Consider the following 144,179-nt stretch of genomic DNA (forward strand, 5'->3'; position numbering starts at 1 on the left):
TTGTATTCAAGTCTACAGCTGCTGTCTCTGCCCCTGACCAGCCTGCTTACAACTGACATAATTAGATGCGATTCTGTGAGAAAATCAAAATGCTTTCCCATAGAATTGGCTAAGACTGTCAAGGAGGCAGATCAGGGGCAGAGCCAGCACACGTTAAACACAGCTCTGGCCAATCAGCATCTCCTCATAGAGGTTAATTTAATCAATGCATTTCTATGAGGAAATGTCAGTGTCTGCATACAGAGAATGGAGACACTGAATGGCAACACTGCACAGTGTGCAGCACTGCCACAGGAACCTCCTTTAGTAGCCATCTGAGGAGTGTCCAATAGAGTTATCCCTAGGCTGTAATGTAAACACTGCGTTTTTTCTGAAAAAGACAGTATTTACAGCAACAAGCCTGAAGGGAATGATTCTACTCACCAGATAAGCTGTAGTTGTTCTAGTAACTATAGTGTCCCTTTAAATGTACAATTCCATTGCCCATGCTTAGTGGATAACAGTCACAAGGTTATTGACTAAAGAGTGAATTGTCAGATTTTTTTATATAGGATTCACATGTTAGAATGATTGATTTTAAATCAGACAGAAGATGGTACCATACGAGATGGGCTTATTCAGTTTAAATAACCAACTTTTAAACAGATTTAGCCTTTAGTAAATAGGAGAATTGTATATTCTTTTGTAATCCAGTTATTTTCAGAGAATTTTGCATCCATCTTTGTTCATATTTCGTGAATACCCCAGTCTATATTCCCAGCTTTGCTAAATTGACCTGTTGTATAAATTAAAAATAAATAAATACAAAAATTGTCCTTTTTTCGAAAGAAAACACATTCATAAACAACATTATGTCCCACTACCACTATATATATATATATATATATATATATATATAAATATATATATATATATATATATATACACACACACACACATATATACATAAAGGTGACTTAGGTGATTTAAAATGATGTTTTACTTTTTGTATATCCTAATGATTTTTAAAAATTATATTTTAATTGCATAGGTTCAGTGTCAAACCCAGTTTGATCTTTGTACACTTTAATGGTTCATATTATCCTGCAATGAAACACACCAATGCTTTGGATGAGAATATTCTACTTTATCCCGGCAAAATAATTGGAAAAAAAGCTCAAAAGGGAAGCTGAACAACTTAAACTGTGCTCAATGATGTGGGACATATAATTTAAAAGAAAGAAATAGCATCCGTTTAAAGAAATGAATCCATAACTCAAAATAAATTAAAGCTGCCTATATAGTCCTTGACTGAATAAAAACACAGAGCAATGACTGTGGTTTTGAAAGGTGCAGAGGGTATTTATGATAAATTGGTACTAGACACAGAATATTCAAAATCTTCAGAATTACTATTTTGACTTGTGCATACATTCAATGTCGGTAAACACCCAGCAAGGAACACAAACATGTCTTCGGTGGCATTTGTTGATCTATTGATATTAGCCAGATTATTTTTATATTTATCATGTTCTCCCGTTATATTATTATTATACATTTCTCTGATTATATATCTATATTTAACAGGGGCATTTAGATAATTAATAATGAAGGCTTTTTATGGACAATAATCAAGACTGCCATTTGGACCCCAAGCTCTAACTCTGGTCCTCTAAAACCAGAAACACTCCATGGAATGTTTCCTTGCCACACATAAGAATAGTTATTTATGTCCATAGTCCGTGTAATATCAACATTATTTGGCTTTTCCATAAAATACTTTGGATGTAAATTCTTGAGATGTGATGGGAAACTAAGCACACAAGCAACTTTTAATGTACATATACATGAAGTGATGATAGACCTACAACAGGAGTGTGATCAGATACATTAAACTAGGATGTCAAAAAATAATGTCAACAACAATATGTCCTACAAATTCTACCTAGAACTGTAACAATTAATGATTTATTTTTCGGTTCATTCTTTACTCCTTGAAAAAGAGAATAAGCACATGGTATTTCATTGATTACAAAAATAAATATAATGTATACATAATGTATACATAACTCAAAAATGGGACATGAATTTGTTAATGATCGTTGACAGCACCACTGTTTTGGAATGTAATTCTGCAAATATTCAGTGCACCATAAAATGGTACATTCTTGGTACTTTTCCTGCAGGACCTCAGGAAATAGGTTGTAGATATGATGAAAGAGAACTGTATGTAGCTGAGCACTGAGTGATGGGGAACCATGGACTGGAATACTGGCCACATGAGCACTTTCAAAGAGGCAACACACATCTTATTATTTCGGCTCATGAAGTTAGGGAATTATTGGCCCTGGCTATATTTTATATTATAATTTACATCTGATAAATCATATTCCCAGTGTTCAATTATTACCCATAGCAAAACATTACAATTTGTAGCCAAAATAAAGTGAATGAAATGAATAGATTTCTATGTCCTATGCAGTTTTTTTTTTTTTGCAAGGATTTACAAATATGTGCAAGTTCAACCAAATGTTGGCATAAATACCCATTATAAAATACCCACTGTCCTTTTTCTCAATGACCTAGCTAAGTCAGAATTCAGGCAAGGAATTGGCATCATGTTGCTCAGCAGTTCAAACAAGTCTTTTATTTCAGGTGTATTCCGAAAATATAGTGTCAGGGAAGTGTGAAGACGACAACACAATTCCAGACTTTGGCATCTGTATTACATCAGGAGTTTCAGCTGAAGTGTCTTTAAACACAGATGTCCTTATGCTCTGCTTTGGGAAGAAGTTAAGCAACCAGAGTCCTCTTCTGCAACTCATGACATCCACACATTTATTGCACAGTCTGGGTGGATCCCTGTGAAGAAAAACATATCTCAATAAAGAGCTGAATAAAAGTATAACATTTATAGGTTGATAAAGATTGTTGGGTGAGTGTCCATCACTGTACGTCTTTTACAACCAATAAACTTTTAATGGTGTGTTTTGCTGTGACCCAACATGATCCATGTAAACCAGCACGGGGCAGAAAATCATTCATCTCTTAAGGACCAGTGATGGATTATGTTGCCATAGCAACATGTTCTTTAAAGATGCTAACTCGAAATTAAATGACCCTTTTATTTATGACTATAGGTCTTTACAGAACTGGTTTAGGTCTGTAAGAAGGAAAGCCCATGCTAGCATAAGGTCTCTAGGGAACAGATTGTGATAGCAAGAAAATAAATGACCATTAAGGGGTTAAGTGCAGATTACAAGTGCACAGATAAAAGAACAATGTGTTGCTAAGCATTCCTTTCTCACACAATAAAGTTAGCAGGTCTTGTTTTGCAAAGTTAATGGAGAACGCATTAGTAATGACAGAGGCCACGTCTGTCTTGTGAGCCCTCTGATCTCTCAGAATGAACCAGCAGTGGAACTCATTAACAAACTCAAACGGCTGAACAAAAGAATTTGGCTTCCGTTGATATGCTGTTTAAATTATGTGATCCCTGAAACTTCACATTGCAAACCGAGACTCGAAGATATGCTTTTGATCCGTATTCTGATTTTTAATCTATTGGAGGACAGTGGTGAATAATGGTAATGTGCGAACGAGAACATTTTCCCTTTTCCTGCAGAGATCTCAATCTCCTCCATGTGGTTTTAGGAACATGTAATCTTTATTATCCAATCCTCTTACTCAGAAAAACAACATTATAGAATATATTTCAAAACTGGTCAATCAATCACTTTATGCAACCATTCCCATCTCGACTTTTACATTCAACTTGGATATTTCAGGCTCTGCTTGAAAACATATAAAACATACTTCAAATAATTTGGAAGTCTTGCTCTTTAGAGAAGAAATGATCCATAGGTAGATCACTAGCTGCTGTAAAACCTAAACTGCTATGGGGCTTTGGCTGCCTAAAAAGCTGATGAAGCATTGTGGGATTTGCCCTTTTGTGACAAACAGTCATCTACTATCTAGTGATTTCCACCTTTGAATAATTTATATAGTTAGTTACACAGTTACATAGGCTGAAAAGAGACATGTGTCCATCAAGTAGAGCCTTTCTCACATCTGGGTTGTTGTTATTTGCTGTTGATCGAAAAAAGTATAGTATCTGGCTTTATTAAGAATGTATATGCAAGGTGAAAAAAAATAACAATGCAACTAAAATGCAATGTGGGAAAGGCTGAACTTGATAATGGTTCACTAAATGCTATTTAAGGTATAATTCCAGAGCAAACAGGTTTTAAAGCTATGCTAATGTTTCCATTGAAAACTGGTTTTACATTATTAAGTGTCATAGACTTCCTGGTAACTATTGTATTTATTGCATGGGGAATTCCTACATTTGACACCAACTGTGCATCAAGGGACCATATGTTTGTAGAACAATTCATGACCAAAATTCTAAATGCAAATCAAACAGCAGAAATATTGCTTTGCTCTCAATGGTGATTACTCCAGACTTACGTTGACCATAAATCGCTATTTGCGATACCCACATCAAAGAATCTTTTTAAATACAACAAAGGGACTTGATCAAATTTACTACACTTTCCTTTAAATTAACTGCAGGTCCTATCTGATTCTCCGGCTACTATTTTGGAAAGAAATATTTTGTTTGTTTGTCCCATTAGCAATTATGCCACAAGGTGGCACTAATTATCACAAATTAGCATTCTATCTTATTGCACTCAGTGGAAACTTAACAAAGACAAAACATATTCAAATTATTCAACGATATTTGTGTTTTAGCCAAATATTAAATATATAATAAAAACAAGATAGATGAATTTCTGAAAAGTGACTAAATAGGTGGTGGGAGGGGAGGGGGGGTGAGAATCCTGCTTGGGAAAGAGTAAAGCAGCAATCCTACAAACATCACGTATAGCCTGGTGAATTGAGATTAAGGTTTAAGCATCAATTGTAAATATATCTTTGGACAGAGAAGAGAAATGTACAATTTCATGTATATAGTATATGAATGACATTTAATACGTGGGTATTTTTAGTGTATACAAGAAGACACAAAAGCACCATGCAAGAGTATGGTAGGGCCAACCTTAGCGTCGCGTGTTCGGTGTGATTGCAAAGTGATCTTATTTAGAGGGACCAACCGCACAAACCTGACAAATCATGAGGAGTGCAACAGTAAGAAGTGCTGCTGTCAAGGTGCAAGATTTGGAAGAATGGAAGATTTACTTCCAACAGATGTGCAGAGCCAGTGCAAGGATTTTCGGCTGCACAGGCAAAAATGAATTTTGCCTCCCCCCCGTACCCCCCACTTCCCCACACACACACTGGTTCCCTGGGTACTGATAGGCAACACCTTCCCTGCTGCTGGAAACGCCTACAAGAAAGCTCTGGTTAGTGCCACTGACCTACGCCCAGCCACGCGTCAGCTCGCTCATTGGCTGACAGCGATTAGCTGAAGCTCTAACCAATAAGCGAGGTCCTACATGGCTGGGCTTAGCTCAATAACAGGAGTTTCTGGTGGCAGCCTCCTGAAAATTAACCCCCTCCCTAAGCAATATTAATAGTCACATAGGCCTGCAGTTTACTCCATGCCTCCCAAAAATTGGAAGTCCTTATTTCTTTGCAATTACACCCTCCCAAACTAAAATTCCATATTTCTCTGCAATGTACCCCTTTCTCCTCAATTCACATCATGACTAGCTTCCCATAGCAATTAGGTCAATTAACCCCTTCAAGGTTCCCTGTGTGCACCCTTTTATAAGCTTTTCCAGCTACTTCTGCTCTACACACTTACAGTGTAACAGCCACACAACACTCACTCACAGATAGGGGCACACAGTCATACACACACTGCCCTCAGTCACACAGGAACATAAATTCACAGAGATAGACATAACAATTACATACAAACACATTCAGTTACAGTCAAATAAAATCACAATCAGAAATATTCTCATACACATTTACAGTGACACTTACACACTCACAGACATACACCTACAGTCACACTCATAGATGCACAAAATTACACAGACACAGACTTACAATTATGCATGCAGGACATGCACACTCACAGTCAGACATTTATGCTCTGACACACACAGACAACACACTCACATTCTCAGACCCAGATACCCACTCACTTTCACACACCAGACAACACACTCACTTTCACACACCAAAATATCCACTCACATTCACAGACCCAGGAAAAAATAGATTGCAGGACATCTGGATATTTTATTAATAACTAAATATTTTCAAATGGTTTAGATCGGTAGAAAGCACTATATAAAAATTGAAATACACAAAAGAACATATGTGTAATGTTTACCTGTTCTGGAGCTCCCCTATCCGATAGCCTTAAAGACGATGCACGAAATGCGTGATCATCTATTTGTATAAAGTCGTGCCAACTTCACAATGGCGTGACTCTGAATGTCAATTCAGTCAACACAAATGAACCAAATACCTGAATTCGGCATTTGGCTGAATTTGGGTCTTCATGCGCTCCAAGGTGATGGCAGCCAATAGTTTAAGTGCCCTGGCAACTTGCTACATGGCTTCCTGTAGCAAGTTACCCTCTTGTGGTACTTGATTACCCAAGAGTGCACTTATGTTACATTTGGATTTCTTGTTACCGACTTTGGCTTGTTTAACCGTTTCTCTACTTTGTGTTCCTGTTTGGCTTGTTTATCGTTTGTCATGTTTTCTCCTACTCATGACGTTGACTTTCTCTCTGACTATTCAGTTAAATCCGGCCATTCTAAGGCCCAGTAATACATGGTATATTTCTATTTAGGGTCTGTGATTAGGGTACTTTTCACGGTTATATCTCCTATATAACCGTGAAAAAAAGTATGGTAATATGACCACTTCTAATGTAGCTTTATTGGTTGTTATTTCTGTTTATGATATTATTATGGCAATAGTTACCATACTTAGTTAAATAAGAAAACAAAAGAAGTTACAGACACCAAAAATTTTTTATGGAACTTTAAGAATTATGATAGAGGAAGTACTCAAAATACCTTAATCTGCGTATAGTCTATTTGTTTTTTTTTTTACCTTTGAAATAACTTGAACACTTTTGGGTACTGTGATTGGCTGTAAAGAGCAGTGAATGTGTATATTAAAACAAAGACATATTTACAAAACCAAACTTACATAGCTGGTTTGCACAACTCTACTTAAAGCGAGGAAGCAAAGTCCATATGATCCATTTGTTAAATGACCTTTCACAAGGACATGTGCATAGATATAGATTAAAAAACATTAAACAGATTTCCCAGAAAGATTAAGACTAATTCCAACAGAAAAAAGGAAAAAGTTCTGTTTCTAGTCTGAGTGGCTCCATTCCAGGCCAAGTTGCAGACAGCTTCTTATCTCATTTTGTCAAAGCCGAGAACAAAATACAACAGACAAAGTGAAGGTGACTTTGAAGCTATGACTATGGGTGCTCATTAAGAAAATGTAATAAAATCTACACTACATTTACTACAGAGAGTTCCACCATAAAAGAAAAAAAAAAGGCACCTGTAGTATCTGACTTTATTAAAGGGACACGCCAGGCGCCCAGACCACTTCTGTCCATTGGAGTGGTCTGGGTGTCAACTACCCTTAACCCTGCAAGTGTAATTATTGCAGTTTTCATAAACTGCAATATTTACCTTGCAGGGTTAACTCCTCCTCTAGTGGCTGTCTACTAGACAGCCACTTATGGGCACTTCCGTGATTATAGCACATGAAAAGTGTGCTATAGCGTCACTGAAATCCCCATAGGAAAGCGTTGAAAGCATTTTTCAATGCTTTCCTATGGAGAGGTCTAATGCGCACGTGCATTAGGTCTCCCCCTGCCGGCGGCTGCACATGCGCAATAGGTCTCCCCTGCCAGATGACATCGGCGGGGGAGGAGCGTGGACGGACCCTGACCCAGCGCCGAGGGACATCGGCGCTGGATACAGGTAAATCACTGAAGAGGTTTTAACCCCTTCAGCAATTTGGGATGGGGGGTGGGAGGGAGAGGGGACCTGCAGTGCCAGGAAAAAGGTATATTTTCCTGGCACTGGAGAGTCCCTTTAAGAATGTATATTCAAGATTACATTTATTTGTTTTTTTTTTTTTGTTTTTATTATTATTATTTTTTTATATATGATGCAAAAAAAGGAGGGGTATGCACTTATTGGGATTCAGTGCACACCAGATTCACCCATGATCTCCAATGTAAAACTGTTGTGGTTATTTACTAATATGAGAAAATCAATGTGAATTCAAAGTGAATTTCTAATATTAAGGCCAGTGTAGACAGACTGAAAGCATAGCTGACTCAGAGAGTTTTTCACATTTGCCTATTTTGACCTGACATTTTAAATTCACTTTGAATTAACCTTGATTTCTTAATTTAGTGAATAATTCTGCATGTGTAGCAAGCACTCCCAGGATATTTTTATTTGTGTCCCTTGTTATAATATAACAACAAAGACATTATGAGCATGAATTTTACAGTATAGCAAATTATTTAAACCTGGAATTATGTAAGAGATCAGGGAAGAAGATGGAGAATACGATTTGGCAACTTCCATGACATTGTGTGATCCATTTTATTTTTCACTTTTAGTTGAGTTTCTTTTTTCAAATTCTTCAGTTTTCTGCACACTAACAGATTATGAATTGTACGTACTGTGCTTCATCCAAAGTAACAGAGAACTCAGCACATTTCCCGTTAGTGCTACATAACTTCTAATATTTTTTTTTAACTTAAGTCAATTTCTTGTGGAATAAAAACAATCTCCTTTCAGACTCTCTCACCTCGAAAAGGTAAACACGAGCCCATTACTCCTTATCTTTTACTGTTTAACGTATATACATAATAAATCATCAGGTATATATACTGTAAACATGGATTTTCTATAGAATACGACTATAACTTAATGTAATAATAAATAACATACATAGAGCAGTTCTGGACTCCCTGCTCTGTACTATAAACTATTATTCGCATTAAATATTAAGGATTTTTTTCTCAGCTTTTTCAGTTAATAAATCACTGGAGTGACGGTTTCCACACTTCTTTATAAAAAGCCATTTATTAAAGGTACAGTCCAAACACCAAGCACTTTGTAGTGGTTATGGTGCCAGGAATACTTTGGCGTTCCTCCATTGCAAATAGTCATACTATTTTAGAGCCTGGGGGACACTGGACCTTGCTCTCCATCTCTCTGCAGGTGGAAATGCGAGCCAGAAGATACTTTCATGATCATCAGTTAGCTATCCTGAGCTAAGTCCTACAGTGCTACTACAGGGCTATTCTATTGGCTGAGAGTATCAGCTAATCTCTCTCAGCCAATAACTGACTACCTGCACCATATGGCTTAGTTCAGACAGAGAACTTCCGGCTCTCGCTTAGCCATAAAGGTATAAATTAAAACCATTCTAAAATGGTCTTACTACTTACAATGGAAAAGGGGAGTGGGTGGCAGGTCACTCCTAGCACTATAAGAACTACAGTTCTTCTCTTTAAAATTTTACAAGAAATCAACTCTCCTTACCCATAGTCCACTGTCATTAAGGCAATGATATTTTATTTTTGTAGATGAAATATAAGTCCAATACTCACCCATGGGTTCATGACAATTGTGTTTATATGCAGGATGACCTGATTCTGCTCCTGTTGTCATACTGGTCTCTGCAGAGGACAGCCAGGGGTGAAAGGTTATAGTGAAGGCCTGGCACCAGGCTACAAATCATGGACAGCGGGGGGATGGGAACTTATGGTCCTGGGCTAAAAAAGATTGAATTTTGAAGAAAACAAATAAAAATAGGAATCAGTGTGACTATTTGCACATTTGTGACCTATAGAAAAGGGACGATAATGGGGAAATGGTCAACAGAGCAAATGTGAGGCGTGATTTAGCAAAGTCTTTAAATTAATAAATTATTTTAAAGTTTGGAAATTAATATTTGTTATCCATAGCTTGATAGTTTTAATCTCTCAGGATATCAGTTACCAGGTAAGTATTACATTGAATCTATACATGACTATCACAATATATAATATATAACGTATATTATAATATCCCTCTTTTGGGCCTAAATCTTAGTGACCTTCTTTTCTATGTACATGCCCCCTTTCCAGGTCCAAGTTTCCGGTTATAACAAAACTTTATCTATATCAATATAGCAATATAGCCCACAATAATCATTTAAAACTACAAAGAATGTGTTTGAAATTAGTCTCTGTACAAACAATGATTTGGACTTATTCTCAATTACGATTTCAGTTGCGTAAACGGTTATCAGTAGTTCATGAACTTGCCTAGCATTTCCCAGAAATTCCCTTACTGATGGCCATACCTCCAATTACAATCCCCGACCCCCATCTTTCCAAAATGAAAGTGTCCCCCTTTGGCTATTAAAAAACAACAACATTATGCACAGGTAAAGTTACCTCTAATTTAATATTAAACTATTTAATCACATATAATTGATGTGGATTTGTACTAGAAGATAGTAGCTACTATCTTTTGTAGTAACAGAAATATAAACAGGAGAAAATTATATTTTTATTACGATAAAATTCTTGAAATCTGTCTCCCTTTATCTCTGACTTTCTTTCTGTCTCACTCTCTCAATCCTGCTTAAATAAAGGAATGGGATGGAAGGAATCTTAATTGTGCTTTGTGTAACATAATTATTTTATCTTGTTACCGATAGTTTCAGGCAGCAGTTTTGTAAGTTTAAGGAATGATGCAAAGTGTGCAAAGTCAATCAAGCGTGGCAGATTTGAAGTATCATCACATTGTACAAAAATAATTCTTCAGCTGCCGAAAATGTTTTTAAACTATTTATTTTACGCACACATTTACATTTGACTTTTTAAAAGTCATATGTGATTGGTTCGACATTAATGCATTATGTAGTTATTTCCTATATTTGACCTCATTCGCTACCAAGTTATTTTTGTTAATACAAAGATAAATAATACAGAATAACATTGTTTCATTGTTAAACCATGTTGTTTTAATGGTAAATCTGAGTGTCCCGTTGACTGCAATCTTACCACCTCTGGTAGATCGGTGCTTTACGCCATGCCAAATTGCACTAGGAATAGTTGGCAGTAATAGGCTGAGTGCACTTCACACACCATAGCCATTCTGCCAGATGGGGCTAAACTACAGGTGCCCAGGGACCCTGAATTTTAAATGGTTCAATAATGAAACTGCGAAAAATGAGTCTACCTGGTTATGGTGCCCTGAGTGTCCTTTTACCATACAAATACATATTTTCTTTTTGACAGGGGCACACCAAGCACCATAACCACTGCATATAATTTTAATGGCTATGATGGTATGAGCTAATGGGTGTTATTCTTTCTAGATTTCTGCCAAACATGTTTGTAGAGGTTTTTTATCCCCAGCAGAGGCTTAGCTCTGTAGTAATAACAGAAGCTCCTAAACAGGAGCTTCTGACTTTTCTTGCTATGCTCTCTTTCCTGTTGCAATAAAGAGCTTAAAAGGTCCAGCTTAAAAACCACATCAGTGGAATATTTCCATAAAATATGAACTCTTTTACTTGTTGAAAAGAACTCTGTTCTTTAAAAAAATTGTAACTGTTAACAACGGCCAATGTTTAACTATTTGCTTTGTATTTGTTTAAATATGTAACCTTATAACAGAATTGTTATAAAATTGTTATATAATTCAAAAATCTTACGAACACACTAAAAACAAACATTAAAAATAAGTATATATACCATTTTACAAATGGTAGATCTCCAGATGATGTAGACCATCACCTGCTATGTTGCTTTGTCAGTCTTTAGAATTTAGAAAGCATCAAGTTTTACAAGATCTGGGTATCTACCTTTTGTTAAACCCCGCTTTAAAGGAAATCCCTAGGCACCATAATCACGTCATTTCATTAAAATGGTTACAGTGTGTGGAGTCATCTGGCTTAGAATTACTTTCACGTTTTAATACATTTTCCAAGAGTTTAAAGCAGAAATATCTCAAACCATCAGTCCCCTGGCTCTCCTTCTGTGCGCGGCCAATGTGGAAGCTTTAGGGGCAATACTGATATCTTGCTAGTGAGTTGATGCTGTCACCTGATATTATGGAAAGAAAAATCAGGATGCTTTCTTACACCTTGGGTTTATGGAATATCCCTTAACCAGGTACCTGTATTTATTAAGGCCAAGACTATCCAAAGTATTTAAAGAATTTTGAACTCAAGAAAGAGACCTAGATTACATGTATACAACACAAGTGTGATCTAAGAATCAGAGGATACGTTTGTTTGATTTACAACCCTCCAAAACTAACAGTTACCTGTCCTGAAAATACATGCTAAACTAAAGGCTCCTAGAAGTACAAAGTTATAGCATCAGTTATTAAGTGCTCAGATTATAAGAGAAATACTTTCTTGCACAAAAGAACACGAAACTGCATTCGAAATACTGAAGTTGCTTGCATGTCAATATGAAGGTCTCATCACATTCGGAAGATGCATTCAATGTCTCACTTCACCTAGCAGCTCGCTGTTTCCCAGATTGGTTTGCAAAATGAACGTGTTCACAGAATCTGAAGTTACTCTTGACCTGCTTTATCTTGCTTAATCCTCAAGAGCTCCAGTTTCTTCAAAACGTTTGCCAAAAGCTATTATAGACACTAGGTTAATAAGTAAATGTTAGCTAACACTGAGAACATCTAATATAACACTTGTATATTTAGGCCAGTGTTCAAATGCAGTGATGTTTAGTATAGACTTTTGGACTTCACATTTTTTTTTTTTTTTTAAATTCTTTATTTTTGTTGTGCGGGTGATTACAGAGCATTGTCATGCGCCACAACAGTGTTCGTTTACTTAAAGACACATACATAGGTTAAACAGTGGCATGATAAACTTGCACAATTTTTCTCTTTTGTTAAACATGCTAAGCTAAGCAGTTTTGTTTAAACGTTAGCAATCTATTTGATATCAGGTTAGCTCTAAAACTATTATTACCAGGCTAGGTATACAAGCTTAAACTATAAGGTTGCTAATAATAAAACAGGTTTGCCAACTGAAAGAGGAATTCTAAGGCTCTAACAGATCTGTGGTTGCTCAATTACAGGAGATAATACCACTGGTTAGGTAGCTTAATCAGTATAGACAGTCCATTAGGGTCCCCTAATAGAGTTAGTGCTGATAACCCACAGCCCCAGCATGTATGGCTTGCTAATGTACAGCGCTGACCCCTTCTGAGAAGCGACATAAGAATTTTAAGGTAGGCAATTTAAAGCGAGTGTTCTATGACATTAGCTTCATAGGGGAGACAGGACAAGGATCATAAGCTACTGGCCTATAAAACAGTCTATCTCCGACATATTTACTTGGGTCTGCTCAGCCAATACCCGCAGGTGGAAGGCAATTGATCATGTGTGATTGTCCATTATGTTGTGGACGGCATGTTGTAGTACTGAGTCGGGCAGCTGCAGGAACAAGCTTCCAGCTCTCCAGTGTTGCGGCAGGTTTCCCGCCATGCAGGTAATGCTTGCCTCTTTCAGGTCGGCTCGCCGAGACACGTTGGCAGGGAGCAGTGCGCGGCCCCCTCCGCGGCCCCTGTCTTCCTCTTCTCGGGTTCAGGACGCGACGGCTGTGCGCCCCCTGCATCCGGTGCTTGGGTCTCCCGCTTTGTGATGCCCCATGCTGGCCAAGTTTGCCTGGACCCGCCTCGTGGTAGGACTTCACATTTTTTATCTCTTTGTATAATGAGTTAATTTTGTTTCTATAATATAAATATATATATATTTATGACATTATCAGCTTACTTAAATGTACACTCCAGACACATAACGTACTTCAGTATTATGTGTGAAGATTGTGTCCTTTTTTTAATTTTACAAAAAGTACAGATTTCAATAGAAATTTGCCCTTTTATACATTAACCTTGTTTACACTCTCTGGCTGTCAACCAGCCAACTGTTCCTTTTACTTCCTGGCTTGTTTAGCTCAGTGGAGCTAAACTCAAGAGGCAATTGCCCAGAGCACCTGCCTTGCAAAGCTGTCTCACTGAGCTGTCCCTACCTACACCCCTCACTCTGATAATAAGGAGGCAAGGAAAACTTATAATTCTTCTTTTCTTCAGCCCCCCAAAAGGCACAAGCTAAAAAATATAAAATAACAACCAGCCAGACCACCCTAACAGCCAAATTTCAGGAGAAGTGAGACTTGGCTGTCAGAGCACCCTGATTGGTTGGTTTAGTAACCAACCAACCAACCAACCAACCAGAGTGCTCTTGGTCATATTGCAAAGCGCTGGAACTTTTCTCATGCTTTGTGATAGTATTCGTGAATAACCCGGTTAGCAAAGTATGAGGCTTACTCTGCTTACTGAATAGTAGTTTTTCAATAGACTTTAGTGGAATAATTAGTATTCTGTAAGCATAGTAAACCCTACTCTGCAAAGAAAATCCAGCCCTAGATAGTTATGTTGACATAGGACTTAATCTATCGCATCATAACAATAGGGTTAAGCATAATAAAAACCTCATGCTGCAAATGTAGCAAATAACAGGAACATAATTTTAAATTGAATCTGACTGTGACTTTGTGTGTAATAAACAAAGACTGCGGGATTTTAAAATACAAAGAGTATAAAGCTTGATAATGAACTGAAACTGAAGTTAGGTTATTGCACATTGGTAAGGCGTTAATTCCATCTGCTATGTGAAAGAAATTATTTAGCTGCCTATTATTTGCTGTATTGTACTCTGAAGGTCACTAAAATGAACTATAAAAGAAACAATTCGTTTGGCACCCTGAACAAACCTCTTAGCTTAATTATTTCAATATTCAGTATAGAAACAATCTTTGTGAGTTCACTGAGTAAAGCATGTGCCAACAGCAACCTTCTAAAACAATTCACCCACATAGTCATTTATCAGATTCCACATGGCAAACTGATGCAAACTCATTTTTAGTCAATTATCTAAAAAGAGAGAAAAAAACAACAATTTTAAACTGTTTTGGCAACCTCGTGATAGAACATTTATGCTGCAGAGGGATCAAAACAACATGTTGTTAGTAGCACTGGAAGTACTTTTTTAAGGCAGGCAAAGTGAAGAATTCATATGACTAGCTAACAAGAAACTGAGCAGCCTTTGCCAATGCAGTACAGCAGGGGTGTCCAAATGGAAGATCTGCAGACGTTTTAAAACACAGTTTCCATGATGATTTGTCATTCTAAATGCATGCAATGCATCATGGGTGTTGTAGTTCTGCAACATCTGGAGTTCTACCTTTTGGGCACCCCAGCACTACAGAATATCATGGTTATTTGCTAAAGTGAGAATTGTTGGGCATTCAAAGCGACTTTCGCTACACATATTAGCAAGGCAATGTTGGATAAATAACTGTTACATATCTGGCACCTTGGTACCCAAACAACAATCCTCTCTCCAACATTTCTTAAACCTTTTAACACAATCTGAAACACTTTCACCAGTCTTCTATTTACATATTAATTAAGTTACATTTTTTTTGTCCTTATGTTGGTTTACAAAATAATTTTGCACGGGAGTCCACATTTCATTATGAGTTGTTCCAATTCCCCCAAAAAATTATTCAGGTGTTCAGCACTTTCATTTTGTGCTTTCCAATAGGCAGATACATTTCATAGATATCAATATCCTACCGTTTAGACCACAATTAAAAAAAATCTATAATATGATTACATATCAGTGGTAACCCTTTTCAAATAATTTATAGCCCCCAACAAAGTGTTTTACTGGATCAGGGCATTCCTTGGATTAAAATTGTTGAGAATTGGTGACAATAAAGACCACCCTATTTCCTACCAGCATATATGATATATGTTGCACACAGACATTAAACGGCACTGTCATGGCGAACTTACCTTCCCCTAATCGCTTCATCTTCTCTCCCTCTCTCAGGATCTGTTCTTCATTTCTTCCTGTGTGCTCTAGTTTTCTTTAAAACAGACAGCTCTTTCAGCCAACTTTACTAATACTAACCCCATGTCACCTGGGGGGGTATTTTGAAATTTAGCCCCTGCCCGTCACCCATGGGCTTAGGGTCATTTAGAGGTGACTAGGGAAACAATTACATGTAGTGGAATCAGAAGGGGGGGGGGTTAAAAAAAAACTGATTTCGGCCATGACAGTGCCGCTTTAAGGATCCAATTGTGCTTTAGTGTTGGTCAAGTATATCATTGGGAGAGCAAAATCCTGCAGCAATCAATATATCATCATCATCATCATCACTTAACCACTGCAAACTAGAATATAGTGGAGCATGTTTACTGTGGCTCTGTGGTAGGATGGGGGAGGATGTGAAATTGTCTTATTTGGCTCACACGGCCAGAAAGGTTATAACTTTATCCATACCTCTCCACAATTTCTCTTATATTTAATTCAAACATAAATAGAGAACATCTCTTCCTCTTTGATGGACAGTTGGCCTAAGACCCACTCAAAGTTAGTTGAGCAGTGTCAAATGGAACATGCCATTGCTAGCCATTTTTTCTCAATGAGATCCTGAGTTTGGATTCCAATATTGTTGAATGGGTAAGGCAGTGGCTAAGTGACAGGCAACAGAGGGCAACAGAGGGTGATGGTTGTAGTCAATTGAGTATATTCTAAGCTTGGGCTTGTCACCAGTGGGGTACCTCAGGGATCTGTACTTGGACCCATTCTCTTTAATATGTTTATTAGTGATATTGTAGAAGGTCTTGATGGTAAGGTGTGTCTTTTTGCGGATGATACTAAGATATGGAACAGGGTTGATGTTCCAGGAGGGATAAGCCAAATGGCAAATGATTTAGGTAAACTAGAAAAATGGTCAGAGTTGTGGCAACTGACATTTAATGTGGATAAGTGCAAGATAATGCATCTTGGACGTAAAAACCCAAGGGCAGAGTACAGAATATTTGATAGAGTCCTAACCTCAACATCTGAGGAAAGGGATTTAGGGGTGATTATTTCTGATGACTTAAAGGTAGGCAGACAATGTAATAGAGCAGCAGGAAATGCTAGCAGAATGCTTGGTTGTATAGGGATTAGCACTAGCAGTAGAAAGAGGGAAGTGCTCATGCCATTGTACAGAACACTGGTGAGACCTCACTTGGAGTATTGTATGCAGTACTGGAGATCATATCTTCAGAAGGATATTGATACCTTAGAGAGAGTTCAAAGAAGGGCTACTAAACTGGTTCATGGATTGCAGGATAAAACTTACCAGGAAAGGTTAAAGGATCTTAACATGTATAGCTTGGAGGAAAGACGAGACAGGGGGGATATGATAGAAACATTTAAATACATAAAGGGAATCAACACAGTAAAGGAGGAGACTATATTTAAAAGAAGAAAAACAACCACAACAAGAGGACATAGTCTTAAATTAGAAGGACAAAGTTTTAAAAATAATATCAGGAAGTATTACTTTACTGAGAGGGTAGTGGATGCATGGAATAGCCTTCCAGCTGAAGTGGTAGAGGTTAACACAGTAAAGGAGTTTAAGCATGCGTGGGATAGGCATAAGGCTATCCTAACTATAAGATAAGGCCAGGGACTAATGCAAGTATTTAGAAAACTGGGCAGACTAGATGGGCCAAATGGTTCTTATCTGCCGTCACATTCTATGTTTCTATGTTTCTATGTTTCTATATACTTTTTGGTATAAATCGGTAAAAAAAAAAAAATAACCCCTTAACAAAGATTTCTCTTATATATATGAATATATAATATATGAATCCTAACAAAAAATATATGAATCCTAACTAAATGTCAATTCTGATAAATGATTGATAAGTAACCTAGATACCTATATCAGATGATTAAACTATATATGCTCCTCTTGTCCTAAGCCCCTCCCACAGGTCTTTTTATGACACGGTCATATTATGTCATGTCGTCTTTATATTTGTCTCTCAATGTATTTAAGTCTGTATTTAAATCGAAAAATAAAAGATAACATTTAAAAAAAAAAAAAAAAATGCCTCCATCTCTTGGAACGAGAAAGTCTACCCCAGACTCTCAGTCCATCCAGACATATTATCAACAAAATGAATATAAGAATAACTTTCTGCAAGTCTACCTACAAATTGCAAATTGTTTTGGTGTTTCACCTGGAAATGGGGATAGATTGACATTTTTTGAACTTGTATTACCTGCACAGCTGGGTGTATCACTAGGGGTGTGAAATTCACGCAACCATCTCTACAGCAGCTTAAGAATGTTTCACTACAGAGTTGTCAAAGCGTGACCTGAGCCAGTCCTTGTGGAAGATGGACAGTCCTTTCATAAAAAGTGTTAAGAACTTATATAAAGCCCTGAATGCTACTGATCCCTACTGGATATGTGGTTATACTCCCCACCCACAACAATATGGATAGCGCTTCATCGGTATCCCATGGATACTTGATTTTCTGAAAGGTATGATTTACAATGGCACTAACCCATTCACTAATGTTACTAGTAAAAAGGAAAGTATCCATAATACGTCTTGCGTTCCCAGTCACAGCAGATGCGAAAGCTTTCATAAATCATAATAATGGCACAGAAGAACTTGGCGATTTCAGGAAGAAAGTATTGTTCGGCATACTTTTTCTTTTTGTCATGATATCTATATATGTGCTTGATATGTTCAAATGTAATTTGTTTCCGATATGTAAATAATGCAAAAAGTTAACATAATCCAATACGGATGTTGCCCTTACCCTGTTTACCGAAATAAACACCCAAAAATTCAGATGTGTACGCTAATATCGACCCCTACCCCTCTGTGGAAATAGAAATCTACAAGTCATTGTTTCTCTTCCTTTTTTAAATTGTTATTTTTGCAGAATAAAAGGAGGGACTGATAGTATGAAATTACTGCTCAAAACTGTTTAAATATAGCTAATGTTACAGGATTCTTATCCCAACACGCAGGAAAGTAGAAACCTACAACAGGTGAGCCTGAAAGATGTATTACCGTGCCTTAGAATGGCCAGACTTAACGTATTAATACAACAAGAAACAGGATCAAGATAAATCAAGGACAGGAATAACAGAAATACTCATTGATTCAATGCATCTCTAAGAGTTGATGCTGATTGGCAGGGACTGTGTTTGGCTTGTGCTGGCTCTTCCCCTGGTCTGCCTCCTTGATAAACTTGAGAAAGCATTGTGATTGGCTTTTGATGAACACTTTTGATGATGTCAGCCAATCAGGCAGATCAGGTGCTAGAGCCAGCAGCAGGCTGCAATAAAGGTAAGATTTTGCTATATTTAGGAGTGTCAAGGGGGCCAAGGGGCTACACGTTGTTTTTTACACTACACATGTTTGTGTTCCTAACTCTATAGTGTTCTTTTACATTTTGGCAATACATGTTATGCTTTTGACATAACCCTCTTTGGCAAGATTGACTGACAGATAAGTGAGGGACCATATTTTAAAGAAATTTTTTTTTTTTAAATTAACACCATAGATTTGCTAGGATTTGGAAAGCACAACATATAGATAAAGTTGTCTCTAGTATTTATTAAACTATTGTCTTTTCTAAAAATTAAATAAGCAAGTTTTTATATTCCTTTTTAATGGCTTCACAAAAGAAGTGAAATTTGTTCTTATAGCTAAGGTCCCCCATAGTCTTGTATAAGCCATACTTAAACACAAGCCCAGACAACTCCAAAAACTATGGAAACTGTGCAGATTATTCCTCGCACAATTCATATTACAGTTTCTTTTTAAGACTCCCGCTGGTCTTCTCTTTCACACTGTTCTTGCTGGTATTGGTTTTAGACTTTGATTTCTTAACACTTTCCTGATTAAAATTGTTTTAGGAATACATCGGGGTATATATATATATATATATATATATATATATATATATATATTATTTTTTTTATTATTTTTTTTTTTTATAAAAAATGTATAAAGTAAATATTAATGGCTGATAAAATATTCCAGTCTTTAAAGACATTCATGATAAAAAAAAATACCTTAGTTATATTTCACTCTTTATAACACTAATGAAAAGAGAGAGTGAAATATAAATGTTTTGTCGCTTCATTCACCCACATCATCAGAGAATGCCAGTTTGTGTTCCTACCAGGTTATGATAGGTACCCATTGACGTGCCACCCTACTCTGGATTTCTGCAAATCTATGTAATAAAATGAAAACAATGATTAAAGGAAATTGTTTCAACTTGTAATCCCTTTTCATGTAATGTGTTTCTGCATCACGTTTAGCTAGAATAGTGTTATCATCATTTTAAGTCAGCCAAAACACTTCCATGGGTAGAAGAAATTAATAATGAGAAAAAAAAAGGTACATAAAGATTTTCATGTTTCACCTTATCAACAGCGCTGTAGGTGTGAAACCCCCATCATGTTAATATAATATGTAATTGCATGATGGGAGTGTTGTATCATTTGAATAATTACATTTGCAAAATTGGGTTGCCTCTGTCCGCCGTTAACGAGGTTAGCTTTTAACTGTTGGATTTGATTTGGAAAAAGAGTGTCTGCTGCGCTGCATTATCCTTAAAGGTACACAAAAGTCATCCAGACTACTTCATCTCAAGGAAGTGGTCAGAGTGCAGTGGTCCTTCAGTTTTAACCCTGCAATATAAAAGTTTGTTTTCATTGCTGGATTAAGCACACCTCTAGTGGTTGTCTTCCTGACAGCCACAAGAGGCTATTGCCTTGTGAGAACCAAGTCAGACTCGATTCTCAACCAAATGCTGTTTATAGAGAGCATTGATTGACACAGCACAAGCCTCCTAATGCTCACCTATGGGGTAGCATTAGCTTGGCTAAGACAATCAATCTTGGGCTGCAGTATGGAGACAGGTGTGGTGAGGGCTGAAATGTAAGTTAATGGACTTTTTATTGGACGGTGGGGGTCACCTAAAATCTGGTATTTTCACACAATAGGTATGATTTTTGAATAATGCTTGAAACTTTCCATGTTGCACCTTGTGAGTGATCAAAAACCTTCTCATTCATATTATTACTTTACTATTAAACGCCATCATTTTCTGTACAATATGCTGTACAGAGTGTGAAAGGTAATGGTTAAAGTCACGGCAATATATAATTAGACAAAATGGCCCAAAAGCCTAAAACCTAGCAAATAATGCACTTACAAAGTGTATACACATGACCATTAGACTGCAATCCAAAGAAGTGAATGGGTATTGCGACAAAATGTTTCAGGGATTAATTGCAATCTACTTTGAAAAGACGACAAGTAAAACCTGCTAATGACTTCTCGTGGTGAAAAATTATCATAATGAATATTTTAATATTCAATATTTTAGCAAGTGCCCATTTAGCAGGAAGGTCACTCCTGATATCCGTAATGGTATTCTATTTATAAAGTGTTCCATGTAGAGTGACTGTCAAAGTAAGTTTCAGAAAAACTGTATTTTCAGATTTTTTTTATAAACCCCTTTCTTTAAGGAATATGTACGGTGTATCTTATCCGAGTCTCATCTTATCTGTCCTTTTTCCCATAATATTAATGTTAATGCTACAACAAAAACCAGCTGGATTTGAGTGTTAAGATGTTCTAAAGCAAAACTCTTTCACTTAAAAGGAAAGAGCATTAAATGACAATTCTGCTAAAGATGAACAAAGCACAGTGATATTGGAGCGAGGGTGCTTCTAAAGTGCATGCCCTGCTGAGTCAAAGAGCTAACAAAATGCAGTGTCTCCGACAAGCCTTTCTCTTCCTTTACTCTGTAACTGTATATAACTGAATACTGACCAGAAAATAAATGCTTCAATATCTTGCAAGGGTCATTTATCAAACTGACAAGAATGTAGTGAGGTTTAATTCCATGCCGTCTGTTCTCAGCATCGGTCTTTTGTGAATACATTTACTATGGATGGGGAAAAGCTTATTTGCAAAACACACACACAATCAGATTTCAATTTAGTCATGTTTGCCCACTGTGTCTTCATGGCATAATGTTTCACTCTGATTGATTAATAATCAAACAGCTCTTTCGCACTGCAATTCTATTTTTCTATATGAATGATAAAAAGCAATGATTAACTGCTATATTCTCCCTAATCTATCTCAAGAATGACTAATGTGATACATTTGAAGAAAACACATATATTGTCTCACTTTTGGTTAGGTAAAGCTATACATACATGTTTAATTATTTATTAATGCAATGTAATTAGCGACAAGTCTTAGGACTTAATCATCCAAATAGGATATTATTTCAATATGTTTAAAAAGAGTATGATATGTCATGTGTTCCAAGCTCCCTAGTACTGTTTTCGAGTACAAAGTTCTTTATTAAAAGGCTGAACTTGATTGTGTAGATGAAATAAAGGTGGACTATAGATTGGATGACTATCTGTAAAAATTAGTAATAATCGCAGTGTATAAAACAATTACTGTTGTAATTTTCAGATGTAACTCTTTTGTGTTCTCAAAGATGGCAAACGAATGGGTAAGGGGGGTAAAGCATACGCAGGGTTATCCACAAAACACCACCTTGTAGTGTAGTTAACTGAGAATTACAAAATTTTGTCAAAAATTGCTATTTTAAGAAAACAAATCACTTTTTAATGACTATTTAATCACTATTTTAGCCTAAATTATGGAATTCCGATTTACCACAATTCACTGTTTATTGAGTAAACTCCACAGGATTTATTCTTTTTCAAAGGAGGAATAAAACATTTTTGATATAAATGTCATATTGTCCATAGATCCCCGACCCCCTTTAACTGTTTTTTGTAATTTTACCTATATAAGACACTTACATACTATTGACATTGGTAGGGCATCACTTGAGTTTAATCTTACACTTAGTCGTCATTAATTATGCACTAGTACATATTAAATCTTTATGTGTGCACTTTCCTTGCAGATCAGGTTCACTGAACACATGGTATCAGAAGCCAGAAACAATATAAACGTGCTTGCAGCTTTTCATTAACAATAATTAACTATAACCCTTAAAGGTTCACTATAGGGTCAGGCACACAAACATGTATTCCTCACCCTATAAGGTTAAAACCACCATCTAGCCCCCCTGGGCCCCTCATGCCTCCATAATAGAGCAAAATCTTACTGTATTCAAGCCTGACACTTTAGATCTGCATGCTCTTTGCCCCCCCCCAAAAAACAAGCAGCCTGCTGACATCATCAGAAGTGGTAGCCTGATCCAATCACAATGCGGGCTCAAATAAACACAAGTATATTCTGAGTTATTACTGCAAAACTAAATATGGTGGCTAGAGCTTTGATCAAGAGACTAAGACCTCAATTAAACATTTTTTGATACACTTTTTGAATGATTTTTTTAATAAACATTTAAAATTATTTAAATTTTTAGACTATTTTAATCTTTTAATATTTTGGATATATATATATATACACACATATTTTATGTACAATATATTTTTGATGTTTATAATATTTTGAATATTTTGGAGCTTGAAAACCAAAATCACTGCTAGTTTTGCAAGAGTCTTTTGTCTTTTACGTTGTCAGAAGTTAGACAATTTTATGTCAGCAACTGACAAACGTCAGAAACAGTTATAAGAGAATATCTATTGGTTTGCCTTTGACCATGCTAAAGGACATGCTATCAAATGGAAACCTTGGCTGTTATCGAAAACATTGTGAGAGCGAAACAAAATTCCGCAGGGCAGAAAGACAGACGTTTTGCTACATGTTCCATATATTTATTTGTATTAAATTTTGATTGATTTATTTACTTGGTTCAATCAGTATCCGACAAACTCTGTTGCAAAGTGTTAAGACTCAATAAAATTTTATCGGCACAAAGCAACATTTTCTTTGCAAACACACACTATTCATTTCCTATAACTTGCTTTGTAAGTCTCTAGTGATATTTTATTATTGTCTGTGTTTTGTCATTTTGCTCTTGAAATCACCTTACCTTGTTTCTTTATCACAAACCTATCTGAGGAATGCTTTTTTCCTCTAGATACTGCACAATAGAAAAGTAAACAGTCTTCCTGCAGTGTAACTTATTTCAAGTTATTTTTTCCTTAAATAGGTTTCAGCTTCCCCAGTTTGTGATTGAGTGTTAGATGCGTTAAAGACCTTCTAAAATGTATAATACATACCTACAAGTTGTAAAAACATTTTATGATTATAAAGAAGGGACAGATTATTGTATTCACCTAAATTGCAGTCCTTTCAAAGTGGGGTAAAAGTATGTTATTTGACTTGAACAATCCATGTAACTATAACATGACACAATTGTATTGCATACAATCACCACTAGCAGAACACACTTAATTTCTCCAATTGTATTTTGTCTTGTCCTTTCTGCATCATAAAACATGCATCTATTTCAAATGTCAGTTAATTTGTATGGAAAAATGATGGAGGGACTTGAGGAATGGTAAAATTATACATAGTATTCTTTAAGAAAATACATTTATGAAATGATAAAAATAACGCTTATTGACAAAATTTGGTGAGTAATCTCATTTGGTGAGTTAATTTATTAAGTAAATTATTAAAGCTGCACAAATGGGTAATTTGTTATTTATGACAGATTTTAATTATCCAGACATTGATTGGGCCAGAGGGACGAGTAGTACAGTTAAAGAAAATATGTTTTTGAACCTGATAAACCAGTGGTACTCCTCAAGGCATGCCGATCTGTATTTAAGGTGTTTTTAGAAAGAAAAAAAAAAACACCTTGACACCTTGATTGGTTATGCCAATCTTACTTAATTGTGTTATATGAAGAAGTTAGTAGAAATATAGATCAGGGTGATCCAGTAGATGTGATCTACTGTGATCATGGATTTTAATATGGCATTTTATACAGTTCTACACAAAAGCGTACTATTAAAATTGAAATCAGTTGGTTTAGATGAAAAATAGTGTCCGTGGATAGAATACTGGCTTAACCCCTTAAGGACACATGACATGTCTGACACGTCATGATTCCCTTTTATTCCAGAAGTTTGGTCCTTAAGGGGTTAAAGATAGAGTTCAGAGAGTAGTTATGAATGGAACATTTTCAAATTCGACAAGTGGTAAGTAGAGTGGTTCAGGGTTCTGTCCTAGGTCCACTTCTCTTTAATCTGTTTATAAATGTTGAAGCAGGCATTGGAAGTCATTTGTTGGTGGTTACAGATGATACAAAACTAGTTTAGAATATGCAGTCTGCACATGATATAACTTTACTACAGAGGGATTTGGATAAATTAGGACATCGGGCAGGCAAATGTGTGCACTTCTTTTTAGTCCGGCCGGGTACAGGAAACAAAATCTCCCTGTACCCGCGGACCATACAGAGCTCGGCCACACTTCAATAGAGGTAGGGGAGGAGGGGGGGAGAAAGAAACAGGGAGGGAGGGGGAATTGAAAGGGGAGGGGGGGAATTGAAAGGGGGGGATGAATTGAAAAGGGGGGTGAGTTTAAAAGGGGGGATAAATTGAAAGGTGAGGGATAAATTGAGAGGGGGAATTGAAAGGGGGGTAAATTGACAGGGAGGTGGGGAATTGAAAGGGGAGGGGGAATTGAAAGGGGGGAAGAATTGAAAGGGGGGGATTGAAAGGGGGAAGAATTGAAAGGGGGGATAAATTGAAAGGGAGGGGGGATTGAAAGGGGGAGGGATAAATTAACATGGAGGGGAATTGATGGGGGAGGGAGGGGGAATGAGAGTGGGGAGGGGAGAAGAGAGTGACACGGGAGGGGGGAGAAGAGAGAGACAAGCAGGGGAGAAGAGAGTGACAAGGGAGGGGGAGAAGAGAGGGACAAGGGGGGGAGAAGATAGTGACAAAGGAGGGGGGGAGCAGAGAGTGACAAGGGAGGGGGGAGAGATTGACACCCATCACACACACACACAATGCACCCCTTACACACAGAAAAACACACAATGCATTACACACACAGACACATACACACAAGCAATGCAACCCTTACACACAATGCATCCCTTGCACACACAGAAACACACAATGCATTCCTTACACACACTCAATGCACCCCTTACAGACGCACACACTGCATCCCGTACATACACAGAAACATACCTTGCAGCCCTTACACATACAAACACAGATTCACACAATGCATTCCTTACACACATATCAGGACATCCCCTACACACTCCACCCCCTGTGAACAAACTCATTGGTGAACATGAAGGTGGACCCTGGGACCCAGACCTTGAGCTGTGTAAAGGGCCCCCAAAAAATGGAGCTGCTTCCCGTTCTCCCAGAACATTGATTTTTGTGACCACAGTTACAAACAGCCTCCAGAGAGCCTGTTCTACACCAGACCAGTGGAGCCAGACTGCAGTTAGAGCCCATCATCATCCTCATCTGGTTGTAAGTAGACAATCTAGTATATTATTCGTGGCACTAATCTCTAATTTACCTCACATTAAAGAAACACTATAGTCCCCAGAACCACTTCAGCTTAATGTAGTGGTTCTGGTGTCTATAGCCTGTCCCTGCAGGCCTTTTAATGTAAACACGGCGGCACTGCAGCACTGGCGTTAGTTAACATGGCAGATCATATGGGTGGGGCATTGTGATGTCACATGGGGGGGGCGGCAAACTTTTCTTTTGCCTAGGGCGGCAAAAATCCTTGCACCGGCCCTGAGCAGGCACCTGCCATCAAGGTAAGTAGGTGCCTGCTCTGCCGCTCGCCCATCGCTGCAGTCCAAGAAAGGGGCAGACCACCAGGAAACATGAAAAAAAGGATGTTAAATCAAGTGATCAAAACATAGTATTGTCTCTTTATCAATCAATGGTATCTTTAGCAATCAATGGTAAGATCCCACCTTGAATATGAAGTGCAATGTGGGGATACAAAAAAAGGATATTGAGGAACTAGAAAAAGTGCAGAGGCAGGCTACAGAATTATGGAAAACATTATGATAAAAAGCTAGAAAAACTGAATTTGTTTTCTTTAGAAAAAAAAGACGCCTCAGATGGGTTATGAAAGCACTATACAAATATATATATATAGGGTCAATACAAAATGCTATGTGCTAAACTATTAATTAGCAGTAGTGATGTCGCGAACATAACATTTTCGGTTCGCGAAAGGCGAACGCGAACTTCCGCAAATGTTCGCGAACGGGCGAACCGGGCGAACCGCCATAGTCTTCAATGGGCAGGCAAATTTTAAAATCCACAGGGACTCTTTCTGGCCACAATAGTGATGGAAAAGTTGTTTCAAGGGGACTAACACCTGGACTGTGGCATGCCGGAGGGGGATCCATGGCAAAACTCCCATGGAAAATTACATAGTTGATGCATAGTTGAGAGTCTGGTTTTAATCCATAAAGGGCATAAATCACCTAACATTCCTAACATTCCTAAATTGTTTGGAATAACGTGCTTTAAAACATCAGGTATGATGTTGTATCGATCAGGTAGTGTAAGGGTTACGCCCGCTTCACAGTGACAGACCAAACTTCCCGTTTAACGCACCGCAAACAACCACAAACAGACCATTTGCACAACCGCAAACTCCCCATTTGCACAAGGTTGGATACCAAGCTAGCCATGTCCCGTTCCTTGTCCTCACTGATGTCATTGAAGGTCTCTCTTCCTTCACCCAGGAAGCGGGAGATGGAAAAAGATGCTTGGTCGGTCCTCCTACTTCAAATTTGGGGCACTGCGCGTGCAATCTAATGTGCCACCAGATAGGAGTGGTGTGTTAAGTAGTCCCCCTCATCAGGCCTTTTTTAGTCGAATGTATCGCCCACTGTCAGTCCCTTCGGGATCCATCCCTCATTCATCTTAATAAAGGTGAGGTAATCTAGACTTTTTTGACCTAGGCGACTTCTCTTCTCAGTGACAATACCTCCTGCTGCACTGAAGGTCTTTTCTGACAGGACACTTGAAGTGGGGCAGGCCAGAAGTTCTATCGCAAATTGGGATAGCTCAGGCCACAGGTCAAGCCTGCACACCCAGTAGTCAAGGGATTCATTGCTCCTCAGAGTGTCGATATCTGCAGTTAAGGCGAGGTAGTCTGCTACTTGTCGGTCGAGTCGTTCTTTGAGGGTGAACCCCGAAGGGCTGTGGCGATACGTAGGACTTAAAAAACTCTGCATGTCCTCCATCAACAACACGTCTGTAAAGCGTCCTGTCCTTGCTGGCGTGGTCGTGGGAGGAGGAGGATTACTTTCACCTCTTCCCATGTTAGATTCCCGTTGTGCTGTGACATCACCCTTATATGCTGTGTAAAGCATACTTTTTAATTGATTTTGGAACTGCTGCATCCTTTCCGACTTGCCGTAATTCGGAAACATTTCAGGCACTTTCTGCTTATACCGGGGGTCTAGTAGCGTGGACACCCAGTACAGGTCGTTCTCCTTCAGCCTTTTTATATGAGGGTCCCTCAACAGGCACGACAGCATGAAAGACCCCATTTGCACAATGTTGGATGCTGAGCTACTCATTTCCCGTTCCTCCTCCTCAGTGATCTCAATGAAGGTATGTTCTTCCCCCCCAGCCACGTACAACACCACGGGTACCAGATAGGTGACAACGAGCACCCTGGGATGCCTCAAAGCCACATTCCTCCTCTGACTCCCCTTCCTCACAATCCTCTTCCAGCGTTGCCGCAGGTCCAGCAAGCTATGCTGATAAGGCTGTTTCTGGTGGTGATGGTGACCACAACTCTTCCTCTTCACGCTCATCTATGGCCTGATCCAGCACTCTTTGCAGGACACGCTCCAGGAAGAAAACAAATGGTATGATGTCGCTGATGGTGCCTTCGGTGCGACTGACTAGGTTTGTCACCTCCTCAAAAGGATGCATGAGCCTACAGGCATTGCGCATGAGCGTCCAGTAACGTGGCAAAAAAATTCCCAGCTCCCCAGAGGCTGTCCTAGCACCCCGGTCATACAAATACTCGTTAACGGCTTTTTCTTGTTGGAGCAGGCGGTCGAACATAAGAAGTGTTGAATTCCAACGTGTCGGCTGTCGCAAATCAAGCGCCTCACTGGCATGTTGTTTCACCGCTGGATATCGGAAAAGTGTGCCATGGCCGTGTAGGAACGCCTGAAATAGCCACACACCTTCCTGGCCTGCTTAAGGACGTCCTATAAGCCTGGGTACTTATGCACAAAGCGTTGTACGATCGGATTACACACATGTGCCATGCACGGCACATGTGTCAACTTGCCCAAATGCAATGCCGCCAACAAATTTCTTCCGTTGTCACAAACCACTTTGCCGATCTCCAGTTGGTGCGGAATAAGCCACTGATCCACCTGTGCGTTCAGGGAGGACAGGAGTGCTGGTCCGGTGTGACTCTCTGCTTTCAGGCAAGTCAACCCCAAGACGGCATGACACTGCCATATCCGGGATGTGGAACAGTACCTGGGGAGCTGGGGGGGTGCCGTTGATGTGGAGCAAGACACAGCAGCAGAAGAGGACTCAGCCGAGGAGGTTATGGAAGAGGATGGAGTAGGAGGAGTAGAGGAGGTGGCAGCAGGCCTGCCTGCAAGTCGTGGCGGTGTCACCAACTCCTCTGCAGAGCCACGCATTCCATGCTAAGCAGCCATCAGCAGGTTTACTCAATGCGCAGTGTAGGTGATATACCTGCCCTGACCATGCTTTGCAGACCAGGAATCAGTGGTCAGATTGACCCTTGCCCCAACACTGTGTGCCAGACATGCCATTACTTCCTTTTGCACAATCGAGTACAGGTTGGGGATTGCCTTTTGTGCAAAGAAATTTCGGCCGGGTACCTTCCACTACGGTGTCCCAATAGCTACAAATTTTTTGAACGCCTCAGACTCCACCAGTTTGTATGGTAAAAGCTGGTGGGCTAAGAGTTCAGTCAAGCCAGCTGTCAGACGCCGGGCAAGGGGGTGACTTTGTGACATTGGCTTCTTACGCTCAAACATGTCCATGACAGACACCTGACTGTGGGCAGATGAGCAGGAACTGCTCAAGGCGAGAGACGGAGGGGCGGATGGTTGTTAGGGGGCAAGGAGGACAGCAGTGGTTAACGTAGCTGAAGATGCTGGACCAGGAGGAGGATGGCGGCTTTGAGTTTGTGTGCTGCTTGTACTCATGTGTTGATCCCATAGGCGTTTGTGATGTGCGATCATGTGCCTTCGCAAAGCGGTTGTACCTAGGTGGGTTTGGACTTCCCACGACTCCGTTTCTTTTGGCACAGGTTGCAAATGGCATCGCTGTTGTCAGAGGCAGACACACAAAAAATGCCACACTGCTGAGCTCTGCAATGACGGCATTCTGGTGGTGGCAACAGCATGCGTTGATTGGCGTGCTGTCTGGCTGATCCCGGGTGCCGATGCATGCTGTCTGACTGTGCCACTAGCTCCTTGCGACGACATCCCCCTGCTTCCAACTCGTCTCCTCCTCCTCCTCTCTGTCTCCCCATCTGAACTTTCCCCCTGTTCTTCTTCTCTTCTAGCGGGCACCCACGTGACATCCACGGACGCATCGTCATCATCAACCACTTCACTTGTATCTGACAACTCAGCAAAGGAAGCAGCAGCGGGTACAACATCATCATCATCACACCGTACTTGTGTAATGCTGCCTGACTGAGACATATCCCTGTTATCTACATCCTCTGGCAATAATGGTTGCGCATCACTCATTTCTTCCAACTGATGTGTAAATAACTCCTCTGACAGATCAAGTGAAGCGGCTGTGGTGCTAGTGTTGGTGGTGGCGGCAGGCGGGCGAGTGGTAACTTGAGAGGTGCCCGAAGCTAAGCTGGAGGAGGATGGTGCGTCAAGGTTCCGAGCTGAAGCTGTAGAAGATTGGGTGTCCTGTGTTAGCCAGTCAACTATGTCCTCAGAACTTTTCAAGTTCAGGGTACGTGGCCTCTGAACACTGGGCATTATTCTAGGGCCAAAGGGAATCACAGCACCACGACCACGGCGGCCCCTGCGGGGTGGCCTGCCTCTGCCTGTCATTTTTTTTTCGATTAGTGGTACTATGCGTGCAAGCTACTGTGACAACAGATATGAGTGGCACTGGTGTGACACTGTGCCCTGGCAGGCCCTGAAATGCACACTCGTGAAGGAAACTGACTGCTATTATATTACAGTCCAAAAAGTGTTTTTTTTGTTTTTTTAAATGCAAGCTATTGGGACACCAGTGAGTGAGTGGTGGCACTGGGCAAGTGGGCACAGTATACGCTGTGAGCCTGACACACACGCTGGCAGACTACTAACTGCTATTCAATCTATTACAGTCAAAAAAATGTTTTTTTTAAATGTACACTACTGTTACACCAGATATGAGTTGCACTGGTGTGACACTGTGCCCTGGCAGGCCTGAAACACACACTAGTGACGGAAACTGACTGCTATTATTTTACAGTCCAAAACTTATTTTTTTGTTAAATGCAAGCTAGTGTGACACCAGTGAGTGAGTGGTGGCACTGGGCAGGCCCTGAAACGCACACTAGTGAAGGAAACTGACTGCTATTATATTACAGTCAAAAAAGTTTTTTTTGATTGTTTTTTTTAAATGCAAGCTATTGTGACACCAGTGAGTGAGTGGTGGCACTGGGCAAGTGGGCTCAGTATATGCTGTGAGCCTGACACACAGGCTGGCAGGCAGGCAACTGCAATTACATTACTCAGAAAAATAAAATAAAAAACAGACTGATGTTCTAGCCCTAAAAAGGGCTTTTTTGGGGTGCTGTCCTTACAGCAGAGATCAGATGAGTCCTTCAGGACTGTAGTGGACACTAAATACACTAGCCTAGCTATCAATTTCCCTATCAAATCAGCAGCAGCTACACTGTCCCTACTCTCACTAATAATGCAGCTTCACAATGAATGTAAAATGGATGCTCTCTTGGATGTGGGAGGGTCTGGGAGGGAGGGAGGGTCTGCTGCTGATTGGCTGGAATATGTCTGCTGACTGTGAGGTACAGGCAGGGTCAAAGTTACTCAATGATGACGAATAGGGGGAGGACCGAACAGCGCATGTGTTCGCCATCCGTGGCGAATGCGAACAAGCGATGTTCGCCAGGAACTATTCGCCAGCGAACAGTTCGGGACATCACTAATTAGCAGGAATATACAACAGACAAGAGGTCACCCATTGAGAATGGAAGAGGCATTTTTGTTTACAGCAGAGGAAAGGGTTCTTTACAGTAAGAACAATAAAGATGTGGAATATTTGATTTTGAATCTACAGAAATGTGCAGATTAAAAATTAGGATTGAATGGCATGTGATTTCTTATGAGATATATAATGAGGCTAGCATGCAGAGTAAGGTTAAAAGCTAGTTAGCCTCTCTGTAAGAGACTCCCCAAAAATAAGTGTGGACACAAATCCTACTGTGTCATCAAAATCCAGGAGCCCAAAGCCTGTATTTCTCGTTTAGCTGTTAAATTCTAGATCTGATTGAATATCTGTTGTATCAGTGTTTTGGCATTCTTTGAGTATAAGCTCTTACTGTAAAGCATCCTATATACAGTACTTATTGCCTTACTGCTGAGGCAGACTAATGGCCGATATGAGTAAATTGATCAACTACAATGTATTGCTAATGATTCCTATTAAACTGCCATTCAGTATGAGTGTATTGTGTGTATTATGTATTAAATGACTGCAAATGGAAGTAACTCTAAGGTTCAAAATGATTTAAAAGCCAATGGTCATATTACCAATTTCCATACTGTGATAAAAAAAAAAGTATCATATTTATTTTTACATTCCTCAATGGTTTGCTGTAATGGACATTTATACCGTCCCGGGATCAGTGATATTGAGTCTGCTGTTAGCTGATAGATCACAAGATTAAAGGGACCCTATAGGCCAGTGATGGCGAACCTGTGGCACGCCGGGCCCTCTCTGTGGGCACACGGCCACAGGTTCGCCATCAATGCAGAGTAGGCACCTGCCTGCCCGAAAAGCCGACAGGCACCTACTCTGCTTCCGTGTCGGGAGGCAGGGGGAGGGATCTGTGTAGCAGCTCCCCTGTCCTCCCGCGCGATGCTGTGTGAAATGTTGCCATGCGTTACCACCCCTACCCCCCCACACACACACACAGTACCCCTACCCCCCCACAGCACCCCTACCCCCACACACAATACCCCTACCCCCCCAGCAGTACCCCTACCCCCCCACACACAATACCCCTACCCCCCAGCAGTACCCCTACCCCCCACAGCACCCTTACCCCCCACAGCACCCCCCTACCCCCCACAGCACCACCCCTACCCCCCACAGCAGTACCCCTACCCCCAGCTCCCTTACCCCCGCCCAGCACCCCTACCCCCCACACAGCACAGCACCCCTCTCACACACACATTACCCCTCATACACACACACACACATACAGCACCCCCCCCACACACACATAGCACCTCCCACAAACACACACAGCACCCCCCCCACACACACAGCACCTCACACGTCAATGCAGTATGTGTGTGTATTCAGCAGTCTGTGTGTGTGTGCGTGTATTCAGCAGTCTGTGCGTGTGCGTGTATTCAGCAGTCTGTGTGTGTGTGCGTGTATTCAGCAGTCTGTGTGTGTGTATTCAGCAGTCTGTGTGTGTATTCAGCGGACTGTGTGTGTATTCAGCGGACTGTGTGTGTGTATTCAGCGGACTGTGTGTGTGTATTCAGCGGACTGTGTGTGTGTACTCAGCGGACTGTGTGTGTGTACTCAGCGGACTGTGTGTGTGTACTCAGCGGTCTGTGTGTGTGTGTACTCAGCAGTCTGTCTGTATGTGTATTCAGCAGACTGTGTGTGTATATTCATCAGTCTCTGTATTCAGCAGTCTTGTGTGTGTGTGTATTCAGCAGACTGTGTGTATGTATTCAGCAGTCTGTGTGTGTATGTATTGCATTTGTTGGAGATACTAATAAATATAAGCTTAATTTTATCTATTTATATCATTATTTAAAATTTGTATCATTGAACTCTCTGTGTTCTTTTAAAACAAAAGTTATTAGTTCGGACAACAGTACGAGATGTTTTTTCTAAACTTAAACCTCAGTATTTGGGTTTAATTGTCGTGTTGGCACTTTAAGGAAAAAAAAGTTGGTATGTATTGCGGTTTGGGCACTCGGGCTTAAAAAGGTTCGCCATCACTGCTATAGGCAGATAATAATATAATTATTATAGATAAAAGGGACACCAAAACAACTTTTGCTTAATGAAGCAGTGTTAGTGTATAGATCATGCCCCTGCAGTCAGGGCTGGTGCAAGGATTTTTGCCGCCCTAGGCAAACAATAAAATCCCCCCCCCTCCAATATGTTCTGCCCACCATGTGACATCACAATGCCCCACCCATATGATCTGCCATATGGGCCAATGCCAGTTCTGCACAAAGTGTCTTTTATCTGAAAAGGCAGTGTGTTTACATTAAAAAGCCTGCAGGCAGAGGCTCTAGACACCCGAACCACTACATTACGCTGTAGTAGTTCTGGTGACTATATTGGCCCTTTAACCCCTTAAGGACCAAACTTCTGGAATAAAAGGGAATCATGACATGTCACACATGTCATGTGTCCTTAAGGGGTTAATGTGAGGCAAATTAGAGATTAGTGCAACTAATGATATATTGGATTGCCTACTTACCACCAGATGAGGACAAGAGGATGATGATGGTCTCAGGCTGCAGTCTGGCTCCACAGGACTGGTGTAAAAGAGGCTCTCTGGAGACTGTGACATTGCTCAAAACAATTAACGAACAGGAAACAGCTCCAATTTTGGGGCCCCTTACACAGTTCAAGGTCTGGGCCCCAGGGCCTGACCGTGAGTATGCCTACAAGGCCACCTATAAGTCAACTTACATGGCCCACACATGAGTTCGCTCGCAGGGAGTGGAGTGTATGTGAGTAGGGGATGTGTTATGTGTTACTGTAGAGGATGTAATGTGTGTGTGTTCTTATGGAATGTAGTGGATAGGGATACCAATTTGTGTAAGGGGTGTAGTATGTGTATAGGGGATGTAGTGTGTATTTGTGTGTAAGGAATGTAAGGTGTGTTTCTGTGTATGTAATTTAATGCAGTGTGTGTCTGTAAGGGGTGCATTGAGTGTGTGTAAGATATGCATTTTGTTTATGTGTGTGCATTTTGTTTCTCTGTATGCATGTGTAAGGGATGCTTTGTATGTTTCCATTGTGTATTTATGCGTATGTTTAAGGATGCATTGTGTATGTGTGTAGTGTAAAAGAGAGGGTTTGTGGTGTAGGATAGGGGTTGAGAGGGGAGAAGATTTTTTTTTATAATGCTCTCCCTCCTATCAATTAGTGATCTCCCTTCCCCTCCTGTCCCTTAGTGCTCTCTCCTCCCCTCCTGACCCTTAGTGATATTCCATCCCCTCCAGTCCATTAGTGCTCTCCCCACCCGTCCGGTCCCGTAGTGATCTCCCCTGTTCCTTAGTGATCTCCCCTACCCCCCCATCCTTAGAGTTCTCCCCTGCCCATGCCCCTTTCCCTTAGTGGTCTCTCCCTTCTCTTCCCTGTCCCTACATGTCACCCCTTATTAGTGGTCCTCTCCAGTCCCCCCTTGGTGGTTCTCTCCCCCCCCAACCTTAAGACCCTTAGTGGTCCTCCTTTTCCTCTCATGCCCTTAGTGGTCCTCCCTCTCCCCCCCTTTTTAGTGGTCCTCTCCAGTCCCCCCTTGGTGGTCCTCACACTTCCCCCTCTCCTACGCTTAGTGGTCCTCTCACTCCCCCTTCTGCCCCTTTAGTGGTCCTCATACTTCCCCCTCTCCTCCCTTAGTTGTCCTCTCACTCCCCCTGCCAACCTTAAGACCCTTAGTGGTTGACCCCCCCCCCCCCCTTAGTGGCCCTCCCTCTCCCCCTCTCTTAGTGGTCCTCATCCCCCAAAACCTTAGTGGTCCTCCCTCTCCCCCCACCCCCTAAGTGGTCCTCCATCTCAACCCCCTAGTGGTCCCCTCCAGTCCCCCCTCCCCCTTAGTGGTCCTCCCCCCTTAGTGGACCTCCCCATCCCCCCCACCTTAGTGGTCATCCCTTCCTGTTGTGCCTCCTACCTATGTAGCGTGGCCGGGCGACGCGGACCGCGGTATAGAAACTTCTGTTTCCTGTACCTTGCCACCGGCGGACTGACAGGAAGTGGTCACTGAGTGAGCACTTCCTGTCAGTCAGTCTGGGGCTGGGTACAGGAAACAGAAGCTCCTGTACCGCGGTCAGCGCCGCCCGGCCTCTCTTCATTGAGTAACTGGTAGGAGGGAGCGCTGTGCGCTTCCCTCCCGCTGGTCACTTAAATATGGCGCCTCCCAGACCGGTGTGCCCTAGGCGACTACCTAAGTCGCCTATAGGACACGCCGGCCCTGCCTGCAGTCTTAATTTTCAATACTCTGCCCATAGTGTTAGGAATGCATAGCTGACCTCTGCCCCCTGTGCCCTCCCCTCTCCATCCCCGCAACTATCCTGCTTTAAAATCCTTTAAATGCTTACCTGGCCCGATCTCCACCTCCTCGGATGTCAGCACAAGGGTGAACCTGATGCAGATGCGCACAGAGCGCAGTGCATGCGTTAGGCCTTCCCCATAGGAAAACCTTGAATCAATGCTTTCCTACAGGGATTTGCAAGATGCTGGAATCCTCATGCAAAGTCTGAAATGTCCAGTATCGTTTCACAGAGTTAAACTACGGGAAATTATAGGAAGTGCCTCTGGGAGACAGACACTCTAAAACTGCAATGTTTTCAGCTGCAGGGTTAAACGAACAGGAACATTGCACCCAGACCACTTCAATGAGATGAAGTGGTCTGGATGCCTATAGTATCCCTCCAAAATGGTTTGTTTATGCATCCGTAGTCACACCTTCCTGCATGTTACTCACACAGCCTTCCTAAACATTTCCTGTAAAGAGAGATCTAAAGTTTAAACTACCTCTATAACACATTCTGTTTAATTTAGAATGTCTTATATTTTGCTCTGTTAATAGCCTGCTACACCCTACAGAAGACTCGTCTGTGTAATAAAAGTTAAATTTACAGAGCAGAAGATAAACACTGATAAAGTTAAGATCTGATGGAAAATAATATATGTTTTTCTTATGCAGTTTGTGTAAGTCACAGCCAGTGGAGGTGTGGCTAGGACTTCATAGAGAGAAACAAAAGTGATTTAACTCCTAAGTGGCAGAGAACTGAGTAATGAGGCTGCAGGGACATGCTCTGCACACTAAAACTGTTTCAATAGGCTAATATTGATTTTGCCTGTAGTGTTCCTTTAACAGCTACACAATCATTTAGGACCAGGGATGCCATCAAGGGGCCTACAGCTCTATGAGGCCTGTGCCGTATCCCCCCATGTGCTTGTATATATGCTGATGCTGGCCCTGTTGGCTTCTATAGTGAAGGGAGGGCTCAGGAGATTCCAAGTTTCACCTCTCGTGTGCCGTGGCTGTCAGATTATTGTCACATTATTGTACCATGGCAATTCTCTAACGTGCCACACATGCTGGCCTCATGACAGAGGAAGAAGACCTACTATAAGCATTACTATAACTTTTTGTAAAACTGCTCACCCCCCTCCACACAGCCTCTACCCTATAACTATAGATACTACATCCACTACACACACTACATACACTTTCCACACACTCGGCATCCATTATACACACACACACTCTGCATCCATTATACACATACTTCCACCTTGCATCAACTATGCACACACAAACACTGCATTCACTATACACACACACACACACACACACACACACAAACACTGCAAATACTATACACACTGAATCCACTTTACTCACCCTTGTGGGTGGACTCTGGGATGGGCCTTTCAGAAGTACTCAGGGTGTGCCCTGGGGAACCAAGCCTTGCACTATGCAAGGGGCCACAATATTTATAATTGCAGCCATGCTGAGAACAAAAGTTATATAAGTCTGAGTCCATCCTAAATATGGTGTTACAACACTGTTGAAAATGCTTCCGTAAATTTAGTTTTGATACACCATTGAAAATGTGGAATGTAGTGAAATGCACAGTATCATAATATAAACTTTTATTTATTTTTTTTATGAACTATGGTTGGGAAGTCTTCCTTTTACAGTGGGGTTTGCCATGTTTTTCTTAGTGCAAGAGATTTGCAGATACGGTAGTATATGTTTTCAAGGTTTGTTTTAGTGGAATCTAACCGGTATGTCCAAAGTCACATCCTTGTCTTTAATGTTGGAAAATTACGTGAATCAATGGATCTTTGAGTAATACAGCTAGATGTTCACAGGTGATGTCCCTGCTCTCTGATGTCTCTCAGCAGGAAGGCATGTACAAATCCCAAAAGCCTTGAGATATAAAGCAGCTAACAAGAATACGGCAAATTGCTGGATAACAGAGCACAGTGTGAAATTGCAACCAGTAATAAGCAATATGGCCCAAATGTAACATAAAAGGTGTTATTCCCTAAACAGTTATTTATGGTGAAATGAAGAGAATTGTATTTGGAAATGGGCATATCTTCAACTTAATTTGAACTATAATTTTGCCTTCTAGTTTTCATTTCACCGCAATTAATTGGTAATTAAACAAACCCAAAATTACATTAATTAGGGATTAATTAATGATTTTAACAAAAAGGTGGCCTTGATGATAAACACACGCATTAAACACCTTGATTCCAATAATTTATTAAATTACTTGTTGGGATATGTCCAGCCTCTTGATGTGAATGGGTCAACTTTAGCGTTCATCAGGTATTAAATGGAAACTATTACTTCCAAGGATTTTTAATATTATGATCACCTAGCTCCTATTTTTTTTAGCAAATATTAAGGACTAAAAATTAAAATCCATGCTCCTATCCAGGAATTTGGTGCCTACATATCAATTCATTGTCTATTGTCATCATAAATGTTGCCCTTTTCTGCTATTGAATGTAATTAGAGGAACACTATAGGATTTGGAAAGAAATGTTTATATAGTAGACAAGGTACCCACTGCAAGGGTTCAAAAGGTGAGCGTACTTACCTTTTCTACCTCGCAGTGCTGGTCTCCGCGTGCCAACACCTCTTTGCCTGAGATCCTTGAGATTAATAATCGCAGCCATTCCAATGATAATCCATAGGAAAGCATTTGGAGGCTAGTGCGCATGCACAGCAAAAAATTACTACACTATTTCAGTATGGCAGCCACTGGAAAACAGCAATGTTTTTAACTGTAGGGTTAAAACAGAGGGGACATGGCACCCAGACCAATTCATTGAGATCAAGTGGTCAGGGTGCTTATAGTGTTCCATTAATGTGAAAGAAGAAACTGAAACAATGTTTCTGTTCTTCCCATTCTCATTTTTAATATACATTTTAGTAGATAATTGATTGTCACATGAAAAAAAGGTTAAAGCGGCACTGTCACCCACCCCACCTTCAAAAAGAGTATTTCCTAAAGTCATTTTTTTCATTAAAGACTCATATTGACGGTGCTGGAATTTCACTTAAATTCCAAACTTGTGAAAAGATATGCTGAGACACAGTAGGAACTAGTCTCACCATATTTCTTACACCTAACACTTCTAGATACTGGGCAGAGCTACCACCATCTAGAAGTGTCGCCAGTAACAGCTACAGGGCATTGGCTCGGTCTTTGAAGGATCCTATGGTCTTTTGGGATACGCCTTAGACCTCAATGCTGACAAGCCAGGAACAAAAGAGAACCAGCTCGACGAAGATGGCAGCACCTGCTAGGGACCGTTTTAGGTAATTTAAATTTAATTTGCCTGCCACTGTCACTGTCAATAGGGTTTTTGCCAATTATGCAAAGTCCCCAGACTTTGACAGTGCTGCTTTAATACAAGAGTTATAGGTGATTTTTTATCTTTTATTTAACGGTGTGATTTCCCGAGAAAGAACAGTACCTCACTCTAATGTAACAAAAAAATAAAAAAAAAATAAAGTCCAGTGATACATGGTTGATTATATAGTTCTTACTTGTTGTATGTTACATTTTTACGTGTTGTGTATTATTTGTTTTTGTATTTTTAACATTATATTGTACCCTATTGTAACAATGCAATGTTTGTAGACCCAGGACATACTTGAAAATAAGTGAAATATTTTGTAAATAAATAAACATATTTTTAACATGTTCACAAACCAAGACTAGGTAATGCACAGCCTTTTCATAATAGGCAATTGCAGAATCAATAGAATATTAAGAGCAGACATCTCAAACCCTCCCTCCCCCCTCCCTATGTTGAAGAACAGCTCCCATGATTCCCCTGGCCATCTACAGCTTTCACAAAATTCTGGAAGTAGTAGGCCACCAACTCTTTGTTGGCCAGATATGATGTAGAAGAAAGGCAATTATCTAGATAGTACACTATTAGAAATATCCAGAGTTTACCAATTTTACCCTGGGTACTAAGCATTTCTAACTTAATTTGCCAATTTTTTATTTATTTATTAGGAGTGAAAAATATTTATAGCCAACTGAGAAAAAAGTAATATTGCTGAATCAGCCCCTCAGCCAAATTCACTGCCCTCTTATTACACATATAATAAGGACAGTGATGTGGGGCACAGTCATGCCAGCAGCTCAGCTCACACTGGTCTCCAAGTGGTTGAGCTAAGTACTTCAAATACAAAAAGAAAAATGCTAAACATTTTTATGTAAAGAGAAGTGTGGCTAAGGAAGAGGAGGAGTTATGCTGCAGATAGCTGTAAAACTTTTTTTTAATTAAAAACTAAAGATATTTGAATGTGTATAGAAAATTGATCATGAATATGTTGCCAAAACCAAGTGCACTTATATTGGGTCAGTGTGTGGAGTAGGCCCGAAGTGTCCTTTTAATGCCATTTAGTCTATTACTTAGTTTAGCAATAATTTTAAAAATCATCTGAAAGCATCACTTGTATTATATCTCTGCTATTTGTTTAATGAAATCAAAATTACTTTGTGTTTGGCTTTCAGTTGCAGTTACCTCTCTGCTGTGTTTCGAATGAATGGACTTCCTTCTTTCCCATTTGTCTCTTGTATTTTATGTGACTTCTCTTCTGGAATATTTTGCATTTCTTGTGGTGTCCTCTCCCCAGACCGACGAATATGAAGCAATGTCAGAGGCGTCTCATGGCTCAGTGGTCCAACTCGTCGACAATGTAATAACCTCTGATATGCAGTGCGAAAGTCCCTATTCAGAGCCGCATATAATATTGGGTTGAGAGCTGAGTTGGCATAGCCTAACCACAGCACAATTAGAAAGGCTGTCTCATCCACTTCAGTGTCATTCACTCCTTGGTACGTAAACACAGTGAAATAAGGGAACCAGCAGATGATGAATGCACCCATCACAGCTGCCAAAGTCACAGTGGCTTTATGTTCTCTGACGGTGGGTAGTGTGGGGCTTACAGCATTGCTACAGTTTGTGTGATTAATCCTTTTGGCTTGCTCCCTTGCAATTTTGAAAATTCTGTAGTACATGAGACACATGATAAATAATGGGAGGTAGAATGTGAGTAAGCCATCTACTAAGACATACTCTTTGTTCAACTCAAATGTACATTCCTTGTTATCATCATCCCTAGAGTTTTGGATTGTTTTGTCTTTTGTATTCCAACCCAAGTGGATGGGAAGAAAGGAAACCATGAGTGATACCACCCAAATCACCCCCATCGCAATTGCCACCCGGCCTGGAGTAACAAATATTGAATACTGAAGAGGAGCGGTGACACCATAGTACCTGTCCAGGCTGATCATGAACAAATTTAAAATAGAAGCCGTACACAGCATAACATCCAAGCTGGTGTAAATATTGCAAAAAGTAGCTCCAAAAGGCCATTCTTCTTGCAACAGGTTCAAAGCTGAGAAGGGTAGCACCAAAATACCAAGTAGTAAGTCTGTAATAGCCAGAGAAACAATAAAACAGTTTGTCATGCTCCGGAGTCTGCGATCAAAGCCTACAGCCAGGCAAACCACCACATTGCCACATATGGTCATAATAATTATCAGAACAAGGACAACGCCAATGAGTACATTATAAAGGATAGTTCTCCAGCAAGTGGCCATGGAATCCTTAAGGTCATCACCCATGACAGATGAACACATTGCTTCACTTTGATGATTCCTCTCCTATTTTTGCAGCTCACTAGAGTCAGAGTTAGTATTAAAAATGTTTGATGTAAAACGTTCACAAAATATAAATATGAGAATGTAGAACAGAAAATTAATTGTCTAAAAATAAAATGTTAGATAGTGGGGTCCAGCAATGCATGCTTTTAATTGGCATTGCTGGACCCCTGCAGCAAATCTTGAGTTGAAATAATTGTAAGAATGTCCACATATATACTGCTTTCATTCATAAATGTAAGACAGGGACTGTGGCATTCATTAGCACACTCATTTCTAGGTATAAATATCCTCTATTTTTTCCAGCCTCTCTGCACTCTCATTTAATTTTGCTGCCCATCTATCTTAGAAACAAATATACAGCAAGTTTTCTTTTAAATAACAGTCTTCTTTTGAAGCCTTTTCTATTATTCTGTCATCCTGGAACCAAGTTGTAATGTATCATCCATAGCTGGCAGTATTAATGGTGGCTATGTACATTAAGCAAACTGTAGTTTTCTGCAGCCTTTTTAGTTGGGCTTTTCTTCCCAATCTTCCCAGGGATCTAAAATAAGGAAACACAATTTAAAGGAACAAAATTAATCTTCGTTTACGTACATAATGGAAATCAATTCACATAATTTTGTAGTATAGGATCCACAAATGATTTAAGGCACTTGTGACCCAATGCAGATAATTTAACAGTATATGTCCACATAGTATTTAGAAATATATTGACAAGGAACATACATTTAACCCCTTCCTGACCTGTGAGGTACCAGGTACGTCAGCCAAAAATGGTTGTTTAATGACCGCGGACATACCTGGTACGTAGGTAGGAATGAGAAAAACACGTCTTATGACTTGACTGGTGTGTGTATTTGTGTTTAGCAATGTATTAATTGTCCACTTACTTCAGGTGGAAGGGTTTTTCATCCACACTTTTTTCCCCACCACAACTCTGTTGGTATGTATTTGTTTACACATTTCATGACTTGAAGCATCTTGATAAAGACCGCTAGACGATCGAAACGGTGATGGAATTTATGCTATTGTAATACAATTGGTGTGTGTATTTGTGTTCAGCAATGTATTAAATATATATATATATATATATATATATATATATATATATATATATATATACACACACATATATACACACACACACTCTACATATATATTTAACTATTAACTACATTATTATTTGATTTTATTAATTATAATTTTAAAGACCTGCCTGACAACCCAGGCAGACAGTCCAGAGAATTTAATTGGCAAGCCCATTGTTTAACACCATACGTTTTCAAAACAACAACCTTTACATGGGGGTATTGTTATACTTGGGAGACTTCGCTGAACACAAATATGAGAGTTTTAAAAAGTAAAACTTATCACGATGATATCACCAGTAAAAGTGCAGTTTTTGTTTTTAAAAAATGCAAAAAACAAATAAAACGCTAATTTTGGCCAGCATTTGTGACTAAGTGGCTACTACAAATGACTGGAGATACCCCATTTTGAATACCTAACGTTGTCTATATTTGAAAACGGTATGCCAGGATGGGGTTAATTCACATTCCTGGGCTACCATATGATCTCAAAAAGCAACATAGACCCAGCAAACTGAATTGGGCAAGCCCTATATTGACCCTGTATCTTTCCAAAACACCATAAAACCTGTACATAGGGGGTATTGTTATACTTGGAAGACTTTGCTGAACACAAATATGAGTGATTAAAACACAACGGTGAACTCACAAAGTGCAGTTTTTGTGTAAAAAAAATGCAAAAAACAAATGTGAACGCCAACTTTGGCAAGCGTTTGTGGCTAAGTAGCTACTACAGAAGGCTGGACATACACCATTTTGAATACCCTGGGTTGTCTACTTTTCCAAATGGTATGTCATGGTAGGGTTAATTTTCATTTCTGGGCTGCTATACGGTCTCAAAGGCAGCATAGCCAATCTGGCAAATAGCAATATACAAAAACAGAAATTGACAAATCTTATGTTTGACCCTGTAACTTTCCAAGTCAACACAAAACATGTACTTGAGGGGTACTGTTGTACTCGTGAGACATTACTCTACACAAATATGAGTGTTTGTGAGCAGTAAAATGTATTATATTGATAATATCATCGGTGAAATGGCTGTTTATGTGTGCAAAATGCACACAAAAAACCTAATATAAATGCTAATTTTGGCCAGGGTTTGTGACTAAGTGGCTACTAAAAAAAAGACTGGACATACCCCATTTTGAATACCGTGGGTTGTCTACTTTTACAAATGGTATGCCATGATGGGGTTAATTTTCATTATAGGCCCAGCAAACCAATATGTCAAATTTCAATGTGCAAACATGGAAAAGGGGAAAGCCCTACATTTGACCTCTGTAAGTTTGCAAAAAAACATAAAACCTGTATATATTGGGGGCACTGTTGTACTCAAGAGATGTTGCTGAACACATATTGGGGGGTTCTTTGTCAGCAACACATGAGAGGAACTGAGAATCCATGCCTAAAGTACAATGTGAGAGAAAAATAACACAAAAAATGACTACCCAAAAGTTTGACAGGGGGTAGAATTAGTGCATGGAAAGTGCTAAAATACCACCATTTGAAATACTCTACGGTGTCTACTTTTCAAAAATATATGGTTTGATGGGGCTTAATTACTTTGCCCGGCTTCAAAAATGTCCCAAATAGGTAGGCAGACAATGTAATAGAGCAGCAGGAAATGCTTGGTTGTATAGGGAGAGGTATTAGCAGTAGAAAAAGGGAAGTGTTCATGCCATTGTACAGAACACTGGTGAGACCTCACTTGGAGTATTGTACGCAGTACTGGAGACTGTATCTCTAGAAGGATATTCATACTATGGAAAGAGTTCAGAGATCCAGTTTTCCAATTTGGAATTTTCACAGCTGGTCATCATGCACCCATGTCATAGAAACATAGAATGTGACGGCAGATAAGAACCGTTCGGCCCATCTAGTCTGCCCAATTTTCTAAATACTTTCATTAGTCCCTGGCCTTATCTTATAGTTCGGATAGCCTTATGCCTATCTCATGCATGTTAAACTCCCTCACTGTGTTAACCTCTACCACTTCAGCTGGAAGGCTATTCCATGCATCCACTACCCTCTCTGCAAAGTAATACTTCCTGGAATTATTTTTAAACCTTTGTTGTGGTAGTTTTTGTTCTTTTAAATATGGTCTCCTCCTTTACTGTGTTGATTCCCTTTATGTATTTAAATGTTTCTATCATATCCCCCCTGTCTCGTCTTTCCTCCAAGCTATACATGTTAAGATCCTTTAACCTTTCCTGGTAAGTTTTATCCTGCAATCCATGAACCAGTTTCTTTGGCAGTAAGCCTTAAAGTTCTCCGTACATGTATTCTTAAATTTCTATGTGTGTCAAAAAGATTGGTGGTAACATGGTTGCATGAAAAGAGTCAAAATACCCCAAGTTTAATACCTTACATTGTCTTCTTTTAAAAAAAATATGTACATGTGAAGGGTTATTCAGGGATTCCTGACAGATATCAGTGTTACAATGTAACTTGCATTAATTTTGAAAAAAAAAAAAAAAAAAAGGTTTGGAAGTAGCAAAGTGCTTGTACTTATTGGCCTATAAGTTTCCACAAAAAAAAAGCTAAGAACATGTTAACATTGGGTATTTCTAAACTCAGGACAAAATTTAGAAACGATTTAGCATGGGTGTTTTTTTGGCGGTTCTAGATGCATAACAGATTGTGGGGGTCGAAGTTAGAAAAAGTGTGTTTTTTTAACATTTTTTTCATAATATTTTATAATAAATTATATGATATGATATGAAAATAGTGGTATCTTTAGAAAGACCATTTAATGGTGAGAAAAATGGTATATAATAATATGTGTGGGTAAAGTAAATGAGCAAGAGGAAAATTAAAGCTAAACATAAACACTGCAGACATGTAAAAACAGCCCTGGTCCTTAATGGTAAGAAAATAGAAAAATGGTCTGGTCACTAAGGGGTTAATTAACCCTTTAAGTCCGGAGGGCGTACTATTACGTCCTTTTAAAAGCGGCTCTAAACGCCGCCGGACGTAATAGTACGCCCTCCGGTTTTTAGTAACTTACCCGGTCGCTGGCGGTCCCACGCCGGCGATCCCACGCCGGCGATCGCGGTTCGGGGGACTCCCAGGGAGCCCCCCCGCGGCACATCTTCCTCCTCCGGTGCCTCCCGGTCATGTGAGAGTGAGGTCCTTGCGAGGACCTCACAATCACATGGCCGGTATAGCTGCCTGCTGCATTGCCAGCAGGGGGACCAACTGTAATGACAGTTGGTCCCCCTGCTGGCTGAAAATAAAATAATAAAATGTTAAAACAGTGTAAAAAAAAAAATTATATACTTAGATCATATATATATATTATATATATATGATCTAAGTATATATATGCACATATACACACATACACATACACCGTCTAGGTGTATTTTAATATTAATATATATATAATTATATATATATATTAATATCAAATTACACGTAGACTGATACTGATTAAATATATATATAATTATTGTTATATATATATTTATAAATAATATAAAAAAAATTAATATGTAAATACGTAAAAAAATTAAATAAAAAAAATAATTAAAAATAAAATATTAAAAAATATATAGATGTGTTTTATTTCGTTCTAACTGTATTCTGATATTAATATATATATATTTATATCAAAATACACTTATAACGAAATAATATATATATCTATATACATAAATATATACGTATATATCACTATATATATACCTATATATAAATAAAAATATTAAAAAAAATATATATATATATATATACGTATATATACACATATGTATATATATACATATATTAATTCTACACATATATTTATGTAATAATTTTACATAATTAGGTATCCTAATTAATTACAATTAGCGGGACCTGCCTGACCACCCATGCCGAAAGTATAGGGAATTTAATTTGCTAGCACTATATTTAACCCTATAACTTTCCAAGACACCATAAAACCTGTACATGGGGGGTACTGTTTTACTCGGGAGACTTCGCTGAACACAAATATTAGTGTTTCAAAACAGTAAAATGTATTACAACCATGATATCGCCAGTAAAAGTGACGTTTTTTGCATTTTTCACGCACAAACAGCACTTACAGGGACGATATTATTGCTGCAATACTTTTTACTGTTTTGAAACACAAATATTTGTGTTCAGCGAAGTCTCCTGAGTACAACAGTACCCCTCATGTACAGGTTTTATGGTGGTTTCAAAAATTACAGCGTCAAATATAAGGCTTGTGTTTAATTTTTTTCACATTAAAATTCGCCAGATTGCTTACGTTGCCTTTATGACCCTATGGTAGCCCAAGAATGAAAATTACCCCTATGATGGCATACCATTTGCAATAGTAGACAACCAAAGGTATTGCAAATGGGGTATGTCCAGTCTTTTTTAGTAGCCACTTAGTCACAAACACTGGCCAAAATTGGCGTTTTTTGCATTTTTCACACACAAACAAATACAAACGCTAACTTTGGCCAGTGTTTGTGACCAAATGGCTACTAAAAAAGACTGGACATCGCTTATTTGCAATACCTTGGGTCGTCTACTATTGCAAATGGTATGCCATTATGGGTGTAAATTTATTTCCTGGGCTACTATACAGTCTCAAAGGCAACGTAACCAATCTGGCGAATTTCAATTTCAAATGTAACATGCTATATTTGACCCTGTAACTTCCCAAAACACCATAAAACCTGTACATAGGGGGTACTGTTTTACACGTGAGACTTTGCTGAATACAAATATGTGTATTTTATTGCAGTAAAAGCAAACAGTATTATGACATTGACAGTTAAAATGTCATGAAGAACGAAAAAAATCAAAAAAAATCTTATTTTCTCCCATTTTTTTCATATTAAATTATGTTTCATAGCTAAATATTTGATATTAAATGAAAGCCCTGTTTCCCCTGAATAAAATGATATATAATAAGGGGGGGTGCATTTAATATGAAAGAGGTGAATTACGGTTGGACAGACATATAGCGCAAATGCCAGGTTTTGTTTACGTTTTGTTTCGTTCACAACTTGTACATTTGGCTGCGGTGTTAAGGGGTTAATAAAAGAAATATAAACCTTAGTTCTAACTTCCAACTAGTTAGCAATTCACCCAAGATATTGGCAGTACAGTGGGGGATAAGATAAACATGATAGGGTTGGCTAATGGGATACAACTAGAGATGAATCATAACACTGCATATCTCATACATTAGAACAGATTCAGCATACACCAAGCTACAAAATTGACATAGTAGCGATTGTGATATCATCTAACGCATACTGTGCAGGTTGTACACTTGATCAAAGGTTTTAATAGTGGGAATAACCTTTATAAATGGACTCTAGACTTCTGAGTAAGAATCCCTCAAAGGATAACCATTATTTTGAATAATGCTGCACCTTCATCTAGTAAAGTGGTGTAACTTACATTTTAAGAATCAAAACATGAGGTTAGGGCAATGAAGGTTCTAGATAAAGGATATCAGAGAAAGCTCTCTGTGTGCCTGATACAAATTACTTGTCCTGTCAGTTGATATTAACTCTTATATGACTGTACCATGTAAAAGCATTTTAAAAATATTTTGTTTCAGCAAAAAGTCCAGGGACAGGGTTCTTCTACTGGTACTTAAGAAATATATTTGTTTAAGCCAGACAGTAATTTTCATCCAGTCTTGATAAAAACACTCTTGGGTTGCAATGTAACAACTTTTCTATAAAAAAACAAAACAAAACAAAAAAAAAACAAGAAAACACAAATATAACTTACCTGTCCTAACATCATGTTAACAATTATAATATGGGGGGCGGGGCCTGACCAGCATGGAAGGCAGACGTGCTACTGCAGAGCTCCTCAGACAATAGAGCAAATTCTGTAGTTTCTGGCCCTAAATAACTCAAACCTGGCAACCCAAATAGACTTACCTGACCCACAAAAGGGCACTAACTGGACACCGAGGTCTGCAACTAATCTGAGGCCGGCTGGCCGCCTGACTTCTGACATGAGGCCTGGCGCTTGTAGAGCGGGAGAGACGGCTGATCTCCCGGTCCGGCGCCACATGATTCCGATGTTTAACAAACAGGAGCCCCGTTACTCCCCCCCCTGGACCGTCGGGGGTGATCGCGGTCCACATCAGGGAAGCAAACTGAGACCAGAGAGGGTGCGGTGGGGGACTGCACTGAAAAGCACACAACATGAAGCGGCAACAAGCATGGCGGATGCCACGCGTCCCCCTAAGCCTACAGACCCACAGCATGGGACCCTACAGAGGTTGGATGCAATCTTTGATGATTTCTGGCGCAAGCTGGAGGCCAGGCTGCAACCGCTTACCTTATTACAGACAAGCAAGCGACACATGAGCAACCAGCACAGCGCTACCAACATGGCCGCCAAGCCGCAACTGAAGCGGAGCAGCTTGGGCCTACTAACATCAGAGCGGAGGAAAGCCTGCGAAACCAAGCCGAGAATTAAACCAGCAGCACCCACCAAGAGGGCGTTCGAAACTGCAGTCCTGACTGCCCGACTCCTTTCTGGGCTGGGAACCCACCAGGAGTTCACTCCAAGCCGTCCATACACCCGTGGGGACACCCGGGAAAGGGAGAACCCGCGGGCCCCCGAGCCAACCACCGAGATTGGGAGGCTCCATGGACACAAGGCGAGGGCTCTCATTAAGGCCCGGAGCCGGAGGGGCAGGAATCTGGGACCTAGAGGAAACACCCGGACGGAATGGCGAACCCGCCAAAACTTAATATACCGGCTTGTCTCCAGCGGCCACCGCACACAGACCCTGACTGAGAGACACAACCAAGCAAGCACAGCTTCGTTGGGACGTCAGACGAACATGAGGCACTCGGGCAAGCAGAAGGCTCACCGGATGGGAACCACCTTGCCATCAAATCGGGAGCGGGGATGGCGAGGCACAGGGCCCAACATGGCAGCAACACCGGGTCAGCGCAACAACGTCCCACAACCACAACACGGTGTACCCCCTGAACGCATGCCGCAACCAAGACCAGGAATCGCAAAAGCAACAGAGTGGGACTGTGGTATACCTCTTGCTGGGGTAGGCTGACCGGGACTTTAGACATAACTGATGCCTCATACGGTTTTTATCCGTAAATGTAATAGTTTTTTTTTTTTTTTTTTTTTTTTTTTTTCTTTCTTATTTGATGTTTCCTTTATATTTTTATGTTATGCTTTACAACTCACTGTTTAGGCCACTTTTTTATGCTAGCGAGGAGGATAGGATGATGACAGCATGACCCAGTGGAATATTAGCTTGTCATAGTTACTTAGCATGTCAACCTACTGTGTTAATTACTTATACCTCCTTATCTAGCTAGTTCTCTGAGTTCCAAACTAGATGTATGTAATTTATAACTTGTCACACACACATTAAAGCGAGGAATAACCTGTCACACACACACTAAAGCGAGATACAACCAGTCACACACACACTAAAGCGAGAGATAACCTGTCACACACACACTAAAGTGAAAGATAACCTGTCACACACACACTAAAGCGAAAGATAACCTGGCACACACACACTAAAGCGAGAGATAACCTGTTACACACACACTAAAGCGAGAGATAACCTGTCACACACACATTAAAGCGAGGGATAACCTGTCACACACACACTAAAGCGAGAGATAACCTGTCACACACACACTAAAGCGAGAGATAACCTGTCACACACACACACTAAAGCGAGAGATAACCTGTCACACACACCAATCATATATAACTTAACTTATACTTTGTATATACTCTCTCTGGTAGAGCTTTGCTTTGCTCTGTCTTGTTTAACGCGTCTGCTTTTGTTTAGCTCTAACAGATCAGCCTTAGCTCATGACACTCAGCCTATACGTTCCTGTATAACTGCTTATGATGACAAGATCGCACCTGTCATGTAGCACTTACTGTTAACCTGTTTAAATTGCGTTCTTATTTACTGACTTATAAAAACATAAAAATGAGGCAATACTATTATGGAAATGTAACTTATACTGTTTTCGCTGTACTAATTCACTTTGATGATTACCCACGCATTTCCCTTTTTTTATTCTGTATCCCTCACAAATGCCTCAATAAAAGAAAGATTTACAAAAAAAAACCAATTATAATATGTGGATAGAAAATCACTAGTGTTAATATTTTAATATTGTAACGTCATGTAATATGTACTGTAGCCCCATACTACCACGATTTAGAAAGCACTAACTTTTTCATTGCCCTTACCAGTTTATAGAATTCATCTACTTGGCTGTTTTGGGTGAGACAGAGACATCGGTTAACAAGAACACAAAACATCATATGAAAAAGGTCCTCAATAATGGGAGTACTAGAAAGGAAACTCTAATGTTAAAAATATATACAAGCACACGTCCTTTATTTAATTTATATGTTATAACATATTATCATGCGTATATGTGAAACTTCACAATTACTAAAAGGTAGAAAAGGACAAGAGATAAATGGAATCCACCCAAATATCCCAGTAAACATTCGATGTTGATCCTTCACGGTGTTATTTAGATGGTAAAAATATACCACATGTACATCATATTACCTGGTTAACATAACATCTAAAGCAAAAAAATAAAGAATCATGGGATAAGTGAGCACAAACATAATCTGTTTCTCACAATTGAAACATTAGGGAGGCTATGATTATCTGGACCGGAGATGCCCCTGGTGAATAGGAGAAAAAGGTTGATACTATGTATAAAAATGAAACACTATATGAGTAAAAACCTCTCAAAGGTAACAAACCTATTAAAAAAAATGCCCAAAATAGATTGAAAGGGCAAGGGATACATTATTGCCAGCTAGGGAGAAAAGAAACAGTGGTAGAAGCTGTGCAATCTAAAAAGTTGATATACTGCTAGCACTGTAGCTATTTAGTTAAACAGCACACATCCAAGACACATCACAGCCCAGGAGACCTCTAGCCAGGGCTCCTACACACCACTGATTCAATTCTTATGTGTATCCATTGCTTAATAAGTTTGAAAAAATATCCCTTCTTGCATTTACAATTCCAGGGATTGTGGAACTGTCCCCTCTTGTGCATTTTGACCTAGCATTCTCCTTTCCATAAATGGTGATCAATGCAGTCCTTGCTCCTTAAAGCAGTAATTCAGAAAGGTTCAGCAGCATTCAATGATGGTAATCCGAGTGAAACAATTCTTTATAAAACCATTCTTTTATGTGGGACAATCAAAGAACTGTTTCTTAAAGTGGGAATGCAATATGCGTGTTTAGTATGGCAATCAACATTTTCATACTGATGCAACAATTCAGATTGTCCACATCTAGAGACCTATTTTTATAAAAGTGATACATATTTTGTAGAATTTAGACTGATTTGTTATTCTTTTACAACTACTAAACTCATTTTCTACATTTTATGGAATTGTATCTTATGTAGTTTGTTTTCCATAAATAACATATGGGGAAAAGTGATAACAGCCACTATCCAATTACCAACCAATAGGTTTCACCCCTGGACAAATTTATATAATGAAAACTTTAAAATTTGATATGTCTGGTGCAAAGCAGGTCTAAAGACTTCTTAACTATAAACGATGTGCTTTCCAATAAATCCTTCTATCAATCAATGATTAACTTGCCCACATGCTAAATTGTCTTCTGTTTTCGCAAGCAGATATTGGACAAATAGTTAAAAAGGCAATTCTAAAGAGACCTTTTAAACAAAAAGGATATGGTTATGTGTGAAACTTAACCAATTTAGCCTTCTCAACAGTTTTCTTCTATACCCCCATTAACTTTATTTTTTCAGCATGAAAACTGACATTCTTACAATTCAAAAGCATAAATATGTACTGCAACTTTATAAAAAAAATGCAACGTGATCACAAAAAAATTAAAAAAGAAAGATCCCACCAACCCAATCACTTGGTTCAAAACAATATTTCAAATAATAGAATCTGACTGAATAACCTTTGGAGTTTTACCTCTAATTCTCACTGAGCCCACTGCAGGACAGATGATACCCTTGCAATAGATAGAGTTTCGCAAACAATATGAGTAGATAGGTAAGCAATTCTCTACTCTGGTACACGCTATTGTTGCTGGCTAGCAGGCCAGCTGGTGTTTTGGTATTACTAGCTTGTTTGTGAAAATAACTTTTCTGAAAAAGATTGTGTCAGGTTATACTAAAAACACTGCAAATTAATGTGTAGAATAAACATGCCTCCTGGTTTTTCTGAGCTCTGGACCTCCTGGTGTTTATCCACCTACATCAGCACCAACATCATCCAGGATACAAAGTATAGATGCTTGAGCCCACATACTAAGAATAGAAGAACTGCTGTAGGAGATTTATCAACACAATTATGACTAGGTCCTTTGACATAGGCCAATTTGAAGTCCAATCACTGTTACAATTGTAAGGTCATTAGACCATAGATGATGGGAAGTACTCATCTGATTAAAAATGTACCATTAAACAAATTAGAAAATAGAGTCTAGAAAACCATGGATAACTTCAGTATAATAAAATATACATTGCTTCCACTTTGTCAGGCAGAGAGACTACATTATTATTATTATTAATAATAATAGTATATAATGAAATGTACTTCATTAACACTGCAAAACTGTTGGTAAAAAGACATGATGCATGTCAAATAAATAAATCAGTATCCTTATTTTAGATGGTTGGTATGCAATAGTTACTTTTTGTGGTTAGAAAGAAGACATGTGAAATATATTTGCTTTTTTAATTGTTAAAGGAACACTTCAATTTCCTAAAGCATCACAAATTGCAAAGTGATCTAGGAGTTATGGTCATACTTTATAAAAGTGCCAATGTCAAGAACAACTAGCATTTCACAAAGCTCCTAGCTTACACACACACACCCCCTTGCCTAACTGCGGGGAATTTCTAAAAGGTTTGACAGGGGCTGGTTCACTGTGTGAGGTCCTGACAAGCCAGGTCTAATTTGGGCATCATAGCATTGTTAGCCGTGAGTCCCCTGTAATACTGAGATATAACAAATCTAATTATATAAATTATGACACATGTGCCATTTGCACCAGATTTAGAGTTAATTATGCAGCACACAAAGCTTTAGGGAGAAGAGGTAGTTGGTCTTCCTCCCCCGCAGCCAGAGTGCAACCAAGGCAGCGGAGGTAGTGGCCTCCTCCCCAGCAGAAGAGTGCAACCCAGCAAGCGGAGGTAGCCAGCATCCCTCCCAAGCAGCAGGTGGAAACCCATCGAGTGGAGGTAGAGGTAGTCAGCCTCCCTCCCCAGCAGCAGAACCCAACCAGGGGAGTGGGGCTGTCAGGCTCACTACCCAGTGGGTATTCCGAACAAAGGGAGCGGAGGTAGTAGAGCGGAGGTAGCAGGAGAATGCAACCCAGGGATTAGAGGTAGCTGGCCTCACTCCCCAGCGAGCAGAGGTAGCCAGCCTCCCTATCAAGCGGACAATTTCAACACAGTGAGAGGAAGTAGACAGCTCTCAACTCAACCTGACTAACTTAAGCAAAGGCCAATTGGTGGTCTGGTACCTGGGTAGTCTACCGTTGGTGGGAGGGAGATATGTGATGGTAGTCACCATCACTGGGAGCAGAAGACGGATACTTCGCATAGGTCCCTGGAGCCTGTACAGCGCCATCTGTTGGTTGTAAGATTCTGAAACAGCTATATACACTACCTGGATAGCAAGGCTTGTTAAGTTGCATATGTAGGTAGATTTGCATATTATGAATTCGGCAGGCAGGAGAGATATTTTGTGTTAGTTATGGTTTTCTGCAACCCTTTATAAATATGTTATTATAAGGTCCTGTGTGCTTTCAGATATGATTTGGTTAATTGTATTATATTGAGTTTGTCCCAGCAAGTTTAATGTGATGTGCATATGGGCTAGTCCTAAGTTAAAAAATAAAGCTAATTGTGTTAGTTTATTTTTCTTTAACTGTGTCCTGTGTGGATTTGTTCTGGGATCTTATTAACAGAGTTGTCGTACCTGTTTGTTAGCTGCTTGGTCCCTGTAACCTGGGACAAATAAAAGATAGCTAGATCCAAGAGTCACAAGTGCCTTTGTAAAGGCAGTAGGTGGTCACATTACAGGCAATGCTGTGGATACCTGCCTGGGAAATGAGCTGAAGAGGCAAAGGCAGATGGACTGATAGTTGCCTGGAAGAAGAGAGCTACAGTCTATTCGGGTGGAAGAGTTCCTGAGAGACCCAAGTCAAGCTTCAATGACTGGGGCTGAAGTATTTCCAGGGTCCCTGAAAGCAGCTAGGAAGCGAACTGGGCATATGTACTCAGTCAGAGTATGGGAGCTCTGTCATACCCTGAATCTAAATCATCTATAAAAAGAAAACTCCACCATTATACATAATACATAATGAATAAATGTATTGATTTATAACACTGGAGTGTACAGGCTGTGATTATCATGTACGCTTATACATTGCAAACATATTGCACTATGTTCATTCTCTGTTTGAAGCAAACTCATTTGTAAGGTTAAAAGACTGCAGAATGCTGTAATTAGCTAATTTTCAAGCTTTACACGACTGAAACTGAACACTTTAATCATATGTGTCTGGAACACAGTGTCATTATTATAAAGAATGAAGTATATTGTAACATTGCCAGCTACCTTTGTCTGGGCATCTTGGGGATACCTCATTTGAATTATACAGAAATCTTTTTATTTTCTTGCATATATTTAGGTTTTAATTCCCCCTGCGCTGAATAAAGTCCTGTTATAAGCATCAGTTCTGAAGGTCACCTGCTGTCATATATGTAACAAGCAACTACTTCAATACTCCCCCTATACTTAAATACCTGAATCACAAAAAAGAAAACAATTCAGAAAGTGATAAAAACCTATTATGAAACAAAATAGTTAGGTGCGGGCAGTGTAATAATTAGAGGAATGGTTTAAAGGGATATTTTTCTCTCTTTATCTCTATGCACACACACACACACACACATATATAAATGTTATGTTGACAATGGAAGTTAGGAGCTAAACTGAACTCTCACTTTAAAGGGACACTATAGTGGCCAGAACAACTACAGCTTAATGCAGTTGTTCTGGTGAGTATAATAAACCCCTGCAGAGATTTTAATGTAAACAGTGCCATTTCAGATAAAAGGTAGTGTTTACTTGGGACACCTCTAGACAGCCACTAGAGGTGCTTCCTGGCTCAGTGCTGCAATATGTGCAGCACTGGCATTCAGCATCTCCACGCTCTGCATGGAGACACTGAACAGTCCACATAGACATGCATTCATTCAACGCATCTCTATTAGGAGATGCTGATTGACCAGCACAGTGTTTGGCCCGCCCCTGTCCCTTGCTGAGATCTTCAGAATTAACGATCTCAGCCAGTCCAATGTTTTCCCATAAGATTAATTTTCCCTTATTTGATTTGCTGAAATAGTCAATTCTGATGATCTCAGCCAAGGAAACTGATCCGGGGTGGATCCAGCAGTGGCAGACCCATGCGTTGCTGGATCAATTTTTATCCTATTTAAGGGGAGCAAGGGGGGACAGGAGTCCTAAATAGTATTTTTTCCACACTATAGGGTCAGAAATACACATTTCTATTCCTGGCCCTATGTGTTCCTTTAAATATATTTTCTTATTTTTCTGTTGATTGATAGTTATATAATGGTGCATTCTTCCTTTCTTTCAGTGAAATAATGTACTGCACAAATATTTATTCGTAGACTTGAATTTTGGACATTTTTTTTCAAATGTTTTCTTGCTATATTGATGTCTATTTTTATATCTTTACCTGTTTTCTTAGCTTAATATTAGTCAGCAAACAAATAACAGAAAAAGCAGCATGCTAACGTGTGATTGGTGACTGCTTCTTAGCCTTTTTAGGAAAACAGATGGGTGTTAAGTTAAGAATATTTGCATATGTCAATTACTAAATTATAATCAAAATGTCAAATCTTAGTTCTTTTTAAATATATTTTTTACACGTAAATGCACATTTTTTTCCCAGGATTCTTAGGGATTTCAAATATATGTGCAGTTAATGTTTAACCCTATCGAAATATTTTTGGTCTTATAATATGATGTTTTCATGTACCATATGATGTAATGATATACTCACACTTTTTATCACAACAGAAAGAGGACAAAGATGGAATTGCTGGCCAATTGGTCGTAGTAGAACATAGTTTGTTTATAGAATTGCCCTATCCTATTATTTTTAGGAATATTATTTAAGACTTGTAGCTGTTTTAACTTAAAGGGACACTATAGTCACCAAAACAACTTTAGCTTAATGAAGCAGTTTTGGTGTACAGATCATGCCCCTACAGTCTTACTGCTAAATTCTCTGCCATTTAGGACTTAAATCACTTTTGTTTCTCCCTAGCCACACCTCCCGTGGCTGATACTGACAGCATGCAAGAAAACAAAATGGTTTCATTTTCAATCAGATGTTAACTTACTTTAAACGTTTTTATTTCCTGCTCTGTAAATTGAACGTTAAGTTCAGGCAGGAGGCTCCTGCGGGGTCTAGAAAGCTATTAACAGAGTAGTAGATAAGAAATTGAAAATGAAACAGAATTTGCAATAAAGAAAGTATAAACATTTGATGACTTTTACAGGAAGTTTTTTTAGGAAGGCTGTGCCAGTCACAATTAGGGAGGTGTGCCTTGCTCTGCATAAACAAAGTGATTTACCTCCTAAACAGGAGAGACTGCATGAGCATAATCTATACACCAAAACCTATTATGATTTGAAAAAAACACAGATGTTGAACAGCTATTATCTTTATATAGGCCTCTCAGTGAAAATGAGTTAGATCTTGGTTGGACTCTTTTGTGTGATAAATTACCATGGGATGTTATGTAATTGCCAATCTTCATACTCTGCTATTCACACTGGGAATGTGAGGTGCCTATGGAATGGTTTGCCGAAACATCATCTCTTGGGCCACATTCCCAACACTTAACATAACTGACAGTAGTATTCGTACAGCTATGTGTATAAGGCTAGAATTTCACGTTTTAGCTTTTTTCTAAGCAGAAAAAAAAGTGATTTAACTCGTAAATGGCAGCGAATTGAGCAGTAAGACTGCAGGGGCATGATATATACACAAAAACTGCTTAATTGACCTAAAATAGTTTTGATGCCTATAGTATCAATGTAGTTTAACTGGAAGTACAGCTGACTAAAGTGAATTTTCATGTTAGTAAATAACACTGTTAGTAAACAGATCCTTATAACTTATAACATTTTCCTGCTTATAAATTGCAATGACTGGAAAATCTAAAATACATTTCATTTCTCTAGCTCACCGCAAACTTAATGATGACATTTCACTTATCCTGAGTTCTGTCAAGATATTGACCTATTTTATAAACTGATTTTTTATACAAAAGCAACATTTGTTTGAACTGTCAATTCCATCTGAAATTGATTGCAATTAAACAATTTCACAATCTAACAAACACTTGCTACTGTTTACTCTGGAGCAAACTAAAAGGCTCAGCTGCATGGAAAATTTATTAAATCATTTTCAGAAATGCACCATCCTGCCATGCTGTTCAAATCTGAAGCCTGCTTGAGCCTCATTCCTCTCTCACTACACATTACACATATTAGTAGGGAGTGAGATTGAAAGGAATCAACACTTTTTCCATAATTGCTACATACAGACCACGTTCTCTCTAAATCAGGTAGAAAGGATTACAAGGTATTCCAAACAAAACTCCAAGCAGTAAAGGTTGAGATATGTGCTATAAAAAAAAAACAAAAGAAAAAACAAAGCAATTATCTGTTGAGTTTGCATTTATGTTAGATACTGAAACTTTTTAAGAGTAATGGAATTCTCAAATATCTTACAAGTGATACACGTATGCAAAGATATCGCATATACAATGGTGGAGTGCTCTGTGATACAAATCAAACAAATTGCTTACCTTTATATTAGGGTACAACCAGGGTAGGGAACAGATATATTAGAATACAGACAAATATAGTGCATGTTGCAATTATTACATATGTGCATGCTGAGAGTAATTTAATACACTCACATGAAAAGGAGCCTAAGTTTATTGACTCTGTCATTTATTTATTTATTTATAAAATATTTTACCAGGAAAGATAAATTGAGACTTCTCTCGTTTTCAAGTATGTCCTGGGTTATTAGCGTCTCTGTGCTTTCAGGGCAGCAACACAACTCTCTTCTGGTGTAGATATACCTCTAATTAAAGCACAGGTAGGAAAATAAAACCCAATAGTGTAGTATTTTAAAACAAATAAAAACTTTCAACAGTATGTTCAAGTAGTTGAGCTCACCTTAAAATCCTGGCTCGGAGGTAAAGAAGCTTGGGGGGGGAGGGGGGGGGGGTGGCACTTAGTTCTAGGAGGCTCCTAGGACTCCCCAGGACACAGAAGAGTGCTATGTGTAATTTAATAATCCAATTTAAAACAATAATAAAAAAACAGCCATATATAAAATATAGCCGAAATAAAATAAAACCAATATTGCACTTGCTAAAAATTTTTTAAAATACTCAACTGGTATACATTGAATTATTTCTCCCTTTTTGTCTTCGGATAGTCAGGTTTAAAAGGAAATTCTGCAATTTCCCCACATAAATACATACATACATACACAGAATAATAATCCCCCAAACTGAACACTAATTTGAGTAAATGGGTCGGTAGTCTAAATATGATTCTAAGAATCTCTCCTCTACCGGAGTCTAATTCAACTGACTAAAGTATCTCCGCTTCAGATATTTAAAGCCGTATTTAAAAGAAAATTCAGTAGTCTAAATATGGTTCTAAGAATCTTTACTATACCAGAGTCAACATCAACAAACCATTGTGATATGTATATTGTAGGACTTTCAATTTGATTAAATTACATTTAGGGGGCTATTTCCCACTCTTTGTAAGCCAGTTAGAATTATTTGTCAGCTCATTTTTGCTTTCACTAAGGCTTCTTTTTTTTCCACCTCCGAGATCTTATCCTTGTTTCTCTCTGTTTCTTAAGGTCAAAATTGATAGCACCAACTAATAATAAGCCATGGCTAACTACCTTGGTATCTTCCATTACCTCTAATTCATTCCCCACATTCAGTCAATCACCAAATTCTAGCATCATAATTTGTATCTGGCTCTTCTCTACACCCAGTCCAGCTACAGTACATGCCCATGTTCTGATTACTAAAACATCAACTCAATGGTTAATAGCTACTGTTACCTGGCTCACCTATCTGACCGTCCGATCACTTGTCTGACCTCCCGGTTTTTCCACCCTCATCCCAGTCCATACAATGAAAAGAAACACCTGTTAAAATCCCCATTCAGCAGAAGAAGCATTTTAATAGGGTAGCGTCAGTAAACTTTTATATAAGCTACACAACGCAACAACTGTCATTCCATCTCTACGAACAGCTTATACATAACAGGTTGAGTAACTTGCTTGATTCCAACTCTAAGTTGGAATTTAAACGAAATTCATTAGTCTAAATAGGATTCTGAGAACCTTTCCTACACCAGAGTCAACATCAACAACCCAAAGTATGTCAACTGAGTGTGATATGTATTTAATATGAATTTCATTCATATAATGACACCACACCCTTAACCACTTTTGATTTATTATATCTAGGGGGTTGTCCCCCACTCTTTGTTTGCAAGTTAGCATTATTTGTCAGCTCATTCATCTTCAAGATCTCATCCATGTTTCTCCCTGTTCATTAAGGTCAATGTTGATAGCTATAACTGATTAGATCCGATGGCCATCTACTTTGTCAACTTATTTAACCTCTCTTTCATAACCCACATTAAGCCAATCACAATTTCCTGCCATTTTTTATCATCATAGCTTCTGTCTATCTGCCTGTACCCAATGAGCTATAGTACTTGCATGTTCTGATTACCATGCTTATTGATACATCAACTCAAGATTTTAAATGCCGTTCAGCAGAAGAAGCATTTTCATAGGGTAGTGTCAGTAGACATGATATAGTATAGTGTATGATTAATGTATGTCGACAAATAGAGGAAACAGTGCACACACAAATGGGGGATACTTTCACCATGGTGCTCCAGACAGGGAGGGCCAATTCCCCAAATATTCAACTGAAGAAAGTGCAAAATGTTTAGGCACACCAGGTAATTTCTTCTGGAAGGCAGTCTTTATTTGGAACCAATAATATTCTAGAAGGCTCATGTAGGAGCCGAAACGTTGTTCTTATTTCCTGGTTCCAAATAAAGGCTACCTTCCAGGAGAAGTTACTCGGTGTGCCTGAACATTTTGTACTTTCTTACATAAGAGATGCAAGCACAGCAATTATACATGATGTAAGATTAGATTGCGTAAAACGATCATGAATTTAAATAGTATAATAGTTGATATTCGCTAGATATATTAACTATATTTAGGTTCTCTTCAAGTTACTTTTCTAATTATATAACATTATTTTCTGGATACAAGCAAAAATATATGCTGACCTATGTTGCTAGCAGTCATAAACAATCTGAAGCATTCGCTTTTCTATGACTCCTGATCTGTTGATAGATGACTGAGTTTGATAAAAGTCCAACAAAAATGTGAATAATCAATTACTCCTCATCATTATTTAATCTCATTTAAAGAGGTACACCAGGTCATAATTAATCCATCCTTGTTTATGTTCTTTAAAGAGAGTGCAGTAAGTTGTATAAAAACAATTAAAACATGACTAAAGTAATTCTGCAGGATTTACAATGAGCTTCAGCCAAACCAAGGGACTGATGTTTACAATTAATTGCAATTTTGGTGAGAGCTCATTTCCATAGAGGGTTTCAAAGAGCTAAACAACTGAACTACAAATCCCTGAAGCCATGGTATCTTGTGCAGCTGTACTTTCGGGGATGGGTGGGGGGAATAAACATTGCAAAAAGGAAGGTAGTGTCAATAAGGGTGGGTTATTAAGCACATTTAAATTAGTAATATTTATAATAATAATAATAATAATAATAATAATAATAATAAAAAAGGTATAAGTAAAGAAAACTAGAAACAAATAAACACTGAGTATGCATATCTGCAACCAAACCTATTGTCTAGAACGGGGTGAAAAAAAGGTAGATCCCCATATGGTTTTAAACTATAGCTTCAATGATTATTTTTCATTCTAAAACATTCTATACCCACGCAAAGAATGAGAGTTGTAGTTGTACAACATCTGGGGATCTACCTTTTTGGCACCCCTGGTCTAGAATGTTCCCTTAACCCCTTAATGACCAAACTTCTGGAATAAAAGGGAATCATGACATGTCATACATGTCATGTGTCCTTAAGGGGTTAAAGAGTAAAAATCAAACTGCACATCATAACTATTAACACAATGTATTTAGTCTACAGTATATTATGTAGTTATAGTTAGTAGTTATTAGTTGGAAGAATATTAAAAAAAAAAAAAAAACATACTGTGAGTTTACTGCTCAACAAAGAATTTATCTATATATGTTCCCAATTCAGTGTGCCGAAATGCTGCTGTCTCCCAGTAACGCTCACCACCACTTGTATTACATGCAAGTTAGTAATGTGACATTGTTAATATACACCATTTATGGAATAAAATGGACAGTATCTATTTTTTTCTGTAACAATGTAAGGTGTGCTATCAATCAATATTTTTTATGTTGCATTTTATGCAGTTATTGATTGCCACAGTTGCTTGGAGAATGTAGAAACGGATTTAAGATCAGGAGATGAAGCCGCTATAACAAATAAGATGCACACAATGCAGAACTCCATATACTTTGATATTTTATCCATTTGTATTGTTAACCATGTAAATGGACAGACTATCCCTACATTTGTACATTAAAACCAAACTATTCATTATTCTAGCAAAAGTTGTAACAGATATATAGTTGCAGTAATAACAATAGTAGTTATATGTAATACTTACTTTTGGTTAGATGCATTGCTTGTGACGATAGATAGATAGATAGATAGATAGATAGATAGATAGATAGATAGATAGATAGATAGAATAAGCAGTCCAGTTTCTCAGATTTTCAGAGTAATGTTTCGTCATTCCTGTATCGAGGATGCGCTTTAAATACCAAAGTGGATAATCCCTTTGGCACTCCAACTACTAAATGTCTTTATTTAATCCTACATAATTTGTTTTATGAGTCACATGTACTGTATGACAGCTAAAATATCCTTCCTGACCGAAGGTTACAATGTACAATCACTGCGTGTTGTATGAGATCAATTGATTGCTCCCTGTGTTGACATTTAGAAAGTTTACTCACAATACTAATTGTATCTCACCAAATCTCTAATTATAATCCTCCCCAGGGTAGATTATTTATGACATTAATATTTCCTTTTACATACAGTTTATTTAAAGATGGTGTGATTAGGAAAATACAATACCTTCAGACCCATGACTGATTCTCACATTTTACTGAAAAACAATCTATATATTTAACCTTTATACTGTGTGATACTTTATCTGAAAATTATAATAATAATTTGATGACATGCGTTGCACAACATTAAAGGGAAATTATAGTGCTTGATAGTGATGTCGCGAACATAAAATTTTCCGTTCCCGAACGCCGAACGCGAACTTCCGCAAATGTTCGGGAACCGGCGAACCCGGCGAACCGCCATAGACTTCAATAGGTAGGCGAATTTTAAAACCCACAGGGACTCTTTCTGGCCACAATAGTGATGGAAAAGTTGTTTCAAGGGGATTAACACCTAGACTGTGGCATGCCGGAGGGGGATCCATGGCAAAACTCCCATGGAAAATTACATAGTTGATGCAGAGTCTGGTTTTAATCTATAAAGGGCATAAATCACCTAACATTCCTAAATTGTTTGGAATAACGTGCTTTAAAACATCAGGTATGATGTTGTATCGATCAGGTAGTGTAAGGGTTACGCCCGCTTCACAGTGACAGACCAAACTCCCCGTTTAACGCACCGCAAACAACCGCAAACAGCCCATTTGCACAACCGCAAACTCCCCATTTGCACAAGGTTGGATACCAAGTTAGCCATGTCCCGTTCCTTGTCCTCACTGATGTCATTGAAGGTCTCTTCCTCCACCCAGCCACGTACAACACCAAGGGTCCCCGAAAGGTGACAACAAGCCCCCTGTATTTTTTTTTTAAATGTACACAGTTCGCTGGCGAATAGTTCCTGGCGAACATAGCGTGTTCGCGTTCGCCACAGATGGCGAACATATGCGATGTTCAGTCTGCCCCCTATTCGTCATTGAGTAAACTTTGACCCTGTACCTCACAGTCAGCAGACGCATTCCAGCCAATCAGCAGCAGACACTCCCTCCCAGACCCTCCCACCTCCTAGACAGCATACAATTTAGATTAATTCTGAAGCAGCATTCATTTTTATTTTTTGTGTTTGTGTTTATTATACATTATCCTCCATAGCCAGTAACCTGTGTTTATTATACATTATCCCCCATAGCCAGTAACCTGTGTTTATTATACATTATCCCCCCATAGCCAGTAACCTGTGTTTATTATACATTATCCCCCCCATAGCCAGTAACCTGTGTTTATTATACATTATCCTGCTTGACCCACAACACGGAGCCTTGTCTCGTCTTTGGGGGGATTCACTGTATGCTGATAGAGACTGATTGCCAGGAGTGTAAGCCGCTTGGGAGCTTTTCCTGTTCGTCTGCTAGCAGCTATTCGTGAGGTTCCGGTTCGGGAGTTTGGAGTGCTACCTTATTCCCTTGTATGCAGTTCGGGAGTTTGGTGCATTCACTTGTATTCAATTTGGTGTTTTACTGAAGCTGCCTTTATATCTGGAAGGGGAATATCGCCTAAACAGATTTTAACCCCTTGTCTGCTGAAACGGTTTGTTACAGTGATCATGATTTTTAGCGATATCCAATATTTTTAAGGTGGTCCCAGTGCCACCACTCATATCTGGTGTCACAATAGCTTGCATTTAAAAAAAAAAAACTTTTTTGACTGTAATATAATAGCAGTCAGTTTCCTTCACACGTGTGCGTTTCAGGGCCTGCCAGGGCACAGTGTCACACCAGTGCAACTCATATCTGGTGTAACAGTAGTGTACATAAAAAAAAAAAAATACAGGGGACTTGTTCTCACCTTTCGGGGACCCTTGGTGTTGTACGTGGCTGGGTGGAGGAAGAGACCTTCAATGACATCAGTGAGGACAAGGAACGGGACATGGCTAGCTTGGTATCCAACCTTGTGCAAATGGGGAATTTGCGGTTGTGCAAATGGACTGTTTGCGGTTGTTTGCGGTGCGTTAAACGGGGAGTTTGGTCTGTCACTGTGAAGCGGGCGTAACCCTTAGACTACCTGATCGATACAACATCATACCTGATGTTTTAAAGCACGTTATTCCAAACAATTTAGGAATGTTAGGTGATTTATGCCCTTTATGGATTAAAACCAGACTCTGCATCAACTATGTAATTTTCCATGGGAGTTTTGCCATGGATCCCCATGCCACAGTCCAGGTGTTAGTCCCCTTGAAACAACTTTTCCATCACTATTGTGGCCAGAAAGAATCCCTGTGGGTTTTAAAATTCGCCTGCCTATTGAAGTCTATGGCGGTTCACCGGGTTCGCCCGTTCGCGAACATTTGCGGAAGTTCGCGTTCGGCGTTCGGGAACGGAAAATTTTATGTTCGCGACATCACTATCAAGCACTATAATTTCCCTTTAATGTTGTGCAACGCATATCATCAAATTATTATTATAATTTTCAGATAAAGTATGTTCATGTTCGCGACATCACTAATGTACACTACTGTTGCACCAGATATGAGTTTCACTGCTGTGACACTGTGCCCTGGCAGGCCCTGAAACGCACACGTGTGAAGGAAACTGACTGCTATTATTTCACAGTCAAATATCTAGTTTTTTTTTTTAATGTACACTACTGTTACACCAGATATGAGTTGCACTGGTGTGACACTGTGCCCTGGCAGGTCCTGAAACGAACACGTGTGAAGGAAACTGACTGCTATTATATTACAGTCAAAAAAGTTGTTGTTTTTTTAAATGCAAGCTATTGTGCCCCCAAAACGTTTGTGTGTGGGGGTGCTGGAATGACGTGGGCCAATGGGAGCCTGAATCAACTTTTGACTCCCACTGCCCGTTTAAGAGCGAGCTCGTGACTTGAGCCATGCTCCTAGTGCCAGGCCGGCCACGTGACCGATCACTGCGGTCAGTGCACGCGACTAAGTCAGAAGAGGAGATCAAGCCGCATGCGGCTCGTGTGGAGGCAGGAGTGATCCAGCCACGCGCGGCTCAAGCTTAGGAGCCAGGTCGGTCCCAGGATAAGGTAAATACAGCCACAACCACTTATCCCAATCACACACCTTTCCGAACACAGGTTACTGGCTATGGGAGGATAATGTATAATAAACACAGGTTACTGGTTGTGGGGGGATAATGTATAATAAACAAAGGTTACTGGCTATGGGGGGATAATGTATAATAAACACAGGTTACTGGCTATGGGGGGATAATGTATAATAAACACAGGTTACTGGCTATGGGGGGATAATGTATAATAAACACAGGTCACTGGTTGTGGGGGGATAATGTATAATAAACAAAGGTTACTGGCTATGGGGGGATAATGTATAATAAACACAGGTTACTGGCTATGGAGGGGTGCTATGTATAATAAACACAGGTTACTGGCTATGGGGATATCCTTCAAATATCTAATTTTGGCTCTAAAATCTAGAATCTTAGAATATTTTGTATTCTAGAACGAAATTATCATTTTCAACATGTTTGCATACTTTTGCAAGGCACGATCTATAGCAGGAAGGTATTAAAATCCCTAACAGTCTGCAGAATGCACCCCTACAGATACACCCAGTTAAGGGCAAACATGTGGTCCTTATTGCTTATGGAGTACGCATATCTGATCAGGGTAAGGCTTGAAACATTTTTTCACATGTACTATAAAGCACAGTCGCCTAAAATGCATTTTTTTTTTTTGTAATAGTTTTTTTTCCTTTCTGCATATAACCAAATAAACATTCCCATGGGAAAAAAAACAAAAAAAAAACATGATGCCCATTAAATAAGATGTGATGTCCATTTAGCCTGAGAATTGAAGAAAAACATGCTGCCCATTCACCCCACTGACAGTTGGAGTCTTTTTACTAATGGAGTTATTTAGTAAGGACAAAGTTTTGTCTAGATTCTAATCATTTAAAATAACCAAATTGCAACCAAATTGTCAGTTTTCACTCAACAATCTGTTTGTATATCCACCTGTTTATCCATCATATCTGCACTTATTTTGCTGGTTCCAATATGTTTTTCAGTATATGCATTCTGTTCATAAAATCTCTCAAATACTTAGCTACCTCCAAGCAACATTTAAAAACTGCAGCCATTCATAAAAAAAACAAAAAACAAAAAAAAACACATTGTCACTTAGCAAACAAATATCCTAGATTCAAAACGTGAACTACAGACTGAATAAACAGACATGCAAATAATAATGCAGATAACATACATGTATCACTACTAGACTGAACATTCAAAAAGAAAACAAAAATCTGAATAACAGATTTAAAAAGACAGAAAATACTCACTGATAAGATAAACATTGCTATGTGAAAAAAACATTCTCCTTTGTACTTTTTAAACAAAATTGTCAGCCTTTAAGGGCAATACAGATATTTGCATACTTCGTGGCTCTACCCATATTATTGCATTGCTATTTGCTTACCAAGAAAATAACAGGTGAAATGGATGCCTGCATATAAACACTCACTTTCACGCACTTAAAGTGACAAATAATTACACAGCACCAGAGGTACAATAAATACATAAGACATTATGCTACACTGGATTAATGAGCCATAGTACTTGGTGATAGAATACAGAGGTAAAGGAGTGAAAATTGTAACCCCTTTACCAAGATAGCTCTGGCCATCATGTGTCATGAAGTGTACCCCTCATAGGAGTTTGGACTCAACGTGTATAATATTTGAATATTTTATATAAAACATGCATAAAATTAATAATATTACATTTAAAATACAGATTTACAGAAGTATTCATTAAAGTGAGAATCCAAGGTCAATTCAAAGTGCATTTCGGCTATTAAGGTCAAAATAACCGAAATGCAAAAATATCTCAAAGTCAGCGACGCTTTCAGTTCCCTTTGGAACCTCACTTTAGTTAATAACACTGCTAGGAGTTTAAACTCAAACGAAGCATTTGTTTGTTTAATATTGCTTTAGATATAGTTTTGTACTAATGGCTACTGGGAATAGGAGCCACTTGATCAAATGTTTATAAAGCTTTAAAGCTATCAGTCCATCTTCCGCTTTTCTCATACTACTAAAATAGTTATTGCTTTTACTTAGAAGCACAGGAAAATTCCGAAAATTCCAACTAAATAAGGAAAAGCTGTTACATGCCTAATATACCCATCTGTTAATGGCTGCATTATGGGATGACATGCTGTGTACAATATCTGAATACTTTCAGTTTCCCAAAGCTAAATTTGTGAACCAGGATACCATATAGAAAACATAGAAAACATACAATTGAAAAAAAAAAAAAAAAAGCAAATCCGCAAATGCTAAGAATAAATTACTATTTACTTAATTGATTATATATCTATAAAAAAAACATTTTGGTCATTTTTGGAATGTTGGAGTACTGCCAGCTATATATATATATATATATATATATACACACACACATATATATATATATATATATACACACACACACACACACTACATACACAATTCCATGCACATTAAACATGAGCACAAAATAATATGCAAACATTAAAAAAAAACACACACAAAAAAAACCTTGTAAAACCTTGTGTGTATGTATGTATGGGAGTGTGTATGGGATATAATAAAATTAACTGTCCATACTCCTTCCTGCTTCCCCTCAGTGTGTGTCTCAGTTTCCAGCCAGCGGGTGCCAGCATATAACTCTGCACACGCTGCTTCTGACTCTCACCAGACCCTGCAGGGAAGCCATTAAAACACTTATCGCCCCTTACCAACACTAAAAGACTCACGCATACACACATTGACAGTCAAACATACACAAGCAGAGACACACACAAACACAAAAATTGAAAATTTAAGATGTATTAGTCACCCTACTATTTGCCAACCTTTTGCCTGGAGGGTGGCTTCCCTGTGGTCCAGTGGGGATCCAGCACCGAAAGCAAGCTATAATCAGGCGGCAGTTGGGCAGTGTCTGTCTTCCTGCATGGCCTCCTCTGAGCGCTGGAAGGAATAGATCGAACATTAATTCCTCCCAGTGTGGAGAGACTATACCTTTTTTACGGGGTCCGGGCACACACTTGGCATTTCGAGATGTCAGTATGAAGACTGCTTGTCTGGGGGATTGTATTGGTCAGAATCAGAATACTATACAATAATCACTGAGATTCATCTGCTGCTATTGTGACTTTCACTGGATGTTATCATAAACATCTGGCACACCAACAGTTAATTGCAGATCTCTTGTATCTTTCTGTTAAATTTCTTATGCTGGTTGTTTAAGGTGTAACCCTATGGGAGGTCCAACCTATTCAACACAGGTATTCTGTTGTGACTTTTCTCAGTTCTCACCGTCTGTTGCATTTCATTATCAGGTTTGACTACAGAGCAGCTGTTATCTCTAATAAAATCCCCCATGAAACCTCTATAATGCGCTACAAAATTAGGTATTATTTTTACTGGAATGAAACTTTTGTATTTTACTCAGCAGTAAGCCGGTTCAATAAATGCATTGTTGTATTCATCAAGGACTGTGTGCACCTGAGTTCTATGCCAAGTTGCCCATGAGATCATGGTGTATTACAATGAATATATAGTAAAACACCCTGACTGCATACAAATAATTCACTTAGATGCGTTCCATCTGTTACGTTCACTGTTAAAAGTTGACCTGTCACTTTTATCAAGCAGAGATTTCTATTCTAATGAGTCTATTCTATGCTACCTTGGTCTGTCAAGGGGCTCATTTAAATAAAACATCTTAGTGGTGCCAGGAAAGATATGGAACAGACTCAAACCATGACAGGTCAACTTTAAATAAATAGTGGCTGGCTAGGCAATTCTTATCACTTTCTGTCAACAGTACAATGTCTTGCCCTGTCTTTGTACATTCATGAATTCTAAGATAATAAAGCCCACATGAATGAAGCTCTTCACCTCTCCACTCCAGTTACTTTGTAGTCATAGGTAGAACGTCAGATTATTTCTGAGACACATGATCAGTATAATGCATATGTGTTCTGTGCTGGCCATGGACAAAGGCTCTGTATAATGCAGTAATTAAATTAACACTATAGTCACCCAGACTACTTCATCTAATTGAAGTGGTCTGGGTACAGTGTCCCTGTTAATTTAATGCTGCTTTGTAAAAAGTTGCAGTTTTTAACCCCTTAACGACGAGTGACGGACGAGGTCCGTCACTCAGGGGATTGCCTTAACGACGAGTGACGGACCTCGTCCGTCACCCGTGAAAATGAACCCCAGATCGCCGCAATCGCGGCGATCGTGGGGTTAATGGTGCTCCGGTCTGCCTCTGTATTAGAGGCAGACCGGGAGCACCGGATCGGGCTGTCCAAGCACATGTGCCCGCTCTGACAGCATGTCAGAGCGAGCACATGTGCTGTGTATACTTACCTTCCGCCTCCCTGCACTTCCGGGTTCAGTGTGAAGTGCAGGGAGACGGATCATCAGTGATCCTGCCCCCTGTTGAAAAAAAAAAGTTACATTAAAATCCCACCCCCCTTTACCCATTTTAATAAAAAAATTAACCCCTTCCCTGCCAATTGATCACTGACTACAGTGATCAATTGGCAGGGATTACATTTTACTATGATCTGATTTTTTTTTAACCCCTGAGGGTTAATTCTTTTTTTTTAACCCTCAGGGGTTAAATTTATTTTATTAATTAATTTTAATATTTTAAAATTATAAATTTAGCTAGCTGGGGAGGGTGGAAGTTAGTGGGGAATTGGGGGATTTAGTGTTAGGCTAACTAGGGGCTAACATTAAAAAAAGTTTTAAAATAAGCTTTAAAAAGTTAAAAAATTAAGTTAAAAAAAGTTTTAATAACGTTTAAGTAAAAAATTAAAAAAATAAAACCTTTACCCAGTCCAAATAAAAATTAACCCCTTCCCTGCCAGTCGATCACTGCCTACAGTGATCAAAATACAGATCACAGTATTATTTTTTTTATTTTTTTTAGATACATAAATGAGAAAAGAAAAGTAAAACAAGGATTAGTTAGATTAAAAACAAAAGAAGGAAGGTATGTAGATGAGGATAAAGGTCTAGCTGACTGCCTCAATGAATATTTTTGTTCGGTATTTACAGATGAAAATGAAGGAAAGGGACCTCAGTTAAGAAAAAGGATAAATGAGTCATTTATTACACGTGAGTTTACAGAGGAAGAGGTTCTATTTCAACTCTCAAAAGTAAAGACAAATAAGTCAATGGGACCTGATGGAATACACCCAAAGCTATTAAAAGAGCTTAGTGGTGTACTAGCAAAACCATTAACAGATTTATTTAACCAATCATTGATAACAGGAGTAGTCCCAGAAGATTGGAAGTTAGCGAATGTTGTGCCCATTCACAAGAAAGGTAATAGGGAGGAGTCGGGCAACTATAGGCCAGTAAGCCTTACTTCAGTAGTGGGGAAAGGGATGGAAACCATGTTAAAGGATAGGATTGTTGAACATCTAAAAACACATGTATTTCAAGATCAGAGGCAACATGGGTTTACTTCAGGGAGATCATGCCAAACTAATCTTATTGATTTTTTTGATTGGGTAACTAAAATTATAGATCAGGGTGGCGCAGTAGACATTGCTTACCTAGATTTCAGTAAGGCTTTTGACACTGTTGCACATAGAAGGCTTATCAATAAACTACAATCTTTGAGTTTGGATTCCAATATTGTTGAATGGGTAAGGCAGTGGCTGAGTGACAGGCAACAGAGGGTTGTAGTCAATGGAGTATATTCGAAGCTTGGGCTTGTCACCAGTGGGGTACCTCAGGGATCTGTACTTGGACCCATTCTCTTTAATATTTTTATTAGTGATATTGCAGAAGGTCTTGATGGTAAGGTGTGTCTTTTTGCGGATGATACTAAGATATGGAACAGGGTTGATGTTCCAGGAGGGATAAGCCAAATGGAAAATGATTTAGGTAAACTAGAAAAATTGTCAGAGTTGTGGCAACTGACATTTAATGTGGATAAGTGCAAGATAATGCATCTTGGACGTAAAAACCCAAGGGCAGAGTACAGAATATTTGATAGAGTCCTAACCTCAACATCTGAGGAAAGGGATTTAGGGGTGATTATTTCTGATGACTTAAAGGTAGGCAGACAATGTAATAGAGCAGCAGGAAATGCTAGCAGAATGCTTGGTTGTATAGGGAGAGGTATTAGCAGTAGAAAGAGGGAAGTGCTCATGCCATTGTACAGAACACTGGGGAGACCTCACTTGGAGTACTGTACACAGTACTGGAGACCCTATCTTCAGAAGGATATTGATACCTTAGAGAGAGTTCAAAGAAGGGCTACTAAACTGGTTCATGGATTGCAGGATAAAACTTACCAGGAAAGGTTAAAGGATCTTAACATGTATAGCTTGGAGGAAAGACGAGACAGGGGGGATATGATAGAAACATTTAAATACATAAAGGGAATCAACACAGTAAAGGAGGAGACTATATTTAAAAGAAGAAAAACTACCACAACAAGAGGACATAGTCTTAAATTAGAGGGACAAAGGTTTAAAAATAATATCAGAAAGTATTACTTTACTGAGAGGGTGGTGGATGCATGGAATAGCCTTCCAGCTGAAGTGGTAGAGGTTAACACAGTAAAGGAGTTTAAGCATGCGTGGGATAGGCATAAGGCTATCCTAACTATAAGATAAGGCCAGGGACTAATGAAAGTATTTAGAAAACTGGGCAGACTAGATGGGCCGAATGGTTCTTATCTGCCGTCACATTCTATGTTTCTATGTTTCTATGTTTCTATACTGTGAACTAATTTTTTTTAACCCCTGACGATTAACTTTTATTTATTTTTTAACCCTCAGGGGTTACATTTATTTAATTAACTAATTTAAATATTGTATAATTAAATATTTTGCTAAATGGGGTGGGTGGGAGTTATGGGAAAGTGGGGAATTTACTGTTAGTGCTGCTTACTGCTAGTTAGGGGTTAACGGTAAAAATAAAAAAAGCTTAGAAAAATGTTAAATCTGTAAAAAAAAGTTTTACGAAACTTTAGGAAACTTTAAAAAAATTAATAAGCAAAACAAAAGTTAAAAAAATAGTTTTAAAAAGTAAAAAAAGTTTTAAAAAGTTAAAAAATACATTTAATAACGCTCATTACCACTACACCTGGTACAAGCTAGCGGAAAAATGATCCCACGCTAAGGTTCAAAATATGCCTTTTGAAATACCCTGGGATGTCTTCTTTAAGAAATGGTATGGCTTTATGGGTATTTGGATTATATAGCCTGGTAAAATACTCTAAAATGGGACATGGGCACAGCATAAAAATTTAAAGTTTGAAAAAAAATGGAATGGCTGTGTCCCAAATGTGCCCCTCCGATGTCCACATATACCTGGGAAAGGTACATTTGGGGTATTTTTGTACTCAACAGACATAGCTGAGCAACATATGAAGTATTATACAGTGGTAGTACACATAAGGTTTGCAAAATATACTGTGCAAACTCACTTTGTGTGTCAAAAAGGCAGAAAAAAATGCTTATTACCACTACACTTGGTACACGCTAGCGGAAAAATGATCCCACGCTAAGGTTCAAAATATGCCTTTTGAAATACCCTGGGGTGTCTACTTTAAGAAATGGTAGGCCTTTGTGGGGTAGTTTAAATTTAAAACCTGCGAAGATGCTTGGAAATAGCACATAGGCCCAGCGTCAAAATTCAAAGTTCGGTAAAAACTGATATGGCTTGGTCTCCTATATGGCACTGTAGCTTCACGATATAGTGCCAAAGACATTCATTGGGGGTGTCTTTTTACTCAGAAGACTTAGCTGAGCATAATTTGGGGGTTTTAAACTTTGTGGGGTTTTTATGAACAGTCAAACTGTTATAATACCCCAAATGGAAGCATAGGCTCATTAAATCCGTCTCTCAAAACTCTACTGTGAATACTGAAAAGGGCAGGTCTCCTGTATGGCACTGTAGCTTCACGAAATAGTGCCAAAGACATACAATGGGGGTGTCCTTTTACTCAGAAGACTTAGCTGAGCATAATTTGGGGGGTTTGAACTTAGTGGCACATATGAAATATACAAAATGCCCAGCAAAAATGCAATCCGTATGTAAAAAATGCACAAAATTATTTTTTACCACATACTTTGTCATATATTGGTGAAATAATGGGGGCATGTTAAGGTACAATATGCACCTTATGAGTTACCCTGGAGTGTCTACTTTTACAAATGGTAGGCCTTTGTGGGGTTTTTTTGAACAGTCAAACTACTATAATACCCCAAATGGAAGCATAGGCTCATTAAATGCGTCTCTCAAAATTGGACTGTGAATACTGAAAAGGACAGGTCTCCTATATGGCACTGTAGCTTCACAAAATAGTGCCAAAGACATACAATTACTCAGCAGATGTAACTGAATACAAAATAAAACTTTGTACAGGAATAGCACACACCAACTTTACAAAATACACATGAGAAGTTCTTTGTTATAAGTTTGTGTGCCAAAACCCCCCAAAAATACAATTTTACTCCAATATTTAGCAGAGGTTGGCGGTGAAATGGCTACGTAGAAAGTGTCAAAACAACCTTAGGTAAATAGCCTGTGGTGTCTACTTTATATAAATATATACTTTTGTATGGCAATTTTGTTTTCTTTTATGGCTATTAAGCTTACAAGACAAACATACCAAATTCTAAAATCGCTCCACATTAAAAGTTTATTTTACTCCTTGTGCTTTGTGACCTGTAACTACCAAAAACAACTTAAAATCCCAGACACATTATATATTCTGTAAATCAGAACAACTAAATGAATTTATTTTGAATTACTTCCCTTAACCTGCACTAATTGTGCACACATTATTATTGCAAAAACTGTAAAAAAAATCAAAAATGTTCATTTTTTTTTGCATTTTTCTGTATTTGTTTTTATAATAAATAAGCATTTATGTATATATATATATGTTACATCAAATTAAAGCCCTTTCTGTCCTTTAAAAAACGGTATATAATATGCGTCGGTGCAATAAATTAGTAAAATGCAAATTGCAGTAGAACGCAAACAGCAAAAAATGCAAAAAATGCCGTTGTCATTAAGTGAAAGACAAGCTTCTGAAGCTCTGTCCTTAAGGGGTTAAGATAATGCACTGTTTATGTTGCATTGTTATTAACACCTATACTGGCTATCAGTATGAAGTAAAATGCGGTAACATAACGGTAACATAACGTGGAAGCTTCTAAAGGAAAGTATTGACTTGCACATAGCCGCAGGAGGCCATGTCTCCTCTGTGATGTTTTGGGAGGCGAAGATTGAAATTGTACAGGGGGAGCACTGGTGTTGGAAAAAAGGTATGTAAACCATCTATTTCCTTAATAGTTTGTTGCACACGGTCGGGTAGGGCACCTGACTACAAGCAGAAAGAGGGGCACCATAGCATTAGGAATACAGATTTGTATTCCTAACGCTATAGTGTCCCTTTAATAAATGGCCAAACTACAAACCAAATATTACACACACACACAAAATCTGCTTGTTATTTTACTGGTCAAATTATGTTATGGGATCCTGTGTTGCATAGATGGTGATATCAGCTATGCAATTATTACCATAGATGGTGATATCAGCTATGCAATTGTCACAATTACTACAACATAATAAACTTTAGCTTTTCCTAGCCCACTACACTATCACTAATTAATGCCTACAGTGCACTAAATGTATAGGGGATACATAATGGTGAACGGTGTGTTATTAAAAAAATGATGCCATCTCAAGATTTTGACCTTCTCTCGTGGTTGATTAAACTGTCTTCAGAACTGTATTCCCTTTGGCAGATTTTCATTTAGTATGTCATTAAGACCTTAAATCCACATCTTGACCCACCAGTTCAGATTAGACATGTACTGGTGGGTCTCTGTACATTCTCAAATGCACTGCTATTGAAGTGATCCTCAGTTGGGATTAAAAGTGTACCTAAAGATCACACTTACTTGCCCAACACTGAGAGCTTATAACATTGCTAGGCTTTGTGATCTTATGATGCATAAGCATCTGCCTACCAAGGATTACCAAGGATTACTTAAATGGCATCCATCAGGGTGAGAACACTGAGGTTTGGGAGATGTTTAAAAATAGCTGATTTGCCAGGCTTATAATAGAATGACTTTGATTGGACAAGATTTTCAAACAATTTAATATTTTTTTCAAAATATGTAAAATATAAAAATCTATACAATATATGAAAGAAAATTCAGTATATTAAAAAAAATATTAATTTTAAATGTTTATCCAAAATATGAAAGCATTTAAAAAGCTCTTTCTAAAAGGCTTGTATTAGGTTTTTGATCATTATCCAGCTTACAGGACCCAGTACTGTGAGACAATTCTTGACTTATTGCAACTGACTTTCCTGAACAGCTGAATAGGAAAATAGTTTTTTTTCCAAAGTTTATTATTTGAGTCAAACTTTTACAAGTCAGACTCAATGTTTGTAGAATGTGACCTTCGCGGCAAGCCACCAAGTAAAAATCCAAATGCACATTCTGGCTTAGGAAAAATATAGGAGAGAATTATAAATTCATATAAATACAAGTGAGGAGACTGGATTTCTCGATAGATTGTGACTCTAAAATGATAATTTAAAGTTTGACCCACAGATTCCTTCCTTAAAAAGCATTGAACTTGAAATTCAGATTTTACTTCTTTAAAAAATGGAAAAGAAAACATTGTGTGTTACTTTGAACAGAGAAAAATGTACATGTATCTCTGAAAGTACATATTTTTTCAACATAGTGTCCATTGACAAAACCAACCAGTTAGATGTTCTACACCTCTATGCTTGCTGGTGACAGTATCTAAACTAATGGAAGGTGTCCTGTCATTGAGATATGTATGAATGAGTAAAAGTACATAAGAATGTGTTAGAACTTAAGAAAGCTTAGTGAGTCTAATTCAGCTGCTGTTACCTTCCCATGTAGTAGGTAGGTAGCATAGGGCTCATATTTCCAATTCCAATTTATATATGACCCTATAGGAATAAACTTGAACAATTATTTTCTTTGGACAAACTATGGGTTAGGAATATTTCTAATCTTTCTGTATAATAGTAGAATATGCCATAGACCCTATAGAATTGAGGTGGTCAGTAACTTTTAAGCTTGGCTAATAGTGTAGGACTTGAAACTTTGAACCCTGGTTAACCCCTTAAGGACCAAACTTCTGGAATAAAAGGGAATTATGACATGTCACACATGCCCTGTGTCCTTAAGGGGTTAAAGACCATTCCCAAACAGCAATATATAATAGGATATATTGATAACTAAAGAATATTTTAAATATTAATAATATAATACTCTGTATAATGATATATTCAACTTAATTAAATTGGCTTAAAGACTATAGCTAGGTGTGCATTATCATTGCTTTTAATTACAATCTAGTATATAGATTCTAGGAGAAGACTCGTATCTAAACATTCCTTTCACGCCTTTCTTATGAATGTGCAGAGAAGCTAGTCTGTAAACAAGATGATAAATGACCTCATAAGCACTTGTTCTTAGAGGCTGCATTGGGGGCAGTTTGCAGTACTTCTAGCTGTGACAGGCAATAGCCGTGATATTTAAGCAGGCCCCTTGTCAAGTCCATTGACACTTCACTGTGAACAAAGACTGATTGTCAATTAAGGTCTAACTAGGTGTTACAATTGTGTTCATTATTAAATGCCACTCATAATTGCCCGAACCAGGACTATTGTATCCCACAGGTGGCTTCAATAGGGTTCAACACAGACAAGATGATATACAGCTGCTGATGTGAAGAGAAATTGATTCTGGAATAGAGCTGATTTAAAGCTCAGCTCCTATAGGCATCATTTTAAGATAATGATATTCCATTATCAAGGGCTAGAGGCATGCTTAATGATAAAACAAATCTGATTGTTTTTACGTAAGAGCATAACCCATGGCAAATCTGTAAAAATATCCTAATTGTACATAATTTAAGTCATATACAAATATACAAACATATTAAAATATATAACAAAATAATAAATTACATATCCTTTTTTTTTTCTAAACTTTGTTTAGTTATATATAACACCTAAAGTTCACATACAAACATGGGATTATAAATACAAACAAAAATGGAAAAATAAGAAACCTGTGCCAAAATCAAAAAGAGACATCTACTTTTTGGCCATAGGCCATTCTTAATAGAGGATAAAGGATTTTATGTACACTTATTATATATATATATATATATATATATATATATATATATATATATATTTTTTTTTTTTTTCATATATATATATATATAAATATAACCACTTATAAAGAAACTGTCACCTGTGGGAGTGAACAGGTGAATTGATCACTTGACCAATGCAAAGATTCCTTGGTCAGTATACCAACTATAAGTAAACGTTAAATAATTATTATAAACAATTATTACTTAGACCCATTAAGTCATTCAAGAAAACATAACTTTCACCAGATATATTATAATATTGCAGTCACTAGGGCATAGGATTGCATGTTGGTAGCGAGATTTACCCACTGTAAGTTGGAACTCGAGCCAGAAACTCACAATGGAGTTTACTTTAAAATGCCATTGTTGGATCATAAGCCTTAACTATTGCACATGCACACGTAGCTAAAGTAAGGCTCGATGCAAATATAAACTTTATACAAGACAGTATAACAGATAAAGGCAGTAAGATAGTAACTAGTAAGATACTAGTAAGATACCAAAACAAAAGAGCAGAATAAAACAATAATAATGAAAATAACACAAAACAACTAATATTTAAGAGTTAGTCCAGTGGATTATCCACATCTATAATAAAGAAACTCAATAATGAATTATGAAAAAAACATGATTTTTTTAAATTTTATAAATCAAAAAAACAAAAACAAAAGAAAGAAAGAAAGAAAGAAAAGAAAAACGTTTCTATGCTCAATCAATTATATAACAAAAAATAGAAGAAAAAAAGACAGGCACTGGCAAGAGCACTTTGGGATTAAGCCAATTCAAAAATGGTAAGATTTCTAAATGTAAATAGCACCACTATATGTTTACTAAGCAAGTGATCAAATCAAGTATCTAACGAAGTGGTCAATATTTTAGTTCTGGTTTTCCATATGAAGGAGCCCACATGTATGTACTACTCTGGTATAATTTGTGCTTCAATTATCTTTATATAAGTCCAAATGAATGTTAAATTATGGTTTCATGTACTTAAACCCAGATCTTATCAGATCTTTTTATATATGAAAATATTATAGACAAACACCATTCCTGCACTCTTTATTGCCAAATAGTAAAATAGCAACTGCTATAATACATCAGATATGTTCAGTGGTTAAAGATTTCAGACAAAAGTCATGCTTTCTTAAAATACTGTGTAAAAGTTGTCTTTTGAGTCACTATTGAGGTGAAGCTAATTTACCCAGAATGCTGCACATGCCTTGTTATTCAAGATACAACATTCCATAAATATTTGCAAATGTTACGTATGCAATCAGAACACCTAACAAAGGTGATAAGGAAGTAAGCAGGGTGTTTGAAAACAGAAAGTTTAACGATCGATGAGATATAAAAAGAGGCCCAAAATTGATTATTATTTTTTTGTAAGGCACACAGTAAATAACAAAGACGACTGGTTTGCTTTATATGTCATGTTTAGAAACAGACTTTGATATGATTTCTCAGCAGGATCTGGGGAAAAAAATTAAACTGCACAGCAGGTTCATCTTTTGCTGTTATTGTGAGAGGCTGATCCGTGTCCACTCTCACTATGATTAGTATCAACATTTAAAAGAAACTATACTGGAGCATCAGTGCCGAAAATAGATTGGCGCAAGTTTGGATGGAGGGGGAAAAAAAGGAAATCGACAACTCTCAGCAGGTTAATCTACTTACAGATAATAATATAGATCACAAACAACAAATTTGTTCTGGTTCCTGGACAGTACTAAGTACAGGCATTAAATGACATCTTGAAAAGCTTGAAATGTATTCATGGTCTCTGGGGGTGTATTGGTGAGCTATGAGATATGACCAAGAAATGTCTATTTGAAATGTATTTGAGATAGTATGTTATTTTCTCACTATGGGAAGTGGTGCCTAGTGCCAAACAGTCAGAAGATCGCAAGCTGCATTTGGCCAGGGGGGCAACAGCAAACAAATTGCTCAATCTGAGACCAAATCAACAAACTTCACACCTTTTCTTAATTTTATATATAAAATGTATACTACGAATACAGGAAATATAACACAATATTTATAATAGAATACAATTACATGATATAGTTTAGTATTGTGCTGTGAGGTAGCAGCTCATAATTTTCTCTTTACTAATAGTCTCAGTACTAATAGCCCCTGGAGCAATTGCCCACTGTGCCCCTCCCAACAGTCCTCCCGTGCATCCAGTCCTTATTCAATCCTACCCACCCTACTAGTTCCTACTACCCACATGCATTCTTTCTCTATCGAGCTAAGGGCTGTCTTAACACATGGGCATGCTGGGCAGTTGCCCGGGAGCCCCACGAGTATAGGGGCCCCACAGGCTTGCCAACCTTTCAGTACATTATTCTAGGAGATGTATTCAGAACCTTCAAACTCTGTTTGTTAAAACATTTAGGTGGACTAATCACTTCAGTATCAGTTGAAGTAGTTATCTGTGCATGTGAACTTGCCGTTGCGAATACATATCTTGACCTTGACGAAAACAACGTACACATACTAATTGTACATACGCAAGACAAAATCACATATATTTTTTAAGCCTTAAAATTATAACAAAGTTATTTTATTATTTTTAACAGACCATGTCAGTCGCCTCCCCCTGCTACCTGCCAAATGGTTGTGTAGATTAATCTCTGCTGTCCAGAATGTTTTTCATTGTTTAAAAACACAGATTTTGTTGGAAGTACCAATAAATATAAGCTTAATTTTATCGATAATTTATATTTTCATTCATGTGAGTGGTTGTGTAGACCCAACCCCGGTGCACTGCTCTGCCAGGTGGCCTATAAAACTGTTAAGATGTCCCTGATCTAGCTCCTAGTCTTTGCTGTCCCATCAGACTTGCTACCTTCCTGTAACTGCAGGAAGTAGGAAGGGAGAAAACTTACATCAATGTACTTAGATATAGTAAAGTCAAGGCCACAACAGAACTACATGCAGTCAATAATTAACTTAATATCACCCCTTTCAATCAATTACATAGTGAATCACTGCGCACCTCTGACGCAAGTTTGATACATCAACTTAAGTGACCAACATAACCTTGGCCAGGTATAAATCATCCCAAAAGCTGACTCACAGCCATCAACTTACTTGGAACAACAGGACAAGGAGCAGGGCCTAGCCATCCTGACTATTAGTATATACAACTTTCTAAATTGTATCTAGACAAACAACTTCATACTTTCATTTTTTACTTTCGTTTAGGCTCCCTTTGCGAAAAATCATCACAGTGTCCCTACCTGGCCACATCCTCCTTAATACTTTCCACCATGTAAAAAGTGCTAGGCATTCATTGCATAGATGTTATATATTGTATTAATGTAATTTCTGGCCATGTAGATTAATAAATTTGTAAATATTATAGATATAATAATGTAAATATATAAATAATAATGCACACATATTAATATACATGATTATAGACACATTACTCTCAGAAATCACATTAAACTACTTGCCATGGTACACACGATGTCTGGTCTTTTTTTAAAAAGCATACACATTCTGTCTATATTGTGCTAGCAGCACTGATAGCAAATTTATAGATTTGGAGAAAAACTTACAAACATATTTCTAAAACAAAGTTTTATACTAGATATTTAGACTATCCCTCCCCCCACCCCCCAATTAATTAGAAAAACACTCCTGTGTCCATGCAGCCATCCTGCCTCCACTGGCTAAGGATCATTAGTACTGATGAACTCAGCCTATAGGGAAGCATAGGTAGGCTACTTTGTATGCTCCGCAATTGCCTAGCTGTGCCAATCTACTTCTGCTCATAGAGACTCAATGCATCTCTATCCCTGTCATATGTCATGTACAGGCCAAACATTGGTCCTGCAATCCCCATCGGCCAAAAAGAAGCAAGGCTCCTTCTTGAAGGGTGGTCCAGTCAGGGCACAATTTCTCCCCTCCAGGGTGCCATGGTTGTTGTTAGCTATTTTGGTTGTGTGGAGCAACCGTTGCCATGGTGCCCTTTGCTGCTGCACAATTTGCATACCCCTAAGGCTGGCCCTCCTTATTACCCCAAATTCCAAAGTTTTTTCTTGTGTAGCTATCATGTCATAATTAAGCTACAAAGTTAAGAATTAGCTACAAACTGTGATTTTCTGTAAAATGTTACCAGTCATACACATGTGAGGGGATATTTATCAAGGCAAAACAGCTGCAATTAACTAAATGTTGAGAAACATACTGTTGGTTTCCATGGTGACTGATTCTAATTTAGTACTTTGCTCCAGAATAGCATCTGTTTATTTCTTTGATAAAGCTCCCCCTAGTGACTAATGCTTAACATAGGGAACACGCTAATGGCGCCTTTTCCTCAATGGTATCAGTTTAAAGCACATCAGCTCTTCATGTCTTACATTGGGTTGACACTGAATCTACTTTCTACCTTAATTTTAACTGATCGCTGGCAGAGATTTATGGGCAATACAAAACTCTTCAGTATTCTAACAATGGTTTTCCAAGAACATCTACAGTATTTAGAAAACTCCTAGCTATCATATAATACATGGAAATAAATAAATTGACAGAAAGTACCATAAAAACATTTATATATATATATATAATTTGGCATGTGAAATAAATAAATTAATAGACATATTACCAATTCATTTTTGCATGTTTATTAATGATAGACCCACATGCAATTCTTGGTGTCAGACAAAAGTGTATGCCTTTGTCTAAGACCAATCACACACATTTATGTATATATAAAATACACATAAATGTATTGATTTTTCACTTTCATTTCATCATATTTACTCTGTGTTGTATGTAGAACAACTATATTGCTTTGTACATCAAAACAGCAAACATTTGAAAATGGGAATAAAGAATACAACAAAGCAAATGAAAAATAGTTTATTTACACTAGACAAAAAAGACACGAGAGGCTATGATTACACTATATAAATACAATGAAGGTCAAAAGAGTCATGTGCGTGGGTAAACTTTGTAACATAATGGCTGTATAAATGGCCCCATGTTATCCCTTAAAGGAACACTATAGTGTTAGGAATACAAATATGTATCAGGTGACCGGGCCTGTGCTGCAAGGGTTAAAAATAAAATACTGTAGGTAGTTTACGTACCTCTTCTCACTCGCTGGTCCCCTTGTGGAAGCTCCGCCTCTTTTGCTGAGATCATCGCTAAAGATGATCTCAGCGTATTCAATTTGTTTCCATAGGAAAGCGTTGGGAGGCTAGCGAAAATGCGTGGCAAAATGCTGTGGAGCGCCAAGCTTTACACTGCTATTTCACAGAAGCACATCTAGTGGCCTGTCATACTGACTGCCAATGCCATTCCTGCAGAACAGCAATGGTTTTTAGATGCAAGGTTAATGGCACCCAGACCACTTCATTATTGTTTTTATTTGGGTACCTATAGTGTTCCTTTAAGCTTAAAGGAAAATATATGACACATTTAGCAAAATGGTTTACAGTTAATTCAAAAAGAGTGATGTAAAATTCGCTAATAATGCTAATTTACTTAAAAAAATAGATATCCATAAAATGATTACTAGATACCTTCAACCATACAATAGACAGTAAAGTTGGTTTAATATAGGCAATATTGTTGTATTTTTTTTTTTTTAAAAGCATTGATGTGCCAGGTGGATGGTCAGTTGACTCAGGTTGAAAATATAGTTGAGATAAAATTAAACAAAAATAATGTTACACGCATTATTAAGACTAATACATATTAAGACTAATAAATAGCCTGGTAAACATTAACTTTAGACTATCTTGTCAAAACAGTTTCTAAATTGTGTAATTAGCTATTTTTTATACCTAATGCAAAGGAAAACTTATACACTGTAAATTAATAAATTATGCCTGACAGTTTGATATGCCAAAAAATAAAGATTTTTTTATTTTTTTATTAAAAGGAATGATTGGGTCATTGATGAAGGCAGTTTTGGATGCTACGATAAATCACTGCAAGCTATTGATGTAACTGGGCAAGTCGGAAAGAATATGACCAGATTAACATATTTACAGAAGGCAATTTATATACATTTCTGCAGTTTAAACGTCCTTAATTGTGCATTTTATTGCAGAGGATTTCTGCTATGCAGTGATAACACAATGCTCTTTACTGAAAGTTTTATTGTTGTGGAGATGTGTGATACGTACATATACATTTCACATTTCATATTGTTCCATATAATCTGAGAACGTTGCGATGAAAGATGACTGTAACTGTGAAAGTCATACCCTTTTGCCTTGACTTTGATAAAAAAAAAAAATGAAAATCAGACAAGCATATGGGAGGATGAGAATATTCTTCACACATTCTGATTTTAAGCTGCTCTCTCGATACCTGTTTCACTTGTGTATATAACTGACAATTATATAAATATACAACAGAGGGAGCTTAACATTCTGGCAACAATTAAACATCTCTTTGCGATTTTCTTTCTTAAATTCTCGTTCTCTAAATTAATGCTAAAACATAATCATTCTAAAACTCATGTTGTCCCTTCAGCATTTACCAGATATGAAATGGTAGAATCACAATAATAAACTGATAAATTAATCATTTGTAGACGTTACACAACGTCACACTGCCTTAATCATTAAGCCTGTTTACATTGCTACAGTGTTATTAATGTCACAATCCATTAAACACAATTGAACAAATAGCATAGTGACTTGTAATGTTTGTGTTCAATGGAATGAAATAGATAGGCTATGTGCTGTAGTTGAGAATAGAAATCATTGTTTGTGTAGCTCTAAGTGTTCCATCTATCACTCACTATCCAGTTCAAAAACAAATTCTTTTTGAAATAATATTTGGAGAACCCAGTGTTTATATTGCCCATCTTTATGTCTATTGAGTCTGCCAAGAAAAAGTGATCTATATTTTTTTCCTGATCCAATTGAATTAAAATTGACATTTTAGAGAATACCGGTGTGCTCTAGTATCCAATTGTAATCTAGTTACTTCCACTTAGGAGCTAGTAACATTTATTACCCATCGTTGTTTTGAAATAAATTAGAACATGCCTTTAAATAAGAACAGGGGCTAGAGGAGTTAGAGCAAGGAAGCAAGATGCTTAATTCGCCTAGCATGAACAAACTACAATAAAAGTGCGCTAAAATGAAAGTGTGAAATATTTATATTTAATAAATTAACCGCTTTAAACATGGGCTATAGCATGGCGTCTGTCACAACAGATCACAAATGTTTAACAAAGTGGAAATTTTGCAGGAACCTTTGTAACGTAACATTTAAAGTGTCTTAAGTACTTACCTTGGACATAACGTGAGCAGAGGGGTGAGCTTAAAGAACCAGGTGTAATGAATCTCCTATTTTTAGAATTTTCCCGTTTCCTCTAAAATAATAGCATATCCAGCTATAGTCTTGTCACTGTGCCCAGAAGGAATGCTCTGCTAGTGTTCATGCAGCTCACACAGACATACAAGCATTGCTCTGAATATAGAGTGACTCACACAGGCAGAGGATAGAGGTGGGAGGGATTATGTTCTGTAATCTTACAGGCAAACTGCATTATTTGGAATGGGCAACCCTCTACAAAATACATATAGATGTGGCTCCCTATTTAATCTGTTATCAGTTTTCAATACATTTCTGGGTCTTTCACACATTGAAGATCAGTGATGAAATGAATGGAAAATTTATATTCTGATTCCCAGCAGAGAATTGACACACAATTTAAATGAGTCCAAGGTGCATTTTATTTGTGGTAACAACGCAAGTAAAATACTTCTAATGACAAAAGAATTCCAATTCAATTAAGTGGTAAATAAAAGAGGAAGTTGTTATAAGGCATATGATAAACTGGATTTTGCTGACAGATTTAATGATTTACCAAGGTAATAAATTAATACAAAAAATTGTTTAATAATGGCTAATAAAATACAACTAATATTAAATTCAGATTGACTTATACTTTATTTACTAAATCATCCTTAAAGGTTAATGTGTATGTATTGTTGCATGTTGTACTTAGCACACACTCGTGTGCAAACACATATGTAAAGTACAACCTCCTTTAACCCCTTAAAGACTGAGCCAAATGGACACGTTTTGATCAAAATAAAACCTAAACAAAACTTGGAATTTGACTATATGTCTGTTGAACCTTAATTCACCTCTTTCATATTGAGTGCACCCACACTTATTAAAATTAATTTTATTCAGGAGAAACAGGGCTTTCACGTAATATTTAGCAATGAAACATAATTTAATATGAATAAAATATAGAAATGTGAGAAATTAAGACATTTTATTTTTTAAGTTCTGCATGACATTTTAACTGTGAATGTCATATACGGTTTGCTTTTACTGCAATAAAATACACATATTTGTATTCAGCGATGTCTCACGTGTAAAACAGTACCCCCTATCTACAGGTTTTATGTTTTTGGGGGAAGTTACAGGGTCAATTATAGCTTGTTAAATTTTTCAGTTTTTTCACATTCACCAGATTGAAATGTTGTTTTTATCATACCCTTGCGGGTCGTGAACACATGAAATGTACAGTATACATGATACCGGAGAAACTGACGGAAGCCAAGCACAGAGAGATGGACACAGGTTTCTTCAGGAAGGAAGAGATTCTTTATTGGATCACCGATCGGGACTCAGAGGGACTAGCGTCACCAAAATACAGCAAAGTCTGAGTACTGAATACATAGAGTACATTCCTTATATAGCACTGTAGCTCCTCCCACAATTAACTACACCCACACATACCCTTAACCTATTTAATAAATAGAGTCTAAACTCATCCATCCGGTCTAACCACGTGGCTCATCTGATACAAAGGAGAGGGACGCGTAATTCCAGTTCTTACATTCCTGCACCTGGTCAGTACAGTGATAACAGTATCTTAGCTACGTGTAATTAACTAACTGATACTACAAACACATATACATACATATGCCTTGTGGCAATCTTAGCCTGCTAAACTTGTATTTTACTGGAATTACATCACATTCCCCCCTTTGATGCCTCTGATATTTCACAATTACTTGAGGCATCACTTAACCTTGGTTTGCATATACCTCAGGTTACCATGAACCAGACCAGACTTATCTTATGATGTGAATCTTTTAACACTCATCTTCCTGCATTGGTTCTCCTTGATCTAGAGCCTTATACTTATATATCGCCATTATCTGTGCAGCAGCCTTCCTCTCTGCTATACTTCCTATCAGGCTTTGCACAGACCTAACTACTAAGGGTATAAGACACGGTAGGAGTAGACACAACAGTAAAATCAGTAGGACTCCACCTACCACTGCCTTAAGCCCTCCAAACCACTCATACCAGCTACCAAACCAACTACTTGGATTGTACCCTTTCCATACCTGAGTAGGCACATGCACTAGTTTAACCATATGGCTAGTAAGCTCAGCTATTGCTTGCCCTTCGTCATCTATTTGAAGACAGCAATTGCTCAGGTTAAACTTCCCACATACACCTCCCTCTACTGCCAAAAGGTAATCCAAGGCTAATCTATTTTGGTACACTGCTGTCCTCATCCTGGTATTATGCTTCGCTAGAAGATTGAGTGCTTGTGAGGTCTCATTAGTAATAATCTCAACCACCGCCTGTAATCTTATAATACGGTTGAGCATATAAATTGGGGTTCTATAACCAAAGGTACCATCTTCTGCCCACGTGGCTGGCCCATAATAATCTATGATACGCTGGGGAGGCCATTCATTATCTTCCCAGGTGCCTATCTCTAAGGGTCCCCTTTTCTTCCTATGATTCACATCATACACTTTAACACCTAAAGTCTCACCTGTTTCAATCGGTAACAAGAAGAAGGATGGTTTGAGCATACCCAACACACATGCCCCTTCCCAGTCCTGTGGCAACTCCGAATAGGCTTTCTTACCACAGATCCAGTACAAATTTGCTGGGGCTCTCCAGGTAGATGTGATGGATAAATCAAACCACACATCCTTTAAACTGGCATATCTAGCAAACGGGTTAGATGGTTCTGAGACATTTGAAGCCGACCACCAAGTTGTATTTTTAGTATCATCATCATAAGCTTTTTGCCCTAGACAAGTTAATTCTCCTACAGAAGTATTATACATTATTCCTTTCCTTGCTATGCAAACATAACCTATGATGGAGGTCTTTAATCTCCACTCAGATTTACCTCTAACACTCAAATGATAATCGGCTTGTGTAGATATTAGTTGGTCAACTGCCTCAGAACCGGACATTACCTCCTTTGCTTCCCAAGGCCATTGGTCTCCCATGTTAGTACCTCCACACACATAGCAGTTGGTAACATTAAGACTACCGGCAATACTTTCAGCTAGGTCAATGAACAGGTTTTTAGCGTTATGGGGGATCTTATTATCTATACTCATCTCTTCATAAAAGGAATGGTATACTTGATGAGTCTGGGAGGATACCGTATCAGTCTCTATTCCTATAAACAATAATGTCCCAGGATCTAAACCCGTCCCGTATATCTGAAACCCAAATAAATTTCCATACTTATCTAGGAACTTGTCGGGGTTATTAATAAGTATATGGACTGGGTTGCATTCCATAGACTTACAATAAGGGCTAGTCGGCAACTTAGTCACTATCATGTCTTTATCTACTGTCTGTCCCCAAGTCGCCCACCCCACACAAGACCAATATGGACAAAAGTTATAGTCTTTATTTGGGCATCTAGGACTCACATATTTATTTTTACTACTGGGACAAATATATTTATCATTAGACCCATACGTCCTCTCCCATCTAAGATCCCCACATACATTCCACGGTTTTCTACCACTTGATATCGCCTTACATGCATCAAATAGCAGAACACCCGAAGAATGTACGGATTCTAACACCGTCTTATTAATTAGGGTCCCCTGAGGATCTCCATTCCTGAGAGTCAACCAAATTGTACGAGGTTGATACTCTGGACTGAAGCACTTAGGTTCTCCTACTCCTAAATGGCACACACTATAGTCTATATTTAGGTATCTACATCTTGATACCTCTCCTTTACATTCGTATTGTGAATGCCAAATTAGGGTTTGGGAAATATGGTTACCTGTTCTCGTAGTCTTAATGCATACCTCACAGCTAGGAGTGTCGGTACCTCTACCTTCCTGAATATAAAAACACATATAAATAAACACAATCAAAAGCACATCTTTCGCCGTCATCCTCAGTCTTCGTCCGTGCGATGGAACCTCAGCTTCCAGGATGTGAGGGCTGCAGGGAATGGAGTTCTGCTCGTCTTCACAGGTGTCCCTTCGAGACTTTCCTGGCTTATACACTATGTGTTGGTAAGCGGACAGGCTTTATTATGGCCTTCTCACTCACACCTGTAACAATAAAATTTGTAATCCACAATAATTCCTCGTTACTCCGACTGAGTAGTGCGTTTCAACCGGATCTTGCAGGGATTCTCTGGATCTGCTGTAATTTGCCAAGAATCGACTGCTGCTGGTTTAACCCTGGAGTGATGTATCCACGGAGTTACTTCGGCTACTTTTATCGCTGTAGGGGTAGACAAAAGAACAACATAAGGACCTCTCCACTTGGGCCCTAACGGTACATTATTCCACTCTTTAATCCACACTTGGTCTCCTGGATGATAACTATGAACAGGGGGATAAATATTCACAGGTAATCTATCTTGTACCCATTTCTGTACCTCCTCCATAGTCTTACCCAACTCTACAACCTGCTGCCGGGTAATTCCTTCTCCCAACTGACTCAAGTCCCCCCTTAAGTTACCAAGTACGGGAGGTGGTCGCCCATACATGATTTCAAAAGGAGAGAGGCCCATCCTTCTGGTAGGGGTACTGCGGATTCGCAATAAAGCTATGGGTAAGAGAACGTTCCACTTAAGTTGGGTTTCCTGACACATTTTAGCCAACTGGTTCTTTATAGTTCTATTCATTCTCTCTACCTTACCAGAACTCTGGGGTCTATATGCAGTATGAAGCCTCCACTTTATACCAAGCATATGAGTCAGTTGTTGTAGGCACTGATGAACAAAAGCTGGACCATTGTCCGATCCTATAGAACAGGGTAGTCCATATCGGGGTATTATTTCTCGTAGCAGGAATCTTACAACTTCTCCTGCTTTCTCTGTACGAGTAGGACATGCTTCTACCCAGCCTGAATAGGTGCACACAATTACCAACAGGTAACGATGTCCACCCGATTTAGGCATTACTGTAAAGTCTATTTGTAGATCGGACATGGGGAGTCCCCCCATAAACTGGACTCCTGGTGGCTTTACTGGTCCTTGTCTTGCATTATTCTTAGCACACGTTACACATCTGCGTACAATGGCCTGAGTCAAGTTGGACAATCTTGGTATGTAGAAATGTTTCCTGAGAGATTCTTCAGTACTGTCTCTCCCAGAATGTGTCCCGTTGTGATAATTTTGGACAATTTCTACCGCTAGTGATGCTGGTATGACTATTCTTCCATCTTCTAGCTGATACCACTTGTTCTCCAAATACTTTCCCGGTTCAGTCTTTAACCACTCCTCTTCTTGAGCTGTATAAACTGGAGTCCATTGGGACAGTGGAGTTGGTATAAGAGCAGCTATATGCCCCACATACTCCTGTCTTCCTGATTCAGCAGCACGCTTAGCTGCACTATCTGCCATCCGATTTCCCTTGGTTACATCACCATCTCCTCTCAGATGCGCTCGACAATGTATGATACCGACTTCTTTCGGCTCCCACACTGCTTCCAATAGTTGTAGGATTTCAGCTGCGTACTTGATTTCTTTGCCTTCTGAATTCAGTAGTCCTCTTTCTTTATACAAAGCTCCGTGGGCATGAGTGGTTAAAAACGCATACTTAGAGTCCGTATAGATATTTACTCTTAAACCTTCAGCCAATTGTAACGCTCGTGTTAGTGCTATTAATTCTGCCTTTTGTGCTGATGTTCCTTTCGCCAGTGGCCGAGCTTCTATCACCTTGTCTATTGTTGTCACTGCATATCCTGCATAGCGGATCCCTTCTTTCACATAACTACTGCCGTCGGTGTAATATTGAACATCGGGGTTCTGGATGGGAAAATCACGAAGATCTGGTCTACTTGAAAATACTTCATCCATTACTTCCAAACAATCATGTTGACTTTCAGTAGGTTGCGGCAAAAGGGTAGCTGGATTTAAGGTGTTTACAGTCTCTAAATGCACTCTTGGGTTTTCACACAACATTGCTTGATACTTGGTCATACGGCTGTTACTAAACCAATGATTTCCTTTGTAATCCAACAACGTCTGTACTGCATGTGGGACTCGTACATAAAGTTCTTGACCCAGAGTGAGTTTATCGGCTTCAGCTACTAGCAGGGCGGCTGCAGCTACGGCTCTTAGACAAGGTGGAAGTCCGCTGGCCACTGCATCCAGTTGCTTAGACATGTAGGCAACAGGTCTTTGCCATGATCCCAAGTACTGTGTCAATACTCCCACAGCCATTCTTCTTTGCTCGTGTACATATAAGTAGAATGGTCGTGTGTGATCAGGTAGACCTAATGCTGGGGCACTCATCAAAGCCTTCTTCACATCTTCAAATGCCGTTTGCTGTTCTTGGGTCCATAAGAAGGGGTCGTGCTCTGTACCTTTGATGGCTGCGTACAGAGGTTTTGCCAGTATCGCATAGCTGGGAATCCATATCCTACAGAAGCCTGCTGCCCCCAAGAATTCTCGCACTTGTCTTCTATTCTTGGGTATTGGTATTTGGCAGACAGCTTCTTTTCTCTCTGGCCCCATAATCCTTTGACCTTCAGAGATATGGAATCCCAGATACTTGACAGTTGGCAAACACAACTGAGCCTTCTTCCTGGACACCTTGTATCCTGCCTTCCAGAGAATATGTAGTAGATCGTGCGTTGCTTGCTGACATTTTTCTTTTGTAACTGCTGCTATCAACAAGTCATCTACATATTGTAACAATACACATTCTCCTGGGATAGACTCGAAATCCAGTAGATCTTGACTTAGAGCTGAACCAAATAGGGTAGGTGAATTTTTAAACCCTTGGGGCAGTCTTGTCCAAGTCATTTGGCGTTTTGAGCCCGTTACAGCGTTCTCCCATTGGAAAGCGAAAATACATTGGCTTTCTGCGGCAATTCGGAGGCAAAAGAAGGCATCTTTGAGATCTAAGACTGTGAAGTAAGTAGCCCCGCCCGGAATTAAAGCAAGCAGGTTATATGGATTGGGTACAACTGGATGTATGCTAACAACCGCATCATTGACTGCTCTTAAGTCCTGTACAGGTCGATACTCATCTGTACCGGGCTTTTGAACAGGCAGCAATGGGGTGTTCCAGGGGGAAGTACAGAATTTTAGGATACCATACCGTATGAACTTATCCAGATAGGATTGGATGTTCTTCTTAGCCTTCTGCGGAATGTGATATTGTCTTAGGCTCACTGGATAAACCCCATGTTTCAGTTCAATTTTTATTGGTGGAATATTGCGGGCCAGTCCTGGTGGGTTGTTCTCTGCCCAAACTCCTGGTATGTTAAACAATGTCTCATCACTCCTAGGGTTTTGGCTAGTCAACACTGTATAAAGTCGCCACTCTTCTTCCTTTGGTACGGATAAAGTCATAATACCTGAAGGTCCATTAAACTTTAAGGATGTTGTTCCATTTGGTAGGAACGTAATCTGCGCTTGTAATTTTGATAGCATATCACGTCCCAGCAATTGGACTGGACATTCAGGCATATAAAGGAATTGGTGTTTTACTACGTGGCCTCCCAATGTACAGAGTCGACTTTTAAGAACCGGTTTTTCAGCACTTCTTCCAGTTGCTCCTATCACAGTAATAGTCCTTCCAGATGGAGGAGCAACTAGATTAGTCACCACTGAATGTTCAGCACCAGTGTCGATCATGAACGCACTCCTTTTCCCCCCTATTGATACATCGACCATAGGCTCCGCTCGACCAAGGGGGATGGAGCCCGGTCGGTATCAATAGTCCTCCATGACAGTGTCAGCCAATCCTACAAAGTCCCTACCTTCTCTATCGCGGGACCTTTGCGCTGCTGGAATATACCTGTCTTCCCTAACACTTCCTCTGTTCCCATTACTCCCTCTATAACCATTACTCCCTCCGGGGCCTCCTCTACCTCTCGCTCTACCTCTAAAGTTTCCGTAGCCTGCCCTGGGTTGGTCTCTCTCGTACTGCTCTCTTTGCGGACATTCGTTCCTCCAATGCCCTTCTTCCTTGCAATACGCGCATTGATCCCTACTCAAAGGCTCCCTACTCCATCTATTATTGCCTCTATCTGGGCCCCGTTTATCTACGCCTGCGATCGCTACCGCTAGCATATCAGCCTTTTTACGCATCTTGCGCTCTTCCTCTTTCTTACTTTCTGTATCCCTGTTCATATAGACCTTATTTGCTACCTCCATTAGTTGGGTGATGGACATACCTGCAAACCCTTCTAACTTTTGTAGCTTGCGCTTAATATCTCCGTATGCTTGGCTGACAAAGGCGGAGTTAACCATTCGGGAATTGTCTGCGTCTTCCGGATTAAAGGGGGTATACAAGCGGTATGCCTCCAATAATCGGTCATAAAAGACACTGGGCGCTTCATCGCTTTTCTGGATCACCTCAACTGTCTTCGACATGTTAATGGCTTTCTTTCCTCCGGCTTTCATGCCAGCAATTATAGCGTCTCTATAGGCTCTGAGTTGAACCATATCAGCACCATTTACGTTCCAATCGGGATCGGTGTTGGGATAGTGTGTCGCGGCCCATGCTGCTGGATTGGCTTGGTTCAAAGCACGGGCTCTATCCTCTAATGCTTTAATGGCTGCTTGATTTATTCTTGTCCTTTCCTCATTGTTAAATAAAGTCATTAGTAACTGCTGGCAATCAGCCCATGTCGGATTATGCGTCTGTACTATTGAGGTGAACAGATCAGTCATAGCTTGTGGTTTCTCAGTATACGAGGAATTATGGGTCTTCCAGTTTAAAAGATCGGTTGTGGTAAATGGGACATATACGAAGACTGGGTCAGCGTGTGCCATTTGACCTGCGGCATCGATATAAGCTGACCCGGGATTCAGACGAAGAGGCATCTGATAGTGCTTTAATTGTTGGGCACCAGTCAACTGTCGGGTTTGGATGGGGCTACGTAGAGAGGCGTCAGTCATGGGTTCCGGTCGGGGAGAGATAGGGTATGGGGATGTGGGAGGTCGGTTTTGGGAAAAGGTCGTAAATAAAACACTTCGAGCCGAGCTAGATGAAGCTTGACCGGAAGTCTGAAGTGGCGCCAAATCAGGATATTCGTTTCTAATGGGGGTGGATTCTGGTTCCGGAAGGGGAGATTTAGTACGAGGGGGGGTGGATCCTGTACTGGAGGAGGAAGCGGAAGTGGATGAGGGTAATGAGGGGAGGGGTGCAGGACTTCCTGCGTTTGCGTCACTTCTTCTTAACGGAAAGTAAGGGGGCGGCAAAGGGATCTCGGACTCAGGGGGCGTGTCCAAAATGGGCCTAACACCAGTCCTAGTGGACGAGCAAGTCCTAGCTACCATGAGGCGACACTGCTCCTCGTGGCATGTCTGGAGCCATTTTGGCGAGTCATTTACGGCCTGTCTCCAACAGTCAATATAAGGAAACTGGCCGTAAAGTTCAGGCCTACCCGATACAGCCACGTGTAAGCGCTGTACCAGAGTTGGATCCAAACTGCCACGTGGCGGCCATGCCGCAACCAAAGTAGGCCACTCCCTAGTACACAAAGTGACCAAACGTACAGGAGACATCTTTACCCCAAAATCACAAACTTTGAATCCCTTTTTAAAATTCTTAACCATACATCCTAAGGGATCCGGAATCGTTGACTGCGACGCACCCATACTTAACAATGGAACGTCGTCGACAACGAATACTATACACGCGTACTATTCAACAGTCACACCCGTTTCCTCTGGCAACAGCACCACGTGGTACGGTTACCAAGTGAAACGTACACAATAACAATAAACACTCAGGGAATTCCCGTACACACACAGCTGTTACACCAGTCACTATATAATCAATATTATGCCCTTTGGCGTAACTATACAGTCACCCACGCTATAATTCTCTATATACGAATTACCCGTCTATAACACACCCCAGTAACATCGTCTTTTACAAATAGCGGTTACAGTACGGTTAGCATAGGTCAAAGCACAAGTTAAGGTCACAATACAATTATTAGTGGTTATGGTGTTAAACATGCAATGGACGACAATGATTAGTACTTATTATATAATGTCAGTAAATATACAGGGTTATGGTACCGTGCACTATAATACAGCAACACACTATTAACACTCTCGCTAGACGGCTGAGCTCGCGCTATCTAACAAGATATACACTTTACTAAAACAATCGTTAACACATTTACAATTCCCAACTAAACTATTGGCCAGTACCTTGAATGGACTACCTAAAACTATATACACCCGTTTTGGTTAGCCACACTGCCCAATCACCACATATATAGCGAGCTAGAGAACCGAATTTACACAGGCGCCTCTTAGTCGCACTATCAAAAGTCTAGTGGGTTCCAAATTTACACGCCTTCCCACTTAGCCCAGATAGGATGAGAACTAGCGAACCGAATTTACACAGGCGCCGCTTAGTCTCCCGGTCCCTCCGACCTAGCGAACGTAATATACACCCTAGAACGCTAGTCTAGACAAGACACCGGTGTCCGGCTAGGGCTATTTACACCAGGACCCCGCCTGACTAACCAAATCAAACGGTCTGACTAAAGAGCGTTCGATCGAGCGGTGCGCCTTCGCTCCTTCCCTCCGACAGAGGGGGCAGATACACAGATTCAAAACCCCTTTGGGCCTACCGCACAATCGGTATACCCCTAGTGGGTCCTGCCGTCTAAAACAGCAGTTGTCTTACCTCCTCGTTCCTGAACCTGAGTTCACACTCATCGACGGGGACACCCCAGCACTTCTCACGTAGAGGCCGATGATCTCCTGGACAACAGACCAGTGGCGCCGAGACGAAGGGAGGTCCACGCAGAAGTTCAGGGGTGCAGCCGTAGAGAACGTGGGCAAAGATAGACCGTCTCACGCCTCTGCCTCTCAGCTACCGTTGAACGATGAGCTTCCCGGCCAATGCACCAAATGATACCGGAGAAACTGACGGAAGCCAAGCACAGAGAGATGGACACAGGTTTCTTCAGGAAGGAAGAGATTCTTTATTGGATCACCGATCGGGACTCAGAGGGACTAGCGTCACCAAAATACAGCAAAGTCTGAGTACTGAATACATAGAGTACATTCCTTATATAGCACTGTAGCTCCTCCCACAATTAACTACACCCACACATACCCTTAACCTATTTAATAAATAGAGTCTAAACTCATCCATCCGGTCTAACCACGTGGCTCATCTGATACAAAGGAGAGGGACGCGTAATTCCAGTTCTTACATTCCTGCACCTGGTCAGTACAGTGATAACAGTATCTTAGCTACGTGTAATTAACTAACTGATACTACAAACACATATACATACATATGCCTTGTGGCAATCTTAGCCTGCTAAACTTGTATTTTACTGGAATTACATCACATACATAGTTATGAAACATATTACGGCATGAACAATAGCACTTCAACATAATCATGTACTAGGGAATGTGGACCTGCAGCGGTATGTTATCATGAGTGTGTGAACTGCTTTGGGAGAATGGGTGAGTGGCCATAATAGGTTTAGGGTAACCCTAACGGGGTTTGAGTTATGTCCTTTTTCTATGTGTACCCAGGTCCCAGGAGGGCCTGGGGGTTGGGGGGTAAGTAGACTCAGAGCGGTCGCTCCTTCTTTTCAGTGGGGGGAATGGGTGGGCTAGGTGTGGCTCTAGACCAGCAGGTTATGTGTAGCTGTAACTGTGCAACATAGAACATGTTTGGTATAGTCTCTATTGCTGAGGTCAGGCCTCAGGAGTAGATCGCTGGACTGTGTCCTGGGTGGGTGCGGGGATGCCCAAAGCCTGACAGAATGTCGGGAACTCTGCAAGCGTGGAGAGTTTGTGGACAGTTCCGTGGCGAGTGACCACCAAGAATCTGGGAGACCTCCAATGGTATTCTATCTCCGCTTCTCTGAGGGTGCTGGTGACTTGGTTCAGCAATCTACGCCATTGTAGCGTGGATCTGGTGAGGTCTTGGTAGATGGTAAGCTGTGCGCCTTCAAATGTTAGTGGCGTCTTGCCCCGGAGAGCAGTCATCAGGATTCTTTTGTCTTGGGAGGTAGCACAGCGGACAATCACTTCCCGGACCAAGCTTGGAGCTGTTCTGCCTGAAGGTGTCAGGTGGTATATCCCATCTGTGTTAAATTTCTTGGCCTGTGTAGGTGGCAGGATGGCAGCCACGAGACGCCTCAGGTAGTGAGGTAGTTCGTCGGATGAGACGGCGTCTGGCACTCCCCTTATCTTTATGTGGTTTCGCCTTGTCCTGTCGTCGAGGGCGACATAGTGGAGGGAGAGTGCTTGTTGTTGGGTCTGGAGGGCCATTACTGTGTCCTGCAGGGTTGTTAGTCCCTGTTTGATGGTAGTGACTTCGTTCTCCGTGGACTGGACCCTGTCAGCTATAGCCTGCACGTCAGACTTAATGGCTGCTTTGCTGGTCACCAGGAGGTTTTTTATATCCCCGATTAAATGTTGGAAATCCCGCTGGGTGACTGGGGCAGACCCATCTGCGGTTCCCCCGGGTGTTTGTGCCGGTTCTGGGGGTTGGGCAGGTGGAATGGGACCCCTTGGTACCTGCATGGTGTCATGCTCCGCTGCTCCCGCCATTTTGGCTGGCGGCCTTGTTGCTGCAGCATGGTGCCTATGTCCCTGGACCCTGGTGCCGTCTCCGTTGGGGGTTTTTGGGACCGACGGCCCATTGCTGCCTGAGTAGGTAACGGTGCCGTGTGGAGGTCGTTCACTGCCGGATCCTCGGGCTGTTCAAGTCCATCCAGGAATGCCAACCAGTCGAGGGCTGCTACCGGCTTGTAGGCCGCGGGTCTGCGCTTCCGGCGGTTCACCCGTGCCGGACACACAAACAGCATGGGAGGTTGCAGGGCTGAGTACCGATGGTGCCCCTGGTCATGAGTAGGTCAATTGGGGTTTTTATTCCCCACTTGTCAGGCTTCGTAGCGGGTTTCGGTCGGGAGCCGTGCTGTGTTGCGACCGCTCCGGCTCGTGGTCAGGCTCCGCCCCCTCTTGAGACCGTATTTTAGCCCAGGAATGAGAATTATCCCAAGGTATTGCAAATGGTATGCCATCATGGGGGTAATTCTCATTTCTGGTCTCAAAGGTATTTGATATTAATATATAATATAATTCTATATATATTAATATTAGAATACACTTAGACAGTGTATGTGTATGTATGTATATATATATATATATATATATATATATATATATATATATGATCTAAGTATATATTATATATCTAAGTATATATTTTATTTTACACTGTGTTTGAAATCTATTTTACTCTATTACAGGCAGCAGGGGGACAATCTGTCATTCCAGGCACTCCCCCTGCTGGCACTGCTATGGACGGCTATTCCATCCATGTGATCATGAGGTCCTCGCAAGGACTCCATGGGATTCCAGGTAAGTCCCACCCATTGCGATCGCTGGCGTGGGATCGCAAGCGAGCAGGTAAGTGGGAATGACGGCGTGGACGCCCGCCGTCCTTAAGGGGTTAAGTTGTAGTATGGTCCCTTATTGCAATCATTCTCATCAAATTGGCAGAAGACACTAACCACATAGACCAGTGTTAGCTAATTGTTTGAAGATTTCATCCTCATTAGAGAAATCTTAAAAGGAACACTCCAAACACCTAAAGAACTTTAGCTTTCTGAAATGCTTTATATATGAAGAGTGTGTCCTCTTTTAATTTTACAAAAAGAGCAGACTTCTATAGAAATTGGAACATTTCTAAATTAACCTTGTTAAACTCCCTTGGCCATCAGATAGCTAGTCATGTTACTTCCTGGGTGTTTAGCTCAGTGGAACTTAAAGAAACACTCCAGGCACTATAACAACTCAAGTGTGGTTAAAGCATTCTCAAACATTTTAACTCCAAAGGTGCCCACAGTGCCAATCTCAAATTCTCTAAGGAAGCACCTGGCTTCTGAAATTTTAGTTTAGATTAATTTAGAGTATGTTGTTATGGTAAAAAAATAGAAAATACCTCAGGAGCATAAAGCCCCTATGGACCATAATTAGGTTACCACTGCTAACTGTATATAAAAAATTACTTTTATTAAATCATTAAAATCAAGAGTGATAGATTCATAGCCAGTGAACAAATAAGTGAGAAAAGCAAAAAAGCAAAAAATAATAATAAGTGATAATTAAATAAAATCACATGGCAGGTTAGGGAGAGACCTACTAGATCAGCCACTAGAGCTGAAAATATAGTATACCTAAAAGAAAACACACTGGTCTCTAACACAGCAACTCATGTGCTACACTATATATCTCTGGGGACACAGCACAAGGGAATACAAATATAACTCCCCTGAAGCTCCTAGATAGCTGCTCAGAAGAGTGGCTTGTATGGATATTGTACAAAATAAAATATCGCTTATATTGTACTTCAGAGCATGTAAAACAAAAGTTTTGCTTGAAATGACATAGTATCTAGCGGGGTGGAAACACTATCTAAAACCCCAGAGCCCCGGATCTAACTTCCGTGGGCTGGAGCCTGCAATGGCAAATGAGTTGCTAGAATCTAGTTGCCGTCGGACAGAAAAGGATACAGAACAGCACTCAACCCCCCCAAGCTGACACTAAAGTAACAAAAAATACAGAACTAAAGGCTAGCTGCCTAATATACCGCTAGGAAGTACGGGCTAGAACTGGGACTAAGTGCAGAGAATAAAGCGTGGAGGTAAGGTGGCGGAGTGCTGGACTAAAATCTTAGCCTCCTAGACTGCCTCCTATAGCGCTGGACCAGCTATCCCAGTCCTAAAAATACTGTCGTCCTGCTGAGACAATCCACTGACTCAGACCCATACCAAGTCCTCTAGTGTTCCCCGTTCTAGAGAAAAATAAAGTAAATAAATAAATGTAGCAAATAAATGGCCTATAATAAGCCTGATGCGCCTTTCAGCGCTTCCACTAGCGCCTTCGTCAGAGGCAATAATCTCTAAACGTGCCCTGATTCGTCTGTCGTTTAAATGAATCAAGAACCCATAGGAACTGGGGGCGTGTATCAGCAATTCCCGCCAAACAATGGCGGGAGGCATGCAACACGCCCCCCAAAGACATGTCGGTGTCCCATTGGTTGCAAAGTCCCAACGGACAAGTGCTTTTCTCACTTATTTGTTCACTGGGTATGAATCTATTACTCTTGATTTTAATGATTTAATAAAAGTTATTTTTTATATACAGTTAGCAGTGGTAACCTAATTATGGTCCATAGGGGCTTTATGCTCCTGAGGTCTTTTCTATTTTTTTATAGCACATAAGTGAGGGTTATCCCCTGTAGGTTTATCCACAGACACACTACGAGTTCCCTTTAGGGGTTACTTGTTTTTGTTCCTATGTTGTTATGGTGCCTAAAGGTGCCTTAACTGTCCCTTTAACTCAAGAGGCAGACAATTGCTCAGAGCACCTGTCTTGCAAAAACTTCTCATTGAGCTGTATTAGAAAGTCTGTGGTCGCATAGCCTCAACATGTATGGCCTGGTTTAGTAGTAGAAGTTCTTGCAAAGACTAAAGACAGATCCTAGGTTTTTAGATATATACCCACTGAAAAAAAAGTTATTTTTAAGAATTAAACAAAATGTTAGTTTCTAAAAGGGAGTTAAAAATCTCTAATGTTATTGCCCTTTTTTTTTTTTTTTTAAATAGCCTCTTACCATCCAAAATGACATAGGATCATTTATGAGCCAGCTTGGCAATGAAACAGTATCTACAACCAGTTGCAAAACTACCTCGGTCGCAGGTGTCGCAGCTGCGACCAGCCTGTCACTCCAGGGGGCCCGTCCGCCCTGCGAACACCTGCAACCGTGGGTCCTGCTGGCTAAGTAATGCGGCCCTGGCCCGCACAGTGTAATCAAGTGGCCCATGCTGTTAGGGCCTCCTAAAGCTTTGTATTTCCAGGGGGCCTGGTCAGCGCTTTAACAGTGCAACTGGGCCCCCTCTGATGAGTTCAGAGGCGGGGAGGAAGTGACTGTCCTAGTCACTTCCTCCCAGTAACCACCGTGAGCCGTGCGCGAGGAAGGAGAGGAGGGACTCAGAGTGGGAACTCTGACTCCTATCAGGCTGAGCCACTAGACCCTAGGAAAAGGTATGTGTGTCTCTATGAATCTCTGTATGTGTATGTATGAATGTCTGTCTGTGTATGTATGTGTGTTTGTCTGTTTGTGTGTCTGTATGCATGTCTGTCTGTATGTGTGTGTGTATGTATGTCTGTGTGTCTGTATGTGTGTATGCCTGTCTGTATATGTATGTGTCTGTCTGTGTGTGTGTGTGTCTATAGGGGTCTCTGTATGTGTGAGTTTGTATGTATGTGTCTGTATGTGTGTGTGTGTATGTCACTATATATGTGTGTGTCTGCATGTGTATCTGTTTGCATGTGTGGGAGGAGGGGCAACGTATGGGAGGGGTATGATAGATGTATTGGGAGGGGAGAGGGGGATGGTAGACGTATGGGGGGAGGGTCATGGGGGCTAGACATATGGGGGGGCCCAGGGCAATTTTCGCACCGGGGCCCCCGTGGTTTCTAGTTACGCCTCTGTCTACAACTAGTAGATTCTAGCAATTAGGACGAAAAAGTATTTCCCACTGCCAGGGTAAAAGGTCAATATTAGCACAGTACATGAATTCAGCAGCAACAATTATTCTCTTGCAAACATAAGATACATCCAACTACATTCCCTGTATAGCTCTCCACACATGGTATGCTAGATGTTAATTTTGGGTGGGAAGGGGTGGTTAAGACTTTGCAATTCAGTGTCTTACTGGTTCCTAAGATGTACATCTGACTTTGCCCATTTCACTGATGATCCAGTTATTATCCAGTTGTTGCTTCCCTTGGGAACATCTACTCACCTGGTGGACTTGCCCAAAAGTTCAATCATGAAAGTGTTAATTTGTGCAATTTACCTAAACTGTAGTTTATCTTAAATCAACCATAGTCACTGGGTCAACATCGACTTTAAATTCTACTCTTATCAAAACAAAAATAAATGTTTTACCTGATCCCCTACTAAAAAATTAAATACATGTAATTTTACATGTAATGCAATGTGCACTGATTCTTTTTTTTTTTCAATTTGAATTTTATTGAAATATTTTCACATTAATCATCTTTGTCATAGTATTGGTAAGGCAATTGAAACAGTTTATCATGCAATATCACATTTGACACTGTATGTTGTATATATGTATCATAGGAACATTTGGGAAGAAAAAGAAACTTGGAGCATAGTATGTCCTAGTGGACTTTAGGTCCCCTGGCCAGGGTTCACATAGGTGTCAGAAGGGCGGTGATCGAAGGGTCACGGTTTCTTGTGGACAGACGGTCTGGTTGCTAGTCTACTGATCTTTGTCGCGGTCCATCTCTTGGCAGAACGTGAGTGCTCTGCTGGACTCTCTTGTGCGTTCGGCTGTAACTCCATGGGTTCAGTTGCTTCCTGGTGCCCAGCCAGCAGCCCGAGGGATTGAAGAAGTGCTTGTGGGTCATCCGTGGAGGACAGGGTGAGGGTGTCCTTCCCCCGGGGTACCACCAAGGAGCCCCCTGTGTCCCAGCAGTATTTGATAGCGTTGTCTCAGAGTCGCTTGGCTACCTGCACCAGTTTTTTCTTTTCCGCAAGGACTTGAAAGGGTAGGTCGCTGTAAATCTCGACTGATCGCCCCTCAAACCGCACTGTGCCCATCTCTCTGGAGTGTTTCATAATCACGCTGCGGATTTGGATGTCGCTGGTCACTGCGATGATATCCCTGGGGGCTGTTTCTGGGGCTGTCGCCGATTTTCGTATCTGGAAGGTTACTTTTATGTGGGGGATTGCTGGGTTGTCTGCAATGCCCATGGAGGCTATCAGCCTCCTCACAGTTGGGAGTAGGACTTCGTCTCCTATCTCCTCTGGCACACCTCTAAGGCGGATGTTGCGCCGGCGGTGTCTGGATTCCAAGCCGAGCACCATTTTCTTCAGCATCTGGACCTCAGTGGTGAGTCTTTCCAGCTGGCTTGTGGTGTGGCTGTGTTGTAGGTCTCTTGAAGCCTCCTTCTCCTCCACCTCCTGTACTCTTCCTGTGGATTTTGCCAATTTCGGCCTGGGTCTGCTGTATGTCAGCTTTCCAGATCCGCTGCATGTATGCAAGGAGTCTTTTTATATCTCCTTTTGTGGAGGGAGAGGAGTCGTCCTCCGAGTCTGTGGCTGACGCTGCTCCGCCCGGGTCTAGCGAGGCAGGGGATTCCCTCTCTGCCTCGGAGTCATCCAAGGTCTCTGGGCTGTATCGAGGCGCGGGCGCCATTTTAGGTTGCGGCAACGGCGTGGGCCTCTCGAAGGATAGCCTGATATCAGGCTGCGTAGGTGTCTCCGGTTTCTGGACTTTCTTGTTTTTTCTTCCCATGGTTGTCTCTTGGTTCGGGTTCTTTTTACTAACTAGAGAAAAGAAATAGAGTCTCGATAACAAGAAAGAGATTCTAAACTGGTTTTTAAATACAATTAATAGGACAATAATAAATATAGTGACAACACCAGAAAGCACTGTACCATTTAAACCTAGAAATACATCAAATGATATATAGCATGATATAAGGAATTAAATAACTCCAAAAAGTGGCTCAATATAAATAAAACTAACTTTATTAGTAAATATAAAGGAGAGAGGACACTTTAAATATGAATGAATGTAATAAATAGGACTAAATACAATATATCAATAAACTATAGAAGCTAAATACCACTGAGCAAAGATAAGGGGGTAAATTGCAGCTTTAAAGAGGAGCAGTAATAAGTAAGTACCCAAAGATAACAAAAAACAGCTCCACCTACTTACTCCTGAATAGAGAGCCTAAGGAAGTAACCCTATGGCTCCTGTATAAGACACCTTCCAGGGTGCACTGAGCTGTCCTTATTGCTATATAGTGGGAGAAAAAGACCCCCAATGAAGCAAGACAGCCAGTCACAGAAGAAAGTAAATATAGAGAGCAAATATCCCTGTGACTCCTAAGAAAAACACCTTCGAGGGTGTTCTGTGCTGTCCCTATATGGGAGAACGGAGAAGAGATTTACAAAAGCCGCTCCACCTACTTACTCCTAAATAGAGAGCCTAAGGAGATAACCCTATGACTCCTAGTAAAGCAAGACAGCCTGCCACAAAGGAGAATAAATAAAAAGAGCTGGTATCCCTGTAGCTCCTAAAGAAGACACCTCGAGGGTGTTCTGTGCTGTCCCTACATGGGAGAACGGAGAAAAAGCGGACTGTCTGCAGCTGAACTCCCTTCAAAGTAAATAAAACAGTGCTTTCGAAAAGTAAATCAAACAACTAGTGCTACCATTAGTGTAGAAAAGTGAAAAGTAAAATTGAACCCGACGCGCGTTTCGGTGCGTCTGCTGCACCTTTGTCAGGAGCTTCGTCTTTTTACTAACTAGAACCATACCCTGAGGAGGTCTACCCATTACCCACGCATTGTGGTTAAGGGACTAGATACGATTATGGGGTTAGGCCCAATAGAACCCCTATACACAAAGATTAATTAATAAACCCTCCAATACCCTGCCAGGAAATGCCCAGTTATTCAAAATTGTGAAGAAAAACTAATATACTTTCCTGTGCCAGAAAATGCCAAGATCACCAGCAACCCTACCATTTTCTTTGTCAATCTTCATCTTTATCTTATTTTGTACATAAATAAAACCGGCATAAAAAAGAGGAACGAGTTACAATGAGAACCGGTATGCATAAATCCTCAGAAAAATGGTGCCCATTTTAAAGAGTACACAAAGCATTAACATAGCAGAGATAAGACAGAGTAGAGATTATTTGATTATTTACATACAGGGACAAATTAAGAGCCCAGTGGGCCTGACAATTATGATGGGGCCTAATAACAGAATCTTATCGACCAAAAACATTAAAACAGTCATACCTCTCAAGCGTCGTGTATCTGATGGAGATGGTATTGGAGGGAAACTCATAGGGTGCAGCTATGAGAAAACACACACTATATGCTAATCTCTTTCTAATATGCTTTCATCTTTCAAGTGAATCCATACCACCTAACAGCAGTGTCCAGTGAAGCAGGAAGTCAATGGGCAGGGTAAAAGGGTGGGGAACTGACGCAAATCACGTGACCAGAACTGCAAAAAGGGGTGAACATGCCCAAAAAGGGGGCATGTCTGTCCAAAGAATTGAAAGGCCAGCCTGGCATCAGTGTCCCTATGTATCACAGTGTCAATGTTGCCCAGTCCCCTAGTCTCCCAGTGTCTCAGTGTCCCCATTTCTCCCATTGTCCCCATGTCTCAGTGTGTCCTGTGTCACATTGAGACCCGGGGACACTGAGAGACCCGGGGACACTGAGAGACCCGGGGACACTGAGAGACCCGGGGACACTGAGAGACCCGGGGACACTGAGAGACCCGGGGACACTGAGAGACCCGGGGACACTGAGACACTTGGGGACACTGGGAGACAGATATGGGGACACTGGGAGACATGGGGACACTGAGACATTTGGGGACACTGGGAGAAATGGGGACACAGACACTTGGGACACAGAGACATGGGGACACAGACGCTGGGAGATATTGTCATGATCTTGTGCAGGTCAGATAGGAGACTTATGCCAGGGTTGACTTCAGGTACTTTTTTTTAGTGTTTTTAGACATATTATGAAACTTGAATGAAAAAAGACTTTAGGCAATATGCCACCAAACAGGATACTTGCCACAGAACAGGCAAATAATAATTAATGTCTGTAATTTCCAGGTAACAAAGGCAGGCTGGTAACAGTGGAAGGCTGGTAACAGTGGAAGGCTGGTTACAGAGGCAGGCTGGTTTGAAGTATAGGTAAGGGTGGAGCAGGTTATTGTTAGGAGCAGGTTTGAAGGTAAGTCTGAAGCAGGTTCACATGAGCCAGGATATGAAGTCTTTCATATCTTTCAATGTAAAGGCCTTAAACTGGAGACTACAGGGTTAACCAACGTTCTAACAATCATTGCTGAAAGTCTCTTGGAACTCTGCAAAACGGTTTCTTTCTTACTGCAATCAAGCTCCTGCATATCACCTGAGAAAAAGACAGACTGTCTTACCTTCCAGGAAAAGCAGGAAATGAGAGCCGTTAACAAAGGAAGAAATACAAAAGAGACTTCAGTTCCTGGCTCCAGATTTACCTTCAAACCTGCTCCTAACAATAACACAGACACTGGGAGACATGGGGACAATGAGACACTAGGGACACTGGCTGGGGGACACGGAGACACTGTGTCCCTAGTGTCTCTGCGTCCCAATGTGTATCCCAATGTCCCTATGTCTCACAGCATCCCCATGTGTCTCAGCATCCCCATGTCTCAGTGTCCCCATGTTCCTAGGTTTCCCAGTGTCCCCAGGTTTCCCAGTGTCCCCTAGTGTCCCTTAGTGTCTCAATATCCCCATGTCTCCCTGCTGCCTTTCCCCTCATCCCTCACTTCCCTGAGCTGTAGGCTGTCTCTGCAGGCTGGGAGCTGATGTCTAGACTTTCTGTGCTCTGTAGCTGATCCCCCCGTGGATTAGTGAACAGAAAGAGGAAGGGAGGGATATGCTGTAACTTCCCATCCCTCCCTCTCTACACACACAGTGACCCCTACTGGCTGCTGCTGATATTGCAGAGTAATCTCTGTTTATACTGATAAAAATATCTGCATTTGTATTGCCGGTATTACTGCAATAGTGGCACGGCCAGGCAGCCTCAAATACCATCTGTGCAGGTAAAATACCAGTCAGATGGCAGACCTAAGACTAGTGTGTAAAAAAAAAAAAAAGTAAAAAAAAAATTAAGTGTTTACATAGCACTTAAAGAAATGAAGGGTTAACTAGAGGACCTGGCTTAGCAAATTGCAAGGGAGAGAACTTATATAAAAGGTAATAGGTGCAAGCTTATAGGCTCATGAACAGATTGACAAACGTTTTAGGGTTGTTACCTCACCGACAGAAAAAAATAAAAGTCTAAACTGTGAGATAAACAGAAAAATAAAATAATAACTAAACTGCAGCTCTGGTACAGGAGAGAACAATGCGACCCCATGACTCAGCCTACGTATTGCCAAAGGCTAGGAGGATACTGCGCCTGTGAGTGGTTGCAAAGGCCCAAAGCAGTAACGAACTGGGAACAGTCAGCAACCAGCATGCATACAATAACACTTTGCTTTCCAGTTGAGACGCTACAAGTGTCAGGGTCTGTTCCACTAGCAAAACTGAAAGTGGCTTGGCTTGTCAGTAAAGCTTGCCCTTTTAGACCCACTGATTATGGAAGCAGTGCATCCACCCAGGGACGTGCATAATACCCAGGGACGTTTTAGTCGCAAGGCTAACAAGGCATTTGCCTTGGGCGGCATTTTCCAGGGGGTGGCAAAAAACGCCGCCCTCAAATGCCCAGGGCAAATGTCTTGTTAGCCTTGCGGCTAACTGACATGCCGGTCGGGCTGCTGGGCGGTCGGCAGGCGGCGCTGGCTGATGGGCGGGCAGCTGGCGAGGGAACACTTTCCTCTGAGCACTCTGTTCAGCTCCCTCGCGCGCCGCCCGCAGAGTGATGCCGGGAGCCGGAAGATGACGTCACTGTTAGTGTGTGTGTGTCTGTTAGTGAGTGTGAGTGTGTTTCTGTTAGCTAGTGTATGCATATCTGTCAGTGAATGTGTGTGTGTGTGTGTGTGTGTGTGTGTATTTAGAAGGCGGGGCGGGGGGAAGGGTTGGGTGGGAGTGGCGCGGGGGGGGGGGTGAGGGGAGGGGGGCTTCTGAGTTTTGTCTTGCCTAGGGCAGCACAAAACCAGGATACACTACTGGTAATACCCCAGAGCACCCACTGCGTGCAGAAAGACAGCCGTTTGTTTACATCGTCATTGTGTTTGTTGTTAAACAAAGATTCCAATGGACCTAGTTTATTTTTATGCAGCAATTGTTTTCAGTTTTTTTTACAAAAACTATTAGAAAAACAGATAAAAAGATAAGTCTGAAATATACCTCAAACTGTGCCAGTTTGAAAGCAATTCATAATAATTTGTGCTTGACAAACAATTAAGCACCATATACAGTATGTCATTCAGAGCATTTATCTCTGATTTTCGGAAGTAAACGAGTGCAAGGTATTTTTTCACTGGAATTTGCAAATTAAGGGTCCATTGAGAGCTTAGGAATTAACTCTGATAGCACAATGCTGACTGAATCCTAAAATGTTCCTTTCTAACTGATTTGTTGTTTTTTTTCTGTTCACCAGAGAAAATGTGGGTACTCCGTCAATCTTTTTTTATTACCTAATGACAAAATTACATTCAGTGGAATTCTGGGTAAAATGTGTTTTTTTTGGCATTCCTTGCAAGGAAAATTACAAAGTGTTAGAGAACCACTTTTGAAAATATAGCTAAAAATAGCTTCTGTCAGACTGATCAGAATGTATTATAATATGAGTATAACATCTGTGATGATTTATCTTATGCTCACGGAAGCTTTTTTGTTCTAAAACAAAAGAGCATTCTTAAAAAAAAAAAGTCACCAAAAAGGGACTCCCTAACGTATTGAAAGCCAAGTGATTGTGCAGTCCTCTTGTTGCTCACTCATCTTGTCATGAAAGGGTTCATGATTCAGATCCCACGTATTAAAATCTATTGCTAATGTAGCTGTATGCCCAGGGCGTATGTCTGCACTAGGAGGTGCTTGGACTGTGACATAATCAGGGTAAGTGGAAAAAAAAAAAAAGGTCAGTCATTACCTGGTATATTTGCCAGCTTGTATCTATCTTAAGTCAATATGGAAAAATTAGGAGACTACAAAGGAGGTTAAATTAACCAGTATTTTCTTTTCTTTTCTGGAAACGAACAGAGGAAAAAGAAGGAAGAAATTGTTATTTTCACAGAATGTTTATTGGAGCAGCACCAGATGCCATTAACCTCAAAATGTCCAACAAGCATAGGCCAGATTTGTTTTTCTGTCAAAATATTTATACTACTGACATGACTACTTTTTAAGGGGTGTGAATACTGTATAATTATAATTGTTTATATAAGTGACCCTTAGCAGGAGTATAAATATTTAGATACATATACACACAAACACATTTTGGGAGAATCAATCATATTTAATTCTAAGCATTGCAAGGCACTAGACACAATTAGGGCAATTTTAAATGTACTCAGAAAATTTCAGTTGTGTTATTAAGAATGAATAAAACATTATAATTATTAGACGTGATCGCCCTTAATTAGTGCATTTATTTAAAAAGGGAATCAATGTACTTAATGTTGCTGTTTTAGGTTTTTTGAAGGAACACTGCAAGCTCAGTAAACCACTAATAGGAGTGCCCTGCCTTCCCTTCCTAATGTGAGTAGTCAAACTGTTTAGTAACGGTGTGATTTCTTTCCTGGGGCCAAGGATATGTAAGGCCATGTTTTGCAGTAATAAAAGAATGGTATACGATTGGATATCTGTAATGTTAAACGGTAGTCATCAAAACCCTACAAATAATAGATGTAGAGGTAATGGGTAATTGACAAGAGCTGTGATGGAACATTTGATAAACTTGGGGTTAGCCCCTAGTGAGTTCATGCTCAATAATATAAAAAAATATTGAGCAGTCTTATAGCACCTACAACTTTTGGTCAACTAAAGGGACACCATATGCACCCAGACACCCACAGGTATGGGTGCCGTGACCCTGTCCTCTTAACCTGCAGTGCTACTTATTGAAGCCTCTAGTGCTGGCTCTGCATGAGGATATCCAGCGTCAGACAAATCACTACAGGAAAGCATAGCAGCAATGCTCTCCTATGGGAAGGGCCATTAGCACCCCCCCCCCCTCCTCCTCCACTGGGTGACGTCTGAGGGGGGGTGGAGTACTGACCTAGTGCCGAGGGACATCAGCGCTGGAATCAGGTAAGTACAGTAAGGGTTTATTACAGGGATGTGAGGGAGCTATAGTGTACAACTTTTTATTCCTAGCACTATAGTAATCCTTAAGAAGATCTATTCTAACTTTAGTGTTTTGATTGAAAGGTAGAGAAAATGATTTTGGTAAAGCAATGGGCAATGTTTGAAAAATATATTTTAATTGTGGGATGATGTTCATTATAATAATACTTGCACAATATATCCATCTGAAATGAGGAAGATTCAAGCTCTAAGTCTTTAGTGATTCTAACAGTGGAGGAAAGTTTGCCTACTATAGGCATGGCAGAGAGGCAGAAAGATGTTGTCCATTGGAATAAGTAGATGGCTTTAAAGTTGTCTGTCTCCTTGTCTAATGTTCAATCATAAAATATCTTCTTTTTGAGTGTAACAATATACTCTACAAATAACTTCCCAGGGAACATCTTTAAGTGTACTTTGGGGTTTTAATGAGTGATGAACTCCATTCAAAAGCACAGTGGTTTCCCTTGGTCTCTTTAATATGGTATTTAACATCTCTAGGACTAGGTCAAGCAGATTCTTCAGGTGTGGTGGTAACCACAGAGAGGTGCCTGATCTTGAAATTAAAATAGCCATGATATATAAAAGGCTTGTAAAATAAATAGTCAGGATGAAGCTAGTCTTACGAGAAACAAAAATAATATGATGGTCACTTGTCCAACATGCAATGCTAACACTTGATTTTTTATTGTGATTTTAGCAGTTTTTCTGCTATTACATAGCTGAGGATTTCTGGACCCCTGATGAAGTTGCATATCTAGCGGCAAATTGTGTAGGGCTGATACTTGCTTTATCCAGTTACCTTCTACATTTACTATGTGTTACATATAAATAAATATTTTTCCTCTCTGGTCTTTTTTTTTTTAAATCAAGATCTCCAGAGCATCTATAAGTTATTAAAGGCTTTCTATTTATGGGCATTTGTGCAGTATTCATTAACATTCCTTTAGTATTACACCATTACATTATTTGCGTTTTTCATAGGACTAGCTGTATCTACATAGGTTTTTCTGCTTATCTTATATGTTAGGACCAGGGGAGGGTATCCTCATTGTTTCTATTTTACTAGGTGAAGTGGGTTGCTTTATATTTTACACACATTGCTCTGTTTATATATCCAAGGTTATCAAATTTTATAGCATGACAGGAGGCTTCATATTTGCTTAAGTCTCTCTTTACTAGAACTCCACAGCAGAACATTAACATAGAGATAAAAACACCAGAGACAAAAAAATCATGAACCTATAAAAGGCTTCTCCCAACTAACTATTTCCTCTTTCACGCTGCGACAAATAAAGTACATGAACAATACACCACAAATACAATAACAGGAGAAACAAACATAACATAACGATGAATGCAATGTGAACTAGAAACCGTGGAACCAGTGGGTGAAGCCTTGAACGCTATCCTGTAGAGTAGTCGGATCTAAGAACTGTAGCCAAACCATTAAACTGAAACGAGAGAAACAGAGTCGAAAACACTGATTAGCGAATGAAATGTACTGAGAAAACATGACTCCCCATCGTAAATACTGACAGTATAATATCCCAGAAAGTGAAAAAACCTGAATCCCCATCATAAAATACTGACGGTACCATATCCCAGATTAACCCCAAGTCCCCCAGATAACCAACCTAGCCCAGGAGACCAGGTGAATAAACAACAAGTCAGTCAAACCAACAAACAACAAAGGGAGGGAGAAACTGGGAGCGAAATATGTGCTGCTGTGGAGTTCTAGTAAAGAGAGACTTAAGCAAATATTCGCCTCCTGTCATTAATAAAATTAAGATTATAGTTACACTAAAGTTAGTATAATCTACAATTATATTGTTCATTTGCAAGAAGTCATGCAGTTTTGCAGTCAACTCCTGCATGTGAATGTATTTTTTTAATTAAATAAACCAGGGTCTCAAAATCTGCAATCCCAGATCCTTAGATGTTTATAACGCCCATCATTCTTTGAAGTAAATAGATAGACAATCATGGGGGTTTTAGTTCATAAACATCTTTGGGTGGGCAAACTTAGAGACGCCAGGTATAAATACTCAGAACTGAATACTGAACCCTTCCATCTCTTTGCAACAGTGCATATTGTGTGGATGAGTTGTGAGGAATTGACAGGGCAACATTTGACTTTCTGTTTAGAAGTGCAGCAAAAAAGTTAGGACGTTTCTCCACTTCTAACAGGGTTGCTAAAAAAAAAATAGAAAACCTCAGTCCAGTAAGGTTTAATCATGTTATAACCACATGCACTAATCGTATCCCATCTTGTTTCATTCTCTAGTGCACATTGAGAAAAGTATTCTGTTCTCATAATAATTAAATCATGACTGTTCTCATTAACTGTGGTACATGCAGTTGAATTATTTGTACTTTAATTCCTTAGTAACCAGACCTGTTTTCAATTTTATTACCGTTAAGAACCAGGGCTGTTTTTAACTTTCTGCTGTGTTTGTGTTTAGCTATAATTTTCCTCTTACTCATTTACTGTAACCACACATATTATATACAGTTTTCTCACTATTAAATGGTCTTTCGAAAGATACCATTATCATATGATTTACTATAAAAAACTATAAAATATGATGAAATAAAAAAAAACACTTTTTCTAACTTTGACCCCCAAAATCTGTTACACATCTACAACCACCAGAAAACACCTGTGCTAAATAGTTTCTAAATTTTGTTCTGAGTTTAGAAATACCCAATGTTAACATGTTCTTAGCTTTTTTTTATTGCAAGTTAGGGCTTTAAGTACAAGTAGGAGATTGCTGTTTCAAAATATATATATTTTTAATAAATCAATAGTGACATTGTAACACTGATATCTATCATAAATCTCTGAATCACACCTCACATGTATATCACAAGTAGACAATCCAGGGTATTCAATATGGGGTATGTCCAGTCGTTTTTAGTAAACACTGGCCAAAGTTAGCATTTATATAGGTTTGTGTGTTAAAAATGCAAAAAACTATTATGAACGCTAACTTTGGTCAATATTTGAGACTAAGTGGCTACTAAAAAAGACTGAACATACCCTATTTGCAATACCTTGAGTTGTCTTCCTTTGTAAATGGTATGCCATCATGGGGGTAATTCTTATTCCTGTGCCACCATATGCTCTCAAAGGCAACATTACCAAATGTAATGTGAAAAAACGGAAAGTCAAGCCTTATATTTGACCCTGTAACTTTCAAAAACACTAAAACCTGTACATGAGGGGTACTGTTATACTTGGGAGACTTCACTGAACACAAATATTAGTGTTTCCAAACAGAAAAACATATCACAACAATGATATCATCAGTGAAAGTGCCATTTGTGTGTGAAAAATGCAAAAAAACTCACTTTCACTGACAATATCATCGCTGTGATATGTTTTACTATTTTGAAACAATAATATTTGTGTTCAGCACAAGTATTAGTGTACAGGTTTTAGGGTGTCATGAAAAGTTACAGGGTTAAATACATTGCTAGCAAATTAAATTCTCTGGACTGTCGGCCTGGGTTGTCAGGCAGATCCCTCAAATTGCAATCAATAAAATTATGTAAAAATATTACATAAATATGCACATAGAATGTAAATATATATACATATTTATATATTTGAAGTCTATGTGTATATTTATGAAATTATTTATGTAATTATGTATATATATATATATATATATATACACAATTTCATTCTAAGTGTATTTTGAGATATATATATATCTCAAAATACACTTAGAATGAAATTATATATGAAAAAAAAAAATATATATATATATATATGAAAGTATATTTTTTTGTATTTTTACAAAAAAATATATACTTTCATATATATATATATATATATATATATTTTCATTCTGTGTATTTTGAGATATATATATATATATATATATATATATATATATATATATCTTATTATCAAAATACAGTTAGAATAAAATGATATATATACATACACACCACACACACACACACACACCACACACACACCACACACACACCACACACACACACATACACACAAATATAATATTTAACTACTGAATTTCCACACCTATTTCGCAGGTTACTCAACGCACTATTCTCCACCAGACAAGCTAAGGCAATGCCTCTAGATAAATGGTATAAAATCCCCAAACCAACCACCGGCTCCCTAGGTACTAGCAGAGACACCATTGTCTGATTCCAGCAGAGTCAGGACCGTCTGGCCTTCATGGCCGCCATTCGTAACAGGTCACCTTTTAGATTTGAGGAACACTCCTTGACATTTTTTCCTGACCTGTCCAGAGCTACCCTGGAGTGGCGACGCTCTCTGCGCCCACTGACAAAGGAACTCGTTGCCCATAAAATACCATACCGCTGGGGAGCGCCAAGAAGCCTAATCATACCGAAGGAAAATGGTGACATGAAAATAAATAATGCTGCTGAAATTCCTGATACTCTGCAGACCCTTGGGCTATCCACGCAAGTAGCCGCAGTACCAACTCAGCCGACACCTTCGACATCCACTCACCGGGATCCCCCGAGGGTCATTCCGTTCGTACCTGTGGCTCACCGAGATCCATCATCAACTCTGGTGTCCTGAACTGTCAGCAACTACTCACAACACTTTTAATAATTTATGCAGAAGTGTTTTTTTCCTCTTTATTTTTCCTTTTCTTTAACTGTTTCTCATGTGTTTTGTATAACTTGCTTAAATCCCTGTGAGGTGTTCCTTTGAACACAGTTTGTAGCTCATATTATCGCTGTATTCAACAGTAAGAAGAAGCATTCTACCGACACTCACTAGCTTCAACATCCCTTCTCCCCCCCCCCCTCCCCCACGAGTATATCTTGGATACACATACTACTGACCATCCTAAGGGGGTTCTAGCCTCTACCAAATCATAGCAACCCTACTTAAAGACCTTCATTGAAGTGGAGGCATCTGGGTGCTTCCCGCCCTTATTGGCACTCTTAGTACCTTCTACACAGCACTAAGGGGGGACAGCGTTCCTTCGCACCTACTACTTATTTAGACATGCTGAAAATCTTTCATAACCATACTCCTGTCTTATAACATGTCGAATAACCCAGTTTCACATCACCCTCCACATACTCCTGTCTTATAACATGTTGAATAACAAAGTTTCTCATCACTCTCCACATGTCTGAGTAGCTCATGTTGAATGCCTAATCTGTTTTATCTCTAACTCAGACATGCTCGACTAACCTGAAAACTTGCTACCTAACCAAAAATGTGTGCAGTAATCGCATAAACCTCGAACCTGTTATTGTATCTTTCAATTCTTCTTACCGCTGTTGGGGCATTACAAGAGCATGTGTTGAATATTTGCACCACAAAAAATAAAGAAATTAAAAAAAAATCTTATTATTTTTACTTTTTTATGTATCTATTATTTATATTTTATAATAATAATAATAATAATAATAATAATAATAATAATAATAATAATAATAATACCTATATATATATATATATATATATATATATATATATGTGTAAATATATATATATATATATATATATATACACACACACACACACACACGTGTAATTTAATTATGTGTATTTTTATATTAATATATATGTATATTAATACAAAAACACACTTAGTATGAAATTATATAAGATATATATAAATATTATATATAAAAAAACAGAGGGTATCCTTGCACTCAAGCTGTACACTTAAATAAATGCTGGGGTGCTAGTCATGGCTCAATGTATCCAAGCAAAAAAACAACAAATGTGGCTGCACTCACGGACTTGTAATAAAATCTTCTCTTCTTTATTATTTCATATTAAAATGATTGACGTTTCAGTCCCTCATGGAGACTTTCCTCAGGATCAAGACATCCTGAGGAAAGTCCCCATGAGGGACTGAAACGTTGATCATTTTAATATGAAATAATAAAGAAGAGAAGATTTTATTACAAGTCCGTGAGTGCAGCCACATTTGTAGCTTTTTTGCTTAAATATTATATATAGATATAATATATGTATATATCTCATATATATGTATATATATATATATATTATTCTTTCAGAGCGATCACATGGCCCACAGAGGCCTAATTTGCCAAGGAAGGACTGTCTGGACTGTCAGGCAGTCCCCTCAGACCGGGAGCAACACAGATCGGGTTGGGTAAGTAATGATGATGGCTCGTTTTACATTATGACTGTTCAGGACTGTCATTAGTCCTCAAAGGGATGTTTCTGATGACGTCCTGAACCGTCATGGTCCTCAAGTGGGTCTTCACTGAGTGCATCAACCCCTCGAGGCACTCAGCACACAGGCAAAGCATTGGAAGCCTGCCCGATGGCTTCCGATGCTCTGCTACACTGCTGGGCACCATGTGGGGCAACCCGGTAGAGATCGCCCCTTGGGAGCGATCACTCGGCTGTCCAATAGTCAGGAGAGGTATTGCAGGATGCCTTGACATCGAGGCATTGCTGTAATACCCTTAGATCGTGATCGCTTCCAGTACTCATATTTGCTGCAGACGTATTAGGTACATCCGCGATCCTTAAGGACTGCTTTTTATTAGACGTACCTAGTACATCCGCGGTCCTTAAGGGGTTATGTTTTTCATGTAAAACATATTTAGCTTTATATTCTTTTAAGGATGGATAGTTAGATATCTAAAGAATAGCACAAGTGTGAGTTTGCATTATTTATTCCAGAAGTGTATGTCTGTGCTATCAACGTTTCCAAATCAAAACAATACTGCAGAATGTGCCACTCACCAATATAGTCAGAATATTTCACAGCAATAAATCCTCCAATTTTTTGCTCTGATTAAATTCTAGTTCTTCAAATCATCCAGAAAGACAGGAACAGTAAAAAAGCTATACTCATAAGTTGTATCACAGTTTGCTTTCTCTTGTTTGTTCCAAATAGTGAAATATATACCTACTGTTATCGGCTTACAAGAAGTCACTAGTGTTGTCGCGAACCCGAAATTTTCGGTTCGCGAACGGCAAACGCGAACTTCCGCAAATGTTCGCGAACCGGCGAACCGCGCGAACCGCCATTGACTTCAATGGGCAGGCGAATTTTAACAGGGACTCTTTCTGGCCACAATAGTGATGGAAAAGTTGTTTCAAGGGGACTAACACCTGGACTGTGGCATGCCAGACGGGGATCCATGGCAAAACTCCCATGGAAAATTGCACAGTTGATGCAGAGTCTGCTTTTAATCCATAAAGGGCAGAAATCACCTAACATTGACACCTGTCCTCAAAGCCCAGCCCTGATACACACTGACACAGAGCAGAATAGAGACTGTTCCCCCTACATAGGGTTACTTGGCAGATATGGATTGACACCTGTCCTCAAAACCCCTGATACACACTGACACAGAGCAGAATAGAGACTGTTCCCCCTACATAGGGTCACTTGGCAGATATGGATTGACACCTGTCCTCAAAACCCCTGATACACACTGACACAGAGCAGAATAGGGACTGTTCCCCCTACATAGGGTCACTTGGCAGATATGGATTGACACCTGTCCTCAAAACCCCTGATACACACTGACACAGAGCAGAATAGGGACTGTTCCCCCTACATAGGGTCACTTGGCAGATATGGATTGACACCTGTCCTCAAAACCCCTGATACACACTGACACAGAGCAGAATAGGGACTGTTCCCCCTACATAGGGTCACTTGGCAGATATGGATTGACACCTATCCTAATGATCCCTGATACACACTGACACAGAGCAGAATAGAGACTGTTCCCCCTACATAGGGTCACTTGGCAGATATGGATTGACACCTGTCCTCAAAACCCCTGATACACACTGACACAGAGCAGAATAGAGACTGTTCACCGTCCACAGAGACCATGATACACACTGACACAGAGCAGAATAGAGACTGTTCCCCCTACATAGGGTCACTTGGCAGGTATGGATTGACACCTGTCCTCAAAACCCCTGATACACACTGACACAGAGCAGAATAGGGACTGTCCCCCCTACATAGGGTCACTTGGCAGATATGGATTGACACCTGTCCTCAAAACCCCTGATACACACTGACACAGAGCAGAATAGGGACTGTTCCCCCTACATAGGGTCATTTGGCAGATATGGATTGACACCTGTCCTCAAAACCCCTGATACACACTGACACAGAGCAGAATAGAGACTGTTCCCCCTACATAGGGTCACTTGGCAGATATGGATTGACACCTGTCCTCAAAACCCCTGATACACACTGACACAGAGCAGAATAGGGACTGTTCCCCCTACATAGGGTCACTTGGCAGATATGGATTGACACCTGTCCTCAAAACCCCTGATACACACTGACACAGAACAGAATAGGGACTGTTCCCCCTACATAGGGTCACTTGGCAGGTATGGATTGACACCTGTCCTCAAAGCCCCTGATACACACTGGGGGGAGCTACTGTCCTCCCCAACCCCTGCGCGGTGGGTGGGGGCCATAAATCACAATGGGGTGACCTACTGTCCTCCCCCCCTCGGCCCCCATCCCTGCGCGGTGGGTGGGGGGCATAAATCACAATGGGGGGGCCTACTTTCCTCCCCCCCGGCCCCCATCCCTGCGCGGTGGGTGGGGGCATAAATTACAATGGGACGGACCTACTGATAGGAGTGGAGTATTGTTCATATCAGTTTAATACCTTCCGCGTCTCCTATCAGTGGACGTGTAAATGGCAGAGATTTTTAATTGTTGAATCACCTCCCCTTTTTAGGCCAAGGTGGGAAGATGCTTAGACCACTGGTATATTGGTGCCATCTTGGAGGATTTTAATTTTTGGTTTAGTTTTTGAAGCCACAGTGCTGCACCAGTGGGCCTAAAAATTAGGCATGTACACATGCCTGAAAAATTTGGTATTGTTGCAGCCGCTGCTGTAGCAGCGGCCAGAAAAATTGATGTTTGTTTCACAGGCAGAAAGTGCCCTAAAACATGGCAGGCTTGAACCCTAGTTGGTGGCGGATAAGTCACGCAAGTCAAACGTCATTCAGAGCTAAAATACAGCAGCGTGTGGACCATTTTTAGCCCAAGGCAGCTCATCTCATCAGGCCTTTTTTAATCGAATGTATCGCCCAGTGTCAGTCCCTTCGGGATCCATCCCTCATTCATCTTAATAAAGGTGAGGTAATCTAGACTTTTTTGACCTAGGCGACTTCTCTTCTCAGTGACAATACCTCCTGCTGCACTGAAGGTCCTTTCTGACAGGACACTTGAAGCGGGGCAGGCCAGAAGTTCTATCGCAAATTGGGATAGCTCAGGCCACAGGTCAAGCCTGCACACCCAGTAGTCAAGGGGTTCATCGCTCCTCAGAGTGTCGATATCTGCAGTTAAGGCGAGGTAGTCTGCTACCTGTCGGTCGAGTCGCTCTCTGAGGGTGGATCCCGAAGGGCTGTGGCGATGCAAAGGACTTAAAAAGGTCCGCATGTCCTCCATCAACAACACGTCTTTAAAGCGTCCTGTCCTTGCCGGCGTGGTCGTGGGAGGAGGAGGAGGAGGATGACTTCCACCTCTCCCCCTGTTAGATTCCCGTTGTGCTGTGACATCACCCTTATACGCTGTGTAAAGCATACTTTTTAATTTATTTTGCAAATGCTGCATCCTTTCCGACTTGTTGTAATTGGGTAACATTTCCGCCACTTTCTGCTTATACCGAGGGTCTAGTAGCATGGACACCCAGTACAGGTCGTTCTCCTTCAGCCTTTTTATACGAGGGTCCCTCAACAGGCAGGACAGCATGAAAGACCCCATTTGCACAAGGTTGGATGCCGAGCTACTCATTTCCCGTTCCTCCTCCTCACTGATGTCATTGAAGGTATGTTCTTCCCCCCAGCCACGTACAACACCACGGGTACCAGATAGGTGACAACGAGCACCCTGGGATGCCTGTTGTGTTTGGTCTTGCTCCTCCTCCTCCTCCTCAAAGCTACAATCCTCCTCTGACTCCTCTTCCTCACAATCCTCTTCCAGCGTTGCCGCAGGTCTAGCAAGCGATGCTGATAAGGCTGTTTCTGGTGGTGATGGTGACCACAACTCTTCCTCTTCCTCTTCACGCTCATCTACAGCCTGATCCAGCACTCTTCGCAGGGCACGCTCCATGAAGAAAACAAATGGTATGATGTCGCTGATGGTGCCTTCGTTGCGACTGACTAGGTTTGTCACCTCCTCAAAAGGACGCATGAGCCTACAAGCATTGCGCATGAGCGTTTAGTAACGTGGCAAAAAAATTCCCAGCTCCCCAGAGGCTGTCCTAGCACCCCGGTCATACAAATATTCATTAACAGCTTTTTCTTGTTGGAGCAGGCGGTCGAACATTAGGAGTGTTGAATTCCAACGTGTAGGGCTGTCGCAAATCAAGCGCCTCACTGGCATGTTGTTTCGCCGCTGGATATCGGCAAAGTGAGCCATGGCCGTGTAGGAACGCCTGAAATGGCCACACACCTTCCTGGCCTGCTTCAGGACGTCCTGTAAGCCTGTGTACTTATGCACAAAGCGTTGTACGATCAGATTACACACATGTGCCATGCACGGCACATGTGTCAACTTGCCCAACTTCAATACCGCTATCAAATTTTTTCCGTTGTCACACACCACTTTGCCGATATCCAGTTGCTGCGGAGTCAGCCACTTTTCCACCTGTGCGTTCAGGGCGGACAGGAGTGCTTGTCCGGTGTGACTCTCTGCTTTCAAGCAAGTCAAACCCAAGACGGCGTGACACTGCCGTATCCGGGATGTGGAATAGTACCTGGGGAGCTGGGGGGGTGCCGTTGATGTGGAGCAAGAAGCAGCGGCACAAGAGGACTCAGCTGAGGAGGTTATGGAAGAGGATGGAGTAGGAGGAGTAGAGGAGGTGTCAGCAGGACTGCCTGCAATTCGTGGCGGTGTCACCAACTCCTCTGCAATGCCACGCATTCCTTGCTTGTCAGCCGTCAGCAGGTTTACCCAATGCGCAGTGTAGGTGATATACCTGCCCTGACCATGCTTTGCAGACCAGGTATCAGTGGTCAGATGGACCCTTGCCCCAACACTGTGTGCCAGACATGCCATGACTTCCTTTTGCACAATCGAGTACAAGTTGGGGATTGCCTTTTGTGAAAAGAAATTCCGGCCGGGTACCTTCCACTGCGGTGTCCCAATAGCTACAAATTTTTTGAACGCCTCAGACTCAACCAGATTGTATGGTAAAAGCTGGCGGGCTAATAGTTCGAAAAAGCCAGCTGTCAGACGCTGGGCAAGGGGGTGACTTGGTGACATTGGCTTCTTACGCTCAAACATGTCCTTGACAGACACATGACTGTGGGCAGATGAGCGGGAACTGCTCAAGGCGGGAGACGGAGTGGCGGATGGTTGAGAGGGGGCAAGAAGGACAGCAGTGGTTGACAAGGCTGAAGATGCTGGACCAGGAGGAGGATGGCGGCTTAGAGTAGGCGTGCTGCTTGTACTCATGTGTTGATCCCATAGGCGTTTGTGATGTGAGATCATGTGCCTACGCCATGCAGTTGTACCTAGGTGGGTGTTGGACCTCCCACGACTCAGTTTCCTTTGGCACAGGTTGCAAATGGCATCGCTGTTGTCCGAGGCAGACACACAAAAAAAATGCCACACTGCTGAGCTCTGCAATGACGGCATTCTGGTGGTGGACACAGCATGCGTTGATTGGCGTGCTGTCGGGCTGACCCCGGGTGCCGATGCATGCTATCTGACTGTGCCACTAGCTCCTTGCGACGACCCCCCCCTGCTTCCAACTCTTCTCCTCCTCCTCCTTTCTGTCTCCCCATCTGAACTTTCGCCCTGTTCTTCTTCTTGCCGAGCGGGCACCCACGTGACATCCATGGACGCATCGTCATCATCAACCGCTTCGCTTGTATCTGACAACTCAGAAAAGGAAGCAGCAGCGGGTACAACATCATCATCATCACACCGTACCTCCATGTGTTTAATGCTGCCTGCCTGAGACATATCCCTGTTATCTACATCCTCTAGCAATAATGGTTGCGCATCACTCATTTCTTCAAACGGGTGTGTGAATAACTCCTCTGACATACCAAGTAAAGCGGCTGTGGTGCTAGTTTTGGTGGTGGCGGCAGGCGGGTGAGTGCTATCTTGAGAGGTGCCTGAAGCTAAGCTGGAGGAGGATGGTGCGTCAAGGTTCCGAGCGGAGGCTGTACAAGATTGGGTGCCCTGTGTTAGCCAGTCAACTAAGTCCTCAGAACTTTTCAAATTCAGGGTACGTGGCTTCTGAAAACTGGGCATTATTCTAGGGCAAAAGGGAATCACAGCACCACGACCACGACGGCCCCTGCGGGGTGGCCTGCCTCTGCCTGTCATTTTTTGGGGGATTAGTGGTACTATGCGTGCAAGCTACTGTGAGACCAGATATGATTGGCAATGTTCACTGGAACAGTTCTGAAGAGCACACGCTGAAGGAAGGACTGACAGAGCCGCTTGAAGACAAGTAACTGCTATTCAATCTATAACAGTGAAAAACAAATTTTGGTTTTAAAAGCACGCTATAGAGACACCAGATATGATTGGCAATGTGCACTGGAACAGTTCTGCAGAGCACACACTGTAGGCCTGAGACACCCGCTTGAAGACAAGTAACTGCTATTCAATCTATAACAGTGAAAAACAAATTTTGGTTTTAAAAGCACGCTATAGAGACACCAAATATGATTGGCAACTGTCAAAGCACGCTGGAACAGGTCTACAGAGCACACGCTGAAGTAGGCCTGAAACACAGACGCTTGCAGACAACTAACTGCTCTTCTATTACAGCTTATTAAAGCTTAACCAATTGTTAAAACAGATATGAGTGGTGGCACTGGGCAAGTAGGCACAGTATCCAATGTGAACCTCACACAGAAGCTGGCAGGCAGGCAACTGCTCTTCTATTACAGTGGAAACAAAATTTTGGTTGTAAAAGCACGCTATAGAGACACAAGATATGAGTGGCAACTGTCAAAGCATGCTGGCAGGGTTGTGCAGGGCACACGCTGAAGGAAGGCCTGACAGAGCCGCTTGAAGGACACTGACTGTCTGCTATTAGCTTACACTGGAAACCTTTTTTCTTTGTAAAAGCACGCTAAAGAGACACCAGATATGATTGGCAACTGTAAAAGCACGCTGGCACAGGTCTGCAGAGCACACGCTGAAGTAGGCCTGACACCCAGACGCTTGCAGACAACTAACTGCTCTTCTATTACAGTGAAAAAAAAATATTTATTTTAAATCTAAAGCTTAACCAATTGTTAAAACAGATATGAGTGGTGGCACTGGGCTAGTGGGCACAGTATCCAATGTGAACTTCACACAGAAGCTGGCAGGCAGGCACCTGCTCTTCTATTACAGTGGAAACAAAATTTTGGTTGTAAAAGCACGCTATAGAGACACAAGATATGAGTGGCAACTGTCAAAGCACGCTGGCACAGGTCTGCAGAGCACACGCTGAAGTAGGCCAGAAACACAGATGCTTGCAGACAACTAACTGCTCTTCTATTACAGTGAAAAAAAAATATTTATTTTAAATCTAAAGCTTAACCAATTGTTAAAACAGATATGAGTGGTGGCACTGGGCTAGTGGGCACAGTATCCAATGTGAACCTCACACAGAAGCTGGCAGGCAGGCAACTGCTCTTCTATTACAGTGGAAACAAAATTTTGGTTGTAAAAGCACGCTATAGAGACACAAGATATGAGTGGCAACTGTCAAAGCACGCTGGCACAGGTCTGCAGAGCACACGCTGAAGTGGGCCAGAAACACAGATGCTTGCAGACAACTAACTGCTCTTCTATTACAGTGAAAAAAAAATATTTATTTTAAATCTAAAGCTTAACCAATTGTTAAAACAGATATGAGTGGTGGCACTGGGCTAGTGGGCACAGTATCCAATGTGAACCTACACAGAAGCTGGCAGGCAGGCAAATGCTCTTCTATTACAGTGGAAACTAAATTTTGGTTGTAAAAGCACGCTATAGAGACACAAGATATGAGTGGCAACTGTCAAAGCACGCTGGCAGGGTTGTGCAGGGCACACGCTGAAGGAAGGCCTGACAGAGCCGCTTGAAGGACACTGACTGTCTGCTATTAGCTTACACTGGAAACCTTTTTTCTTTGTAAAAGCACGCTAAAGAGACACTAGATATGAGTGGCAACTGTCAAAGCACGCTGGCACAGGTCTGCAGAGCACACGCTGAAGTAGGCCTGAAACACAGACGCTTGCAGACAACTAACTGCTCTTCTATTACAGTGAAAAAAAAATATTTATTTTAAATGTAAAGCTTAACCAATTGTTAAAACAGATATGAGTGGTGGCACTGGGCAAGTAGGCACAGTATCCAATGTGAACCTCACACAGAAGCTGGCAGGCAGGCAACTGCTCTTCTATTACAGTGGAAACAAAATTTTGGTTGTAAAAGCACGCTATAGAGACACAAGATATGAGTGGCAACTGTCAAAGCACGCTGGCAGGGTTGTGCAGGGCACACGCTGAAGGAAGGCCTGACAGAGCCGCTTGAAGGACACTGACTGTCTGCTATTAGCTTACACTGGAAACCTTTTTTCTTTGTAAAAGCACGCTAAAGAGACACCAGATATGATTGGCAACTGTCAAAGCACGCTGGCACAGGTCTGCAGAGCACACGCTGAAGTAGGCCTGAAACACAGATGCTTGCAGACAACTAACTGCTCTTCTATTACAGTGAAAAAAAATATTTATTTTAAATCTAAAGCTTAACCAATTGTTAAAACAGATATGAGTGGTGACACTGGGCTAGTGGGCACAGTATCCAATGTGAACCTCACACAGAAGCTGGCAGGCAGGCAACTGCTCTTCTATTACAGTGGAAACAAAATTTTGGTTGTAAAAGCACGCTATAGAGACACAAGATATGAGTGGCAACTGTCAAAGCACGCTGGCACAGGTCTGCAGAGCACACGCTGAAGTAGGCCTGAAACACAGATGCTTGCAGACAACTAACTGCTCTTCTATTACAGTGAAAAAAAAATATTTATTTTAAATCTAAAGCTTAACCAATTGTTAAAACAGATATGAGTGGTGGCACTGGGCTAGTGGGCACAGTATCCAATGTGAACCTCACACAGAAGCTGGCAGGCAGGCAACTGCTCTTCTATTACAGTGGAAACAAAATTTTGGTTGTAAAAGCACGCAATAGAGACACAAGATATGAGTGGCAACTGTCAAAGCACGCTGGCAGGGTTGTGCAGGGCACACGCTGAAGGAAGGCCTGACAGAGCCGCTTGAAGGACACTGACTGTCTGCTATTAGCTTACACTGGAAACCTTTATTCTTTGTAAAAGCACGCTAAAGAGACACTAGATATGAGTGGCAACTGTCAAAGCACGCTGGCACAGGTCTGCAGAGCACACGCTGAAGTAGGCCTGAAACACAGACGCTTGCAGACAACTAACTGCTCTTCTATTACAGTGAAAAAATTTTTTTTATTTTAAATGTAAATCTTAACCAATTGTTAAAACAGATATGAGTGGTGGCACTGGGCAAGTAGGCACAGTATCCAATGTGAACCTCACACAGAAGCTGGCAGGCAGGCAACTGCTCTTCTATTACAGTGGAAACTAAATTTTGGTTGTAAAAGCACGCTATAGAGACACCAGATATGATTGGCAACTGTCAAAGCAGGCTGGCACAGGTCTGCAGAGCACACGCTGAAGTAGGCCTGACACCCAGACGCTTGCAGACAACTAACTGATCTTCTATTACAGTGAAAAAAATGATTTCTTTAAAATCTAAAGCTTAAGCTATTGTTAAAACAGATATGAGTGGTGGCACTGACTGTGCAAATGGGCAAGGCATCCAACCTGACACAGAAGCTGGCAGGCAGGCAACTGCTCTTCTATTACAGTGAAAAAAAATTATTTATTTTAAATCTAAAGCTTAACCAATTGTTAAAACAGATATGAGTGGTGGCACTGGGCTAGTGGGCACAGTATCCAATGTGAACCTCACACAGAAGCTGGCAGGCAGGCAACTGCTCTTCTATTACAGTGGAAACAAAATTTTGGTTGTAAAAGCACGCTATAGAGACACAAGATATGAGTGGCAACTGTCAAAGCACGCTGGCAGGGTTGTGCAGGGCACACGCTGAAGGAAGGCCTGACAGAGCCGCTTGAAGGACACTGACTGTCTGCTATTAGCTTACACTGGAAACCTTTTTTCTTTGTAAAAGCACGCTAAAGAGACACCAGATATGATTGGCAACTGTCAAAGCACGCTGGCACAGGTCTGCAGAGCACACGCTGAAGTAGGCCTGACACCCAGACGCTTGCAGACAACTAACTGATCTTCTATTACAGTGAAAAAAAATGATTTCTTTAAAATCTAAAGCTTAAGCTATTGTTAAAACAGATATGAGTGGTGGCACTGACTGTGCAAATGGGCAAGGCATCCAACCTGACACAGAAGCTGGCAGGCAGGCAACTGCTCTTCTATTACAGTGAAAAAAAATTATTTATTTTAAATCTAAAGCTTAACCAATTGTTAAAACAGATATGAGTGGTGGCACTGGGCTAGTGGGCACAGTATCCAATGTGAACCTCACACAGAAGCTGGCAGGCAGGCAACTGCTCTTCTATTACAGTGAAAAAAATGATTTATTTAAAATCTAAAGCTTAACCAATTGTTAAAACAGATATGAGTGGTGGCACTGACTGTGCAAATGGGCAAGGTATCCAACCTGACACAGAAGCTGGCAGGCAGGCAACTGCTCTTCTATTACAGTGAAAAAAAAATATTTATTTTAAATCTAAAGCTTAACCAATTGTTAAAACAGATATGAGTGGTGGCACTGACTGTGCAAATGGGCAAGGCATCCAACCTCACACAGAAGCTGGCAGGCAGGCAACTGCTCTTCTATTACAGTGAAAAAAAATATTTATTTTAAATGTAAAGCTTAACCTATTGTTAAAACAGATATGAGTGGTGGCACTGGGCAAATAGGCACAGTATCCAATGTGAACCTCACACAGAAGCTGGCAGGCAGGCACCTGCAATTACATTACACAGGAAAAAAAAAAAAAAAGCAGCCTGATGTTATAGCCCTAAAAAGGGCTTTTTGGGGTGCTGTCCTTACAGCAGAGATCAGATGAGTCCTTCAGGATTGTAGTGGACACTGAATACCCTAGCCTAAATCAATTTCCCTATCTAATCAGCAGCAGCTAAACTTTCCCTCCTCTCACTAAGCATGCATCTTCCGAATGAATCGAAAATGGATGCTGGGAGGGAGGTTGGAGGGTGTGGAAGGGAGGGAGTGCTGCTGATTCGCTGGAATGTGTCTGCTGACCGAGAGGCACAGGGTCAAAGTTTGCCCAATGATGACGAATAGGGGGCGGATCGAACTGCGCATGTGTCTGCCCGCCGTGGCGAACGCGAACACGCTAAGTTCGCCGGGAACTGTTCGCCGGCGGACAGTTCGGTACATCACTAGAAGTCACGTTTGTAGCAGCCCATACAATGATTTCTCATATCAGAGACACCAGTAGTTTGTCATTTTTTTTACAGGGAAACTATACTGTTAGAAATATTAAAATGTGTACATATTATAGATTTTGGTATCTTGCATGCCTGCGTTCTTTGTGATTAACATTCAAAATCATTGGTAATGGCACAGCAGGTTAATTACAGAAAGTAGGTCCCAGTATTTAAAATTTCAATTGCTTTGACAGCAAGACAAACTTTAAATGAGAGAACAAATTTAAGCCTAGCATGTACATTCCCATCTTTTGCAGAAAAAAAAGAATTTGAATACCTGGTTTTGTACGTCCACTCCCCCCTTCCTCCCACCCGCCACAGATGAAAAACAATTAAAAACACCCTTTTTACTTACCTTAATTCCAGGGTCAAGGCTCCATCAGTTCTGGCTAGGTCAACTCCTCTGACAACATCACGGCGATGGACTGACCTAATGTGAATGCACATAACTCACCATGCACACGTGAAAGTGTTCCCCAGGAATGCATAGAATACCTGTTTTCTCATGGGGAATTTCAGGTCGCTAAAATGTCCTCATGCAAAGGTTGAGTACATCCAACGTAATTTCACTGAGCAAAACACCATTTAGGCACCAGGAAGACACTCTAGTGGCTATCTGGAAGACAGCCAATAGAGGTGGGCTTACCCTGGAATGCAAACATTTCACTTTCTATGAAACGTCAATATTTTATATTTCAGCGTTAAACAGACAGGGACACTGCACCCAGACTACATTAAAGAGATTAAGTGATCTGGTTACCAATAGTGTCTCCTTAACTCTGCAATTGTCACTTCAGTAAACAATTAAATAGCATTTATTGAAAAAATGGAAATTGGATCTGACAAAAAAAGTGACAGATGACAGAGTTAGGGGGAACGTTTTTTTTTTATCCATACAGGTTGTATTGGACTTTCATCTATAATGATGGTATGATGGGCTGATAATGAATGAAATAGAAATTTGTGCTAATTTAAAAACCTGCAGTGGTCCGGTATATATATTTTTACATGTAGAACAACATATTTCTATCAGGTTGCCTCAAAAACTTAACCATCATTTTTTGATATGTGCTTTTTGTACAGACCCTATTAATGAGTGCGGGAATCCTGGGTACACCATACTTTGCCAGGGTGCCCTCTCCTGTGTATATTACAACAAGAAATTATATAAAAATGCAGAAAATCAGCAAATATATTGTGCAAGTCAATTGGTAAAGCTTTGGAGATTCCTGAATACAAAGAGATATGTTCTCTGAGCTGAAAAGACACTGCACGTAACAGAATGGCCAGGTATGCTTTTCAATGTAAACACTGCCTTTTTAGAGAAAAGGCAGCGTATACATTGCTGCCTAGTAACACCTCTAGTGGAAATCACCCAGACGGCCACAAAAGGTGATTCCTATCTCAGTGCTGCAGTGTGTAGCGCTTACATTCAGCATCTCCACGCACTGTATAGAGACACTGAAAGTTCCACACAGAGATGCATTGATTTAATACATCTCAATGAGAAGATGCTGATTGGCGCAGTGCAGCATTTGGTCACGTATGCGCAATAGGCTTCCAATGCTTTCCTGAGGGAAAGCATAAGAAAGCATTGGATTGGCTGAGATCTCAGCCAAAGAGGCAGGACTAGGCAGGGAAAAAAAGATAAGTTTAAAAAAAAGATTTCAAAGCGTTATGAGGGGTGGGGGCAAGTGTACCTGTAAAGAAACATATAGAGAAGTTATGTTAGAATGATAGTAGGAACAATATATTAATTGGCTGGGAGCCAATAGATGGAGTAGGGAAGTGGCAGAATTTGTTTTGCTGGGATAATGCAATAGATATTATATTACGTGGGAGTGGGAATTACATGAAATAAATTTGACTTGAAATTAATGATCATGGACCAGGGGCATTTAAGACAGCACCAAGACATGTAATGGTTGATTCAATGAGAGAGTCATGAGATTATGATAAATGCACAACCTTGAATTCTGGGAATGGGTTACTATAAAGATAGAATCATCTATTGGATGGCTGGGGAGTGAGGGAGTCACATGTTTATCATGGGAAAATAAGATGGAATGAGAAGATAACAGATGGCAGCTTCTTCTCATCCTCCTTACTCTCGGTCTACAAGATACTGCTCTCTCCTGGTGCTCCTCCTACCTCTACCAGCACTCATTTAATGTTTCTTTTTCTAGCTCTGCCTCTTCCACCCAACCCCTCTCTGTTGGTGTCCCCTAAGGTTCAGTCCTTGGTTCCCTACTGTTGTCCATCTATACTGCATCCCTTGATAAACTCATCAGCTCCTTTGGCTTCCAATATCACTTCTATGCGGATGACATGCAAAACTATCTGTCCTCCTCTGTTGATCACTCCCTGCCCCTCTTGACTAGTGTCTCTGACTGCCTCTCTGCTATTTCTAACTGGATGGCTGCCCACTTCCTTAAAGGGAATCTCCAGTGCCAGGAAAACGATCCGTTTTCCTGGCACTGGAGGGTCCCTCTCCCTCCCACCCACCAATCCCCAGGTACTGAAGGGGTGAAAACCCCTTCAGTCACTTACCTGAGGCAGCGGCGATGTCCCTCGCCTCTGTCTCCTCCTCCGCGACGCTCCTCCTATCCATTGCGTTGGCTGGTGGGCGAGACTGATCCGGCCTACCGGCCGAGGAGACCTAATGCGCATGCGCAGCAATGCCGCGCATGCGCATTAGCGCTCCTCTTAGAAAAGCATTGAAAAATCATTTCAATGCTTTCCTATGGGGATTTGAGCAACGCTGGAGGTCCTCACACAGGTTTTCTGTGCTATAGAGCAGGAAGTGACCTCTAGTGACTGTCTAGTAGACAGCCACTAGAGGTGGAGTTAACCCTGCAAGGTAATTATTGCAGTTTATAAAAAACTGCAATAATTACACTTGCAGGGTTAAGAGTAGTGGGAGTTGGCACCCAGACCACTCCAATGGGCAGAAGTGGTCTGGGTGCCTGGAGTGTCCCTTTAAGCTCAACTTGTGCAAAACAGAACTTCTGGTCTTTCCTGCTTGCATTATATAACAACATTACTAGTTAAAAACCAACACCTATTTAAAAACATGTTTTAATGATTATTTTGCTGTTAACTTTCTAAATGTAAAAAGTAGATTATGGCAAACTGAAAATGGAACTGCAAACTTTAGCCGACAATAGTTGATTTGGAAACTTCAACAACTCAGCTATAGTCACCTGCTATAGTTCAGTTTTCACCATGCACTGTTTAATGAATATGTCCCTTTAATAACTCATTAAACCTATGACTTTAAGCATTAGCCTCCACAGCAACATGTTCCAGTGATTTCCTGTCAGTTTTAGCTGAACATTTTAAGCCTATCAAAGTCTGCTGTTATGAATTGGTATAGCTAAGGAAGAGTAGGTAAGGCTACGGAAGGCGGCACAGCTACTCCACATACTCTACAATGGAGCAAGAGGTATTATGACACCAGGACTCCAAGTTATGTGGTGGTTCATACTTTGCTGCCACAATTGTTATACCACTTCTTTGAACTATTTCACCCTTTCTAATTGAATTTGTGGTAGAAGGAACATGGTTTCTGAAACTGTTAAAATCGACAAATTAGTCTGTTCAGAGTAGGCTCTCTAATTAGGTGGTTTAGGCGGCCGCCTAAGGCCTTGCGCTGGCTGGGGCCTCGTAGGCGCCTAAACCGCCTGTGGGCAGACTGTGTTGGACCGAGCACTCAACACCAGGAGGGTGCCCTGCATCTTGCTCAATTTGCTGCCTAGTGCGAGGCCCCTCTATGCCGTCTGCCCGAAAGGAGAGCACCCGTGGCTGCTGGTCTGCAGCTCCGCACTGTGCAGAGCTGTAGACCAGGTTTCTCACAACATCTGACCATTCAGAGTGTTGCTGCTGGTTACCACGGCAACACACTGACCGGGTTTGTGCGAGATACAGGGTCTGCAGCTCTGCACACTGCGGATTTGCAGACAGGATATCCTGCCCACTGGACTGCCAGGGAGCCTACCCTCGACAACCCAGGAGAAAAAATAAGGTATTTAATCATCCCCGTCCCTCCCAGTATCCCTCCAGTATCCACAATGTAGTGTCACCATACTCTCATACACTGTCAGCCTTCCCATACACCATCACATCCCCACCACTCACCACACTGTCATCCCCCCCACACTTTCAGTCCCTTCATGCATCCACACTCCAACATTAACCACTCCTAATCCTATCACACTCATACCTGCCCTCGCTCTGCCATACTCACCCTGTCAAATTAATCCCCCTAATTCTGTCACACTCTCCCCCCAACCGTGCCACACTTATCCTGTAACATTAATGCCTCTAGTCCTGTCACACTCCCTCCTCCAACCATGCCACATTCACCCTTCACAACATCCCTGTGATACTCATCCCCCCAACTATGCAACACTTACCCTGTCACATTAACCCCTCCAATCTTGCCATTATTGCCCTGACACACTTACCTCCCCTCACCCTGTCCCATTTACCTCCTTTGTCCTGTCACACTCTCCCTGCCACTGGTACCCTTTTACTCACCCTCTCACAATCACCAGCTGAAGACATACATCATACACACTTTATTATTTGGTAAATAATTTTTTAAAATAGTTTTTGCTCAAACAAAATTTTAATTTTTGTTTCCAATAACCCCTTCACACCCATACTTATGCATACATGACTGCCAGACTATGCAACAATACCGCACAATTGTGTATAAACGATTGACATACCTGCAAATTAAATTTATTTATTGCAAATTAATTTTGTTTGCAAATTATGCTACAACTACAGCCAAAGAGCTCACAATGCAGAGGCACAGGAAGCCGTGACACTGCAAGCTTCTAAACAATGAACGCAGAGCCTAAGTCTCTGTATTCAGCGCTGCAAGCCCGCCTTTCAATATAGTGACTGCTCCTTACACACATAAAATGCAATCCTATTTTTTTTCACTTTGGGTGTTAGTGGGGCCTCATGTTTGAGTTTTGCCTAAGGCCTCAAAGTTTAGAGCTGCCTTTGAGTCTTATGGTTTTTTTGAAAATGTGGATGATTATTCAAATGAAAATTTCAAATAACCAAGTAACATAAGTTGCACTACTCAAGTTTACATTTTGCCTCTGTCTTTCTAGTAGACTTGTGCACAGTGAGAACATTCTGTTAGTCCAAAGATTTTTACGAAAGCATTTTTTTTGTCTGTCTGCTACTTTTGTTTGCTACACTGACACTGTTTTGTTGCTAGAAACCCATGAAAACCTTCCCCAGTTCATTTGTATACATGAATGACCGACCAACCGGAATATGGTGTGTGCCGCATTTTAACCACACAGGATTTGCGGTTTCACACTTGTTAACCCCGTTCACCTCTACTATACCGAACAAACTAACGAATAAAATATCGAACGACGAACCACCTTACAGGGGAAGTGTGCCCCTTGTTAACTACCCAGGAGCTGCGGACTGTGGTTAACCGCAACCTAATTGACAATCAACATGGTGGTTGTCGTTCGTAAGCACGAACACGTGGCGGCGGCCAACTTTAACTGCCGAACGCCCAACGGGACTGGTCATTGACTTTCTGGTACTATTTTCGGAGTACCAGAGCCCTGTCTGTTCGTGTATAAAATACCGAACACCATGTCATTCAGTATTATGAGAATATGGAGGTTGGACCGACCCTATGCTGGACATTGTGGGGCTGATTTCTGGGTTACCGTTTTACTGAACAGCCCTACAGACAATTTTTATCCCCATGTCGTTTCCACTCCATTCGTGAGATCTGAGCGCTTTTCGTATATCTTGTGGGCTCAGATCCAAGCTGTCTGAGGATATGTGGAATGTATAAGTTAAATAAAATATTGTATGAGTTATAGATTTTTATGCAGTTTCACGTGTAAGTTCAAACCTAGAATATTGCCTATACCTGGAGATAATTAGGTTACTATAACCATTCAAACTGATTATCTCTAGGATAGAGGGGAGGGTTTGAAAAGATGCACTTTGTTCTCATTGGTCATTGTCGCTTGTCACACTGTGTACCACCAGGTCCAGAGGGGTGTGCCTCTGACCTGAAAACTGTATATAAGCAATGCTTTGCCATTCAATAAAGCAGACTTCTTACCCTTAACTCGCAGCCTCGACTCGTGTTGTAGGGAAATGCTGATCGCTAGCTCTGCTAGGAGCTATATGGATACTCTACACTTGCAGGAATATTGCTAGATGCCGAATTGGAGCTTTCTACAGCTCTCCAGGTTTGGGGACAAGAACATCCAAGTGGTCCAACCCTCAGCTAGCCTGAGGCAACCGTAACAGGCACGAAAATGGGAAAGAGTATTAAAAAGTATATACATAATATAAAAACTATATGTATATATTGTAGTACACTCAGATGCATTCTCCTGCCATTTAGTTCACAGACCAAGTGACAAAAAGTAACCTATAGAGGTAAAAGCAGGTGGAGCAGTAAAAAAAAATAATCTATATTTATATATTTATTAATTATATAATGTATATAGATTGTTTTTACCGCTCCTCCTTTTTTCCTTCTTTTGGTCACTACTCACTTGAATAAAATCAACATTAAGGGACAGTGTGCTAATAATTCATTCCCCCCCCCCCCCCCCCCCCCACCAACAATCATCTCTTGTTTTTGGTGTTATTCAGAATCAAGAAATCCAAATGAACAGGCTCTTCTGTGGGTTTGTGATTCGGCTACAGTTTGGCTTGGAGTACTGGAATTTGGCTTAAATTTGCACAAATTGCAGTTCGAACATAAAGATTAACTGCATTGATTTACTAAAGCCCAGTGCAGGACTAATGGCATTCTGGCAACATTATACAAAAATGCAACTTACTAACTGACACCTATTAGCAGAGGTTCAGAGTAATCCATAAATCTTTCCTGTCATCCTGTCTTACATTTTTAGCCTGTAGTGGGCCCTCCAGCCATTTGTAGCAAACCAATAATAAACAAAATATACATGGAAACAAAAAAAGCCTTCAACATACTTATATGTAGATTCCTTTTAGCTTGTTTGCGTTTTTTGTTGTTGCATATAAATCATCCATGCTGTCACCATATATGAGGACAACTGGACAACTGTCACCTCAAAACTATTCTTAATATAATAATCATTTCATAAAATTTTTGATTAGAAACAGATTTAATTTTTACATATACATTAGAAATATAAAAAAAAAAAACTCCCTCCACAGAAACAGGGACGACCACAGAGACTAACTGTTGGTTTTCAAACACTGTCCGACACAAGGTGCATGCATATGGCTGAAGGATCCTGTCATATACTCAAACTAGGGATGAGTTTTTCTAAAAAAAATTATATAAACTTAAATTAAAAAAATATTTACTTCCTTTCAATAGTCGATGAGCTAATTATTATGTTAAAAATTAGTGTTGAGGTAACAGTTGTCTTTTAAGTGCCCCACTAATATTTTCATCTTTTACTCTCTTAGGCCTGCCTGCAAACCGTAATAATAAACATGGATCCTTAAAATTACTTCCGTGTGTGATGGATTTCAGAAGCAAAGCATCTCTTTATGCCACTTAGTAATTCGACTTGAATGTCTATAATGAAATACTATTTTCTAGTAAACTATGCCTTATAACGTTCATGAACATCACTTTCATTTAACATTCTAAACCGCAAAACCAGCTTAACAAAGCATGTAGAGCAAACCACACACTTTTATACATTTATTGATTTCATCTTCAGCAAAAATTGCATACTCTGGCAAAATCAATGACGGGTTGCCTATTTCTATCAGTGTAAGTGTTCCGTGTTCTACATTTAAAATCTTGGAAGATGTATTTCGCATAGTATTGTAACGTAAACACATTTTTATAAATGCTTACAGTATCTGAAACGGAAGCAGATAGGTAATTTATGCTTAAAGCCTTTTAGCAGATATAGAGTTTCTTTGTGTGTCTGTGTGTGCACACATCTGTGGGTCAGGATATACATCAGTGTATGTGCACCTGTGTGTCTGAATGTGTGTTTTTATGTCAGTGTGTGTATCTGTATCATGGTGTGTGCATGCATCAATGTTTGTGTGTCAGGATGCATGTGTTAAGGTGGGTGTATATGTGTCGGTGTCCATATGAATTTGTGTATATGCATATCTGTGTAAGTATGTGTCAGGTCCCCTGCACTCCCGCCGGCAACCTTGCTTACCTCATCACAGCGAGCGGCGTCATCTGGTCCCTGTCTCCAGACTGGCAGTGTGTCTGACGCTGCACGCCCCAGAGCAGCTTCCTTATACGTGTGCTGCACAGGGTCATGTGAACCGGCACACAGTGATAACCTCAGAAACCCCTCCCACATGTTGTGGTTAACACTAACCCCTCCCTTGCCTCAGTGCCCTGTTGTGGTCTTTGGTTTACCATTGAGCGTTGCACTTGTTATTTGGATTTCCTGGTTACTGATATTTGGCTTTGTCTCTCGTTATTCTGTCTCTCTGTTTTCCTTGACCTCAGCTTGTGTTTTGACTAGCCCTTTTTGCATAACCCGACCATTCTAAGGATCAATATTGCAATTCTCTCTACTCTGTCCTGTTCGCGTGTTAGGGTTCCCTAGTGAACGTTACAGTATGTATGTATGTATGCATGCATAAATAAAAAATAAAGCAAAGATTTTTCTCCAAACACCAGTTGAAGAAGCCAGATCGGCGAAAGGCGTCCTGGGGACCTTGTGAGGAAAGAGACTCTTATATTGGACTTTTTTTTAGCCTACTAGTGGTATTTTATGTATTAGAAATATTTTATATTATTATTACTTTTTTTATATATGATACAAATAAATTACTTATTATTTTTTATACCACTTGTGGCATCTCCTGGTCTATTTACCTACAAGAGGAGAACCAAACACTTTTATTAAAGTTTTAAAAGCATTGAAAATGCTCATTTGTATGAAACACACGGGACTCTGTAATATACAGTCCGCAACACTCATTATTTGTTTATTCCTAATGATACCTCCCAATGGTCCCTATTCATTTAGGACAGTGCCTATTTTAAGTCCAAATCAAACTGTTTCTCTTTTATATCCTAATGGTCTTCTTTCCTGGAAACCCGATATTGTTGGTGTGTCTGCGTGGATACAGTGTGCACAGAGTTCCCTAGCAATAATACAATAACGTGCATTTAAACTACAATAAATCGCTCTTGTTCCAAATTGCATTTTAGTCATATAAACGGTTATTGGTAAGTCACCTAAACTTTCTAAGAATAGCCCCCGCGGTTTGGCCATTAAAGTGTCCTTTTGAAATGTTGGGAGGTAGGTATGCTGCTGTGATGGAGTACTTTTTTTGTAATTTTTTTAAATGTTTTTTTATTTCTTAAATGCATCTTAACGATAAAATATTTTAACTTAGCCAGAAAGGTAACCTTGGAATACAGGCAGGCAATATAGACAATTTTGCTAATAAGTACATGATTTCAAATAAGCCAAGCCGAACAAATTAATAGTTTCAATTTTCAAATATATCAAGCCTATAATTAAAATCAGAAATTGGCTGACACTTGCCACTTTTCAAATCAGCAGTCAAGTGTTGAAAGAGAGCTTGCTGCTACTACTACTAACGGGCATACGCTATGCTCAGTGCCAGCCTTTCCGCACATATGCCAGACAGCCTTTAATATTGTGGGATCTGTTTTTCATTACACACTGACATCCAAAGTTCTAATGCTCCCTCTCTTTCATCTTCCCTGCTCTAAGCAGCAAACCTTCAGTTCTTTTCCAGGTAATTATTGTAAAACACCCAGGCTGTGTTGATGACGAGTATTTTATTTATTTATTTATTTTGCTTTTATTATCGGTGTGCATTATATATATATTTTGTTTAGATTCTAATGATTTGATAACCACAGAAAATATATCCAAAAGGAAAAAAAAATCCCACTTTGTGCTCTATTTATAATGAAGATATTAAGATGTTACACAGATGGAGCATTTGTGGCACAAACAAAAGCATATTTGCACAGCATTTGTGCAGCATGAAGATCACGAAAAATTTATTTGGAAAGGTACAGTACCTGGTACCATTGGTCTAATTCTCCTTTTTTTTAACTCCACATTTCTGTACCTTTTCCCGCATTAAAGAGGAATGCTCCAAAATAACAAATCCCAGCTGCTTGTCATTTATCACAAAATGCCTTCTGTCCATTGAAAAGGCCAATGCAATTTATCATGAATTCCTCCTATGTTAGTATTTTAATAAATAATGGCATAATTCTATATTGTACTCTTTCAGGTTTTTTTCTTCTTTAATACATATATGTGTAGTGTTGATTACGCAAAATTAATAATGCCTGCCCAAGCCACAGTGAGCCTGTCACAGAGAGCCTGTCGAGTTAGAAAACGTGATTCTATTTTATTATTAATAAATTAACTTTAAAGGGACACTCCAGGCACCCAGGCCACTTCTGCCCATTGGAGTGGTCTGGGTGCCAACTCCCACTACTACTAACCCTGCAAGTGTAATTATTGCAGTTTTTCATAAACTGCAAAAATTACCTTGCAGGGTTAACTCCACCTCTAGTGGCTGTCTACTAGACAGCCACTAGAGGTCACTTCCTCCTTCATAGCACAGGAAACCTGTGCTAGAGCATCGCTGGACGTCCTCACGCTGTGTGAGGACCTCCAGCGTCGCTCATTTCCCCTTAGGAATGCATGCGCATTAGGTATCCTCGGCCGGTGGGCGGGATCAGTCTCGCCCACCGGCCGACGCAATGCAGAGGAGGAGCGGCGCGGAGGAGGAGACAGCGACGAGGGACATCGCCGCTGCCTCAGGTAAGTGACTGAAGGGGTTTTCACCCCTTCAGTAACCGGGGATTGGTGGGTGGGAGGGAGAGGGACCCTCCAGTGCCAGGAAAACTGATTATTTTCCTGGCACTAGAGATTCCCTTTAACATATACACATTTAGCTTCACGTTTGACGCCCATAATGGGTGTGCCTGTCTGTAAAGTGCACATCAGGGAAAAAAGCTAAATTGGAAAAGTCAGCATTGCTTCCAATTAGGCTATTTTGAGTTCACTTTGAATTTCTGACAATTCTCACTTTAGTGCATACCTCCCAACTCTCCCAATTTTGGAGGGAAAGTCGCTATTTTGGGCTTAAATCCCTCTTTCCTATTCTATGCTAGTGTTTCTAGGAGCTGTTGGTGTGTCTGAAATTATACCAGAACTCCACAGCAATAAAAGTCACATTAATATGTTTATAAGGGCCACTCCACAACCATAAAGCATTTCATCTTACTGACGTGCTTTATGGTTGTGGGAAATTCCTATTTTAACCCTAGTTAATAAAAATACAAAATACAATGAGAGTACAATGAGTTTAGAAATCAGTCTGTGTAAATACGATAAATTATTCTTCTTCTAAAATAAATTTTAATTGCATAAATTGTTGTAAAAATGTCTCATATCAGCAATGCCCCTGGCCACCTACCAACTCAGACCCCTAAAACGAAAGTGTCCATTCGAAATATGGAAGGTATGGTAATGTTAGTGAATTACCCTGAAGGCAATACACCAAATTGAGGAACACACAAGTCTTTGGACAGAGAAGACTTTCTCACTGTTGACATCTGAATTGCATATTTTCCCCTGAAGTATAATGCAAAGAATTAAGCACTAAATTGGTTGAACCACCAGCATTTACATTATTTTAAATTCTAAATCCCAGAGAAAGTTGGAGATGGTGGTTTAGAAGGAACTGAGTTGTACAGTGATCAAAATATATTTTTATGGGTAGAGGGGCAGGCTTTATACTAAATGAATACTATAGGCAACCAGACCACTGCATCTCAATGATGAGGTCTGGGTGCCATGTCCCGTGTTTTAACCTGCGCCTTCTGGCAGTCATACAAATAGCCACTAGAGGTTCCTCTGCTGAAATAATGGTCTACAATTCCATTATTTCAATCAGATTGTCTAATAGAGACCATCTGATTGCCACAGACTGCATTTTGCGCAGCATGCACAGAAATATCCTAATACATTCATATGTGAAAGCATTGGATTGACTGGGATCGTTGGTCTCGATGATCTCAGACGAAGATTCGAATTGGCACACCAGAGACCAGTGCTGCAGGAAAAAACCCTGGCAGCGGCAGCTCAGTTAACTAAACCATGGCTAGGGAACTGTAGTATTATTAATACACACAGTGTTCCTTAGGTTCCAAACTTAAGTGAGTGAGGGACTTGGAGTGCAGACACGTACAACTTTATTAATCCAGCCTTTGTCACAGTATTTCCATGCATTCTGAGAGAGGAGACTTTGATTATTGTGACCTCAACAGCTATATGTTTAACTCCTTAGTGGCCAAGGACGCATCAGGTACAGCCAACAAAAAACAGTCCTTAAGGACCGCGGACATACCTGATATGTCTGCAGGTAATTAGAGTGCTGGGAGTGATTATGATTGCTTCCAGCAGCTCTAATGGTATTGCAGTGATGCCTCGATGTCGACATAACACTGGGGAGTTCCCTGTCAAAGGTGGAATGAATAGGTTTACCCCATTCCAGTGTGTCAAGAATTGGCTCCACATGGACAAATCTGCCCTACCTTGTCAGTCAAGTTTTTTGATACTGCTGTTGTGAAGTATGTTTGGTAATAGACTAAGTAGTCTTGAAATAAATGCTCGACCTTGTGGGAAAATCCTCATTGCAAAGTTCAGAAAACCCAGGAGAGAGTGTACTTCTTTTCGAGAAGTGGTCCCTCTAGTGAGGAACCCTTTGACCTCCATGAACCTTGTCACCTGGGAGACTCGCTTGCATTGTCACTGAGTCTATGCATATCCCTAACAATGTCAGTTTGGTAGTGGGGCCTACTGTCTTCTCGGCAGCTACCGATACCCCTAATATGGAAAATAGTGCTACTGTCTTTGACATGCTCAGTGGTGTGGTATTGGGGTGTTCTACTGTCAGAAAGTTGTCCAGGTACTGTACTACAACTGGACAACTAGTGACGTTCAACAGGTGCCAAAACAGTGTTTTGGTGAAAAGGTCAAAAGGTTTAGAGCTACTCTTGGCCCCGTAAGTTAACCGGTTGGTGAAATAATAAAGTCCTTTCCATCTTATTCCATACAGATGTCACAGTGACGGATGTATAGGAAGCCGCTTAAAGGCATTGGAAATGTCGGTTTTGCTTATCCAAGCTGCTACCCCAGCCTTCAAGATTGCCTGTATGGTGTTATCTACTATGGCATACTGCAATGAAAACTCATCGGATGGTATCAGTGAGTTTAGGCTAGGTATGACAACAGAATGTGGAGCAGACAAGCCGACTATCAATCTTTTTTTATTATTATATTTCTCCCAGAATTTTACGAACATATCAGGAATAAATAAGCTAAAATAAAAAGTGCACGAATTTGTAACGAATTGTAACCTAACGAATGATGCAGCTATTAGACGAATAGTACATGAAAACATAACTGTAACTTGACAAAATGACAAATGAACCAAAAGCGTACTAAAGGTATTTTAGATTATTATTATTATTATTATTATTAATGTTATTGCCATTTATATAGTGCCAACAGACTCAATAGCGCTTTACAATATTATGAGAGGGGGATGTAACTATAAATAGGAAAATTACAAGAAAACAGGAACAATAGGTTGAAGAGGACCCTGCTCAAACGAGCTAACATTCTATAGGATGTGGGGTATAAAACACATTAGGACATGAATATCAATCAAATAAGGTGGGAGTGAAGCAGAGCTGGAGGAGAGAGTAGAGTGCTGCCCTATAGGAGAGAGCAAGATACAGATGTGTAAGGTAGAGGTTACTCTGGGAGGCCATAAGCTTTCCCAAAGAGATGGGTTTTAAGACACTTCTTAAAGGATTGAAGACTAGGGGAGAGTCTGATTGGAGCCACCCGTGAGAAGTCCTGCAAGCGCAAGTTGGCCATACGGGTGCAAGCAGCGGTCAGTGATTTATATGTATGGGTTAGAACTTTGAATTGACTCCTCTAGGATACAGGAAGCCAATGTAAGGACTGACTGATGGGCAAGGTATGTGAGGACTGACTAGAGAGGAAAATCAGTCTTGCGGCAGCATTCATTAAAGACTGTAGAGGGCAATACCACTTTTGGGAAGACCAATAAGGAAAGGGTTACAATAATCCATGCAGGAAATTACTAGAGGATGGACAAGCTCAATGGTAGCATCTTTTGTAAGAAAGGGGCGGATGTGGGCTATGTTTTTAAGTTGGAATCTACAGGATTTGGCAACAAATTGAATATGAGGCTCAAAGGTGAGGCCAGAGTCAAGTATGACACAAAGACAGCGTGCTTGCAAAGATGGACTTATGTGGAAATCACTGACTTGAAGGGAGAGTGAGAGAGGAGGATCAGTATTAGGAGGAGGAAAGACAAGGAGTTCAGTTTTGGAGAGATTGAGTTTCAGAAAGCAGGAGGACATCCAGTCAGAGATGGAAGAAAGGCAAGCAGTGACACAATGCAGGACGACAGGGGAGAGGTCTGGGGAGAAGAGATATATTTGCTTGTCATCAGTGTACAGGTGGTAGTGGAATCCAAAAGAGGCAATACGTTTGCCAAGAGAGGCAGTATAGAGCAAAAATAGAAGGGGACCAAGGACAGAGCATTGGGGAACTCCAACCGAGACAGGACAGGGGGGAGGAGGTATCCTTGGAAAAGGAGACACTGAATGGGAGAGATAAGAGGAAAACCATGAGAGGACAGAGTCACAGAGACCGAGCGATTGAAGAGTTTGAAGGAGGAGAGCATGATCAATGGTGTCAAAGGCAGCAGAGAGGTCAAGAAGAATTAATATGGAGTAGTGGCCTTTGGATTTAGCTGTGATTAGGTCATTAGTAACTTTGATAAGAGCAGTTTCAGCCAGACTGAAGAGGGTCAAGGAGAGAGTTGGAATTGAGGAAGCGAGACACAAAGGTAAATACAAGTCTTTCCAGAAGCTTTGAGGAAAAAGGGAGCAGGGATATGGGATGATAGTTAGAATAGGAGGATGGGTCAAGAGATGTTTTTTTTTCAGGATAGGTACTACAGTGGCATGTTTAAGGTCAGCAGGTACAACGCCAGAAGAGAGAGAGCAGTTGAAGATGTGTGTTAGGGAAGGCACAAGACAAGGGGAGAGAGATCTGATGAGGTGAGACGGGACAGGATCGAGCAGGCAAGTGGTGGGGTGAGAGGAAAGGAAAAGCACAGCCACGTCTTGTTCAGTAGCTGGGGAGAAAGTCTGAAGGGTAGGAAAGGCATGATCTACATGTGGTAGAGAGAGAGAACGGCAGGGTGTGGAGAATTCTTTCCTTAGCTGTTCAATCTTGTCGGTAAAGTAGCATGCAAAGCTATCGGCTGTAAGGTTAGTGTGACGAAGTGCCCTTCGCCACTTGTGCCTGGAGGGGACTACTGGCTAGCCTCCTACCTTCCGACTATGGCCCCTGTGCTGATAGCTGTATTTTACCCTGCAGAAAGGTTTATTTGTGTATTTCTGCCGGGGCATTCAGGACTTTCAGTATGTGAGTAGTGCTACCCCAGATAGCTATGCCATGGAGCCTATTCGTGTAACGAAAGACTATGGAAAAGACTTTGGCTCCATGGCGATTTAACTGTATATATGTGATTTGAGCGCCATTCGGTAATAATGTGCGCTCAGATCTAAGCTATCTGGGGATATGTTGCATGTATATGTTTTATGTAGTAATTGTAACATTGTGTAATTTTATGTCTTTTTGTAACCATGTGGTTAATGGAGTCTTGCCACTGTTCTGGGAGATAATTTGTTTACTTCCCATTTATCTCCAGGATAGAGAGGAGGGATTGTGATGTCACTGTGGGAGTGTTGTGTTTGTATTGTCTGTGATTGGCTAATATCCAATATGTGTCCCATTGTCCCATCAGGTCCCCTAGGGGAGTGTCCACCTGGTGGACACTTGCATAAATACCGGGCAGGTAGCCCTCAATAAACCAGACCTACTTGCAC

General features: G+C 40.2%; 1 protein-coding gene across 4 annotated transcripts; it reads right to left on the reverse strand.

The window, feature by feature from the left end:
* Positions 1–2,056: 2,056 nt before the first annotated feature.
* On the reverse strand, positions 2,057–85,977 carry HRH2 (histamine receptor H2). 4 transcript variants are annotated; one of them, XR_010090367.1, is made up of 4 exons: positions 85,828–85,977; positions 40,830–42,515; positions 9,572–9,736; positions 2,754–2,841 (listed from the first exon to the last, which is right to left on the reverse strand). XR_010090367.1 is itself a non-coding variant. In XM_063445212.1 (3 exons), exons 2-3 carry the CDS (start codon positions 41,948–41,950, stop codon positions 2,631–2,633), a joined length of 1,332 nt encoding a protein of 443 aa, XP_063301282.1. In that variant the 5' UTR covers positions 41,951–42,515; positions 85,828–85,977; the 3' UTR covers positions 2,057–2,630. The 4 variants fall into 4 exon arrangements, 2 of the variants coding, with proteins under 2 accessions (XP_063301282.1, XP_063301283.1); XR_010090368.1 differs by having other exon boundaries at positions 40,802–42,515; XM_063445212.1 differs by lacking the exon at positions 9,572–9,736 and having other exon boundaries at positions 2,057–2,841.
* Between the last annotated feature and the right edge of the window lie 58,202 nt (positions 85,978–144,179).

Source organism: Pelobates fuscus, chromosome 3 (assembly GCF_036172605.1).
Source record: "Pelobates fuscus isolate aPelFus1 chromosome 3, aPelFus1.pri, whole genome shotgun sequence".
In the NCBI taxonomy this organism is placed as follows: Eukaryota; Metazoa; Chordata; class Amphibia; order Anura; family Pelobatidae; genus Pelobates; species Pelobates fuscus.

What these genes read in the sequence shown, in the direction of transcription:
- HRH2 (XM_063445212.1), bottom strand. Translation starts at nt 41,950, where the DNA reads ATGTGTTCATCTGTCATGGGTGATGACCTTAAGGATTCCATGGCCACT. An exon ending in ATTCGAAACACAGCAGAGAG is followed by an intron (nt 2,842 to 40,829) that starts GTAACTGCAACT and finishes TTTTCTTCACAG; the next exon opens with GGATCCACCCAGACTGTGCA.